Here is a 144,179-nt window from a genome sequence, read left to right as displayed (position 1 = left end):
AAAGCGTGGCGCAACCAAGACGATGAAACCAGGAGAAACATGCACCATCGAGGTTGTCGAGGAAGCAACCGGCAGGCCGCTGGAGCCCCGCAAGAACGCCACCAAGTTTATCAGCCAATACGGAGCCGTTGTTAGAGACAACGTCTCGATCACCGTCCAGGAGTGGAATCAGCCAAAGAAGGCACGTCTTGGTTTCAATTTTGTCGATAAGAGAACAAAAAAAGATTGCTTCAACAAGCTTATGGAACATTTCGTTCTACCTCCGGAATACCGCAAATACGATGAGGAGGGTAACAAGATTGAGGAAAACAAGGAGAGGTGCAAGCTAGTCAAACAGTTCACTCTTTCTAAGATGTCCGACGCATTCCGGAAATACAAGCAAAATCTAGCCCATGACTTTGTCAAGCAGGGCAAGACTCCGGATTTCAAAGGACAATATGAGAAACTGCAACATGATTGGCCAGAATTTGTGAAGCAAAATAAATCGGAGCAGTTCCTTCAAATATCGAAAAAATAAGGAAAATGCGGCCAAGAAGGAGTACAATCATATTATGGGGCCAGGAGGGTATCGCTTTTGGCTGCCTAGGTGGGAGAAGAGGGAGAACGAGCTGAGGGCGCGAGGAATCCGTCCAGGTACGGAGGGATGGGACCCAAGGGCCAAAAGCTGGTGGTACGGGCATGGGGGATCGCTGAACCCGGAGACAGGGGAGTGTGTTTACCAGGGCAAAATAATTAAACCCACCCAAAAGCTTATTGAGGCAATGAGGGATGCTCAAGAGGGGAGGATCAAGTTCAACAGAGAGAACGACGCCCTGACAAAAGCCCTCGGGAATCCTGAACACGGAGGACGTGTACGAGGCATGGGGCACATTCCGTGGAAAGTAGGGTTCCCCCAGAACGATGACCCGTACGGTTACAGAAGCCGTAAGAGAAAGATGGATCGGGAAGCAGATGTTGTGGCGCGGTTGGCATCGGAAATGGATGTCATGAAGAAAACCGTGAGTGTACTAGTAGCCGAAAGAGATGCGGCTCGGGCGGAGCATGAAGATCATCCATTGGATCTCGGAAGCCAGCAGCGGAGAAGCAGCGTGGCTTCCACGGAGGCCCCACCGGCTGGTGCACCGACAATCGAAATTACTGCACCGGAGCCTCTGGTGGTCGAAATTACTGCACCGGAGCCTCCTCGCTACCCCGTGGACGATATAAAGGAGATGAAAGCATGTCATCTGTATTATCCTATCGGGAACATGTCCATGAAGGTAGCCATCGGCAGTGCTTTACCACCTGGAGCACTCCACCACAACAACCCCATTCAAGATGGCTATGCTCGTGTCACGGTGGAGGACATAGTCCAAGGGTTTGAGGACCTGAACATTGACATTGCTACACCTGAAGGGGCGACAAGACTTGGAGATGTCAAGCGCCAGTTCATTCTATGGTAGAAGAAGTTTATCAAGTTTCCAGGCGAGGCGCCAACAAGTCCACCCCCCTACGGTGGTGGTGGTGGCGGCGGTGGCGGCGGTGGTGGTGGTGCTTCACCTACACCTCCTTCACGTCAGTCGACGCCGCCCCCCAATTCACCTCCGGCGGGTAAGCAGCCGCCGCCCCCTAGATCCACCTCCAGCGAAGAAGCAGAAGCAGCAGTCCTGGATTATTAACCCGGACCCTTACGTACCTAAGAAAACAAAGGTACCGGAGCCAACACTGAAGCCTCTCCCCACGAGGCCTTGGGAACGTAGTGCCGAGGAAGTCGAGGCGGCCGCGACTGCTGAATTAGAGAAATGGAAGGCGGGCTGCAAGAAGAAAAGAGAGCCCGAGCCCAAGCCAGTATTTTCTGATGAGCAAAAGAAGTGGGCTAAGTCATTTTTGAACACACCGTCCCAAGCCGCGAAGAATCTGCCTGACGACTATGCACGTGAACTAAAGAATCAGGCACGCATGTTCAAGGAGAAGAAAGAGGAGGCCGATAAAGCGGAATTACAAAGTGCACAAAGCGGGAAACGAGTTGTTGCCCAGCTCGGGGAACAAAGTAAACAATCGATTGCCCCGCTTATAGTGACAGCCACCGGTCCGGATGCCCCCGAAATCATAGAAGCTGCGGCAAAGACAGGGATTGGATCGTAACGAGTGCCGAGAGAACAAGCGGCCAACTTAGGTATTACTCTTCGTGAACTGTTAGGCCTTGATGAGGCGCCAGTGAAGGAGGTAGTACTTACATATGTGAAGAATGGGCCTCTCGTCGAGCCTGCGCAGGAAGAGGATCTACCTCCACAAATGAAAGGTCTGCTGAACTGGTACAAGGGTTACATAAAACATAAAAACGCCAAAGATTATATTTATCCGGAAGTTGGATATGAGCATCACTTCAAACAATACTCTGTACAAATTCATCTGAGTGAATTGTTCCAGCTTTTCAATCTGCGCGAGCTCGAAAAATCTATCATCAGTTGCTACGTTCTGTAAGTGATTTATTTCTACCCCATCTCGTTCATATTGCTTGCACTATATATATATGTCCTAACTATATTGTTGTGTCCGCTATTATACATGCAGATTGAAGATTAAGGAATGCAGAGTAAGGAGCATCCATGATGTTGGGTTCATTGACCCACACATCGTTAATGGATATACGTTAAAGCATCACCCCGCCGACGTGGAGAAAGACCTGTGGCGGTTTCTTGAAAAGCAGGAACTCAAAAGTGATATTCTATTTCCTTACCATTTTGGGTGAGTGTTTATGTCTTGAGCACATTCTCTTTTGTTTACTCCATGCATGGTATGTGGCCGGCTAATTGATGAGTTATGCATGACGTACTGTGCATGTATCGTGTCCGCAGGTTCCACTGGATTCTGCTAGTAATTAAAGTTGACAAATCAGAATGTATCGTCCACGACTCTCTGAATATGGATAAGGCGGAGTGGGCCGACATGAGACAAATGATTCAAAAGTAATTGTTTTCATTCATTTGCGCTCTATATCGATCGGCCTATTTCGTTCATTTCCTAATTAAGCTTCAAGTAATTAACTAATAACTCTCTTGTTCATTTAATTTTCTTTGCCTCGTAGGGTTTGGAGACGGTTCGCAGATACAAAGGTCGGTGAATTCAAAAAAGAGCTAAATTTCATGCGGTCAAAGGCTAAGAATGGTAGCGATATTCAGCCACCGGGAACCAATCTGTGTGGATACTATGTTTGTGAGATGATCCGGAGATACACCTCTGAGCGCGTTCCGAGTGATCTCAATGCTCAGAGGAATAACCTCCGGATGATGCTTAGTCCAGAAGCTCGCTTCCGACCACTTCAAGAGGAACTAGCTGGATGGTTCAGGAGGGAAGTCCTCGATCCTAAAGGAGAACACCATTGCGAGGACGTAGAACTATACATGCATTAAATTATGTATGGAAACTTGTTCAAACTTGTATATGGTCATCCGATGATATTGAATATATATTGTATATTCCTCTTGAATTCTTTTTGGTTCTAATTTCAAATTTGTTTGAAATTGTACATTCATATGCATGTATATATGTAGCACCGTAGAATATGTGAAACTCCTTCAAAATTACAATAAAGCACAAAAGAAATAAAACAATATACAAATTAAACAGAAAATATGTTTAGGGGGGGGGGGGGGGCAGGTTTAGGGGGGGCCTAAAACCCTAAACCTGCGGCGGCCTTTAGTCGCGGTTGTCCAGAAGAACCGCGACTAAAGGTCCTCCGCCCCGACGGTCGCTTGGCGCCCACGTGGACGGGCCTTTAGTCGCGGTTCGTAAGCAACCGCGACTTTTTCGATAAAGGGAATATATTAATATCGAGAGATACCAATTACACACAGCCTCTGCAACAACGCACCACCCTAATGGCACTACGGATGCACACAGCCAAAAAAAGAAAAAGAAAACTAAGAAACAAAAGTCCCGCTACAGTATCACGGACCTAACAACAGCAATACATCCACCACCATGACAACACCTGAATTGCAGACTCTCCAAAAAACGACGCCTCCAAGAAGGGAACAGTGCTCCAACACTGTCGTCGCCCGATCAAAGATCTTAGGTTTTCACCCTGAAGATAGTCCCCACTCTCAAAACAATGCCTCCACCAAGGTCACTGCCAGGCACAACCAGTTAAGGCCAGACCTTGGGTTTTCACCCTGAAAGGTAGGACTCTGCGCTTCACATGTGTTGTCGCCCCCACTTTCATACCGCTGATGTGAAGTCCGGACACCAAGCAAGCCCCTCAACAACGCGGAGACTTGAACCTCCCTTAGCTAGTCCTCCCCTCCGGCCTTCATGAAATTCTCTTCTTCCGACTTTCATCATGGATCCATAGTCACTTGATGTCAACACAGAAAAAGAGCTTCGCGCCGCTCCCTCCAGAACCAAACGGTCGGAATAAACGCATGGGTGCGCACGACCGAATACCTCCGATCCAGCAAACTCCAGGCAAAGCACTGTTACATTCGCCGGCGGAGCCTTCCGGAACTCAACCCTCCGGCCTGATCACGAGGCCAGGCCTCCGGTAGGTCCTCCTCTTCACGCAAGAGAGGCCCTAGGACCGCCGCCTTTATTCAGGCCGAGCCCCCACGCAACGGCCATCCCGGCCGCCCTTCACACCGAAACGGTAGCGAAGGCGACCCTGGCCGCCAAGCCCGCACGAGGACGAGTGGTGCTGCGGCGGAGAAGACGACCAGAGCAGGCAGAGTCGGCCTTGGCCAGAGGGCATCAGCCGGAGTCCATCGGCCCAAGGGCCTAGACCTCCTCCATCCGCCGCTCGCGCCGCCGCGCACCGCCGTCTAAGATCGCCCCTCCATCGCTGCAAACTGCCCCCACACCGGCCCGAGCACCAACCCCTGCGCTCTCCCCTTGCTCCGCCTCCCCGCGCGAAGAGAAGAAGCCAGGAGAGCGCCGCCCACCCCTCGCCGTCTTCGCCGGCCAGGGCGCCGCCACGGTCGCCGGCGCCGGCGGCCGCGACGGCCAGGAAGGCCCGATCTGGAGTCTTCTTTGGCTGGAGATGCGATCGCCCCGGAGCCGCCCGCGCGTGCGACCCGGAGGCAGTTTCCTCTTATTAATGGGGAGAATTTCACTTCCCGGCCTCTGCACCAACCAGGGATGCACACAGCCATTTGGCATGAGTACTAAGATTTTTAATCTTGGTTAAGATTAAAGCATAGTCTTCAAGATAAATTGCGTGAGTACCAGGTCTAGCCTGGGCCTCAAGTATAAATAGGAACCTAAATTCGCGTCTGTGAGGATTTGAACTTAGGTGTTGGGTTTGTACATCCACTCCCCCAACCAATTGAGCTAGGCTCACTTCCAAGCAACCGCGACTAAAGGGGGGACCTTTAGTCGCGCTAATTTGGTCGCGGTTGCGCAACCGCGACTAATGGCAGTTGCGAACCGCGACCAAAGGCCCTTTTTCCACCAGTGATAAATGGTGAAGTTGTGATCATTCTCAAATATATGATGTTATGATATTAAGTAAAAAAGTATAGTTTTGAGAAAGCCATTCGAATTTATACTCTCTGATTAGCTATTGTGTAGTTAATTTTTTCCTTTTCAACATTGATTTATGTATGGAATATATGTGAATAATCAATAATGTACGTACCTCCCAGAAATAGAGACAGAAACTATAAATATGAGAATATTTGTACCTGTTAGCTACTTAGAACAACGTAACAGTAACTTTCAGCTTGACCACTAATTAATGGTGTGTCTTGCTAGTTAGAAGAGAACAATAATCCATTCTTACTACTCCCTTACTACTGCCTTTCCAGCCCGCTAATGCTTGGGAAAAAATGAAGGAGCGAGAAAGGGCCGCACATATGTACCAGTACCACATAATTTGTTTGCCATTAATTAGCTGAATATTTGAAGAAAACAATACCTAGATACCGAAGTGTTCTCAGTGGGATTATGGTACGGGGCGTGAGCGTGGTCTTTCATGAGTTTCATCCGTGTGCCGGCAGCAACGTTGTAATCTCATCTAAAGAATTCATGCAGGAATCACATGCGTTCACACGTATGATAAACAGTCACTTTCTTTTGGCATTATGGTATTCACAATAAGATTGATCATTGATGTATGATTACGTGTGTGTACCTGAAATCTCCACCCTGATGTGTGTTGCTGTCTTCGAAGATGATCATGCAATACTCCTTAATCTATTTCTGTCGTACATCTCCGGTAATTGCCAGGCCGTAGCGCCAGCAGTACGTTGCATGTTTGAATCCTACAGGGATCTCAACATGGGCTTGAAACTTCTGAGTGTCAAGTAAGATTCTGAATCATTCTACCGTCCCCAACAGTCCGACACCATAGAACATCTTGGAGTATCTTTAAATGGTGCACCAACGGTTCATCTCGAGGAGGGAGCCAGGTGGCAGCGAGCAAGGTTAGCGAGGATGTTGATGACCTTAGTGTCGGAGTTCCATACAAGCCAAGACGGAGACGGTACATTCATGGAGACGCAGATTGTTGCCGCCGCAGGTTCCCCGCCATGGTCGAAATCAGCAACACGACCTTTAAATGCTGCACTGAACTGGTTCAGAGGAAGATTAGCAGAAGTGAGGATATTGATGACGCCAAACTTGCTAAAACTGGGATCATCGTACATCGCCGGGGCGCAGCTGCCGTAGCATCCACAGGAGACCTTAGTGTTTTCTTCCTCCTCGGTGAACTGCCGCCACACATAGATCACTCCAAAGACCGCCGACCACTAGGAGGAGAACCTCGACAGCCACGATGAGCAGTGTCATGGGTAGTAGCTTAGCAGAGGCGGCGGTGATTTCGATTTTGATGATCCCCACGATGACATGAGCTTCGAGAGCTGGGAGAGATCGAGGTTCTGGGCACGGCCGCCGCCAAGGGAAAAGCTCAAGCCCATGACATAGTAGTGGAGACGGCGGTGATTTATTGTTTGATGATCCCGGCGGCGACAGGAGCTTCGGGAGCTGGGAGAGATTGAGGTCCTGGACGCGGCTGCCACCAAGGGGAAAGCTCAAGCCCAGGACATAGTGCGAGCTTGAGGCGGCGTCCATACGGTGCATCTTGCCAAGTTGTCATGGAGACGCATATTATTGCCAGGCTTGCCACTGGTAGCTGCACCGCCATGGTTAGAAGCTGCTGCACGGCACACATGGCGTGACCCGTGTATATGTTGATCAATTGTGTGGATTTGTTTCCCAAGAATATACATGTTCTCAACGTGACAAAAGGTTGAGACTCCTAGGTGACGTGTTATAACTGTAAGTTGTATATTCGTGACATATTTAAGACTTCCTTTTTAGAATTAATTAATAGCCAATATTATTTAGGTGGTGTGGTATGTACATATACGGTCTTTACGTGTCATATGTATATTTTGTACATGCATATTGTTATACTAATAACACTTTTATCTTTTAATCTGAAATCTTAAGATTAAAATCGCCGGTTTATATTTTTTAAGCATACGTGGATTAAGCTGATGCCCCAAAAACTCCCTCATTTTGCTTTTAATATATAGCATAATTTGATTTTTTATATACTGCCTCATATATAATATACGTGCTATTAACTTGTTTTGTACTATATATGCTATCTTGTAACGACGCACGAAACATTCATGTATAATTCCTGAAGATACTGTTTCCAGTTTAGATGTTTAACCAGGTGGGAGAAGGCAATGGCCAACCGCCTCCACCGGCACCTTTGGGCCGGAACATTTACCATGATCCAGATATGTGCTGCGTTGTGTTCGTTACTGAGCCAACCGACAGACAGAGCCTGCATCGCCTTTCTATGGAGGTGAACGCTGTGATGCCGGTGGTACCAAAGTACATGCTGTGGTCAGATCAAGAGATCTCTTGGTCGTTCAAGGATCACCCCAAGATCATGCCTAACCCGGGTGGCTATGCTCTTGTCCTGGACCCAATCATGCAGGGGCCAAACGCTCGAGTCAAGTTCAGCAAGGTGCTGATAGACAATGGGAGCAGCATAAACATCATGTACCGGCACACAATGAATATGCTGGGCATAACAGAAAACATGCTTCAGCCAACTCGTACAACTTTCCACGGAATTGTTCCGGGCCTGTCCTGCGCACCGGTTGGAAAAGTCCGGGTGGATGTGTCATTTGGAGGACGCGACAATTGTCGGGTTGAAAACCTTGAGTTCGAAGTAGTGGACTTAGATAGTCTCTACCATGCATTGCTGGGGAGACCAGCATTGGCTGCTTTCATGGCCTCAACTCACACGGTCTATCTCAAAGATAGTCTCTACCATGCGTTGCTGGGGAGACCGGCACCTCGTGGACCCTTAACTGTGGTGGGAAACTACAAAGTCTCACTGGAAACTGCTTCCGCCGGATCAAACCTGGCAGAATCGCTGGTGATCGCAGAGGAAAAGAGGAGGATGCAAACTGCTGTTGCGCTGGCTCAGTCCTCACATCTGAGCTTAGCGGCAATGAGTGCAAACTTGGGCACACCGGCATTCAGGCCGACAAAAGAAACAAAGGACATTGTGCTGGACCCGACTTACCCTGAGCGCACCGTTCGTCCCGGTGCCGGCATGAATGAGGCATAGGAAAGCGCGCTCGTCAGCTTCCTCCGTGAGAATCGGAATATTTTTGCCTGGTCTACTGATGACTTGGTAGGTGTTCCGAGGGAGCTGGCTGAGCACTCATTAAATGTCCGGAAAGATGCAAAGTCGGTAAGGCAGCCGCTGCGCCGGTTTGCTGAAGACAGGAGAAAGATCATTGGAGAAGAGGTGACAAAGTTACTGGTTGCCGGTTTCATCGTGGAAGTACTGCACACTGAGTGGCTAGCCAATCCGGTGCTGGTCGAGAAGAAGAAAGAAGAGAACCTGGAAGCAAAAGCTCCAAAGGTGTGGCGCATGTGCATCGACTACACCAACTTGAACAAAGCTTGCCCAAAGGACCCTTTCCCTTTACCCCGGATCGATCAGGTGATTGATTCCACTGCTAGTTGTGAACTATTGTCTTTCTTGGATGCCTATTCCGGTTTCCACCAAATCCCCCTGAAAAAGGAAGATCAAATAAAAACTGCGTTCATTACCCCGCACGGGGCTTATTGCTATGTCACTATGCCTTTTGGTTTGCGCAACGCTGGTGCAACGTACCAGCGCTGTATGAAAAAATGCTTGTTTGATTAAATCGGAAAAAATCTGCAAGTCTATGTGGACGATGTTGTTGTAAAAACCAAAGTAAAAGAAACCTTAATCAATGACCTCCGGCAAACATTTGATAACTTGAGAAGATTCGGATGAAACTCAATCCGGCAAAATGCACCTTCGGTGTTCCTGCCGGCAAGCTGCTTGGCTTTCTCGTATCAAGCCGGGGCATTGAGGTTAATCCGGTAAAAATACGGGCAATAGAAAGAAAGACTATACCGCGCGATCTCAAGGACGTGCAAAAGTTTACCGGAAGCTTGGCATCGCTAAGCCGGTTCGTAAGCAGGTTGGGAGAAAAAGCTCTGCCACTCTATGCTCTCATGAAAAAATCCGATACGTTCGTCTGGACCCCTCAGGCAGACGCGGCGTTTAAAGAGCTAAAAACAATGCTGGCCACAGCGCCAATACTGGCTTCGCCTCTAGAAAGAGAGCCTATGCTATTATACATAGCAGCAACAAACCGAGTTGTGAGTGTAGTAGTTGTGGTTGAAAGAGAAGAGGAAGGAAAAACCGTCTAGAGGCCGGTATACTACCTGAGCGAGGTGCTCTCCCTCTCAAAACAAAACTACCCTCACTTCCAGAAAATGACTTATGGCGTGTTCATGGCCGCCACAAAGCTTAAGCATTACTTTGAGGAGCACCCCATGAAAGTGGTGAGCGAGGCACCCATTTCCAATATCATGTGCAACAAAGATGCTAGCAGAAGGATTGCAAAGTGGGCAATTCAGATATCACCATACGTACCGGTGTACGAAAGAAGGGATGCCATAAAATCACAAGCTTTGGCTGATTTCCTTGTTGATTGGGCGGAAATGCAATACAAGCCACCGGATCAAAAAATAGAGTACTGGAAGATGCACTTTGACGGATCCAAACTCAAAGAGGGTCTAGGTGCCGGAGTGGTGCTTACCTCACCTAAGGGAGATCATCTCCGGTATGTATTGCAAGTACATTTCAGGGCATCAAACAATGTCGCTGAATACGAAGCTCTGATCCATGGACTTAAGGTCGCAAAAGAAATCGGTGTGCACCGGATCATTTGCTACGGGGATTCAGATCTCGTGGTGCAACAATGTTCCGGAGATTGGGACGCAAAAGTTGCAAACATGGCTTCGTACCGGTTTCGCGTGCAAAAGATTGCCGGCTTCTTTGAGGGCTGTGAGTTTCACCATGTGCCACGAGCGGAAAATGAGGCCGCGGATGCTTTGTCCAAGTTGGGCTCATCTAGGCAAGAAATTCCTCCCGAAATAGCCTTGGCACACTTAAGGGTACCGTCGATCAAACCAAGCCCGGAGTCGGAATCAATTTTCGTACCGGAATCACATGTTGTACCCATGGAACCCGAGGACTGCTCCGGCAAACTCGGGGACTGTTCCGTCAAGCTCGGGGACTGTTCCGGTAAGCTCGAGGACTGTTGCGGCCATACCGGAAGAAACAATGCCGGTGGATAACATTGAGATAGATGTACCGGTGTTTCTGGTTCGAGAGGCACCATCGTGGGTTAAACCTATTAAGGAATTCCTGATCAACGGCACCTTGCCGGATGATGAAAATGAATCCAGAAGGATCCAGAGGCGGTCCAAAGCATACACTATCATCAATGGCGAGGTGTACAAGAGAAGTGTTACCGGTGTCCTTCAAAGGTGTGTGGAACCGGAAGAAGGAAAAGAAATGCTTGAGGAGATTCACCAGGGAGAATGTGGGCACCACGCTTCATCAAGGGCGCTGGTAGCAAAAGTGTTCCGGCACGGATTCTATTGGCCCACTGCTTTGGAAAATGCTGAGGATTTGGTAAGAAAATGCAACGGGTGCCAGAGGTACGCCAAGCAAAATCATACCCCAACATCCGGTTTAAAAACCATACCGCTAACTTGGCCGTTTGCTGTTTGGTGCCTTGACATGGTTGGCCCATTCAAAACTGCAAGAGGGAACATGACCCACATCTTGGTTATGGTGGACAAATTCACCAAATGGCTAGAAGTGAAACCTATCGCAAAGTGTGATGGGCGCACAGCGGTGAAATTCTTAAAAGATGTTATCTTGCGGTATGGCTAGCCGCATAGCATCATCACTTACAATGGAACCAATTTTGCTCAGGGTGAGTTCAAAAGATTTTGTGAGGATAACAACATCCGGTTGGATTTTTGCTCAGTGGCACACCCACAAGGCAATGGCCAAGTGGAAAGAACAAATGCTTTGGTGCTTTCTGGTATCAAACCAAGACTCATCGAGGCGGTGGAAAAGTCACCGGGGTGTTGGCTCGATGAGCTACCATCAGTGCTATGGAGCATAAGAACAACTCCAAACTGGTCCACCGGATACACTCCATTCTTCATGGTTTATGGAGCAGAAGCGGTCATACCAACTGACATTATCCATGACTCACCAAGAGTGCAGCTCTATACCGAGCAAGAGGTAAAAGAGGCCAGAGAAAATGATGTGGACTTGCTAGAAGAAGCAAGAGAGTTGGCATTGGCAAGAACAGCCATTTACCAGCGAAACCTCAGACGCTATCATAGCCGGAAGGTTAACCCGAGGGTGTTCCGGGAAGGAGATCTGGTGCTACGCCTAGTGCAGCGCACTGAAGGCCGGCATAAGCTTTCACCCCCATGGGAAGGACCCTTCATTGTGAGCAAAGCTCTCCACAATGATGCCTATTACTTGATCGATGCGCAGGAATGGAAAAGAGGAAAGGCGGACAGGTCCGGAGAGGAGAGCAAGCATCCATGGAACGTAGCCCTGTTGCGTCCCTTCTACTCTTGAAGTTGTGGTGTAAGAAGTTCCTTTTTGTACCTTATATGCTATGAATAAAAGATGTCGGAACCTCGAATGAATCTCGGGGACTACCCCTGCTGAAATTGCATGCAATATGTTTATTTTTTTCAGTTCACCGGTTGCTTAGTGAACATTTTTTCTTTCCGGTTTAGTAGCGTGCTAAACCTACCGGAGTCTTCGACTCTGCTGCTGTCCGCAACTCGGCTTCATGGCGAGCAAGATAAACCGGTAGCAATTAAGCACGTGAACTGCGAAAAGAGAGAGTAGGAACGAACAATCCGGAAAAATTTAACTAACCCCGGCTAAACCGGTTTTTTGCAAAAATTTCGAGTTATTTCTAAGTTCAAGAAAGTGCTTGCTTGGTAAAAGAGCTTTGTGCTCATACGCCAAAGAACGCCCAGAGAAGGCAGGCAGAGCCAAAGTAAAAGAGCCAAGTGTGCATCGGACTGGATGCGGAAACAATCCCGGAATCTTTACAGTGCAGGATAAAAACAACACAACAAGCAAAAATGCTAAGACAGTAGATAAATACAGCTTAATAGGCTACCGGTACAGCATACCGGCATAAGTGTTGTAGCAAAACCAAAGGACAATTAAGTTTTATGTTACATCATAAACCCCGGCATATCGGGGTAGAATTTGACGAGCATTGTCTTAAAGTCAAGCAGGACACAACCAAACAGGGTAAACAAGTTCAGGCAACAGGGGCATCGGAAGGGGCATCACCGGCGTTAGGGCCTTCCGGAGGCGCGTCAGCAGCATCAGCATCTTCTTCCTCATCCTCTCCTTCGTCGTCGCTGAGGTAGTCCTTGACGTCGGGAGGAGGGGGGATGAAGGTGCGCATGGCGGCGTACTCCGCGATCCGGTAGGCTCGATCCTGCCGCTTCGCGGCGAGGACCGGATCCAGGTCAGTCGGAGCATTCTCACGCACGCCATTGAGGGCATCCAGGTCCAGGTCCGGGTACCAGGAACAGGCGACGCGCAGCGCCGCATCTGCTCTGGCACGAGCCGCTGAGCATTGCCACTAACGGATTTGCCGGCCGGCACCTTTCAGCGCATCAGAGGTAAGAGTCAAGCTGGTTGGCACCTCCTGCTCGGGCCACAGCACCTTGTAGAGCTGGATGGCCACCTCCGAGATGTCGGAGAGGTTCCGGTCCACAGCGCGCATGTGGGAAACCCACGCGTTCAGCGCGACCAAGTGGTCATAGGGGTCCCAGGGCGCATCCAGGTTCTGGTACGCTTGCGCGACCCGCCGCTCGGCCACCTTCTTTTGTGCGAAGGCCTGTGAATCCGGAAAGAGCCCTACAAGACAAAGGAAAAAAGATAAGGACATGCTACCAGAAGGTGTAAGCTTATAAGCAGAAACCGGAAAAGGAAAAAGAAAGAACTTACGGAAGGCAAGCTGGTCGGTTTGCATGACCAGAAGGTCATACTCCTTCTGCTCCCCTTCCAAGCGTGCGGCCTGCTCCTCGGCTGCTTTGCGCGCCTTGGCTCCCTCCTCCAGCTCCGCCCGCAGCACCACAGTGGAGTTGTTGGCATCCTCCAGCGCCTCGTTAAGCTTGGCCTCAGCAGCGGCTTGGGTGGCCTTCATCTCCTCGTTATGCTTGAGCCCAAGTTGGATCAGTTGGTCTTTCAGCCCTTTGGAGTAGGTCTCCTAGGCGTCCAGAGCCTCGCGGTGCTGCCGGATGAGCTGCTCCTTTTCATCCAGAACCCGGCAAGAAGGTGTTAACAAAATTGCAGCTGGTAAAGTAAGGAAGCAACAAAGTAACCGGAAAAGAAGGAGCGGTACCTTGGAGTGCGGCGAGCTGAGTCCTGAGGGCTTCAAGGGAAGCTTCCGGGATAGCTGTTAAAGTAAAAGGTTATAGATGCTAAGAAAAAGAAAATCCTTCGGTAAGAAGATGCCGGAGGCGCAGAAGCTTACCTTGGCACTTGCTGTGCGCTTCAGCAAGGTCCCGGTGCTCCCAGAGAAGCTCCTCAAAGAGGACCTTCCGGGCGTCGGCCGTGCTCTGTTCGAGAAAAAGTGTTAACTAAAGCTTCGCGCGAAGACCTGCGCTCTTAACACGAAACTCGGGGACTGGCCATGCCGGTTTCGCGCGTTTTTTACCTAAGTCGCTAAGAGCTACGCTCTCAACACGAAACTCGGGGACTGGGAAGATAGACAAGATCCGGAAAAAGAGAAACCGGCATGAGTTGAAAAATTTAAAAAGGTTTGGTGGGACTTACCATCATGTTGTTCGTGGCGTCGAACCACGCGCTATCCAGCTCTTTTACGGCGCGGCGCAGCCGCATGAAGTGCTCCTCCGAGCACCGAGGGCCAGTGGGGTCAGGCGCCGGAAGCCGGTCCTTTCCCAGGCCGCGGGTAGCCTCGGACACATCCGCGGCATTCCACTTTTCGGCGTAGGGCAGCAGATGCCCCAGCTCCCGGCCTTCGCGCTTGAACTCGGTAATCCGGCCAAGCAGGCCGGTGGCTTTCTCGTCGCTATCGACAGCGGCGCGGGCGGCGTGCAGCAACAAGGACTGCGGGCCGGTGGCTGAGGTACCGGAAGCCGTGGCCTTCCCCTTGATGATCTTCAGGGTCGTTGGCGGCGGCGTTGGCTTGGCTCCGGTAGGCTCGGCGCTGGGAGCTTCCGGCGGTGGCGCAGGCATAGTCTTGGGAGAAGGAGGAGCGTCAGGCGCGTCCTGACCCAGGTTAGAGGTTGCCGGTGCGGAAGAGTCCGGCACGGCTCTGGAGGGGGAAGACTCCTTGGTCTTCTTCTTCTTTCTTTTTGGGACGGGAGGAACCAGAGGTTCCGCCCGCCCGGCAGCTTCTTCTTCGGCGCCGATGTTGCTGGCGCCGGCATCTTGTTTCTCAGGAGGGGAGATGAGTTCCTCCTCCGCGCGGTGATCGGGAGGTGTAGGGGCCGCGCGCCCCGCACTTGAGGTGCCTCCCAGAGGGGAGGCTGAAGCGTTGCCGGCACCAGATGGTGCCGGGCTTGAATGAGGAGGAGGGGTTGAGGTCCTTGCAGTACCCTCAGAGCCCTCAGGCCTTGGGCCGAGCTTGAGCGCAGGGCTGAACGAGAAAAAGAGAAAGGATTGGAAAAGGCAACCAGAAGAGAAGTTGGCAAAAACAAAACAAACAGAGAAATGAAAGCTTACCCGGAAGAGACCGGCATCTGCTTGCCCTTGTAGCGCCTCTTGCCCGCTACTTTCCCCGCAAAGGCTTCCGTCCGGAAGCGCTTGGCGGAAGGAGCTTGGCTCGAGCCGGCATCAGATGCCGGAGCCTTGTTCTTCTGGCCCTGGGGCACGAGCTTCTCCAGAAACTCGCGACCGGCCTCGGCCCGCAGGGGAGCAACGTGCTCATGGACCTGCGGTTTGGTGCCGGCTGAGGGAGCATCTACAGAGGAAGAATAACAGTAAAGTATAAGAGACCAGAAAAGAGAGCTACCTCAAGCACTGTGAGATCGTCGGTGGAACCAGGAGCTTCAGAGGAGTTACCGGGGCGCGAGGTGTGCGTCCGGCCCATCTTCAGATCGGTCCAATGGATGTAGGGGTCCGGGTCCACCGTGTCCAGAGGGCTCTTCCGGCAAGGGCCTCGCCGATCCGCTTCGATGCGGGGGAAGCGGTCTTTGGCCTGAAACAAAAGAAAAGAAGGTTAGCCGCAGCATAAAAGTTACCGGTAAGCCGACCAGAGTGGCGTAATCTCTTACTTCTTGGGTCGGAGGGTTAGTGGAACTGAGAGGCAGGAAGCCCCATTCCCAGTCATCCGGCATGGCAGTCTGGCAGATCTGCCTAGCCTTGAGGACTATATCCTCCTTGCTGAGAGGAAGGCCGGTGATCTTGGTAGGATCGCCGGGACCGTACATCTCGCTCATCTTGTGAGCCCGGCGCTTAAGAGGAAGCACCCGGCGTGAAATGAAGGCGCGGATGATGTCGTCGGAGCAGATGTTGGTCTCCTTCATCAGGTTCTCCATGAAGCGTACTACCCGGTTCGTTTCGATGTGATTCATCCCCAGATTGAAGCTCCAGTTGATCTTTCGGGGCGGCGCCGGATTGAAAGCCGGCAGATTAATGAGATCTGCGGCGCCATCGTTCTTCACATAGAAGAAGGTCCCTTGCCATAACCGGCATGACTCGAGACCGGAGAATTTGAAGAAGGGGCTCCCTTGGCGGGAGCCGATGATACAAGACCCGCATTGCACGGGGGGTTTGGGTTTAGGAATTTCCTTGCCCTGAATGGAATTAATCCGAAGAGCAAAGAAACGGGCGAACGTCTCACGAGTGGGACGATTGCCGATATAGGCCTCCATAAAGGTGGCATAGCAAGAAAGATAGAAAACGGCGTTGCCGGGAAGATGGTGAGGTTGGAGTTGATAAAAATCAAGAAAACTCCGGAAGAAATCGGAAGCGGGAAGGCCGAAGCCACGCTCGAAGTGAGCAAGAAAGACGACGTACTCACCGGGTCAGAGTACCGGTTCGATCTCGTCACCGGGAAGCCGGCAGGATACTCCTTCAGGTATCCTTCTGGACCGGTAGAGCCAGTCGATCTCGTGTTGGGTGACGTCGGAGCCTATCCAGGCTCCGCGTGTGATACCGGTAAGATCTACTCCGGAGGTTCGGTTAGAACTGCCGGCCTCTTGTTCGTTGCCGGCATTGGCATCCATCCGGTCCAGATCGGCAGTTAGCCCGTCGGAAGATTCGCTATGGTGACTACTAGAGGATGACTCGGAGGAAGACTCTTCACTAGACATGAGAATCGACCCGAAAAAACACAATCCCCACGATTTACCCTTGCGAGAAGATCTACGAGTAAGAGAAAAAGCAAAAGAAAAGAGGAAGTAAATATTCTACCGGCCCAAGATCTAGAAAGCAAGAAAAAGAGGGGCAAATGCGAGTTGAGCCTAACCTGAGGCGGCGGAGTTGCGGAGGAAGAAGATCCCCGGTGGAGCGGAGAGCTCAAGGTGGCCGAAGAAGTCCGGCGACGATGAGGCGGAGAAGAGCTCGTCGGAGCACGAATGCTGCAGCCGCACCTGATGCGCCGCGGGAGATCTCCGCGCAGAGAAGCTTGACGAAGTTCGGCGGAGCAGCGGCGAAAGTTCACCGGGCGGCGAAGCTCGGGCGGCGAACGGGAGCGGCGAACAGGAGCGGCGAAGATGCGAGAGGGCGAAGAGCTCTGTGCGCGAAGAGGTTGGGAATGCGAAGAAAGGAAGAAGAAGGAGCGGTTTCTCCTTATAAAGGAAGAGGAAGAAGTGGGCCGAAAACCGCTGGGCCGCGACGATTCGCTCCATGGGCCGCCACGTGGCGCAGCGATACACGTGTGGAAAACGGAAAGCCACACGGAAGCCACACGGATCCGGAACGACAGCCAGGATCCGGTGTGCAGCAGTTATTGCGGGCGCAGAAGCCGAAGGGAAGTGACCCCTGACACTGGCGCGTCAGGTACAGTGCGCATGTCACTGACAGGCACTGTACCCGAGAAATTCTCGACTTCGCCGAGGAGAGGTTTAATGACTAAGATACCGGAGGATAAGATACCGGAAAATACCTTGCAAAGAGAGAAAACATGAGTCCGGGCAAAGATGCCGGATCCAAGCTAACCGCCGGAAAGATTAAACCGGTACCTTAAGATGTGAGAACCTGGCATGGTCTGTTGGATAGAATCCACCAGACTATACCAGCTTCGGGGACTAATGTTGGGGGGATGACCCCCGGTATGCCAAAGGCATGCCAAACCGGATGGTTTGAGCCATCAAGATACCGGTTTAATGTTTATACCGGAGCACAAAGATAAGTGTTTGGCTGAGTAAAGTTAGGCCGGTATCCTCAAGAGGGGTATACCAAAACCGGATGAAGAAGACACCGGGCTACCGGTAAGAAGAGCATGTCGGCAAGACTGGTCAAAGATTCTCTTCAGAGCTAGAGGACAAGGATGAGCTAAGCAAAGTAGCTTTAAACGAAGCCCTGGCGCCAAAGAGGAAGATGACGCTGAAAGAAGCCAGAGGACGTCAGCTTCCCTGATTAAAGAAGACCCCGGCGTCATCTATGATTAAAGTTACTTTGTAAAGTACTTTGTAAACCTGTATCCTGTTGAGATCAATGAAGATAGTGATCTAGAGCAGAGTTCTTCCTTGTGTGTTTCTTCTTGTATCACTGCCTTTGGCTGAGTTCTTGAGGAAAGCATCCGGAAGTTCATCCCATCTAATCACAAACCCTCCCCCAAATCCTCTTGCGCCCATTCGGCCCCAACTTAAGCCATCCCATGGCATCTGCTCGTTCACCACGACGACATTCTCGACGCTCTCTCCCTCCTTGAGATTCATGGAGATGAGGCACGCCAAGGCCTTGCTGACGCTAAAGCAGGTCTGTCGAAGCTCTTTCCATACTTCTTTGTGAAGAAAGAAGAACCCGAGACTTTTACTGCTCTCTCCAAGTGCTTCAATTCCAAAGAAGATCTTGGGCTCAATCTTCGACAAGAACGCCTGAAGATTGGTGTTGAAGGCACCATTGCCTTGGTTGCTGACAGCCAAAAAGATGTCGACTAGGCTAAATTTGGCGATGCAAAGGAGATGGAGACGAAGAAGTGGCAGTCTTTGATTAAGGCTGCCAAGTCACACTCGAAGAAAATCCTTGCCTTCCTTGGATGCAAGCCAACTCGAGCTCCTAGTTCATCGAAGCCGGAGGTCAAGTAGACCACCTTGCCTCTTCTTTTGTTTTGTTTTTCTTTTGATGTTGTCACCACAATAGTTTTGGCGACAACTGCCCCACTAGTTCAGTGGGAGCCCTCCTTTGTAATAGCTTTGTAAATATCTGACCTTATTAATGAAAAAGCTATGTTGCCGATTTATTGATATCGAAGTATTTTCTCTCTAGTTGATTTTTGACAACTATACTGTGGTGCCTTCATCGGCTGCTCTGCCTGATGCGTCTTGCTCAAAAAAGTCCTCCGCTGACGAGTTTATTGGAGGTTCATCGAATACTGCACAGAATGAAGACTTGGACGAACTTCGTCAACAACTGCAGTCGATGAAAAAACAAGCTCTCGTGATAATGGAACAGTCTCGAAGATCATCTGAAAATGAAAAACTGGTTGTTCAGCAAGCTCAGGAAGCCATATCGTTGAAGGAGACTGCGGTTGCTGAAGCTGCTGAAGCTACTTCCCGAGAAAGTTTTATGCTTCAACTGATGAACGACGCTAGCTTGGATATGACGGGTACGCTCCGCAAATGTGGTCATACTGTATTTTGTTCTTACTGTCTTTTATTCCTCACTGATGCTTCCGCTAAAACAGGCTCTTTTTTGGATAATACTACCGAAGATCAACGTGTTGAAGCCCGAACCAATGTGCTTCTCAGGCTTGCTCGTCAACATGGTTCCAATTTCTGGGTTACTCCTGACCGTACTCGCCAAATAATCAGATTTCAAGATCGCGCGAGTCAGGTCCGCGATTTTCTCGACTTCTGCACAAGAACATTGTCTCTAGTTTATAGTACCATGTTTCCTCGTAACAAAATACTAGAAACTCTTCCTGCTCTGATGGAGAAATTCCGAGATGCCCCTCGTATTCATGAATTTGTGCGGGCTCAACTATCAGCTGGGGCAAGATTCGCCATGATTATGATACAGATCTGCTACCCGAAGTTAGATCTGACTCAAATTGTCACCAAGTGACTGGCCAAGCAAGCAAAGCGGAAGAGGAACATCGACAAAATCAACGACACTGTGAACCCTGTAGCCGAAGAGATGATGGACGAACTTCTTCGGATGGACGCATAATTCTTTGTGAAGGGTAGCTATGCTGAACATAGATTTGGTGCTGCAAACAACGACAGGATAAACATAGATGATATACTAGGTAGCAACTGAATTGTACTATATTGCGGGAGTTCCTATATATTTTTCCTTGTCAAATTTTTCATGAAGATAAGGTTGTGTGTATTGTAAAATATAATCTGTATTGCAAAGCCCCCGAGCCTTTGGCCGGTGCTCGAGCTATTTTTACATCACGATGAATTTACTATTTTGCGAGAGTGTATATATATTTTGTTACCACGGGTTATGAGCCCCCGAGCCTGTCGATGAAAAAAGATGTATATCACCAATATATTTTACTATATTGCAGCACCGCGAGCCCGCCTCATTAGAAACCTTTCAGCCCCACTCGGTGCCCTGAAAGGAAAAGAGTGCGTCTAAAAACTCGTGTGTGTTTCAGTACATTGTATGTTTACAAGGAGGACTATATTTCGACTTCAAGCATAAAAACGCCTTAGCTGCGCCACGTTCCAGGGATTTTGTTCGGCAACCCCTGTCTTCTTGTCCTTTATCCTGTATGCTCCTCCTTCGATTACTTCTATGACGATGTAAGGGCCAAGCCACGGCGACTCGAGTTTTTCATGGCTTTTTTGCGTGAGCCGAAGAACTAAGTCGCCTACCTGAAAGGATCTTGGTCGCAAACGTCGATTGTGGTAGTTTTTCAGGTCTTGCTGGTACTTAGTGACCCGTGATAACACTTCGTCTCGAGCTTCGTTTAGTGCATCGACATCATCCTCTAATACTTTTCTTGAAGCTTCTTCGTCATATTCCGTGACTCTTGGAGAATCATGCTCGATTTCTATTGGCAGTACTGCCTCAGCTCCATGGACCAGAAAAACGCAGTTTCCTGTATTGCTGTATTTGGTGTTGTTCGAATACTCCATAACACGCTGGGAAACTCTTCTGGCCAAGTATGTCGCGCTTTTTCCAATGGTGCTAGCAAGCGCTTCTTGATACCATTGCAGATGATACCATTGGCTTTCTCGACTTGACCATTGGTCTGCGGGTGCGCAACTGATGCAAAGTGTAGTTTGATGCCTACCTCTTCACAATATGCCTTGAATTCCTTCGATGTGAAATTACTGCTGTTGTCCGTGACGATGCTGTGAGGTACTCCAAATCGAAAGACGATACTTTTCACGAACTTGATTGCAGACGCTCCATCTGGTGAATTTATCGGCTTTGCTTCTATCCACTTGGTGAATTTGTCGACAGCGACGAGCATGTACTCATATCCTCCTGGCGAAGCTTTATGTAATTTTCCCACCATATCGAGACCCCACTGAGCGAAGGGCCAAGACAACGGTATTGGCATCAACTCTGCTGCCAGAGAATGAGGTTTTGCGGCAAATCTCTGGCACGCATCGCACGTACGAACTATTTCTTTCGCATCCTCGATTGCCGTCAACCAATAAAATCCTGCTCTGAAAACCTTGGCTGCTATAGCTCGACTGCTTGCGTGATAACCACATATTCCTTCGTGTACATCCTTCAGAATTAGCCTTCCTTCTTCGGGTGTGACGCACCTTTGTAACACTCCCGAAATACATCGCTTGTATAACTCCCCTTTGACCACAGTAAAGGCTTTAGAACGTCTAATAACTCGCCTTGCTTCAATTAGATCGTCGGGTATTTCTTTCCTTAGGATGTATGATATGTACGCCTGCATCCATGGAATTTGCACTATCATTACTAGGTCTTGTTCCTCTTCTTCTTCCAGTGTTGCTTTTGTAGCCCCCGAGGGTTTCTCATCCTTCTCCTTCTTCTTTGGTTTCTTCGGCTTTGTAGATCTCTCGGCTATCTCCTCCCAAAACACGCCTGGTGGAATCGCGAGACACTGCGACCCGATATTTGCAAGAACATCGGCTTCATCATTGCTTAACCTGCTGATGTGATTTACCTCGCATCCATCAAACAACTTCTCTAGCTCATTGTACACTTCCTTGTATGCTATCATACTGTCATTGACTGCATCGCACTGATTCATGACTTGCTGAGCCACCAACTGTGAATCGCCAAAGATTTTTAATCGAGTTGCGCCACAAGCCTTCGCCATCTTCATCCCGTGTATGAGAGCTTCGTATTCTGCCTCGTTATTAGATGAGTTTGGAAACGTCATCCGTAAGACATACTTTAATTTGTCGCCTTCAGGTGATATTAGTATCACGCCAGCTCAAGCTCCCTGTAATCTCTTAGACCCGTCGAAGTTCACAGTCCAGGTTCTCGATAAATCTGGGGGTCCCGTATTTTGTACCTCCATCCACTCTGCGATGAAGTCTGGTAGAATTTGCGACTTTATTGCTTTTCTTTTTTCATACGTGATGTCCCGAGGGGAAAGTTCTATTCCCCACAGGGAGACACGACCCGTAGCTTTTGTATTGTTTAGTATATTGGATAAAGGCGCCTCATTGACCATTATTGTCGGATGCGCCGAAAAATAGTACCGCAGTTTTCTTGCGGTTGTAAACACTCCATATGCTAGCTTCTGGTACTGCGGGTACCGCTGTTTTGAAGGCGATAATACTTCGCTGATGAAATATACTGGCCTTTGTACTCCATGGAGTTTTCCTTCTTCCTCCCTTTCGACTACGAGTGCTGTGCTGACCACCTGAGGCGTGGCTGCAATGTATAGCAAGAGGGGTTCCTTCTCCTTAGGTGCCACCAAGATTGGTGGTGTCGAGATTGTGCATTTGAGATCCTCGAAAGCTCTGCCTGCCTCTTCGTTCCATTGAAACTTCTCTCCTTGCTTAATCAAAGCATAGAACGGTAACGCCTTTTCTCCCAGCCTGGCGACGAATCTGCTTAAATCTGCGACTCACCCAGTTAATTGTTGTATTTCTTTTAACTTTGTTGGCTTCCTCATTGTTACAATAGCTTGAATTTTTTCTGGATTGGCCTCGATTCCTCTTGCTGAGACTAGGAACCCGAGAAGTTCTCCCGCAGGGACGCCGAAAGAACACTTCGTCGGGTTCAGCTTGAGACAGAACTTGTCAAGGTTGTCGAAAGTTTCCTTTAAATCCTCGATCAATGTTGTACCCTTTTTTGATGTTATGACGACATCGTCAATGTACACTTGTACATTTTTCCAATCTGTATTGCCAAGCACTTCTGCATCATCCGCTGATATGTTGCTCCCGCGTTTTTCAGACCAAAAGGCATTGTTCTGTAGCAAAACACGCCATAAGGTGTTATGAACGCTGTCTTGACCTCATCATCTTCTTTTAATCTGATCTGGTTATAACCAGAATATGCGCCCAGAAAGGAAAGTCATTCACATCCTGCCGTGGAGTCAATAATTTGATCGATCCTTGGGAGGGGAAAATGATCCTTTGGACAATGTTTATTGAGACACATAAAGTCGACACACATGCGAAGGACTTTTGTGTTTTTTTGGGACCAAAACTGGGTTAGCTACCCATGTGGCCTCTGTATGCAACTCTTTGATAAAACCAGCCTCTCTGAGTTGATCAATCTCTGACAGCATGGCTTTGCGGTTTGGTTCCGAAAAACGCCGCAAAGGTTGTTTGATTGGTCTCGCTATTGGATCCAAGTTTAGGTGGTGCTCGGCAAGTTCCCTGGGTACTCCTGGCATGTCAGCTGGACACCATGCGAAGATTTTCCAGTGCTCACGGAGGAACTTGACGAGCGCGCTTTCCTATGCGAGGTCCATGTCTGTTGCAATGGACGTCGTTTTCTTTGGATCTATCGGGTGAATCTGCACCTCCTTGGAATCTTTCGTAGTGTTAAACGTTGGCTCCCTGAGAGGCCTTCCTACATCTGGCAACACATCATAATCAGTTGTGAGCCTTGACGCCATATATTCTGCTGGCATCCCGAAAGTTTTTGACAGTCGATGAAAATCCTTGTCGCATTTATCAGCTAACGCGAAGCTTCCTTTGACTGCAATTGGTCCCTTAGGTCCAGGTATCCTCCATAACAGGTACGTGTAGTGTGGTACCGCCATAAACCTGGCGTATGCTGGTCGTCCCAACAAGGCGTGATATTGCGACGGGAAATCCACGACTTTACACTCCAGCCTTTCTATCCTATAATTTTCTCGGGTCCCAAACTGAACGTCGAGATTGATCTTCCCCAACGGATAACTTGGCTTCTCTGGCATGATACCATGGAAACGTGTATCAGTTGGTTTCAGATTTGCTAGGGATATGTTCATCTTCCATAGTGTATCTGCGTATATAAGGTTTAGACTGCTGCCTCCATCTATGAATACTCGAGATACGTCGAATCCTACGATCACTGCTGGTAAGATAAGTGCTGACTGCCCTGGTCGAGGAACTTGCTGTGGGTGATCCGCTATTGTGAACCAATGTCCTGTCCCGACCAATTTAGGTACTCAATCACTGGTGGAGGCATCTTCTCTGCCATGAACACTTGTCGCGAGATTACTTTCTGAGCCTTGTTAGATGGCCTAGCTTTCTGAATCATCGAGACCGCGCTGTTGGAGTTGGGGTCGATATATGGAGGTGGGTGTGGTGATGCCGCTATTCTGAGCAGGTGCCGATTTTCGTCCGTAATTGCGGGAGGAGGTCGCAAGTGGATCTCACTCCTAGGCCCCTGGGGATTTCTATTTGTTGCTTGAGCATTGGCTTGTCCTGCAAACCTCAACATTGCGTGAAAGTTTCGGCAGTCCTTCTACAGATGTCATGACTGCCTCTTCCCATTATTATCGAGATAGAAATTCATCTGACATGGCCCGTTCATCATATCCTCGGGAGACACAAATGGTCTCTGGAACCTCGGCCCACTATTTTTCCTGTTATTTCGGGAGTCGTCTCTATTGTCGCCTCGCTGCTCGCTACTCCTTTGATATTCATCTCTATTGTTTCCTCCAGTGCTTCCTCGAAAACCAGCCGATATTTGGCCAGGAGCATCATAATTCGAGAACTGCCGAGGAAATCGCCGTCTATTTTGAAAATTTCGACTTCGGTCCTCCTCTGGTGACCTGTGTCGCTTATTATGAACATCTTCTCCATCTGCCCACCTATTTTCTATCTCCATCAGTGCTGACACTGTCCTTGGGTTGGTTCTCCCCAAGTCTTCGACAAAATCTCCTCGTCGAATTCCTACCACGAACGCATCTATTGCTCTCTCGTCAGATATGTTCTCTGCCGAGTTTTTAATGATGTTCCACCTCTGGATGTATTTTCTCATTGATTCATCATGCTTTTGTCGACACGATCTCAACTCTTCTAGTGATGTAGGTTTTTTGCAGGTGGATCGGAAATTCTTGACGAATAAATCCTCAAAACTATCCCAGCTGTCGATGGAACCTGGAGGAAGCTTTTTTATCCAAGATCGTGTGGCTCCACTCAGATGTACTTGAATTCTCTGCATGGCTGTTGCTCTGGTTCCACCTATCAGCTTCACCGTCTCGAGATAATCAACTAGCCAATCCTCGGGATCTTGCAGGCCGTCGAATTTTTTGAAATTATCGGGTAACTTAAACCCTGAAGGAACTCAAGTTTTCCGGACCCTCCTTGTAAAGCACGGTAGCCCACACATATCCTCGTCATCTATCTCTGGGGAATGCCGATGTTCCCTTCTATTTTGTCGTGCTCTGTCCACCCGTGCTTGTGTTGCTGTGTCTCTTGCCCCACTTGTTCTTTCGGGACCTGGTGCTGCTGCAGTGGGTCGTGGACTATTTTGCCTTGCTGATCCTTCGGGAGGTGAATTTATAAACGCCATTCCCATGGCTCCAACTCCTGCCATAGCCATATTGTACAATGCTTCTCTTGGATCTCCGGGAGGTGGCTTGGATGCGAGGATGAAGGCTTGCGTCACCATGTACCCAGCCTCTGGTGTCTTAGGGATAATGTTCCCCCTCGTGTCTATCGACATAAAGGACATGTCGAGGTTTTGAACCATATTCTCCCTATCTGCCTCAGGTATATTTTGCAGCCGAGATCTTGCTCTATTTCGTGCTGCCCTGTGGCTATCTCCTGAAGTGCCAGACTGTTGACTCAAATCAGCTCTTCGCCTACTTGACGCAGAAGTTGCTTCCTGCCTCCTATCCAACTCGATTTTCTGCTTCTCGAGCTCCCGCCTGGTACGTGCAAGCCTATATTTGATATGCTTGTAACTCCTCAGGTGTCGCCTTTATGGTCATTGGCTCTGTACCATCAATAGCTCTTGCGACTCGATCCCATACTGCCTGCGGAAATCGCACCGTATGTCCGATATATTTTGTTCCTAAACCTCGCGTGAGATCTGCAGGATCGACATACGGATTTCCCGCTTCGTCGAAGTTCTCTGATGTCTCCTCCTGTGGGCGACTTGGGTCTCCAATTGCATAGATCTGATGATATTTTGGATTCTGAACTTTGTCGGTTTTGGTGACACCATCATCGAGATTGGTGAAGACCTTTCCAACAATAGTGGATCCGTCGATGAAGTTGAAGTTGTCAATGTTGCTCGAGTCATCGCTTATATCAGAGTCCGCAGATGACTCGAAAGACATGTCACTGAAGATCTTGGCGAGTTTTTCACTTGCCATGGTGCAGATGAAGCGTGGCGACGAAATCTCCTCGTCGCCTGATTCGATTGACGATGTTGAACTCGAAAAATCAGGATCGACCGCTGATAATCCCGACGAGATCGGAATTTCGAGACGATACGCTCCTTCTTTCTCGACACGGAAGTGGAACTTTCCGAACGTCATCTCCATGGGCTCCTCCAGATAGCATATGCATCCAAACGGGAGGGCGGGTGAGGAACAAAATCAACTAGACCAGTTTCGATCTGTTTACCTCTGTCCATTGCGTTGCTTGCAGTTGACGAAGTCGATGATCTTGAACGTGCCATAGAGATCAGGTCCTTGACACCTCTAATCCCCACGGTCGGCGCCAATTGACAAGGGATTAACTTATCAATGCCTACAGATTGTAGACTAGGGTTTTAGTCGGAAGTAGAGGGCAAGTAGATCTCGAAGGTTTCAGCCGAAAAGTGCTCGACGATGCTCTCTTTGTCCCTCGACTCCCCCTTATATAGGAGGTGGAGTCAAGGGATTCATAATACACAAGTTACAGAGTTCTGGAGGGTTTCTAACTCATCCCGTAAGATTACAAGTATGTATTTCCTAATACAACTCTAGCTTTCCTTAGTACTAACTTGGGCTTCCGAATCTTCATATTCATCGAGTCGTGGGCCTTCAGTAAACCCCGGGTACCATCTTCGGTAGGCCCATTGGGGATGCCTATGTCATTCGGGTTGCGACGCTTGAAGCTGATCGCCAACAAGTTGTGACATATCCCCCACGGCCCGATGGGCACCATTCTGCGAACGAAAACTAGGGCATTGTGACCCATGCCTCCAAGGCGGCGGCACCTGCCCTGGAAAAGGGTACGCCTTTCGCCATTCTCCTGTTTCATTCGATCTAGGTGGTAAGTCGATTTTTGCTGGAGAAGATGATGATAGTACTAGCACTGAATCTAGATTCACACACCGTAATTCGCTCCCACCAAAATCTGATTTTCCTAAATTTGATGGAGAGAATCCTAGATGGTGGAAGAAAGATTGTGAAAAAATACTTTGACATGTACACAGTTGACCACGACACTTGGGCAAATTTTGCTACCATGCTCTTCATTGGCAATGCAGCCTTATGGTTACAAACCTATGAGGTAGAGCATGATGTTGCAAGTTGGGAGGAGTTGTGTGTTACATTTCACTCCAAGTTTGGTAGGGATATGCGTCATAGAGCTTTAGAGGCGTTGAAACATTGTAGGCAAACCGATACAGTAGAAAATTACTACCACAAATTTGAGGCTATTAGGCACAAAGTGTTAGTGTGCAACAAATATTATGATGAAGCGGTTTTTGTTACTAAATTTTTTAGTGGTCTAAAGAAATAAATTTAGCATGCTATTCATCTGCATAAGCCTAGAACGGTTGATGCTACTCTAACTACTGAAACACATGAAGAACTAATGGAGGATCAGAGGCCATTCTCGGGATCTCGCTACAAAAATGATTACAAGTAAAAATTCTCTCGTGGCGGGTATTCTGCCAAGGGGATTATCTCAACGACACGTGATGGCAGTCTGAAGACATACCAGTTACAAAACCTCCATGGTCTGAGAAGCTCCAAGCTCTGAGAGCTCAACGGCGATCTAAAGGGGAATGCTTCAAGTGTGGTGACAAGTTCCAACCGGGGCACAAATGCAGCAAGTCAGTACCTCTTAATCTAGTGGAGGAACTAGAAGAACTGTTGCATATTCAATCTTCTTATAGTGAAGAAGACAGAGAGGAGGCTAGCAGGGGAATTGAATCTTTAATGCATTTGTCTGAGTGTGCTCTGGCTGGAACCACTCAGAAGAAGAGCATGCGCTTGCAAGAGATGATCAAGGGCAAACAAGTCTTGCTGTTGGTAGCTAGATTCAGGAAGTAATGGGAACTTTATCAATACCAACACTGTCAATTGATGAACCTGAGCACAGAGACAGTATCACCAGTGAATGTGACTGTGGCTGATGGGAGGAAAATTCTAGTGGCTCAAGCCGTTTCAGATGTGCACTGGACCTATCAGGGTGCCAAATTCAACACATCTTTCAGGGTGTGTAACATCCCAAAAATTTAAAACAAAACCAATGAATTTCCCTAGTTCCAAATTTTGGAACTAACAAAAACTTTTATTAAATTAAGTATGATACATAGTGATCTTGCTTAATTCTTGTGTTATTGCTATGATTGCTTGTTATTAGTATTTGAAGTGATCTTAAACCCTAAACCTCACCCCTCTTTTCACCATCCTAGTTAAAATAAAATAAAAGGAAATGAAATAAGAAAAAGGTATATGTCCCTATGGCTATTTTTACAAATCTTTACCCTAGACCTTTCTACTTTGTTTAGAGGTTTGGAAAACCTTCATACACCCTATCTAGCACTTATCAAACCAAATCCAAAGTGAAACAAAAGAAATTAAAAAGAAACTAAAAATGCCATAGAGGCATATGAGAGTAAAATTGCAAATTTGGGAAATTAAGAATATTGACCCTAAGGTATGTTGTGAATGGTTGGATCACTCCTATATACCATCTCAACACTCAACAACACCAATTGGGTCAAGCCAAGTCAAATTAAAACTCAAATGCAACATATGCATAGAAGCATATGTGACACATAGCCATAATACCCAATTCTTGCCCTAAGCCTTTAAACCTTGACCAAATGATGTGAAACCATCCCTCAACCTAATATAACACTAAATTGACCCTAACTCATGTCCAAGTAAGGCAAGATCAACAATTTACAAGAATAATGAAAAGTGACACATCACCTCTTATGTGTTATGGCCATTTTTGCAAATCTTTGAGCAAGACCATTTGAATTGGTTTCAATGGTCTTAAAATGTTTCTAAACTAATAAGAACCACATTAGGGTCAAGAAAAGTCAAATCAAATGGAGAGAAATCAATTAGTGAGAAAATCTCAATTTCACTCACATACACATAAGACCAATTTTGCAAATCTTCACCAAAGGCCACCATTGCTTGATCTATTGTTTGTAAAACTCTTATATATGATAAACAAACACAATTGCATCAAATAAACCAAAATCAAATCAAAGCAAATCTCAAAATCAACATATATGTGATAATGGTCATTTTGCCATTTTATAAAATGTTCCCTACTTTACCCCCTGGTTTTGACTTTTCTTCAAACCAAACTTGGTCAACCAAAGCCATGTCATCCAAGACCATGTCAAGGTGAGTAACTTTCATGTTGACCACCATGCCTAACTTTGACCAGGTTGACCAGTAGAGATTTGACAAGTCGAGACTTTGGAATTATGAGAAGATCATGTCAAATTTGAAACTTTGCAAAACAACTCCAAATTGGACACCACCACCACCATTCTTTCTCTTTAATTATATGTTTGAGCTCCACCAAAAAGAAATCCAAAATTTGACAAAAAGTTTCATGCGGCCATTTCATCGAGCACTTGGCAGGCAGCATTTCACTTTGTGCATACATGCTTATATCCACTGGATCAAACAAAGCCATTTGGCACTGGTTAAAGTAATGCCATGATCAAATATCATCCATGTCAAGTACCATGCCGGCCACTCTCCACATTTTCTCTCTGGTCCTCTCCTCACCCTTCCTCCTTGTCCTGGAGAATCTACCTAGCACCAGGACACCAACGGTACCCCGCCCTAGCTCGCTAAGGCTTGGCAGTGGACGGAACAAGCACGCCCAGACAAGCCCAGGACTTGCCAGGCACGCGGTGAGCGCGCCCTGGCATGTCACTGGCCGCGCCAGAGCGCCACGCGACTCGTCGCCCTCGTCCTACCCCTGCATGCCTACCTCTGCCTAGCGCTTCGCCAACCTCCCCTCTACGCCGTAGACATGCTCGCTGGCTCGCTCGTGCACCGTCGCCATCGCCATCATCAACAATCTGCCGCGCATGTACTGCAAGCTCTCGACGATGACCAGCACGCTCCCGTCCTTCCCCTGCCGTCCCTTCAAGCGCTCTAGCACCTCCTAGCCGTCGCCTACACGGTGCGCCCCATACCTTGCCCCTTCGCGTCCTGAATCGCCGGCGCCCTTGACGACCAGCCGCTCCGCCATGGCCACCCCCTCGCACTATAAAAAGAGGCCCCCTCAGCCTTCTCCTTCCACACCAAACTTGCTCCACTCCCTCTTCTTGACCTCCTCAACCCCAGCCCCCCTTCGATTAAGCCACAGACAGTCCCAATCGCTCCGTCGATCGCCGGAGTCCGCCGCAGATCAACACGACGATTTCGACCACCGTTGGAGCTGCAACTGGTACCAGGCGACTCCCCTTCGTCGACAACGCCGCCTAGCACCAGCGCCGCCCCTCGCCGGAGCTCCATCAAGCCGCCGACCCCCTACCTCGCCGTCGCAGCACGTCCTCCTCCCCCGTCGACGACGACGACGGTCGACCGTCGGATCCGCTTCTGATCGCGCGGCTCAGGTTAGTTGATACCGTTTCGGTGAAATAACCCACTGACGCGTGGGACCCCCTGTCAGCAGGCCCGCGCCGTTACTGGGCCTGTTTCCCCCATTCAAACCGTTTCGGCCCAAATGTTTCCCGCCTAAGCCGAGTTAGATTTAATTCAAATAAATTGTTTCAGCAAATTCTCAATACTGATCTGTGCCATATTTTGAATAGCTTCAAATATACCAATCCAAATCTGTTGATTCAAAATGCTATAGAAAGCTTATGAAATTATCTAGCTAAGCTCACTGGATTCACCTCATATCTTGTGTAGTTTTTGAATAGCAAAAATAACAAAACAGATACTTTTCAGTATTCAAATAAATCTTAAAAATCAACCATTATGAATTTTGAAGTGAATCCAATTGCAATAATTCACATTTAACAAACTCTAATTTACTATGTAAAAATATGGGATATGCTCTGTACATGATCATGGGCTAGAAGCAGAATATTGGCTATGTAGTCAATACTAGTCCATTTCAACTATATCCAAATTTTAGAATTTAAATCTATGAGGTGTAGCACCTCATTTAAATCCTTTCTCAAGTGATATGAAATAATGTGTTGACCTTTATTTAATTAGGCTCATACTTGCTCACTTGTAGAAATTAAATCATAATAGTTTTTAAATTGCAAAGGTTATTTAAATCACATGAGATGATGAACCTCATTTAAATCACTTCTCTCAAATACTAAGTGTGAAGTGTTGACCTTGGTCAACATGGGATCATCCCTGGTTATTTGAGAATATTAAAGCACCTCAATAGTAGTTGTTAAATTAGTTACAACTATGTGTTAAATCATATGAGAGTTTTCCTCTCATTTAAATCTTGTTCTCAAGTAATTCAACATGAGGTAGTGACCATGGTCTATATAACCTCATATTGAGTTATTTGGTGGCATTAAATCACTCCCATGTTAGTATTAAATTACATGTGGTATGGAACCTCATTTAAATCATTTTCTCAAATGATAAGTATGAAGAGGTTGACTTGGGTCAACCTAGGTCATATATTATTCATAAGAGAAATTAAATCTTAAGAAGAATTCAATGAGAGGAAATTATTCCTCCAAACCAAAGAGAAACCTTAATTCAAATTTTCAATGAGAGGAAATTATTTCTCCTATTATTAAATAAGGAAACCCTAGATTAATGTGTGAATAGATGTTAAGTAATGATGCTAGATCCATTGTGTGAGCCATTAAGGCTAATTAAGACTACTTAAGTGTTGTTTGGTGATTGTATCCTCGTATTCGTTTATAGACGCTAGTACCGGAGACTATCAAGAAGAAGAGGTCTTCTACCAAGAGGAAGGGCAAGAAAACTTTGATCACATCACCAATCAAGGCAAGCTATTACCAATGCAAGCTAGACTAATGCAATCTATTTTGGTTGCAAGCTTATATTCTTGCCAAGTGCAAAGCTCTACAAGAGCAAGGCACCATTACATTTTACTTTATGAACCTATCCCAAGTTATTACTTTACAAGCTTTACTTGATTTTATTTATCAAAGTTACTTTTTGATTTATGATTCACTTGGTTGAATTATAGAGTAGTACAAGAGAATCACACTTAGCCTAGCAAGCTCCAAGATACTTAGCACCCCTCATAACTAGTGGCTAGTGCTCAATATTAAAAGTGACTACTCTATTTGGGAACTTGTGATTTGAAATGACTTTGAAAACCTTGGAATGATGAGTAATTCTATTGAGAGATTTTGAAGGTGAATATGACTGGTGAATGACTTGGTGAATTTTACAAAAACTGATGGTTGGGTTCGGATGCGATACCATTCCAATTTTACAAGTACCCCCACAATACCTGAATCTGGGTAAGGCTTAGCTGGAAACTTATGTATTTTAGTATGGGTTCCCTCTAAACAAGCGTCATAGGGGTTATGCCGAGGCTGCCTCCGTACTGGTGAAGTGATGTGAAATGACGTGAAATGAGGTGAATGTCCGGCCCAAGCCTGTGCAGATTCCCTGTGCTGACCGCGTGTCTTCACTGGGAGGCCAAGCTCATGGGGAGAGGTGCCTATACTAGAGTATGTAAATGAAAGGTTAGGATTGGTAGTTCGCGTACTGCGTACGATAAATCAGGGCCAGTTACCCCTGACGAACTATTGCAATTGTTGTGGCACAAGTGTACAACCTCTGCAGAGTTAAACCTATTCGAATAGCCGCGTCCGCGGTTATGGACAGTTGGAAAGGCCATACTGTTCCATCATCAGAATTTTTCTAAAAATATGAATGGTGACTTGTGATTTGAATTGAAAGGTTACTTTGACTTTGAATCACAACTGAGTTGTGGGAATGACACTAATGTTCCCATTTGAGTTAGTTAAGCAAATGAAGAGTTTTCGATTATTAAAGTGTTTTATGAAATAAAACTGGCTTTATGCAAATGAAACTAGAGCTTAGAACCCCCTTACTATAGTTGATAGTGTTTACCTTAGTATTAGTTTGCGAGTACATTAAAGTACTCATGGCTGTGTCCCTGGCTATTCAAATGGCCAGACTATGAAGACGAGTACCAGAACCCGGAAGAAGGACAACAGGACGTCTACGACAACTAGGATCACTCCTGACGTCAACAGTTGCCTGTGGAATAGATGGACTACTACTACGCTATTTTCGCTTCCGCTATGTGTTATGTAATGGATCAATAGAACTTCTATTATTGTAATGAGACTGGATCATGTGATCCTTTATTTGTAAGACGATTATGTGTTGTAATGATTGATGTGTTGTGATATCAATCTATTATGTCTCGCAAAAACAATATTCCTGGGATTGCGAGGAATGGCATAATAGGCATCTGGACTTAAAAATCCGGGTGTTGACAGGGTGTTTGACTTGCCTCATTATGACATGATATTGGGGATGGAGTGGCTGGATACAATGGGACCCATGTGGGTGGATTGGCATAAAGGAACATTTAGAATCAAGAAATAAGGCAAAAGAATTACCCAGAGGGGGGGTCAAAAACAATATTTTTGCCATCATATGATTTCTGCAGATACATGAGAATGCACTGGCTCAGGTAGTTTGTCTCTATCCTGTCAATTCAGCTGAAGAGGAATCACCAATGCCAGATGAGATTGCTCGAATACTACACCAATATGCCACTTGTTTTGATACACCGACGAAATTGCCACCTCATCGGCCATTTGACCACAAAATTGATCTCATGCCAGGTGTGCAACCTGCCAACGTGAAACTCTACAGATACTCGCCACAACAACAAAAAAGATGAGATCAAGAAACAAATGCGAGAAATGTTGAAACAAGGTATCATTCGCACAAGTCACAACCCCTTTGCATCACCAGTTTTATTAGGAAAGAAATAGGATGGCACTTGGCACTTTTGTGTGAACTATCGTCACCTTAATGCAGTGACAGGGAAGGATCGATACCCCATGCCAGTGATTGATGAACTACTTGATTAACTAGCAGGTGCCAGGTATTTCACAAAACTGGACCTGCACTCTGGATATCAATAGATTCGCATGCGTGAGGCTGACGAGGGCAAAACTGCATTTAAAACTCATTGTGGACACAATGAATCCAGGGTTATGCCATTTGGATTGACCTGTGCTCCTGCTACATTTCAATCAGCCATGAACACAGTGTTTGCTCACCTGATCAGGAAATATGTGTCGGTCTTTGTTGATGACATTCTAGTGTACAACAAAATTTTACAAGACCACCAGAAACACTTGAGCATAGTGTTGCAATTGCTGACTAACAACAATATGTATGTGAAGAAGAGTAAGTGCTCATTTGCGCAACAATTCTTAGGATACTTAGGTCATATCATCAGTGCCTCGGGTGTATCCACAAACCCAACCAAGATAACATAGTCAGGACTTGGCCAAAACCAACAAATGTGAAGCAGTTGAGAGGGTTCTTGGGTTTGCAGGTTACAGCAGAAAATTCATCATGTACTTTGGAGTTATCTGCAGACCAATGACTGATCTTCTGAAGAAAGGGTTGCAATTCGTGTGGTCCCCACAAACACAAGATGCTTTCGTGTCAATCAAGCAAGCACTGATTCAGGCTCCAGTTCTAGCCTTGCCAGACTTCACAAAGGACTTTGTTTTGGAAACTGACCCTTGTGCGACAGGTGTGGGAGTAGTGCTAATGCAGCAAGGGCATCGCCTGGCATTCTTAAGTAAGGCATTGGGTGTTAAGAACCAAATCTTGTCAATATATGACAAGGAATGCTTAGCAATATTGATTGCAATTGAGAAATAGAAAGCATATCTGCAACATCGTCCCTTCACCATTTTCACTAATCAGAAAAGCTTGATTCATTTGGGTAGAAACAAAATCAACACAACTATCCAATAGAAAGCTTTCTTCAAACTGATGGGCTTTCAGTACAAGATAATGTACAAGAAAGGGGTAACGAATAGAGCTGCTGATGCTCTGTCTCGCAGACCCATGCCTTGTGAAAACTTTGCCATGTCTACCCTGCAGCCCAATTGGTTGGAAACTATTGTGGACAGGTATCAAACACATGAGAAAGCTAAGCAATTGATGGAACTAAGTGTTCAAGGGTTCAATGATAGTGTATTTTCTTTGCAAGATGAAGTCATTAGATATAAAGGAAGGATTTGGTTGGGGAACAACAAAGAGGCTCACCGAGCAATCATGTTGGCCCTGCATAGTAGTGCCATGGGCGGCCATTCTGGCCAACAAGCAACTTATACGAGGTTAAAGCAATTGTTCTACTGGTCGGGCATGAAGCAAGAGATACAGAGGTATATCGAAACCTGTTCAACTTGTCAACGAGCTAAAAGTGAGCATGTCAAGTTGCTAGGGAAATTATAGCCGCTCCCTATTCCAAATGAAGCATGGAACACCATAGTGACAAGGTATTAACTTGTCAATGCCTACAAGTTGTAGACTAGGGTTTCGCGGAAAGTAGAGGGCAAGTAGATCTCGAAGGTTTCAGCCGAAAAGGTGCTCGACTACAAAAACTAGGGTTTGTGTTGACAATGATTTGATCCTTTATTTCTCCCTCGGCTCCCCTTTATATAGGAGGTGGAGCCGAGGTTTTCGTATCGTACAAGTTACAAAGTCCGGGAGACTTATTTGAGTCCTTCCCGTATTGATACAAGTCTTTTATTCTTAATCTATCTCTATTTTCCATATCTATGCTTATTGGGCTTCCGAGCTTCATAAACTTCGTATCGTGGGCCTTCGATTATCCCAGGGTACCTTATTCGGTAGGCCCATCTGGGATGCCTATGTCAGTAGCCCCCGAGATTTTGCTTGAATCATAGAGTCGAGTAAAATCTCCATTGAAAAAACAATCCATAAGTTCTACGAATCTTTATAATATTTTGCTTGAAGTATTTATATCTTGTACAGGGATAACGGTAGATGGGCTAGTTCATCAGACGGATCAGGTACCAGTTAACTGCTATTGTGGCAATCCTGCAAAAACCTACTTCAAGGTCAAGTCCCTGCACTCGACCTTGGGATACTGGCTTAATTCGACATGTGCCGCTTAAGGGCTTATCATATGCCAAATTCCAGTTAAATTTTATCGAGTACTTAACGCGTCCGCTAGGATTTTTCTTCGCGTCAGCTGACACGGAAAAAGTAGTAGAGCGCATTCGGGTACGTTACCACGCCACACATGACGGATCCCGGGGACTTACCTTCGTAAAATATTACGGAATTCCGAGATTTTACCGCGGCGGACGCGCTCTGAGAATATATTGTCGAGTGCCTTTTCCGGCTGTTGGAATGACATATTTATTCGAGTCATACGATGACATAGTATCTTGACCTCCCGATGGGAGTATATTTCGGGTTCTATGTAACTCGAAAATGTACGATGACATCTCATATTTCATCGGGTGCGCGACCAGCGCTTCCGATGGGAGTAGCCACTGAGGCTACGGCCAAGTGCTTGTACTTGGTTGTAGGCTCAACTTTTATTACCTTCTCAGTATATTTTTACCTCCCTCTCATCTTCTTTATTACTTCTCTCTCTCTTTTTTAACTTACTACTCCCTTTTTTTTCTTTTTATCGCGACCAGCGCTCCCGATGGGAGTAGCCCCCGAGGCTACAACCAAGTATTTGTACTTGGTTGTAGGCTCAGTTTTTGCTATTTTGACCAACTCTGTATTTTTCCTTTTCACCTTGTCCTCTTATCAGAAGTATGAACAATACTTCTCATAAGAGTAGCCCCCGAGCATATGAACAAATGCTTGCCTGTCGCCATATTTGATAGAGCCACTCGAAGATTCCTTTGGAATGACATCATTGCTGACGATAGCCACGATTACTTCCTTGGGAAACCACAGCTCCTGTCACTTCAATGAGAGGTGGGCCCAAAATTCTGCACCATCGAGCGCAAGTGGGGTACACACGTCCACCGTAATTTCCGGCACGCGCGTAAAGTCCCGTCCGGTAAGTTCAGACTGATAAGACCAATTTACCCCTTGTAACACGTGTAAAGCTGAAAACGCTTTCCCTTTTCATTCAACGGCACGGCGGATCGGCTTCTCGCTATAAAATCACCTCTTCATCCTCATTCAACCCCTTTCGCCGCGTCGTAAATCTGCTTTCTCTCTCACTCCGCCATTGCTAGCTCTTGAGCTCTCTGCACTTCTACTTCCTCTCGTCCCGTACTCCCACCAAAGCTCTCTGCCATGGCTCCTCCGCGCACAAAGATGCTGAAGAACAAGGCTCCAGGCACCGACGCACCCGCAGGAAAGGCCCGAGTTTCTGGATGGGAGCGGTCCAAGATCTCTGCTCAAGACCAGAAAACTCTGAAGAAGCTGGGTCTGCTGAAGAAACAGGAATCGCTGAAGTTCCCCTGCGATGAAAGCTTCCCTCATCCTCCAATCGGATTTCGGGTACGAAGATGCTGAAGAACAAGGCTCCAGGCACCAACGCACCCGCAGGAAAGGCCCGAGTTTCTGGATGGGAGCGGTCCAAGATCTCTGCTCAAGACCAGAAAACTCTGAAGAAGCTGGGTCTGCTGAAGAAACAGGAATCGCTGAAGTTCCCCGGCGATGAAAGCTTCCCTCATCCTCCAATTGGATTTCGGGTAACTTTTATCGACTTCCACATTCGCGGCCTGGCCACTCCTATCCACGAATTTCTTCGTGGTCTTCTTCTTATTTACGGGATTCAGCTGCACCACCTGATGCCGAATTCTCTTCTCCACATCTCTATTTTCATCACTCTTTGCGAATGCTTCCTCGGCATCCATCCTCATTGGGGCATGTGGAAGCGCATTTTCTATCTCCGTCGCAACAATTCTCGGAACGTCATCTACAATGTAGGTGGCGTTTGCATCTGCGTCCGTCCCGACGTGGATTATTTTGATGTTAAATTTCCCGACTCCGTCCAAGGCTAGCGCAAGAAGTGGCTATACATCCAGGATGAATCCTTTTCCCCTCAAGAATATGGCATTGCACTGTTTGAGGGCGCCAAAGAAATTCAAAGGCGCCGATCTTGGGACATGGAAGCCACTGCCGAAGAAAAAGCAGCCACTGAAGCCTTGATGTCCAGAATCCACCAACTCCAAAACACCGACGGAAAATAGCTGTCGGGTGTCCAAATTATCGCCTACTTTCTCATAATTCGGGTGCAGCCACTATAGGCTCGCAAAATCCCTTTTTGGATGTACTCGGGAGCGAACGATGTCGACCGCCTGTCTAAGGATCTTTATGTGAAGGATTTGGAGAGCCTCATCCGACGTTTTACCTCCTTGAGCAAGAAACATGAAGTACCCTCCTCTTGTCGCGTAGAACCATATAGTGCCAGCCATGCTCTCCCCCAAGTGAGTGTTTTTTCTCAAGTTGAATTTGCTTATTTTGTCGGCTTATATTTTGTTTCTCTTGTATTCATTTTCTTGTGCTTTCTTTGTTTTGCTTCCTGTAGGGTCACCAAGTCCTTTCTTGTCTTCCTCCCCTTCCTGAAGGTGGAGAGGTAGATGTTCGAATCGTAATCACCAACTGACATAGGCATCCCAAATGGGCCTGCCGAAGATAGTACCCGGGGTTTACTGAAGGCCCACTACCCGAAGAATAAGAAGATTCGGGAGCCCAAGATGTATTTAAGGAAAGATAGAGTTGTAATAGGAAGTGTTATTTGTAATCTTGCGGGATGAGTTAGAAACCTTCCCGGACTATGTAACTTGTACTACACAAATCCCTCGGCTCCGCCTCCTATATAAGGGGGAGTCGAGGGACACAGAGATCATCGAATCATTGTCTACAAACCCTAGTTTTCATAATCGTCGAGTACTTTTCGGCTGAAACCTTCGAGATCTACTTGCCCTCTACTTCCAACTAAACCCTAGCCTACAATCCATAGGCATTGACAAGTTAATACCTTGTCAATTGGCGCCGTCTGTGGGAACTAGAGGCGTAAGGATCTGGTCTCGATGGCACGTTCAAGATCTTCGACATCATCAACCGCAAGCAACGCAATGGATCGAGGTAAACAGATCGCTGCTGGTCCTGTCGATTTTGTTCCTCACCCACCCTCCCGTTTGGATGCATATGCGTATCTGGAGGAGCCTATGGAGATGACGTTCGGAAGGTTTCGCTTTCGCGTCGAGAAGGAAGGATCGTATCGTGTCGAAATTCCGATTTCGTCGGGATCGTCGGCGGTCGATTCTGATTTTTCAAGCTATACATCGTCAACCGAATCAGGAGAAGAAGAAACTTCGTCGACACGCTACGTCAGCACCAGGGCAAGAGAGAAACTCGCCAAGATCTTCAGCGACATGTCGTTTGAGACATCTGCGGACTCATATATAAGCGATGGCTCAAGCGATGTTGACAGTTATGACTTCATCGACAAATCTATTACAGTGGGCAAGGTCTTCATCAATCTCAACGATGGTGTCACCAAACCCAACATAGATCTGAATACAAAATATCATCAGATTTATGCCATTGAAGATCAAGAGGAAACATCTGAGGCTTTCGACGATCTGGGAAATCCATACGTCGATCCCTCCGATCTGCGACGAGGCCTGGGCAATAAATACGTTGGGCCACAGCCGCGAGACAGAGTTCAACTCTCACAAGCAGCGTGGGATAGGGCCGCGAGAGCTATGGACGGCTCAGAACCAATGGCCACCACAGCTACGCCAGAGGAATTGCAAGCATATCAATATAGGCTCGCACGAGCTGCAAGAGAACTGGAAAAACAGACAGCTGAGTTGAACAGAAGAAAGGAGGCAGCCTCTGCATCCAGCAGGAGAAGGGCAGATTTGAGTCGGCAATCTAGAACTTCGGGTGATAGCCACAGGGAGGCTCGGAACAGAGCAAGATCAAGGTTACAACACATACCCGAAGCAGAAAGAGAGCACTTGGTCCAAAACCTCAATATGTCTTTTATGTCGATAGATACAAGAGGAAACATCATCCCTAAGACACCAGAGGCTGGGTATATGGCGACACACGCTTTTATCCTCGCATCTAAACCACCTCCAGGCGATCCAAGGGAAACACTATACAATATGGCGATAGCAGGAGTTGGAGCTATGGGGACAGCGTTTGTATCAACGCCTCCCGAAGGAGCGGCAAGGCAAAATAGTCCACGAGCTGCAGCAGCAACAGCGGCAGCCCCTGAAGGACCAAGCGGAGCAAGAGACACGGCAGCACAAGCAAGGGTCGATAGAGCGCGGCAAAGCAGAAGTGAACATCGGCAATCCCCGGAGCTTAACGATGAAGATATGTGCGGTTTGCCGTGCTTCACGAGGAGAGTCCGAAAAACTCGAGTCCCTTCAGGATTCAAGTTACCCGACAACTTCAAGAAATTCGACGGCCTTCAAGATCCAGAGGATTGGCTAGTTGATTATCTCGAGACAGTAAAGCTCACAGGAGGAACCAGAGCAACAGCTATGCAAAGCATCCAGGTACATCTGAGTGGAGCCGCACGATCTTGGATAAAGAAACTTACCCCAGGATCTATCGATTTGGGAAAGCTTCGAGGATGTGTTCGTCAAGAACTTCCGGTCCACATGCAAGAAACCTGCGTCGTTGGAGGAGTTGAGAGCATGTCGACAAAAGCCGGACGAGCCAATGAGAAAATACATCCAAAGGTGGAACATCATCAAAAACTCGGCAGAAAATATATCTGACGAGAGAGCGATAGATGCGTTTGTCGCAGGAATCAGGCGTGGAGATTTCGTCGAGGACTTGGGAAGGACCAACCCAAAGACAGTATCCGCGTTAATGGAAATAGCAAACAGATGGGCAGATGGAGAAGATGATGTCCACAACAAACGGCACAGGTCTCCAGAGGAGGACCGTGGTCGAAATTATCAACCGAGGCGACGATTTCCTCGGCAGTACCCGAATTATGATGCTCCAGGACAAATTTCGGCAGGATTTCGGGCAAACACAGGAGGAAACAACAGAGATGATTATCAGAGAAGCAATGAGCAGCGAGGCGATAATAGAGACGATTCTCGAAACAACAGGCAAAATAGCGGTCCTAGGTTCCCGAGGCCTTTCGTGTCCCCTGAAGAGATGATGAATGGGCCGTGTCAGATGCATTTTTTCCTCGACAGCAATGGAAAAAGACAGTCAGGACATCTGCAGAAAGATTGTCGCAATTTCCAGGCAATGCTAAGGTGGGCAGAGCACGCTAACGCTCGGGCAGCACAGAGAAATCCTCGAGAACCCAGGAGTAAGATTCACTTACCACCGCCCCCCGCGATTACAGACGACAATCGACATCAGCTCAGAATAGCGGCAGCACCTCCACCACCACCTTATGTTGATCCTAACTCCAACAGAGCGGTGTCGATGATTCAGAAGGGAAGGCCATCCAATAGAGCTCAGAAAGTAATCTCACGACAGGTGTTCATGGCAGAAAAAATGCCTCCATCAACAGTCGAGTATCTTAACTGGTCAGGGCAAGATATTGGCTTCACCATAGCAGATCATCCGCAGCAAGTTCCTCGACCAGGGCAGTCAACACTTATTTTACCAGCAGTTATTGCGGGATTTGATGTCTCTCGAGTGTTCATAGATGGCGGCAGCAGCTTAAACCTTATGTATGCAGATACATTAAGGAAGATGAACATATCCCTAGCAAACTTGAAGCCAACAGACACAAGGTTCCACGGTATCACACCGGAGAAACCAAGTTATCCATTGGGGAAGATCAATCTCGACGTTCAGTTTGGAACCCGAGAGAATTATAGAATCGAGAGGCTGGAATTTGAAGTCGTGGATTTTCCGTCACAATACCACGCTCTGTTGGGACGACCAGCATAAGCTAGATTTATGGCGGTGCCACATTATACATACTTGTTGTGGAGGTTGCCTGGACCAAAGGGACCAATCACAGTCAAAGGAAGCTTCGCCTTAGCCGATAAGTGCGATAAGGATTTTCACCGGATATCAGAAACTTTTGGGATGCAAGCTGAGTATCTGGCGTCAAGAAGTATGACTGATTACGACGTGCTGCCAGACGTTGGAAGGCCAAACAAAGAATCAACTTTCAACACCGAGAAAAATTCTAAGGAGGTGCAGATTCACCCGACAGACCCGAAAAAGACGACGTCCATCACAAACGACATGGACCTTGCATAGGAAAGCGCGCTCGTCGAGTTCCTCTGTGAGAACTGGAAAATCTTTGCATGGTGTCCAGCTGACATGCCAGGAGTACCCAGGGAACTTGCCGAGCACCACCTAAACTTGGATCCATTAGCGAGACCAATCAAACAACCTTTGCGGCGTTTTTCGGAACCAAACCACAAAGCCATGCTGTCAGAAATCGATCGGCTAAGAGAAGCTGGTTTTATCAAAGAAATATTTACAGAAGCCACATGGGTAGCAAATCCTGTGTTGGTGCCGAAGAAAAACACTAAGGTCCTTCGCATGTGCGTCGACTTTACGTGTCTCAATAAACATTGTCCAAAGGATCACTTTCCCCTCCCGAGGATCGATCAAATTATCGACTCCACGGCTGGATGTGAACGTCTTTCCTTCCTGGACGCATACTCTGGTTATAACCAGATCAGATTGAAAGAAGAAGATGAAGTAAAGACAGCGTTTATTACACCTTACGGCGTGTTTTGCTACAGAACAATGCCCTTTGGTCTAAAAAATGCGGGAGCAACATATCAGAGGATGATGCAGAAGTGTTTGGCGACACAGATTGGGAAAAACGTGCAAGTATACATCGACGACGTCGTCATAACGTCAAAAAAGGGAGCAACGCTGATCGAGGATCTCCAGGAAACCTTTGACAACCTTGACAAATTCTGCCTAAAACTGAACCCGATGAAGTGTTCCTTTGGCGTCCCAGCAGGAGAACTTCTAGGGTTTCTAGTTTCAGCAAGAGGGATTGAAGCAAATCCCGACAAAATACAAGCTATCGTAACAATGAGGAAGCCAACAAAGTTGAAAGAAATACATCAGCTAACTGGGCGAGTCGCAGCTTTGAGCAGATTCGTCGCCAGGCTGGGAGAAAAAGCGTTACCATTTTACGCTCTAATAAAGCAAGGAGATAAATTCCAGTGGAACGAAGAGGCCGACAGAGCTTTCGAGGATTTGAAGCGTACAATCTCGACACCACCAATTTTGGTGGCGCCGAAGGAAAAAGAACCTCTCCTGCTGTATATTGCAGCCACACCCCAAGTGGTTAGCACGGCGCTAGTTGTCGAAAGAGAAGAAGAAGGAAAACTCCATGGAGTGCAAAGGCCAGTATATTTCATCAGTGAAGTTTTATCACCTTCCAAACAGTGGTACCCGCAGTACAAGAAACTAGCATATGGAGTAATTGCCACGGCAAGAAAGTTGCGCCACTATTTTTCGGCACATCCGATAATAGTAGTCAACGAAGCACCTCTTTCAAATATACTGAACAATCCAGAAGCTACAGGGCGTGTCTCCCTTTGGGGAATAGAACTTTCCCCTCGGGACATCACGTATGAAAAAAGAAAGGCAATCAAGTCGCAAATTCTGCCAGATTTCATTGCAGAGTGGATGGAGCTACAAAACACGGGACCCCCAGATTTGTCGAGAACCTAGACCATGAACTTCGATGGGTCCAAGAGAGTAGAAGGAGCTGGCGCAGGAGTAGTACTTATATCACCTGAAGGCGACAAGTTGAAATACATCCTTCGGATGACGTTCCCTAACGCATCTAACAATGAAGCAGAATACGAAGCCCTCATACACGGGATGAAGATGGCGAAAGCTTGCGGTGCAACTCGACTAAAAATCTTTGGCGACTCACAATTGGTGGCTTAGCAAGTTATGAACCAATGTGACGCAGTCAACGATAGCATGATGGCATACAAGGAGGTGTACAATGAGCTCGAGAAACTATTTGATGGATGCGAGATAAATCACATTAGTAGGTTGAGCAATGATGAAGCCGACGTTCTCGCAAACATCGGGTCGCAGTGCCTCCCAATCCCGCCAGGAGTATTTTGGGAAGAAATAGCGGAGAGATCCACGAAGCCAAAAAAGGTGCAGAAAAAAGCAAAAGAAGAGAAAACTTCGACGCTTCTCAAAGAAACCACGGAGGATGAAGAGGACCAAGAACTTGTGATGATGGTACAAATTCTGTGGATGCAAGCATATATATCGTACATCCTCAGGAAAGAAATACCCGATGATCCAGTTGAAGCAAGGCGAGTTATTCGACGATCCAAAGCTTTCACAGTGATCAAAGGGGAATTATACAAGCGAAGTATTTCAGGCGTCCTGCAAAGGTGTGTCACACCTGAAGAAGGAAGAATAATTCTGAAGGATGTACACGAAGGAATATGTGGCCACCACGCAAGTAGTCGAGCTATTGCAGCCAAGGTTTTTCGAGCAGGATTCTATTGGCTGACAGCAATTGAGGATGCCAAGGAAATAGTAAGGACTTGCGACGCGTGTCAAAGATTCACCGCCAAACCTCACTCTCCAGCGGCGGAATTAACACCAATACCATTGTCGTGGCCCTTTGCCCAATGGGGACTTGATATGGTGGGCAAGTTGCACAAAGCTTCGCCAGGAGGATATGAGTACTTGCTGGTTGCTGTCGGCAAATTCACCAAGTGGATAGAAGCAAAGCCGATAAATTCACCAGATGCAGCATCAGCAATAAAATTCGTGAAGGACATCGTTTTTCGATTTGGAATACCTCATAGCATTGTCACAGACAATGGCAGCAATTTTACGTCAAAGGAGTTCAAGGCGTACTGTGCAGAGGTAGGCATCAAATTGCACTTCGCGTCAGTTGCACATCCTCAAACCAATGGTCAAGTCGAGAAAGCCAATGGTATCATCTGCAATGGCATCAAGAAACGCCTATTAGGACCACTGGAAAAAGCTCGACATACCTGGCCAGAAGAACTACCCAGTGTGTTATGGAGCATCCGAACAACACCAAATACAGCGACACAGGAGACCCCGTTTTTCCTTGTCCATGGAGCAGAGGCAGTACTGCCAATAGAAATAGAGCACGACTCCCCCAGAGTCACAGAGTATAATGAAGAAGCTTCCAGGAAAGCATTGGAAGACGACGTCGACGCACTCGACGAAGCTCGAGACGAAGTATTATCAAGGGTAACCAAATATCAGCAGGACCTGAAAAATTACCACAGTCGACGTTTGAGACCAAGATCTTTTCAAGTCGGAGACTTAGTTTTGCGACTCAATCAAGAGCGCACTGAAAAACTCGAGTCGCCATGGCTTGGCCCCTACGTCATAACGGAAGTAATTGAAGGAGGAGCGTATAGGATAAAGGACAAGAAGACAGGGGTTCCCGAGAAAAACCCCTGGAACGTATCACAGCTCAGGCGGTTCTACGCCTAGAGTCGAAATATAGTCCTTCTTTGCAAAAATACAATGTACTGAAACGCCCGCGAGTTTTCAGACGCACTCTTTTCCTTTTCGGGGCACCGAGTGGGGCCGGAAAGATTTTTAATGAGGCGGGCTCGTGGTGCTGCAATATAATAAAGATAGTGGAGATATATTTCTTATTCTTCGACACGCTCGGGGGCTCAATGCCTTCAAGTTTCAAAATACGTACAATATAGATATATTAGACTTACCAAAATATTTCGCCTTGGTACACTAAATACCTCGCCAAATATCGGAAGCTAATAAAAACATAAACATAGCGTATGCGCCAAAGAAACTTACTGCTTTGGTCTAAGAACCTCGCAACAAAAATATAGAACTGTGACACCACGACACTCGGGGGCTTCCAACCCATCAATGAAAAAACAGAGATATCTTATTATGACAGGAGGGAAAACCTCCGAGATAGAAAAACAGTATAGACTCCAGCCAAAAGCTCGGGGGCTCAGTGATCAAAAAACACAGCTTGACAATATAGATTGTGTTTACAAATACACAAAAATGTATCAATGATAGAAATACAGCAAAGAGGAGGAAAAAGTTTTCAAGGGAAACCTAGCACATGATCTATGGTTATCCGCTCAGTAGAAGGACGCGTACTATGTTCAGCATAGCTTCCCTTCACGAAGAACTCAGAATCCATCCGAAGAAGTTCATCCATCATATCTTCAGCAACAGGAGTCACCAAATCGTCAATCTTGCCCATATTTCTCTTTTTCTTTGCCATCTTCGCCAAACAAGTAGGAACAATTTGATCTATGGGCAACTTTGGATGACAAATTTTTATCATCATCATGGCAAATCTTGCGCCAGCAGAAAGTTGAGCTCGCACAAAGCCATGGATTCGAGGAGCATCTCGAAATTTCTCCATTAAAGCTGGAAGGGTTTCGGGCATTTTGTTCCGAGGGAACATGGTTCCATAAACTAAGAATAAAGTCTTCGTACAGAAGTCAAGGAAATCGCGGACCTGAGCCGCGCGATCTTGAAATCTGACGATTTGGCGGGTGCGCTCAGGAGTGACCCAAAAATTAGACCCATGCTGCGCAGCCAGTCTCAGCAAAACAGTGGTTCGAGCTTCAACACGTTGGTCTTCGGCAGCAGCATCCAGAAACGAGCCTGACACATCAAACAAAAAATCAAGGAACGAATGGTGAAGAATATAATCTAATATGGTTACGAGCGGGAAACATACCTGTCATGTCCAAACTAGCATCAGTCATTAGCTGAAGCATATAATTCTCGCGGGAAGAAGCTTCAAGAGCTTTCAAGAATGAAAGCATCCTTCGCAGCGATGGCTTCTTTTGCCTGTTGAAGAGCAATTTCCTCTCTTTCGGACGCTTGTCGAGATTTTTCCATCATCGCAAGAGTTTGCTTCTTCATGGATTGAAGTTGTTGTCGAAGTTCTTGCAAATCTTCCGACAAATGTTTGCTTGAAGAACCTTCGAGGGGGTTATCATCGATTAGCATTTTCTTCGAGAAGGAAGAAGCAGGAGAAGCATCGGCAGAGCAAGGATTGGTCGAATAGTTGTCAAAAATTAACTGGAAAAGAAAGCGCCAGGATCAATGATAATGCTAGAGGGAATTTTCATTAATTTCTAGACAAATTTACATAGACATTACAAAAGAAGTTTCTCCAAAATGACTACCAGGATAATGGTCGCCAGAGCTAAATTGGCGACAGGGGCAAAAGAGACAAAGAAAGAAAAAAACAAAGAGGCATGCAACTAGACCTCCGGCCTTGATGAGCTAGGAGTGGAAGCTGGTTTGATCCCGAGATAGGCCAGAATTTTCTTCGTGTTGGGCTTGGCTGCCTTAATCAACGACCTCCATCTTGACTGCTCTATCTGATCGGTGTCGCCAACCTTCATCCAATCAACAGTTTGTTGGCTGTCAGCGACCAGGGCAACAGTACTCTCGACAACAATCTTCATGTTTTCCTGGCGCATCTTTAGTCCAGGGTCCTCTGATGAATTGAAGCTCTGGGCAAGGGCAAGGAAAGTTTTGGGCTCCTCTTTCTTCGGGAAGAAGTAGGGGAACAACGTCGACAGTCCCGCGTCAGCATTCGCCACACCTTCACGAATTTCGGATCCATGTAACTCCAGATAAGAAAGTGCGTCAAGAAGAGGATCATTGTCGGGATTCTCCAGATCAAACTCTTGGTTTGTTTGGCCTGCCACAGGAAATAAACGTTGGTCAAAAACAAGAAACAGCAGGTCGCATTAAAAAAGAAGGGATCGATAATATTACCTTGAATGCGTCGACTTTGCGATTTCAGGCGCTTGAGAATCCCCTGCTCACGAGCAGCCTGTGCGGCTTTGTGCTCGTTTAAAGCAGTTTCAGCATCTTCAAGTTTCTTCTGCAGTTCCTCGACACTAGCAGCTTTTGCTTTGGCTTCATCAGCCTCTGCTTTGGCTTCACTAGCAACAAGTTCGGCTTTCTTGCGGGCCGCTTCACTTTGCTCCAGTTTTTGAGCAAGTGTGTCGGCACGTTTGTTGGCCTCTGCAAGTTTCTCTGTCGAAAAAAAAAGAAAGGTCAAAATTGCGACAAACAACAGGAGCAAGAAGTCAGAAAGAACGACAAGTATAAAAGTTGTTACCTTCAGTTCTGCTGGCATACTCACGGTACCCAATGAATTGGGGATCCGATGCGGATAAGCTCTTTGATCATGGGCTGTCAAAGAAGAACAAAGAAAGAGAAAAATCGGTATGAAAAAAGAGTGAAGGCGTGAAAAAGCAAAACAGAGGAAATATAGATTTTGGCAAGAAAATTACAAAACTTACATCATCCAAGAGCAGAGTAGAAGAGCTACCCAATTGAGGGGCAGGCTCAGTGATCGTCTCAATCCTTGTCCTTTTTGGTGAAGGAGCAAGGGGGCTTGATGGAGGAGTAGTGGTGACGACGTTTCGTTGAGGAGGCGAGGACTCTTCTCCTTCAACTAGTGTATCCGAGGCAAGTAAAGTATGTGACGTGCTCGTCCGAGGAGCCACGTCAGCAGTTGGTACTTCTTCCTCATCATCGCTGTGATTAAGAATCGACAGCATAAAAAACAAGACAAGATAAACTTTTCGAGTACAGAAATAAGGAGAAATAAAAATGACTTACGAGCTGACGAGGGATTCAAGATAAGGATCGTAAGCCGCCTTCTGATGTGAAGGATCAACTTCTTTGGCTTTGGAAGTGCCGGAATCTTCGACATCATTCCTTTTCCTTTTGCCTTTCGGGGAGACAGCGGGAGGAGGAGATTGTGCTGACGCAGTGCCTTCGGAAGAACCCGCAGATTTTCGAGAATCTACGGGTTCATTCACAAAAGATGGGGCTTCTTGATTGTCATCAGTGACAATCGCCCTTTCTTCGACTTCTCCACCTTCAGGGAGAGGAGGAAGCGAGACAAGGTCTGGATGATTCTGTGCCAAATAAATAGGGAGTCAGAAAAGGAGTTACAAAACAGTTAGCAAAGCAATAACAAGACAATAGACAAAGATTACCTGGGGGAGTGGATTGGCGGCGCTGAATGGTTTTACACGACAAGAAGCAGGGACAGGATCTTTTTTGCTGAGAGATGAGATTTTTCGGACAAGCTTTTCCAAGTCTTTGACTTCCAAATCTACCGACAGCCGATCTACATCCTCGTTGCCAGCATATCTCCATAGAGGATTTTTGCGAGCCTGAAGCGGCTGCACTCTAGTCCTAAGAAAATATGCAGTAATTTGGATACCCGATAACTCTTTACCGCGAGTATTTTGCAACTCGTGAATACGAGCCATCAAGTTTTCTGTCGACGCCCTTTCTTCTTCGGTGGCCTCCGCGTCCCAGGAGCGGCGGCGAAAAATTTTCTCGGCACCATCAAAAGGAGGGATGTTGTCCTCTGCACATCCATGGTTCTCCTCTTGAATGTACAACCACTTCTTGCGCCATCCTTGAACTGAGTCAGGAAGCTTGACGTCGAAGTGGTCAACAGTGGGCCGAACAGAAATCACAACGCTGCCTATATTATAGGCGACATTGGGCGAGCCATTACGGCGGCAGAAGAAAATGCGCTTCCAAAGCGCCCAGTTAGGCTGGACGCCAAGGAAGGCCTCGCACAGAGTGATGAAAATGGAAATATGGAGGATTGAATTTGGCGTAAGGTGGTGGAGTTGCAAACCGTAGATAAAAAGAAGTCCACGGAGAAAAGGATGAATGGGGGCGGAAAGTCCGCGGATGAGGTGGTCGACAAAACTTACCCGGTACCCCATTGGAGGGGTTGGGTAGCTTTCCTCACTGGGGAAGCGCATTGCCTGGGATTTCTTGCTGATCCCCAGCTTCTTCATCATGTTGACGTCCTGAGCGGAAATCTTCGATCTTTCCCACTCCGCCGTTCCAAGATCCACGGCGGCCATGGAGGACTCCGGCGTGCTATGCCTTGTCAAGCGACGAGGTGGCATCAACAATGGCGCAGGATTCACAGCAGGGAGACAAAGAGCTTAGGAAGCTGTGGATCGCAGGAGAAATTTGCAGCTGAGAGAAAGAAGACGGCACGGGCGGAAGTGTCCAAGGAGGAAGAAGACGAATTTATATAGGGGTGCGGTGAAACGACGAACCGTTGGATAAGGAAAATGTGTGACAGATGATAGCCACGTAGCATCAAGGGTAAAAAAGTAATTCAACATCGCGGAAGTTACGGTGCGTGCGCCAGAAAAAGCGGAGGACGTGTGTCCCCCACTTGCACGACGTGTCAAGATAGTGAATTAATAGGGCCCGCATGGCGGCGAGAAAAGGCTTGTCGCAAATTTTTGACAGGCAATCGTGGCTATCGTCAGCAACAACGTCATCTTGACAGAAGAAAAAATTCGACTCAACAGCTTCATAAAAGGCGACACGGAAAAATAATGATTGAGCCTTTGATCAAATACAAGTTTCTGATCAAATGCTCGGGGGCTACTTTGGAAAAAAGAAAAAGATCTAGAAAGACAAAATAGAAATGGCATGAGCCTATGACCAAATACAAATATTTGTTCATAGCCTCGGGGGCTACTCCCATCGGGAGCGCTGTTCGCGCACCCGAGAAATTATCAAACTTCGGGAGAAAAAAGGAAATATGTCGGCATAAGGCGTGGAGCCTACACCCAAGTACAAGTCCTTGGTTGTAGACTCGGGGGCTACTCCCATCGGGAACGCTGTTCGCGTGCCCGATGAAATTATAAAAGAAAGAAAGAAAGAGAAAAAAGAAAGATAGAAGAGAAAAATAGTATATTTCGAGTTATAATTAACTCTACATATACTCCCATCGGGAGAGCAATATAAGTCATCTTTGACTCAATAAAATATGCCATTCCAACAGCCGAAAAAGCACTCGACAATATATTCTCAGAACGCCAAAGTTGCGATCAATTTCTGAATGCCGCAAATTTGCGAAGGTAAGACCCCAGATCCGTTCTGCTAGGCGTAGCATCGCCGAAGACTGCGCTCTGCTACTTTTATCCGTATCAACAGATACGAAGAAAAATCCTAACGGACGCGTTAGGTACTCGATAAATTTTACTGGGACTCGACAGAATGGTAAGACCTTAAGCGGCGCCTGTCGAAGTTTACACCAGTATCCCGAGGTCATGTCCAGGGACGTGATCTTGAAGTAGGTTTTTGCGGATTGCCACGAGAGCAGTTAACTAGTACCTGATCCGTCAGATGAACTAGCCCCAACTACCATTATCCCTGTACAAACATAGAATTTTATGTGAAGAAATATAGAAAAGTTGAAGTTGTCGAATAAAAATAAACAGTGGAGATTTTCCCTGACTCTACGATTCAAGCAAAATCTCGGGGGCTACTGACATAGGCATCCCAAATGGGCCTGCCGAAGATAGTACCCGGGGTTTACTGAAGGCCCACTACCCGAAGAATAAGAAGATTCGGGAGCCCAAGATGTATTTAAGGAAAGATAGAGTTGTAATAGGAAGTGTTATTTGTAATCTTGCGGGATGAGTTAGAAACCTTCCCGGACTATGTAACTTGTACTACACGAATCCCTCGGCTCCGCCTCCTATATAAGGGGGAGTCGAGGGACACAGAGATCATCGAATCATTGTCTACAAACCCTAGTTTTCATAATCGTCGAGTACTTTTCGGCTGAAACCTTCGAGATCTACTTGCCCTCTACTTCCAACTAAACCCTAGCCTACAATCCATAGGCATTGACAAGTTAATACCTTGTCACCGACGACTCGCAAGAAACCTCTCTTCTTGAGAGTGAAAACGCGGGTTCCCAAAGATCCGCGGGTTCCTCTGAAAAAGAGACAGAGTCAAGGCAACCCTCGGATTCTGCTCATTCTGTCTCTCATCCTTCCACCAGTTCTCCTGAAGGACGTGGCAAAAGGAAAAGAGATGATGTCGAAGACTCCAGCACGTCGAAGCCTGCCAAAATTATTGCCGAAGAAACTTCACCAGAAGTTGAAGGTGACTTCGACCCTTTCACCGCAGCAGGCGCCGTTAGCTCATAAGTTGTCATTTTCCTGTCTTCATCTGTCCTAATTTTCTTTCAATGTTCTAACATCTTGGTTTGCGCTATATTGTCAGGTCCACTGAAGAAGCAGAGGAGGAAGAAACCGCGGCTCATGGAGCGGCTCCTACGAGCACTTCCAATATCCTGGTTCTTTCCGATGGAAATCATACTGCCGCGGAAATATCACCTCCTCCGGAACATAATCCAAAAGCGTCGACTCCCGTGCCCAGCCCCCGAGCGCCTCCGACGAAGAAAGCTAAAATCGGGGCTGGACACGCTCAAGAAGTTGTCGCTGGGAGTTTGTTGACTCCCTACTTGGAAGATATAAGTTCTTTCTCTATTGAACATCTGTTTGCTTGTCGATGTTTTCCTTCCTTATGTTGTTTCCCTATCTTGTCAAGTTGCGTTCAGCCTTTGATGAAGGAGCTCATCCAACTGGGTTCCCAATTTCTCGGGTTCCGCGATGAAGCTACCAACATCAGAGGTAAAACTTGTCTTGCTTTCTGCTCCTTTTCTTTTTTCTACTAGTAGATTCTCTGTTTTCCAACAAACACTATTTTTCTTTTGACCTCTCTCGCTTCAGAGGCGCTCCACCGTGCCGAGGAACGTGCTGATGCGCTGTTCGCCAAGCTGAAGCGCAACGAGAAGGCTCGTGAAAAAACGAAAAAGATGTTGTTGTTGTCGACGGTCTTCGACAAAGGTTGCAGACTGCGGAAGATGCCTTAAGCGACATCGAAACCCAGCAGATCGAGCGCAATAACGCTATAGTGATGCGCCTTGAAAAGCAAATCTGTTGTTTTACAAGTAACCTGATATTTCTCTCGCCTTTTTGCTTCTATATTTGTCTGTTTCTATGAAATTAATGAACTCTTGGTTCTATCCAGTAGGACGGATGGGTGAGATATATACTCTGCAGGAAGAATCCGACGATCTCCTCCTCAACAATCTCGATCTCCTCGAGTTAAGGTGTGACTTGGTGCGCACTAATATCTCGGCTGTGTGCGGTGTGTTGAATCGCTTCTTCTCCCATTTCTTCCCCAAGAAGACACAACTGGATATCTTCTCCGAGCTCGTCCATCGCTTCCAAACAACGGCTGATCCTGTTCTAGCTGATCGTCAGGCTAGCCTGAAGATTGGTGTCGAAGGAACAATTGTTGTGGTCGCTGCCAGCGGCCAAGAAGTTGATTGGGCGAAAGCTGGCACTCCTGCGGCATAAACAAGGAGAAGTGGAAGACGTTGGTGAAGGATGCTAAACCGCAGTCGAAGAAAATCATTGCATTCGTTGATCTGAAGTCCACTACTTCTGCTAGCACTGCGCGGACGGAGGTCTAGTAGACCAACCCGCTTCTTTTCTATTTTCTTATGTATCCAGTCGCAACTTCTGTTGTTCCTGGAGATTTGTAGGGCTTGCTAGGAGCCACCTTTTGTAATCTCTTTACTTGTGTAAATATGCCAAAGTATGAACGAAAAAGTGCATTTTGTCGATTGATTGATGTCGACCTTTCTTTTTTTCCAGTTTATATGCGATAACTATACCAAAGCTGCTGGTCCGTCCAATATTTCACCCACCGTTTCTCATTCTACGAGAGCTGCTGGAGATGTTTTCTTGGATGATTCTTCATGTGTTAGTTCGATGCACCAAGAACTAGCTGATCTTCGACAGCAGTTGCAAGCTATGAAAAATAGGCTATCACCGTTATGGATCAATCTCGCAAATCATCGGAACATGAGCGGGATGCTCTTCGGCAAGCACAAGAGGCTCTTGAATTGAAAGAATCTGCTGTTGGTGAGGCTTCTCGTGCTGCTAAGCGCGAGAATTATATGCTTGGTCTGATGACTGATGCAAGTCAATATATGGTGGGTATGTTCTGTTGTAGCTTTCCTCTTTTTTCCATATTTTTCATGTCTTTTACCAGGCTATGTTTCTTCTTCTGTGCTGCATGTAGGTTCTTTCCTTGACACAATCACTGAAGAACAACGCGTGAACTCGTGAGTCAAGGTTCTCCTTGAACTCGCCAGAAAGAACAATATTGACTTCTGGGCTGACGAGAATCGTGCCCGCCGAATTGTTCGGTTCCAGGATCGCGCTGCTCAAGTTCGAAAGTTCCAAGATTTCTTCGGCAGTACTCTGGCCATGGTGTATAACGCCATGTTTCCTCGAAACCTGCAGCCTGCAAATCTTACTGAACTTATGGTTAAGTTCAGGTATGTGGAGAGTATCCACGACTTTGTAAAGGCCCAGATGGTGGCAGGTGCAAAGTTTGCTCTGATTTAGCTGAAGGTCTGTCACTCAAAATTGGACTTCAATAATCTTTTCGACCTTTTTTACCGCAAAACAATGAAGAGGAGGGTGAACGTTGACAAACACAATGAAGTTGTGTCACCTGTAGCCAAGAAAATGATCGACAAGCTTCTTCGATACGACGTTGTTTTCTTCACGGATCTTCAGTATGATGACTCGACGCAGAATATTCGTGCTGCCAAGGAGAACATAGCCATAGATAGATTGTTATGAAAGCTATACTTTTTTCTTTTCTCGAGATGTATAGCCTGAGTCGAATATACTTGTAGTTATGTATAGTCAAGGCAAATTTGCATGTTATTGTTTTTCTTTTCTAGCCCCTGAGTGCCCTCATTTGCGTATCTATGTTTGTTAGTCTCGAGGTTTTTTTGTTAACCAAGGCGAATAATTCTGAGCTATGTTTGAGATTCGAATATATTTCGTGAATTCTTCGGGTACGAGCCCCCGAGCCTTGCGAGAAAAATATATATCATCACTATTTTTATTATATTGCAGTATCGCAAGCCCGCCTCATTAAAACCCTTTCATCCCCACTCGGTGCCCTGAAAGGAAAAGAGTGCGTCTGAAAACTTGCAAGCTCTTCAGTACAATGTATGCTTACATAGTCGACTATATTGTTCTCTAAGCGTAGAACTGCCGAAGTTGCGCCACGTTCCATGGGTTTGTCTCGTCCTTCCATGTCTTCTTGTCCTTCAATCTGTATGCTCCCCCTGGGATTACTTCAATGACGATGTATGGTCCTATCCATGGAGACTCGAATTTTTCATGGCTATCCTGAGTGAGCCGAAGAACTAGGTCGCCAACTTGGAAAGACTTGGGTCGCAAACGTCGACTGTGATAATTTTTGAGGTTCTGCTGGTACGTGGTTACTCTTGAGAATACTTCATCCCTTGCTTCGTCGAGTGTGTCGACATCATCTTCCAGCGCCTTTCTCGAAGTTTCTTCGTCATATTCTACGACTCTTGGAGAATTATGCTCTATTTCTACCGGGAGTACCGCCTCAGCTCCATGGACCAAAAAGAATGGAGTTTCCTGAGTTGCTATGTTGGGTGTTGTTCGTATGCTCCATAATACGCTGGGTAACTCATCAATCCAAGTGTGTCGCGCTTTTTCTAGTGGTGTTAGCAGTTGCTTCTTGATGCCATTGCAGATAATACTGTTTGTTTTCTCGACTTGGCCATTGGTTTGCGGGTGCGCCACCGATGCAAAATGTAGTTTAGTGCCTACTTCCGTGCAATACTCCTTGAATTCTCGAGAGGTAAAGTTGTTGCCATTGTCCGTAACTATGGTGTTAGGGACGCCAAATCGAAAAACTATCCCCTTGACAAAGTTTACCGCTGATGTTGCGTCTGCCGAACTTACTGCTACTGCATCTATCCACTTGGTAAATTTGTCGACAGCTACGAGTAAATACATGTGTCCTCCTGGCCAGGACTTGAGTAATTTCCCCACCATATCAAGCCCCCATTGCGCGAAAGGCCACGCCAATGGTATTGGCATCAACTCTGCTGCCGGTGAGTGAGGTTTAGCTGCAAATCTCTGACACGCATTGCACGTGCATACTACATCTTTTGCGTCTTCTACTGTTGCAGCCAATAAAATCCTGCCCGAAAAGTTTTGGCTGCTATTGCTTGACTGCTTGCGTGGTGGCCGCATACTCCCTCATGTATATCTTTCAGTATAACTCGGCCTTCTTTGGGTGTGACACACCTCTGCAATACTCCTGAGATGCTCCGTTTGTATAATTCTCCCTTGACCACGGTGAACGCCTTGGATCATCGGATAACTCGCCGTGCTTCTACCGGATCTTCGGGTATCTCTTTCCTTGTGATGTATGCCACATAAACCTGCATCCATGGAACTTGTATCGTCATAAATTCTTCTGGTTCCTCCTCATCTTCCGATATATTTGTTTCTTGGGCTGCTGGAGCCCTCGAGCCTTCCTTGGCCTTTTCTATTTTCTTCGACTGCTTTGGTGCTTTCTTCACTTTAGTTGATCTCTCACTTATCTCTTCCCAGAAAGCGCCAGGTGGTATTGGCAAGCATTGCGAGCCGATATTTTCCAAAACGTCGGCTTCGTCGTTGCTAAGCCTGCTGATGTGATTGACTTCACAGCCATCAAAGAGTTTCTCGAGTTCATTGTACACCTCCTTGTATGCTATCATGGTATCGTTGAACTGCATCGCGCTTGTTCATCACCTGTTGAGCCACCAACTGGGAGTCGCCGAAGATTTTTAATCGAGTTGCGCCACACGCCTTTGCCATCTTCATCCCGTGTATGAGGGCTTCATATTCTGCCTCGTTATTGGACGCGTTGGGGAACATCATCCGAAGTATGTATTTCATTTTGTCGTCTTGGGTGACACAAGTATCACGCCTGCTCCAGCTCCTTCCAATATCTTGGACCCATCAAAGTTCATATGCCAGGTACTCGACAAATCCGGGGGTCCCGTATTTTGCAATTCCATCCACGCTGCGACAAAGTCCAACAGGATCTGCGATATGATCGCCTTTCTTTTTTCATACGTGATGTCCCAAGGGGAGAGCTCCATTCCCCAAAGGGATACATGTCCAGTGGCCTCTGGATTGTTTAGGATGTTCGAGAGAGGTACCGAAAAATAGTGTCGTAACTTTCTTGCTGTTGTGAATACTCCATATACAAGTTTCTGATAATGCGGGTAACCTTGCTTGGATGGTGATAGTACCTCACTGATGAAGTATACTGGCCGCTCAACTCCATGGATCTTCCCTTCTTCTTCTCGTTCTACCACGAGGACTGTACTGACCACCTGAGGTGTGGCCGCGATGTATAGAAGGAGGGGCTCTTTTTCTTTCGGAGCCACCAACACTGGAGGTGTCGAGATTGTGCGCTTGAGATTCTCAAAAGCTTGGTCTCCTTGTTTGTTCCACTCGAACTTTTCTCCTTTCTTGATGAGCGCATAGAAGGGCAGCGCTTTTTCTCCTAACCTGGTGACAAACCTGCTCAAAGCTGCGACACGGCCCGTCAGCTGTTGTATCTCCTTAAGCTTGGTTGGTTTCCTCATCGTCACGATGGCCTGTATTTTCTCGGGGTTTGCCTCGATTCCTTTGGCTGACACCAAGTACCCGAGGAGTTCTCCCGCAGGAACACCAAAGGAGCATTTCGTCGTGTTCATCTTGAGGCGAAACTTGTCGAGATTGTTGAAGGTTTCTCAAATATCATCGATCAAAGATGACCCTTGCTTTGTGGTTATGACGATATCGTCAATGTATACTTGGATGTTCTTGCCAATCTGTGTGGCGAGACGCTTCTGCATCATCCTCTGATAGGTAGCTCCCGCATTTTTCAACCCGAAGAGCATTGTTCTGTAGCAAAACACGCCATAAGGGGTTATAAAAGCTGTTTTGACTTCATCTTCTTCTTTTAAGCAGATCTGGTTGTAACCAGAATACGCGTCCAGGAAGGAAAGACGTTCGCATCCCGTTGTGGAGTCGATAATTTGATCGATCCTCGGGAGGGGAAAGTGATCCTTTGGACAATGTTTATTGAGACACGTGAAGTCGACGCACATGCGAAGGACATCAGTGTTTTTCTTCGGGACCAAAACTGGGTTAGCGACCCATGTGGCCTCGGTATGTAGTGATGAAATTTGCTTCTTGAAGTCGATTAATCTCTGATAGCATAGCTTTACAATTTGGCTCGGAGAAATGCCGCAAAGGTTGTCGGATTGGCCTGGCTCTTGGATCTAGATTAAGGGGGTGCTCGGCGAGTTCCCTGGGTACTCCTGGCATGTCAGCTGGACACCATGCGAAGATTTCCCAGCGCTCACGGAGGAACTCGATGAGCGCACTTTCCTATGCGTTATCCATATTTGTTGCGATAGCTGTCGTCTTCTTAGGATCCGTCGGGTGAACTTGCACTTCCTTGGAATTCTTGGAGGTGTCGAAGGTTTGCTCCTTGAGTGGCCTTCCTCCGTCGGGTAGCACGTCGTAGTTGGTGGTCAGCTTAGAAGCTTCATACTCATCCTGCATCCCGAAGGTTTCGGAAGTCCTTGTCACATTTATCTGCTAGAGAAAAACTTTCCTTCACTGTGATTGGGTCGTTGGGACCAGGAATCCTCCATAACAGGTATGTGTAATATGGTACATCCATGAATCTGGCATACGCAGGTCGTACCAATATAGCATGATACTGTGATGGAAAGTCGATAACCTCAAACTCCAACTTCTCCCTCCTGAAATTCTCTTGGGTTCCGAACTGTACATCAAGTAAGATCTTTCCCAGGAGATAGTTCGGCTTCTCCGGTGTAATACCATGAAAGCGTGTATCTGTTGGTGTCAGGTTTGCCAGAGAGATATTCATTTTCCTCAAAGTTTCTGCGTACATGAGGTTCAGACTGCTTCCTCCATCTATGAATATACGTGATACCTCGAATCCTGCGATCACTACTAGTAAAATCATAGTTGATTGTCCCGGTCGTGGAACTTGAGGTGGGTGATCCGCTTGAGTGAATCCTATGTCCCGTGCCGACCAATTAAGGTACTCGATGGTTGGTGGAGGCATCTTCTCTGCCATGTATATCTGTCGTGAAATTACCTTTTGCGTCCTATTCGAGGGTCTCCCTTTCTGAATCATCGACACTGCTCCTGTTGTGTCAATGTAAGGGCCATTGTGGGTTGGAGCTCCCGCCAACTGCAACTGATGTTGATTTTCTCTAGTGATTGCGGGTGTTGGTGGCAGATGAACCTCGCTCCTTGGCCCCTGTACGTGCCCCCTGTTCGCTACTTGTGCATTTGTATGCTCCGCATATCTGTCAGAGCCTGGAATGTTCGACAGTCTTTCTGAAGGTGGCCTGACTGTCTTTTCCCTTCGCTGTCGAGTTAAAAGTGCATCTGGCATGGCCCTTTCAGAAGATCTTCGGGTGATATATTGTATGGCCTCTGGAACCTTGGTCGATTATTTTGTCTACTGGAGCTTGGCGTATCTATATGATCATTGCGCTACTCGCTGCCTCTCTGATAATCATCCCGATGATTTCCTCCACTGTTTCCTCGGAAGCCAACCGCCACTTGGCTGGGACCGTCGTAATCTGAGAACCAACGAGAATATCGTCACCTATTTTGGTTGTTGTTTCTATTGCGATCTTCTTTGGGTGATCAGTGCCGTTTATTATGAACATTATCTTCGCCATCCGCCCAGCGATTCGATATTTCCATGAGGTCTGCTATTGTTCTCGGGTTGGACCTACCGAAATCCTCGATTAGGTCTCTTCTTCGGATCCCCGCAACAAATGCGTCGATTGATCTTTCGTCAGATATGTTTTCTGCCAAAAAAATTATGATTTTCCATCGCTGGATATACATCCTCAATGGTTCATCATACTTCTGCTTGCAGGCCCTCAACACCTCTATTGATGCAGGTTTCTTGCACGTTGAGCAAAAAAAATTCACGAACAAGTCCTCGAGAGTCTCCAAGCTGTCGATGGATCCTTCCGGTAATTTCTTTATCCACGATCTTGCGGCTCCGCTAAGGTGAACCTAGATGCTCTACATGGCTGTTGCTCTAGTTCCACCCACCAACTTCACTGTTTCCAGGTAATCTGTCAGCCAATCCTCTGGGTCTTGCAAGCCATCGAACTTTTTGTAATTATCATGTAACTTAAACCCAGAAGGAACCTGAGTTTTTACTCGACGAGTAAAACATGGGAGTCCGCACATATCCTCTTCATCGACTTCTGGTGAGTGCCGAAGTTCTCTTCTCTCCTGCCGTTCTCTATCAACTCGTTCTTGTATCGTCTTATCTCTTGCGTCACCTGTCCGAGGGGGATCTTACGCTGCCATAACAGGTTGAGGATTATTTTGCCTTGATGTGCTCTCGGGTTGCGGTGTACTTGATCCTTGTATTGATGTCCCCATGATTCCAACTCCTGCCATGGCCATGTTATACAATGCTTCCCTGGGATCTCCCGCAGGTGGTTTGGATGCTAACATGAAAGCATGTGTCGCCAAGTATCCTGCTTCCGGTGTTTTGGGGATGATGTGCCCTCTTGTATCTATCGACATAAAGGACATGTTGAGGTTTTGTATCAGGTTCTCTCTTTCGTGCTCAAGCACGTTAGCTAGCCGAGATCTTCCTCTTGCGTGTGCTGCTCTGTTACTATCTCCTGAAGTTCCGGATTGTCGGCTCAGGTTGGCCCTGCGCGCACTTGATGCGGAAGCTACAGCTCTTATATCGTCGAGTATTTTCTTTGTTTTTCTAGCTCACGTCCAACACGAGCGAGTCTATATTGATATGCTTGCAATTCTTATGATGTGGCTGTTGTGGTCATCGGCTCTGTGCCGTTCATGGCTCTTCTAGCTATATCCCAAGCTGCTTGTGATAGTTGTACCCTCTCTCGCGACATGGGGCCGACGTATTTGGGGCCTGTTCCGCGGGTGAGTGATACGTCTCCGACGTATCGATAATTTCTTATGTTCCATGCCACATTATTGATGATATCTACATGTTATATGCACATTTTATGTCATATTCGTGCATTTTCTGGAACTAACCTATTGACGAGATGCCGAAGGGCCAGTTGCTGTTTTCTGCTGTTTTTGGTTTCAGAAATCCTAGTAAAGAAATATTCTCGGAATTGGATGAAATCAACGCCCAGGTTCCTATTTTGCCCGGAAGCATCCAGAACACACGAGAACCGCCAGAGAGGGGGCACAGGCCCACCAAACCCTAGGCCGGCGCGGCCAGGGGGGGCCCGCGCCCCCCTATAGTGTCGGCGCCCCTTCGACCTCCTGAGGCCGCCTCTTCGCCTATATAAAGCCCCTGGACCTAAAACCTCGATACGAAAAAGCCACGGTACGAGAAACCATCCAGAGCCGCCGCCATCGCGAAGCCAAGATCTGGGGGACAGGAGTCTCTGTTCCGGCACGCCGCCGGGACGGGGAAGTGCCCCCGGAAGGCTTCTCCATTGACACCGCTGCCATCTCCACCGCCATCTTCATCACCGCTGCTGCTCCCATGAGGAGGGAGTAGTTCTCCATCGAGGCTCGGGGCTGTACCGGTAGCTATGTGGTTCATCTCTCTCCTATGTACTTCAATACAATAATCTCATGAGCTGCCTTACATGATTGAGATTCATATGATGATGCTTGTAATCTAGATGTCGTTATGCTAGTCAAGTGAGTTTTACTTATGTGATCTCTGGAGACTCCTTGTCCCACGTGTGTAAAGGTGACAGTGTGTGCACCGTGTGGGTCTCTTAGGCTATATTTCACAGAATACTTATTCACTGTTATGAATGGCATAGTGAAGTGCTTATTTATATCTCTTTATGATTGCAATGTGTTTTGTATCACAATTTATCTATGTGCTACTCTAGTGATGTTATTAAAGTAGTTTTATTCCTCCTGCACGGTGTAATGGTGACATTGTGTGCATCCGTGTTAGTACTTGGCGTAGGCCATGATTATGATCTCTTGTAGATTATGAAGTTAACTATAGCTATGATAGTATTGATGTGATCTATGCCTCCTTTCTTAGCATGAAGGTGACAGTGTGCATGCTACGTTAGTACTTGGTTTAGTTGTGTTGATCTATCTTACACTCTAAGGTTATTTAAATATGAACATTGAATTGTGGAGCTTGTTAACTTCGGCATTGAGGGTTCGTGTAATCCTACGCAATGTGTTCATCATCCAACAAGAGAGTGTAGAGTATGCATTTATCTATTCTGTTATGTGATCAAAGTTGAGAGTGTCCACTAGTGAAAGTATGATCCCTAGGCCTTGTTCCTAAATACTGCTATCGCTGCTTGTTTACTGTTTTACTGCGTTACTACTGCTGCGTTACTACTGCTTGTTTACTGTCCTGGGCAAAGCACTTTTCTGGTGCCGTTGCCACTGCTCATATATATTCATACCACCTGTATTTCACTATCTCTTCGCCGAACTAGTGCACCTATTAGGTGTGTTGGGGACACAAGAGACTTCTTGCTTTGTGGTTGCAGGGTTGCATGAGAGGGATATCTTTGACCTCTTCCTCCCTGAGTTCGATAAACCTTGGGTGATCCACTTAAGGGAAACTTGCTGCTGTTCTACAAACCTCTGCTCTTGGAGGCCCAACACTGTCTACAGGAAAAAGGAGGGGGGCGTAGACATCAAGCTATTTTCTGGCGCCGTTGCCGGGGAGGAAAGGTAAAAGGTACTCACACTCCGGATCTCGGCTACTAAGCTATTTTCCGCCGTTGTAAGTACTCGAAGCTATTTCCTTTAGATCCTGCAATTGCATCTTTTTGTTTCTTGTTTACACTAGTTAGGCATAATGGACAACAATGAGCTTCTTATTCTATTTCCTGATTTAAGACATGGATGGTTTGATCCGAAAATTAAAAAACCCATGGAACATATTAGCATGAACACCTTGAATACCATTGTTGCTAATGATATGGAAAATTCTAAGCTTGGGGAAGCTAGTTTTGATGAGCATGATCTTTTTAGTCCCCGAAGCATTGAGGAGAAAATTTACTTTGATGATACTTTGCCTCCTATTTATGATGATTATAATGATAGAGGTCTTTTGGTGCCACCTGTTATGGAGGATAAATTTGATTATGAATACAATATGCCTCCTTTATTTGATGATGAGAATAATAATGATAGCTACTTTGTTGAATTTGCTCCCACTACAACTAATAAAATTGACTATGCTTATGTGGAGAGTAATAATTTTATGCATGAGACTCATGATAAGAATGCTTTATGTGATAGTTACATTGTTGAGTTTGCTCATGATACTACTGAAAGTTATTATGAGAGAGGAAAATATGGTTGTAGAAATTTTCATGTTACTAAAACACCTCTCTATGTGCTGAAATTTTTCAAGCTACACTTGTTTTATCTTTCTATGCTTGTTGCATTATACTTCATGAATTTGTTTATTTACAAGATTCCTATGCATAGGAAGCATGTTAGGCTTAAATTTGTTTTGAACTTGCTTCTTGATGCTCTCTTTTGCTTCAACTACTATTTCTTGCGAGTGCATCATTAAAACTGCTGAGCCCATCTTAATGGCTATAAAGAAAGAACTTCTTGGAAGATAACCCATGTGTTATTTTGCTACAGTACTTTGTTTTATAATTGTGTCTTGGAAGTTGTTTACTACTGTAGCAACCTCTCCTTATCTTAGTTTTGTGTTTTGTTGTGCCAAGTGAAGCCTCTAATCGAAGGTTGATACTAGATTTGGATTTCTGCGCAGAAACAGATTTCTATCTGTCACGAATCTGGGGTGTTTTCTCTGTAGGTAACTCAGAAAAATATGCCAATTTACGTGCGTGTTCCTCAGATATGTACGCAACTTTCATTAGTTTTGAGTTTTCTGATCTGAGCAACGGAAGTATTTATTAAAAATTCGTCTTTACGGACTGTTCTGTTTTGACAGATTCTGCCTTTTATTTCGCATTGCTTCTTTCGCTGTGTTGGGTGGATTTCTTTGTTCCATTACCTTCCAGTAGCTTTGAGCAATGTCCAGAAGTGTTAAGAATGATTGTGTCACCTCTGAACATATGAGTTTTTGATTATGTACTAACCCCTCTAATGAAGTTTATGAGAAGTTTGGTGTGAAGGAAGTTTTCAAGGGTCAAGAGAGGAGGATGATATACTATGATCAAGAAGAGTGAAAGCTCTAAGCTTGGGGATGCCCCGGTGGTTCACCCCTGCATATATCAAGAAGACTCAAGCGTCTAAGCTTGGGGATGCCCAAGGCATCCCCTTCTTCATCGACAAATTATCAGGTTCCTTCTCTTGAAACTATATTTTTATTCGGTCACATCTTATGTACTTTACTTGGAGTGTCTGTGTGCTTTTGTTTTTGTTTTTGTTTGAATAAATGCTTGTGTGGGAGAGAGACACGCTCCGCTGGTTCGTATGAACACATGTGTTCTTAGCTTTTAGTATTCATGGCGAAGTTTCTTCTTCGTTAAATTGTTATATGGTTGGAATTGGAAAATGATACATGTAGTAATTGCTATAATGTCTTGGGTAATGTGATACTTGGCAATTGTTGTGCTCATGTTTAAGCTCTTGCATCATATACTTTGCACCCATTAATGAAGAAATACATAGAGCATGCTAAAATTTGGTTTGCATATTTGGTCTCTCTAAAGTCTAGATAATTTCTAGTATTGAGTTTGAACAACAAGGAAGACGGTGTAGAGTCTTATAATGTTTACAATATGTCTTTTATGTGAGTTTTGCTGCACCGGTTCATCCTTGTGTTTGTTTCAAATAGCCTTGCTAGCCTAAACCTTGTATCGAGAGGGAATACTTCTCATGCATCCAAATCCTTGAGCCAACTACTATGCCATTTGTGCCCACCATACCTACCTACTACATGGTATTTCTCCGCCATTCCAAAGTAAATTGCTTGAGTGCTACCTTTAAATTTCTATCCTTTACCTTTGCAATATATAGCTCATGGGACAAATAGCCTAAAAACTATTGTGGTATTGAATATGTACTTATGCACTTTATCTCTTATTAAGTTGCTTGTTGTGCGATAACCATGTTCTTGGGGACGCCATCAACTACTCTTTGTTGAATATCATGTGAGTTGCTATGCATGTTCGTCTTGTCTGAAGTAAGGGAGATTTACCACTAAAATGGTTAGAGCACTGCATAATGTTAGAGAAGAACATTGGGCCGCTAACTAAAGCCATGATCCATGGTGGAAGTTTCAGTTTTGGACAAATATCCTCAATCTCATATGAGAAAATTAATAATTGTTGAATGCTTATGCATATAAGAGGAGTCCATTATCTGTTGTCTATGTTGTCCCGGTATGGATGTCTAAGTTGAGAATAATCAATAGCGAGAAATCCGATGCGAGCTTTCTCCTTAGACCTTTGTACAGGCGGCACAGAGGTACCCCTTTGTGACACTTGGTTAAAACATGTGCATTGCGATGATAATCCAGGTAATCCGAGCTAATTAGGACAAGGTGCGGGCACTATTAGTATACTATGCATGAGGCTTGCAACTTGTAGGATATAATTTACATAATGCATATGCTTTATTACTACCGTTGACAAAATTGTTTCTTGTTTTCAAAACCAAAGCTCTAGCACAAATATAGCAATCGATGCTTTCCTCTTTGAAGGACCTTTCTTTTACTTTTATTGTTGAGTCAGTTCACCTATCTCTTTCCACCTCAAGAAGCAAACACTTGTGTGAACTGTGCATTGATTCCTACATATTTGCATATTGCACTTATTATATTGCTCTATGTTGACAATATCCATAAGATATACATATTATAAGTTGAAAGCAACCGCTGAAACTTCATGTTCCTTTGTGTTGCTTCAATACCTCTACTAAGAATTTATTGCTTTATGAGTAACTCTTATGCAAGACTTATTGATGCTTGTCTTGAAAGTACTATTCATGAAAAGTCTTTGCTATATGATTCAATTGTTTACTCATTGCATTTACGTTGTTTCGAATTGCTGCATTCATTACATATGCTTACAATAGTATGATCAAGTTTATGATGGCATGTCACTCCATAAATTATCTTTGTTATCGTTTACCTGCTCGGGATGAGCAGAAACTAAGCTTGGGGATGCTGATACGTCTCCGACGTATCGATAATTTCTTATGTTCCATACCACATTATTGATGATATCTACATGTTATATGCACATTTTATGTCATATTCGTGCATTTTCTGGAACTAACCTATTGACGAGATGCCGAAGGGCCAGTTGCTGTTTTCTGCTGTTTTTGGTTTCAGAAATCCTAGTAAAGAAATATTCTCGGAATTGGACGAAATCAATGCCTAGGTTCCTATTTTGCCCGGAAGCATCCAGAACACACGAGAACCGCCAGAGAGGGGGCACAGGCCCACCAAACCCTAGGCCGGCGCGGCCAGGGGGGGGCCCGCGCCCCCCTATAGTGTCGGCGCCCCTTTGACCTCCTGACGCCGCCTCTTCGCCTATATAAAGCCCCTGGACCTAAAACCTCGATACGAAAAAGCCACGGTACGAGAAACCATCCAGAGCCGCCGCCATCGCGAAGCCAAGATCTGGGGGACAGGAGTCTCTGTTCCGGCACGCCGCCGGGACGGGGAAGTGCCCCCGGAAGGCTTCTCCATCGACACCGCTGCCATCTCCACCGCCATCTTGATCACCGCTGCTGCTCCCATGAGGAGGGAGTAGTTCTCCATCGAGGCTCGGGGCTGTACCGGTAGCTATGTGGTTCATCTCTCTCCTATGTACTTCAATACAATAATCTCATGAGCTGCCTTACATGATTGAGATTCATATGATGATGCTTGTAATCTAGATGTCATTATGCTAGTCAAGTGAGTTTTACTTATGTGATCTCCGGAGACTCCTTGTCCCACGTGTGTAAAGGTGACAGTGTGTGCACCGTGTGGGTCTCTTAGGCTATATTTCACAGAATACTTATTCACTGTTATGAATGGCATAGTGAAGTGCTTATTTATATCTCTTTATGATTGCAATGTGTTTTGTATCACAATTTATCTATGTGCTACTCTAGTGATGTTATTAAAATAGTTTTATTCCTCCTGCACGGTGTAATAGTGACAGTGTGTGCATCCGTGTTAGTACTTGGCGTAGGCTATGATTATGATCTCTTGTAGATTATGAAGTTAACTATTGCTATGATAGTATTGATGTGATCTATGCCTCCTTTCTTAGCATGAAGGTGACAGTGTGCATGCTACGTTAGTACTTGGTTTAGTTGTGTTGATCTATCTTACACTCTAAGGTTATTTAAATATGAACATTGAATTGTGGAGCTTGTTAACTCCGGCATTGAGGGTTCGTGTAATCCTACGCAATGTGTTCATCATCCAACAAGAGAGTGTAGAGTATGCATTTATCTATTCTGTTATGTGATCAAAGTTGAGAGTGTCCACTAGTGAAAGTATGATCCCTAGGCCTTGTTCCTAAATACTGCTATCGCTGCTTGTTTACTGTTTTACTGCGTTACTACTGCTGCGTTACTACTGCTTGTTTCTTGTCTGGGCAAAGCACTTTTCTGGTGCTGTTGCCACTGCTCATATATATTCATACCACCTGTATTTCACTATCTCTTCGCCGAACTAGTGCACCTATTAGGTGTGTTGGGGACACAAGAGACTTCTTGCTTTGTGGTTGCAGGGTTGCATGAGAGGGATATCTTTGACCTCTTCCTCCCTGAGTTCGATAAACCTTGGGTGATCCACTTAAGGGAAACTTGCTGCTGTTCTACAAACCTCTGCTCTTGGAGGCCCAACACTGTCTACAGGAAAAGGAGGGGGGCGTAGACATCAGTGAGATTCGCAGGGTCGGTGTACGGGTTGCCCAAATCATCGAAAGCTTCCGACGCTTCATCTTCTGGTTGGCTTGACTCCCCAATCACGTAAACTTGATGATATTTTGCAGTTGTATTTTTATCTTCAGAGTTGGTGACACCATCGTAACGATCGGCGAAGACCTCCCGAATAGAAGTAGATCTGTCGATGAAGTCGAAATTGTCGACCCTCTCCGAGTCGATGTCCAGATCAGAGTCTGTGAACGTCCCAAAAGACATGCCGCCGAGCAGTTCGGCGAGTTCTCCGTCGGTGGCGGGCTTGATGTAGCTTGGCGGCGAAGCCTCCTCGTTTCCTGACTCGATTGATGATGATGATCCCGAGTAATCGAAAACGGCTACTAACGGTCCCGAAAAAATCGGTTCCGCCAGAGGAAGCGATCCTTCTTTTCCGACGCGGAAGTGGAGACTCCCGAACTTCATCTCCATCTCCTCCTCCAGATCGGCATATGCATGCAATTGGGTGGGAGGGTGAGGAACAAAATCTACGAGATCAGGTTTGACATGTTTACCTCCATCCATCGTGTTGCTTGCTACTGACGATGTGGTTGATGTTGAGCATGCCATCGAGATCATCTCCTTGTCGCCTCCAATTCCCACAGACGACTGACACGCGTACAGCACGTGTCCGTTGGGAACCCCAAGAGGAAGGTGTGATGCGTACAACAGCAAGTTTTCCCTCAGTAAGAAACCAAGGTTTATCGAACCAGTAGGAGTCAAGAAGCACGTTGAAGGTTGATGGCGGCGGAGTGTAGTGCGGCGCAACACCAGGGATTCCGGCGCCAACGTGGAACCTGCACAACACAACCAAAATACTTTGCCCCAACGTGACAGTTAGGTTGTCAATCTCACCGGCTTGCTATAACAAAGGATTAGATGTATAGTGTGGATGATGATGTTTGCAGAGAACAGTAAGAACGAGTATTGCAGTAGATTGTATTCGATGTAAAAGAATGGACCGGGGTCCATAGTTCACTAGTGGTGTCTCTCCGATAAGAAATAGCATGTTGGGTGAACAAATTACAGTTGGGCAATTGACAAATAAAGATGGCATGACAATGCACATACATATTATGATGAGTAGTGTGAGATTTAATTGGGCATTACGACAAAGTACATAGACCGCTATCTAGCATGCATCTATGCCTAAAAAGTCCACCTTCAGGTTATCATCCGAACCCCTTCCAGTATTAAGTTGCAAACAACAGACAATTGCATTAAGTATGGTGCGTAATGTAATCAACACAAATATCCTTAGACATAGCATTGATGTTTTATCCCTAGTGGCAACAGCACATCCACAACCTTAGAACTTTCTGTCACTGTCCCAGATTTAATGGAGGCATGAACCCACTATCGAGCATAAATACTCCCTCTTGGAGTTACAAGTAACGACTTGGCCAGAGCCTCTACTAATAATGGAGAGCATGCAAGATCTTAAACAACACATATATGATAGATTGATAATCAACATAACATAGTATTCCATATTCATCGGATCCCAACAAACGCAACATGTAGCATTACAGATAGATGATCTTGATCATGTTAGGCAGCTCACAAGATCCAACAATTATAGCACAATGAGGAGAAAACAACCATCTAGCTACTGCTATGGACCCGTAGTCCAGGGGTGAAATACTCACGCATCAATCTGGAGGCGACCATGGCGGTGAAGAGTCCTCCGGGAGATGATTCCCCTCTCCGCCAGGGTGCCGGAGGCGATCTCCTGAATCCCCCGAGATGGGATTGGCGGCGGCGTCTCTGGAAGGTTTTCCGTATCGTGGCTCTCGGTACTGGGGTTATCTCGACGAAGGCTATATGTAGGCGGAAGGGTAGGTCAGGGGGCGACGCGAGGGGCCCACACGCTAGGGCCGCGCGGCCAGGGGGTGGGCCGCACCGCCCTGTTGTGTGGCCGCCTCGTCGCCCCACTTCGTTTCCCTTTCGGACTTCTGGAAGCTTCGTGGAAAAATAAGACCCTGGGCGTTGATTTTGTCCAATTCCGAGAATATTTCCTTACTAGGATTTCTGAAACCAAAAACAGCAGAAAACAGCAACTGGCTCTTCGGCATCTTGTTAATAGGTTAGTGTCGGAAAATGCATAAATATGACATAAAGTATGTATAAAACATGTGAGTATCATCATAAAAGTAGCATGGAACATAAGAAATTATCGATACGTTGGAGACGTATCAGCATCCCCAAGCTTAGTTCCTACTCGTCCCCGAGTAGGTAAACGATAACAAAGATAATTTCTGAAGTGACATGCTATCATAATCTTGATCAATACTATTGTAAGCACATGTAATGAATGCAGCGATCCAAAGCAATGGTAAAGATAATGGTTAAACAACTGAATCATATAGCAAAGACTTTTCATTAATAGTACTTTCAAGACAAGCATCAATAAGTCTTGCATAAGAGTTAACTCATAAAGCAGTAGATTCAAAGTAAAGGCATTGAAGCAACACAAAGGAAGATTAAGTTTCAGCGGTTGCTTTCAACTTGTACCATGTATATCTCATGGATAATTGTCAATGCAAAGTAATATGATGAATGCAAATATGCAAGCATGTAAGAATCAATGCACAGTTAACACAAGTGTTTGCTTCTAAGATGGAAGGAAATAGGTAAACTGACTCAACATAAAAGTAGAAGAAAGGCCCTTCGCAGAGGGAAGCATTGATTGCTATATTTGTGCTAGAGCTTTTATTTTGAAAACATAGAGAGAGCATAAAAGTAAAGTTTTGAGAGGTGTTTGTTGTTGTCAACGAATGGTAGTGGGCACTCTAACCCCCTTGCCAGACAGACTTTCAAAGAGCGGCTCCCATGAAATTTTTATTTTTGGGTGGCACTCCTTCCAACCTTTGCTTTCACAAACCATGGCTAGCCGAATCCTCGGGTGTCTGCCAACAATCTCATACCATGAAGGAGTTAGTTTTATTTAGATGACAGTCCTCCCCACCTTTGCTTTCTCAAGCCATGGCTAACCGAATCCTCGGGTGTCGTCCAAACTTTCACATACCATGGAGGAGTGTCTATTTTTTAAAAAAATTATGAAGGTTAATTAATTGGGGTTGGGAACCCCATTGCCAGCTCTTTTTGCAAAATTATTGGATAAGCGGATGAAGCCACTAGTCCATTGGTGAAAGTTGCCCAACAAGATTGAAAGATAAACACCACATACTTCCTCATGAGCTATAAAGCATTTACACAAATAAGGGATGGTAAATTTTGAATTGTTTAAAGGTAGCACTCAAGCAATTTACTTTGGAATGGCAGAAAATACCATGTAGTAGGTAGATATGGTGGACACAAATGGCATAGTTATTGGCTCAAGGATTTGGATGCACGAGAAGTATTCCCTCTCAGTACAAGGCTTAGGCTAGCAAGGTTGTTTGAAGCAAACACAAGTGTGAACAGGTACAACAAAACTCACATAAGAACATATTGCATGCATTATAAAAATCTACACCGTCCTCCTTGTTGCTCAAACCCTTACCAGAAAATATCTAGACTTTAGAGAGACCAATCATGCAAACCAAATTTCAGCAAGCTCTAGGTATTTCTTCACTAATAGGTGCAAAGTATATGATGCAAGAGCTTAAACATGAGCTATAACAATTGCCAAGTATCACATTATTCAAGATATTATACCAATTACCACATGTAGCATTTTCTGTTTCCAACCATATAACAATTAACGAAGCAGTTTCAACCTTCGCCATGAACATTAAGAATAAAACTAAGGACATATCTGTTCATATGCAACAGCAGAGCGTGCCTCTCTCCCACACAATGAATTCTAGGATCCAATTTTATTCAAACAAAACAAAAAAATAAGAACATAAATACGCTCCAAGTAAAGCACATAAGATGTGATGGAATAAAAATATAGTTTCACTAGAGGAACCTGATAATGTTGTCGATGAAGAAGGGGATGCCTTGGGCATCCCCAAGCTTAGATGCTTGAGTCTTATTGAAATATGCAGGGATGAACCACGGGGGCATCCCCAAGCTTAGAGCTTTCACTCTCCTTGATCATATTGTATCATCCTCCTCTCTTGATCCTTGAAAACTTCCTCCACACCAAACTCAAAACAAACTCATTAGAGGGTTAGTGCATAATCAAAAATTCACATGTTCAGAGGTGAAATAATAATTCTTAACACTTCTGGACATTGCACAAAGCTACTGAAAGTTAATGGAACAAAAAAATCCTTCAAGCATAGCAAAACAGGCAATGCGAAATAAAAGGCAGAATCTGTCAAAACAGAACAGTCTGTAAAGATGAATTTTTTAGGTGCACCAGACTTGCTCAAATGAAAATTCTCAAATTGAATGAAAGTTGCGTACATATCTGAGGATCACTCACGTAAATTGGCAGATTTTTCTGAGTTACCTACAGAGAACACTGCTCAAATTCGTGACAGCAAGAAATCTGTTTCTACGCAGTAATCCAAATCTAGTATGAACCTTACTATCAAAGACTTTACTTGGCACAACAATGCAACAAAATTAAGATAAGGAGAGGTTGCTACAGTAGTAACAACTTCCAAGACTCAAATATAAAACAAAAGTGCATAAGTAAAATCATGGGTTGTCTCCCATAAGCGCTTTTCTTTAACGCCTTTCAGCTAGGCGCAGAAAGTGTGTATCAAGTGTTATCAAGAGATGAAGCATCAACATCATAATTTGTTCTAATGATAGAATCAAAAGGTAACTTCATTCTCTTTCTAGGGAAGTGTTCCATACCTTTCTTGAGAGGAAATTGATATTTAATATTACCTTCTTTCATATCAATAATAGCTCCAACAGTTCGAAGAAAAGGTCTTCCCAATATAATGGGACAAGATGCATTGCATTCAATATCCAACACAACAAAATCAACGGGGACAAGGTTATTGTTAACCGTAATGCGAACATTATCAATCCTCCCCAAAGGTTTCTTTGTAGAATTATCAGCAAGATTAACATCCAAATAACAATTTTTCAATGGTGGCAAGTCAAGCATATTATAGATTTTCCTAGGCATAACGGAAATATTTGCAGCAAGATCACATAAAGCATTACAATCAAAATCATTGACCTTCATCTTAATGATGGGCTCCCAACCATCTTCTAACTTCCTAGGAATAGAAGTTTCAAGTTTTAGTTTCTCTTCTCTAGCTTTTATGAGAGCATTTGTAATATAATTCGTAAAGGCCAAATTTATAGCACTAGCATTAGGACTCTTAGCAAGTTTTTGTAAGAACTTTATAACTTCAGAGATGTGACAATCATCAAAATCTAAACCATTATGATCTAAAGCAATGGGATCATTATCCCCAACATTAGAAAAAAATTCAGCAGTTTTATCACAAGCAGTTTCAGGCAGTTTTTCTCGCTTTGCATTAGGAGTAGAAACATTGCCAACACCAATTATTTTACCATTGATAGTAGGAGGTGTAGCAACATGTGAAGCATTAGCATTACTAGTGGTGGTAATAGTCCAAACTTTAGCTACATTATTCTCTTTAGCATTTTTTTCTTTTTCCCACCTAGCACGCAATTCAGCCATCAATCTAATATATTCATTAATTCGAACTTGGATGGTGTTTGCTGTAGCAAATGACTTAATATCTTTATTTTCATTAGGCATAACTTTCGATTTCAAAAGATCAACATCGGCAGCAAGACTATCAACTTTAGAAGCAAGAATATCAATTTTACCAAGCTTTTCTTCAACAGTTTTGTTAGAAGCGGTTTGTGTACTAATAAATTCTTTAAGCATGGTTTCAAGACCAGAGGGTGAACTCCTATTATTGTTGTAAGAATTTGTGGTGACCCAGCGTACCACTGCATGGTGTAGTACACAAGTCGTTGACATAACACAAGTGAAACACCGTTCCACTCATATTACATCTCTCAGAGTGGTACAACAGAAACATATGCGAGTCCAAGGTATGTCTATAGAAGTACACACGAGCTGTTTACATAAGATCAACACAACCTCCTACTTTACAGTGAGGTAAAACTTTAAATAAAGCTCCAGAAGAACAACTCGTAGTCTATCTTATTGCTAACTCAAGTTTAAGAGCTACTTGGCTTGCTATAGAAATCTAGCTACTTAGGTGCTAGGATTAGGGAAAGGTTCCCTTCTATTACTAGTCTAGGTTTCCATAATAGCTGATGCAGAAGTTGACTCCATTGACTTCTTTGATTGGATTCTTCATCTCGTTGCAGTTGACTCCTTTGTCTTGGAGTTCCACGGTAGTTTCTCCTTCGGTGCCTTGATCTAAGAAGGGGGTTCAAACGAGATAGAATGAGTACGAGCGTACTCAGCAAGTTCATAATAGGAAATAGGTGTATCATGCACTAGCTACAGCCATAGACCAGAAAGTCATAGGCCAATGCAAGTTTTTGTAATCATTTCTTCAAAAGGTTTATTTTATTCTGAAAACTATGCCCATCAGTCTTCACAGGTTGACTAGAACTTCGTGGAGTTCCTTTCCTGCCGTGTTCGCAGTTCCCTTCCCGGAACAGGGAGTGACAGTCACAATTCTTGATACCCTCTGCAGAGGTGCGTTACTTTACCCCACAAGAGATCTTAACCATGTTGCCGGCCGAGAGTATGTCCTCGTCCACACTTCCTTTGGTGTGAGGCCCAGTATAAGATCCAAGCCAATCACTGCCTTCTCCGCGACCCTGCAAACCCACCCTTTTGTCCAACCGTACACCTCTAGTAGACTTCCCCCTATAATACGGCTTTACTCATGGTGTACTTCGGACAATCCCTCATAGATCGAAGAGCTTATCATCACTAATGGATGGGGATTTAAAAGGATTTCCCAACCTATTGCGGCAGTGCCTCCAGCACCCCACCGGCTCTCCGATCCGTTGGCGTGCAGAAGGGAAAAGATACAGCTGACTTCCCCAGAGCCATTATAGATCTTATGGATAACGCGATATGTACGGCGCTAGAATCACTGGACGGCATTGGTAATTAGTCCTAGATGAGTAGTACCCATGCAATGGAACCTCCACCATATCAACACATACCATGGTTCCATTGCCCACCACATAGTCATATTCATAATTGTAAAATAATACTTTGCTTTTCAATGCATGAGTGATAAGTATAGTACTTTGCATATAGTTTGATACAAATAATCAAATGACATGAGCAAGCGATGAACTTGCCTTTCTTGACTGCAAGATTATGCAGGCAAAAGCTTCGATACGTGATAACTCCAAATTCTGAAATACCATCATCGTCCGGTAAGGACAATGTTTAAAGAACTGGCAAAGATGCTATAATGCATAGTATGAGATGCAATCGTCCCGAGCATAACCTAATCTAGATTATTTAGGATGTATGAGTTGTAAAGATTTCTTGAGGGTTGGTTGCACTTTTAGAATGGTTCTCAAACATGGTTCTTATTAGGGTTTGGTTATATTAGCATCATAACTAAGTGATATAAGACATCATAACAATTATACACATAAGAAATAGTGATGGAATAATATGTAAAGAACAGTTGTCAATTTTAAGTTCTACAGGTCATGGTTGATGATTACTTACGCTATACTTCAAAAGAATAACTTTTGAAGAACATGTTGTTTAAGAACTAATAAGTATTTCAAATAAGAACTATGGCTTCTATGGTTTGACTAACATTTGTACTTCAAAAGAATAACTGTTGAAGAACAGGTTAATTAAGAATATGAACTACTATACATAGGAGCTATGGCTTTCTAGGGTTTACTATTGAATTCATCTAGTTCCACTAATAGGAACTAGTTGGGTTCTTAAGTAGAATTGGTTCTATATACAACAAGTATGGGCAGGTTTATTACTATGGTTGATTATGATATCATATCAAAGGATGGTTATCCAGATGGTTCTATAAATTAGCTACTAGGGTTTACTATGGTTTCTCATTTGCTTCACTAAATAATCACTAATAGTTTCTAAGCTAAGTGACTTATCATTTCCTAAGTAGGGTTTAGTTGATTAGGAGCATGTGATGTGATTTGCTACACAAGGTTGGTATTAGGGTTTATCATCATGGTTTAACTAGGGTTTGATGGTTGAGGTTAATCCTAATGGTGTGGTATATATGAATAGTGATCAATGGTATCAATTCAATTAACAAGCTAGGGTTTGCATCAAGGTGGCACTAGTGAATCATATAGGTTTGAACTAAGTATATGGACATGAGATGATAATTTCCTGTGACTTGGTTTTATGCTAGTGGATCATAAGCATGTATTCAATTGTGGCTTATTAGGGTTCTATATGTCAAGTGAATCTCACATTATTACCTGTGACACATAATTAGGGTTTTGGAATTGCTTCTAAGGTGGAATGATCACATGAAATAATGAAATCAAAGTCTTACTAAATTGAAACTAGGGTTTCTAAGTTATGGTACAACTCCTAAAATAATAATTGATAAATAGAGTTGTGGTTACTAATTACTTTGAATCAAAATTGGTAATGGTTTAACATTTTATTAATTTTTACAAGATTTAATAATTAGAGTAACTCCTATTTCGGTTTAATTAAGAATCAGGGTTTAATAATTGTTATTAGGGTTTAAAATAATTAACTTGTTAACTAAAGATGTTTAAATAAGTTTTGATTTACCAAAATAATATTGGCTTATAATATTTTCTTGAGTTATTACTATTTAAAGAAAATAGAAAATAGTAATTTGCAATTAGGGTTTATGAATTACCACTAATAATTAAGCTAATGCAAATATGGTAAATAAAATTAATCTTAACATTTTACTTAGTTACTGAATAGTTATAATTTAATTTTGAAATTTCACTAATTATTGATTTCAAATTGTATTTTAAATAATTGAAATAGCATAATTAATAAGGTTAAAAATAAATGGATTTTTATTTTGACACACATTTTTGTTTTATATTTTATTTGAATAGAGTTTATTTTTGTGAGCATTTTGATATATTATTCATATTTTTCTGAGTTGAAATGGTTTTTCTATGATTTGACAAAGTTTCTGCCATTTACTGGTTTTTAAATTAAACAGAAAAACTAAACATACCCGTTCGGTTCTAACCCGCAGAGACTGACTGGTGGGCCTGTTGACTGGGTCAGTTGCCACGCGGGCAACGACCAGTCAACAGAGCTTAGGTGGCAGTGCCACGTTGCTCTCGCCGGAGAGGACGCCGGTGACGCTCCGGCGAGCGACGGAATGGGTTCTAGAGACCCCCAGTGACTATCTAACCTAGCGCGTTCGAACCAAGACTCGATGCTGAGCTCGCGAGCATCAACGCCACCACCCAAAGGTCACCGGAGCATCGCCGGTGAGCTCATCTGCGGCGGCGTAGTCCGGTCAACTTATGAACTAATGCTAGGATGCACTTTAGGAAGCAGGGGATAGCTCATTCGACGCGCCTGCTCACCTGGATGCTTCCCAGATGCTCGAAGGAGTATGCCGGAGTCGAGGACGACGACAAGCTTCGATTTTCTGCGGGATGCCGAGCAAAGGGAACGGTCGATTGGCGGCAGTTGAGACCTCCTCTCCTCGATTCCTTCCGCGAGGATGATCTGCAAGCTCTTGCGCATCCTCCAAGCCACTCGACGGTATCCAAGGTGCTCTCAATCGACGGCTAGCTGGAGAACTGGCCGGCCATGGCGGTGGTTCCAGTGAGAGATAGAGAGGGCTAGAGAGGGATTGGATGGGCGGCGAAGAACAAGGACTACACGGCGGTTCTCCCCTCCTATTTATAGGCCATGGCTAGGTCAGAATCGTCGGCGCATCGCCGGAGACGGTGCGGATATGGCGACGAGGATGAACTCGATCCGGGCGCGAATCTTGGTACATTTGGGATAGACTCGGACGCGAGAATGCTTGTACGAGGTTCAGAGATCGTCTGCGACGTCCGGGGCGTGCTCATCCTCCACGAGGACGTGGCCACAGTGCCCGCCGGCGTGTCGTCTGCGAGGAAGAAGACGGAGCTTCTTTTCTTCCTCGCCGAAACGATACGGGATCGTGGATCGTTTTGTTGGTGGGCTGGGCTGGCGTTTGGGATTACTCGTGGGCGGTTACTGGGCTATGACGAAGAGGTAAGCCTGGTAAGTTTCCCTCCATTTCCTTTTTTCAAATTTCTATTTTTATTTCCTGGTTTCTATTTAGTATTTGAATTCACATTTGAATTCTGTTTTATTTACAGGTTCTAAAATACTTGAGTATCAAGATAATTTGATAATTATGCTTACTGCATGGTTTTATTATTTTAAACAAATAGTTTGGTTAGGATTTAATTGAGATCTTGTGAGGCTTAAGTAAAATAGAAATGGTTAGTTACTTATTTCAATTCCCTTTTTAATTTAGAAACCATATCTATTTAAGTGGTTTGAAAATTTATAACCTGTGCATAATGAACACATGATTAGGTTGAGCTAGTACTTAATAATATGATTTGTTCCCATGTTTATAATTATGACTAGTATTTAAAGTAGTGGTGAAAATGAGGGTGGAATTGGGATCATGATTTTATGTGGAGGTTTACTTCTAAGGTTTAAGAAAAGTTGTTTGGATAACACTATATTCACTAATCTTGCTTGGCAAATTCTGGCTTGAACTATTTACAATGAATCCTAACTCATCATGATTAACTCTCTTGCTGAGATGGTGTTATTTTATAAATACTATTCATTTGGTTCACTTAGGCAAAGTATTTGGATTGCAAAGTAGAATAGGATATGGGTTTCATCCTACTCACCAAAGGCATTTAGTCCTAAGTATAGATGGTTTGGTTTATATTTGTGCTCCATGATATACAAGTGGGGTCATAATATTTTATGTGGGGTGAATTCTACTTGAAAGGTTTAGGGTTTTGGATAAGCTTCACTAAATTGAAGTATAAATAGGCTTGAGGTATGGTAGGGTTCTAGTTATAATCCAAATTAATCCATGAGTTGGAATTCAAATGTAGTTTAGGGTTAGGTAGTGATCACCAATGTGATACACAACTAGGATTAGAATATGAACATAAGCTTTGGTTATGTTTCACTAATGGAACATGGCTCTTATCTACAAGATTAAAGGTTGGTTTAAACAAGTAAGATGTAATACTACTCTAAAATTCTCTAGGATAGACATGGCTATGGTTAGCACTATAACTTCTCTCACTTCTCAATGTCTTGGAATATCCTAAGGTCCTACTAAAGAGATGAAGATATGATCCTCTAAATATATGGTTTGCCTAGGAATACTACCTTGGTATCTTCTGTAGCTTGTTCTTCATGAAATCTGATAAACCTGCATCTTGTGGTATGCCTCCACCTCCTAGCTTCTTCATCTTGATCCTAGCTAATTCACATGGAGTAGCTCTATGTGTTTGTTCCCATGTATCATGGTACTTGATGAGCAAATGGATGAAGGGTGTGGCTCTATTTATAGGCTTGGGCAAGCTCTAGTATCATGACACATAGGTGGTGACTCTTGTGTTGGTTAGATGAGTAAGGTGCTTGGTTGCCATGCCCTCATTCATAGCAATCCTTTGAGCATGAGGTGGCAAGACTTGGAAAGCAAGTCATGTAGATATTTTCATCCCATGTGGCATAGAGATTATCCTCTCATATGATTTATTTTTAGATAGCCAAGTGGCATTTGTTACTAAATATCTTGTGGATGGTTTTATTATTGTTGATGGGTCACTATATCATATTTGATTGGATTATATTATAATATTGGTCAAAAGGTTAAGTTTGAAGGTTATTCCTCAAATTTGGATAGTTGGTGTTTGATTTCACCAAGGCATGATCATAAGAGTTTCAAAATACTCATAGTTAATTTTATTCAAATAGTTTGAACTATAATTGGTAATGTAAATGAATTTAGTTTTATGATATTCCATATACTTAATAAGTTATGATTTAAATAAGAATGTGTGGCTTTTATGCATTTTAGACCCTGTGGTTTACCTTATTTAGTAATAAGTTTATAAGTGAATTAATTTACACACAAAGGTAGTTGCTAACTTTTAAGTGTTAATAAGTTAGGGTTTGATTCTTAAAGAATGTGTTGTTGTAAATATAATTCGATTTGATCTAATCCATAGATCAAATCATCTCTACCCAAAACAAGGTTTTAACAAAGATCACAGTGAAGTTTATAGCGCTTGACTTGATGATCTACTTCAATTCCAGCAAGTCAAGTGAAACTTCAGTTACTGTGGTAAGTTTTATTTGAAGCGCGAAAATTCCCCGGATTTTCTATGCATGAATGCAATGCACACTTTGGTGTTCTCTCATTATTTTGCCTCTAAACCTGGGATATTACAGCCTCTCCCCCTTAAACTGAACTTCGTCCCGAAGTTCGAACGCTCTCATGTTTCGGAATTGCTGAAATGTCTTGAACAGATCACCATCCTTCAACTCCATGGTGATCACACTAGATATAGTGGAATATATCCCTAGTCCAGATCCTTCCTGGAGTCTTCTGTTGTCTGGCACTGATACTTTCTTCTATTCTATGATTTCTTCCAACACTCTAAGCTTATAGGCTTACTATCCAAAGGTTCTTGGATTAAGACATCTTATTGTGTTAATGGACTTTACTAATGGCTGTGGTGACATCTTCCTATTTGGGTACTTAAAAACTTGGTTCTACCAGCTGCGGTAATCCAGCTGCGATGTAATATGGCACCATGGTGTACCAGCTGCGATGTCCAAACCTTAATTCTAAAAGATTCATTTAAAGTAGGGTATTGTTTTCCCTTACTACCATAACGAAAGTAATGGTACTTGGTAAGGTATTTACAATAAGCATGGTCCTGGTGGTTTATTCCTACGAATGGATTAGACTCATTTAGTCCATCCAATCATGGCTTCTAGTTTATACTAGTTATCTTCCCTTTGGTTTCTTTAGGTTCCATGAAAGGAAACTTTCTGCTAGGCTCATGTTTTAGTATGGTCAAACTCCTTCGTATAGTATCTCCTTAGGATTTGATTATACTCTGATAACTTCTTCATCCAACTTCATTATCTTAGACTTACTTGAGTTCTCTTGGTTTCGAGTAATTACAATTACCCACTCAAGTTAGAATCTACTCTTACTTCCTCGAGATATGAACCTCGGCTTCTGGTCTGACAATCTCCTGAAAGTACTTTTATATGGGTAGTTCCCAACAACCTTATAAAAATAAGATCGGACTTCCTCTCAGTTCAGACCTTTTTCTTCGTCCATCATACTCCAAATATTATATCTTAATACTTCTCATTAAGCCTTCCTCTCCCCCTTGGAGTTTACTAATGATCTTCAAACTTCCTTTCTTCTAATCATTAAACTCCAAGGTTAGGTAGTTGGTTTAAGTCTGGTTTATATTTTGTACCTTTCTAAAGTCTCACGAAGAATTCTTTGTGGTGTATCCACTCAGTTGTGGGTATCCATTACGAATCCTCCGACTAAATATTTACCAACTACGAGATACCAGCTGTGAAATACTAGCTGCGGAATTCCCCTTTCTTTTAGGGTAAAGAAATGTTCAGGCTGTGGGCTATCTGGTACCAGCTGCAGACTACCTAGTACCAGATGTGGCTTATTGGATACCAGCTGTGACTATGTTATGGTTTTAGGTAATATCTACCTACCAGCTGTGGCTACTTTTATAGTTTTAGTTAAGATATACCTCACGTCACATACTTTCTATTCATGATTATCCTATATCAGCTGCGGTCCTATTATATCAGCTGCGACTTCACTTGTCTATTTTCCTTCTTCTAGGGTTTGTTTTGCAAGATAACCACTTGTTGATACTATGAAAATAGTATTGTAAGCGACTTCACTTGCATTCCCTTCTTCCATAATGAATATGGCTCCATTTCTACTGCTCCATATTCACTATTTTTCTCACTTTCATGGTACTTCCATGTTGAAGTACTCCTTTATTAAGGATAGAAGTGAGTTTGATTGGTCCTTCCTTCAGATTGTTGTGGTTGCTTCCCACAATTTTTACTTCCTTCTTCAAGTGAACCTTCATCTTGTCTTCAAATCTTCCGAATTCGTCACTTCCTTACACGAATACCTTTACCCTCTAGACCTATAACATCAAGTAAGAGCTTGATATTGCAACATGCATTTGCATATCAAAGTCAAACTTCATGTATGGATCTAGTCAATCAATGAAGATTCAAGAAAATCCAAGAAAATCCAGCTTTGTGCTTATAATACACATCCTTATATGCCTGAATATAATAATTGGGTAAGACATCCCTAAACATCAGGATCAGATGTGTAGTATATAACACCACATAAGATAGGTTTAGGTTGTGATACTTAGCACAATACGTGAATTTCTACTAGTGGCCTCAACATTTATCTTAATTGCACATTTGCAATGAGACAAACTTGAAACAAAATGGCCTGGGATAGTTGAAGTTAACCTAGTTTTCTTTGGAAGTGCTAACACAATAGTATACCAAATATATGTGCTATTGAGGACTACTTCCTATAATACAATTAGTTCTAACATGTCTACTCTAAACACATGATTGTTTAGAATATACCACCTATAACTCTAGGATTTCTCTGTGTAATATGCTCTAAATAAGACTTCTTAATCTTAAGGACTATGGTTCTAACATACTTGGTACAGTTATTAGGATTTTAAGGCCTAAGCTTTCGAACTATTCCTTAAATCCTACTCCTCATCATACTTCTGTTAACTCACTTATGATGTTCTCCTCCCTCACATCATAATTCTCAAGTGAATCATATATGATTACCAACTTTACCATGAAAAGTAAACTTGTATAACTCCTATCACTCTTCCTTACCTCCTATGATTGACTCATCATAGACATTTACTACCTTATATAAATTATCTCCCTTACTTATTATCAAAACATCTTAGTACCTTAAATGTCTATTACTTAGCCATAACTTGTGTTGGTATACATCTTCCAATAGGATATCTTCCTTATGGTTGTATCCTCTCTTTGGACTACCATGTGTTGTATACCAACTGTGGTCTACTACCACCCATTATCTTAAGCTCCATGGGTGTTCTAGTTATTTTGGAATGAAGCAAGATAACTAATTAACTTTACTAAAGAAAAATAGATAAGAAAGATTGACTCAAGTGTGTCAGGATTATTCTCAAGTGAATACCCATCTCAAGTCAAAAGAATAGTTGGTTTAGCATAGTTGACTTAGCTAAACACTTCCTATAGACACTACCAAACCTATAGGTCTCCTTTAAAGGGTTTTAATCCTAGGGTCAAAGCATTTGCTCTGATACCAGCTGCGGTGACCCAGCGTACCACTGCATGGTGTAGTACACAAGTCGTTGACATAACACAAGTGAAACACCGTTCGACTCATATTACATCTCTCAGAGTGGTACAACAGAAACATATGCGAGTCCAAGGTATGTCTATAGAAGTACACACGAGCTGTTTACATAAGATCAACACAACCTCCTACTTTACAGTGAGGTAAAACTTTAAATAAAGCTCCAGAAGAACGACTCGTAGTCTATCTTATTGCTAACTCAAGTTTAAGAGCTACTTGGCTTGCTATAGAAATCTAGCTACTTAGGTGCTAGGATTAGGGAAAGGTTCCCTTCTATTACTAGTCTAGGTTTCCATAATAGCTGATGCAGAAGTTGACTCCATTGACTTCTTTGATTGGATTCTTCATCTCGTTGCAGTTGACTCCTTTGTCTTGGAGTTCCACGGTAGTTTCTCCTTCGGTGCCTTGATCTAAGAAGGGGGTTCAAACGAGATAGAATGAGTACGAGCGTACTCAGCAAGTTCATAATAGGAAATAGGTGTATCATGCACTAGCTACAGCCATAGACCAGAAAGTCATAGGCCAATGCAAGTTTTTGTAATCATTTCTTCAAAAGGTTTATTTTATTCTGAAAACTATGCCCGTCAGTCTTCACAGGTTGACTAGAACTTCGTGGAGTTCCTTTCCTGCCGCGTTCGCAGTTCCCTTCCCGGAACAGGGAGTGACAGTCACAATTCTTGATACCCTCTGCAGAGGTGCGTTACTTTACCCCACAAGAGATCTTAACCATGTTGCCGGCCGAGAGTATGTCCTCGTCCACACTTCCTTTGGTGTGAGGCCCAGTATAAGATCCAAGCCAATCACTGCCTTCTCCGCGACCCTGCAAACCCACCCTTTTGTCCAACCGTACACCTCTAGTAGACTTCCCCCGATAATACGGCTTTACTCATGGTGTACTCCGGACAATCCCTCATAGATCGAAGAGCTTATCATCACTAATAGATGGGGATTTAAAAGGATTTCCCAACCTATTGCGGCAGTGCCTCCAGCACCCCACCGGCTCTCCGATCCGTTGGCGTGCAGAAGGGAAAAGATACAGCTGACTTCCCCAGAGCCATTATAGATCTTATGGATAATGCGATATGTATGGCGCTAGAATCACTGGACGGCATTGGTAATTAGTCCTAGATGAGTAGTACCCATGCAATGGAACCTCCACCATATCAACACATACCATGGTTCCATTGCCCACCACATAGTCATATTCATAATTGTAAAATAATACTTTGCTTTTCAATGCATGAGTGATAAGTATAGTACTTTGCATATAGTTTGATACAAATAATCAAATGACATGAGCAAGCGATGAACTTGCCTTTCTTGACTGCAAGATTATGCAGGCAAAAGCTTCGATACGTGATAACTCCAAATTCTGAAATACCATCATCGTCCGGTAAGGACAATGTTTAAAGAACTGGCAAAGATGCTATAATGCATAGTATGAGATGCAATCGTCCCGAGCGTAACCTAATCTAGATTATTTAGGATGTATGAGTTGTAAAGATTTCTTGAGGGTTGGTTGCACTTTTAGAATGGTTCTCAAACATGGTTCTTATTAGGGTTTGGTTATATTAGCATCATAACTAAGTGATATAAGACATCATAACAATTATACACATAAGAAATAGTGATGGAATAATATGTAAAGAACAGTTGTCAATTTTAAGTTCTACAGGTCATGGTTGATGATTACTTACGCTATACTTCAAAAGAATAACTTTTGAAGAACATGTTGTTTAAGAACTAATAAGTATTTCAAATAAGAACTATGGCTTCTATGGTTTGACTAACATTTGTACTTCAAAAGAATAACTGTTGAAGAACAGGTTAATTAAGAATATGAACTACTATACATAGGAGCTATGGCTTTCTAGGGTTTACTATTGAATTCATCTAGTTCCACTAATAGGAACTAGTTGGGTTCTTAAGTAGAATTGGTTCTATATACAACAAGTATGGGCAGGTTTATTACTATGGTTGATTATGATATCATATCAAAGGATGGTTATCCAGATGGTTCTATAAATTAGCTACTAGGGTTTACTATGGTTTCTCATTTGCTTCACTAAATAATCACTAATAGTTTCTAAGCTAAGTGACTTATCATTTCCTAAGTAGGGTTTAGTTGATTAGGACCATGTGATGTGATTTGCTACACAAGGTTGGTATTAGGGTGTAACACCCCAAATTTCAATGAAAAGAAAGTTAGAGAATTCAGAAAGCAAAATTTCAAACCAACAAAAACTTTTCTTTTGCATATAGTACCATGCATAGGACTTGTGCATTTGAGTGATATGCCATGTTGATTGTTGTTACTTGTATTTTGATGTGCTCTAAAACCCTAGAGGGATCATATGAAGATCACCAACCAAATAAATCAAAGTGGAAGAAAATTCCAATAAATACAAAACCCTAAAAACCCTCACTTATGCTCTATGGCATTTTTATAAATTTTGACCCTAGACCTATTTGGTCTTCACCATTAGTTGAATAATGTTATTAAACACTTATTACAACTTTTGGAACCAAGGTTTCACTTTTCAAATAAATTTCAAAAACAATTTCCACTCACATGAGATATTGGCCAAATCTGCCAATTTTAGTCTGATCACCACTTTGAGCCCCTGCAATTCAATTTTCTCAAACCAATTCTTGCTAACTCTTTGCACCATTTCAAAGTCAACATCAAGGTGAACAACTTTGATGAAGACCACCCTGCCAAATTCATCTTTGATCACTAGCTATGCTCATCCAAAGTTGCAACTTTATATTAAGATCAACAATCTCCACTTAGCCATTTTGGCCAAAATTTGAAATCAAATTTTTCCACCACTACCTCCATTCATCTCTGGTCAATTACAACTTATCTCAACACTCACTTTTCAAAAAGGTTCACCATTTGAATTATTTCCATTTTGGATATTTTTATATTTTCCAAAATTGAACACTATTCCTACACTATAGCAAATAGTGATCTACTCAAACTAACCTACTCTAACCAACCCCAAATGGTCCCCTGGTCCCCTCTCTCACTAACCTCAACATAGAAACCCTAGGGAGGGAGAGAGAACAAGCATGGCATGGCCATGCCGGCCACATGCCGGCCATGCCGCACCACCTCCTCTCTCCTTCATCGCCGACCCTGGCCACCATGTCCCTGCACTCCACCTCACTCTACTGGATCGCCTAGCATCGGCCGTTGTCGAGGAGGAACACAGCAAAGCCGGACAAGCACGCGTCCATGGCGCCACGAACGCCGCTCGCGGCGCGCGGGGGCACGGCGCGGGCATACATCGGACACGCGCCGCGCCACGACCTCGAGCACGCCCTGGCCCCGCTTGCAACACGTTGAGCATCACCGTGACACCGCAACGCTCCCAGACACGCCCTCGACCACGACCCGCCACCGCCGTCGCCGGAGAAGAGAACCCTGGTCCGCCGCGGACGCGACGGACACGGAAGCAATGCGACCAATTTAGCCACCGCCCGACCCCGCTGTCGCCGCCTATAGCATCGCCAGGAGCCGTAGAACACTGCCACCACCTCGCCTAGCTCGACCGCTCACCGTAGACGCCGCGCCATGGTCGACTTCTTCACGGCCAAGCCGCACCCTTGGCCATCTATAAATACCGCGTTCACTCGGACGAAGCTGAGCACACCACCACGCTCACCACCCTCCACCGCTTCTCCTCCACCCAACCACTCGCTCGATTCTTGCCGGAGTTGCTCCAATTTGAAGCCGGAGCCCGCCAGTACCGCACCTCGCCGCCGTCGATTGGAGCCGATCCAGAGACGCCGCCGGTGCCAGGAGCTTCGCCGTCGTCCACATCGACATCACGCACACTGCCAGCCACCGCGGGAGCCCTGGTTAGCTCTCCCACCCCCTACCCGAGCCGCCGGCGAACCTCTCTCTCGCCGGCGAGACGATGCACCTCAGCCGTTAGATCCCTCTCTAATCCTACGCTCCACGTCGCCCCGTACCGCTTCGGCGTTTAAACGCCGCTGACATGCGGGACCCCCCTGTCAGGCAGCCCACGCGGGCACAGACGCGTGGTGGGCTGGCCTTGGGCCTGTTTAAACCATTTCAGCCCGTTAGCTTTTCCCGCCGGCCTGTTTAATTCAAATTCGTTTTAAACATTTTCCAAACATTTTCAATACTGCCCAAACTTTGAAATTAAATAGTTTCCAATTGGCTAAACCAAATTTAGTGAATTTGATATTGTTGGAAAGCCACTGAAATTCTCTATCCAATGCCACTGGCCTCAGGGTCAAATTCTTTGTAGAATTAATGTGACAAAAATAACAAGCCAGGGACTTTTCCCTATTCAAATAATTCTTAAAAATCAACCAAAATAGATATTAAGTTAATTCCAACTCTAATAGCTCACTTTTGACTTACACTAATTGTTTATGCAATAAAATGGTGTGGTCACTTTGCATGATCATGCCATGGTTTAATGAATGGATATGTTGACTAGTTTAACTAGTTGATATTATCCAAAACTATTAGATTTAAATTGTGTGAAGTCTTACACTTCATTTAAACTTGTCTCACATGAATTCATGGGATGTTTGGACCCCTGGTTCCAAACTCTCTTATATGAATTACTTGAGTTTTAAATCAAAGGTAGAGTTATTTAAATGGTATGAGGTGATCCACCTCATTTAAATCATTCTCCCAAATGATGATGATGATGAACATTTGATCTAGGTCAAGATGAGTTCATCCATGATTGTTGGAGAAATTAAATCTTAAGAAGATTTCAATGAGAGGAAATTATTTCTCAAGAACCCTATGGAAACTATCATTTGCATATAGAATACAAATCCTATTTAAATCCCACAACCCATGCACCCTAGTTTATTTATGTGTGTGCATAGAGTAGTTTGTGTGTTTATTTGTGATGTGTGGAATAGCCATTGAATTAGTGAGTAATTATACTCGTATTCAAATTTAGACGGTAGCACCGGAGAGTACGCCGAAGAAGAAGGTTGCTACCAGGAGGAGGAAGAGGAACAGTTTGAGAACTACCAAGGCAAGCTAAATTACTATGCAAGCTTTTATTCTTGCCAAGTGCAAAGCCCCTTGGGGCAAGGCACCATGTCTTACCTTTTCTTATGTGAACCCATCCCAAGTTTTTACTTGTTTTCCAAATGATTTTCCTTTTATAGTTAACTTTGGTCAAAATACAAGTGGTTTTTAGAGTAGGGAGTTAGCTTCCAAGCAAGGCAAGATAGCACCCCTCATGAATTAGAGCTAGTGCTAATAAACTAAATTTGACTACTCTAGATGGGAACAACAGGTTTTTGAAAGGATTTTGAAACCTTGGAATGAAGATGCATTCCATTGAAGGATTTTTGAAGGTGAATATGACCAAGAGAAGATGGTGATTTTTGATAAAACTTGATGTTGGTTTGAATGCGATACCTTTCCAATTCTCAAGTACCCCCACAATACCTGATTATGGGTAGGGCTTAACTGGAAGTTTATGCGTCTTAGTATGGGTTCCCTCTAAACAAGCGTCATCGGGGTTATGCCGAAAGCTGCCTCTACCACAAAAGAAACGATACGATATGATGCGAAATGAGGTGAATGTCCGGCCCAAGCCTGTGCGGTTCCGGGTTGACAGTTGGTCTTCACTGGGAGGCCAAGCTCATGGGGAGAGGTGCTCATACTAGGGTTCGTAAGTGAAAGGTTATGGTTGATGATCCGCGTACTGTGTTACGATTATTCGGGGAAATCCCGACGGATGAAATCAAATGTTGTGGCACAAGTGTGCAACCTCTGCAGAGTGTAAACCTATTCGAATAGCCGCGTCCACGGTTACGGACGGTTGGAAAGGCCATACAGTTTCCGATGTCATATCTTTGAAAATGATGTTGAAAGGTGATGGTGAATTGACTTGTGGTGAATTGAATTGAAATCACCACTTGAATGGTGGGAATGACACTAATGTTCCCCCTTGGATTAGCTAGCACTTGAATAAGTTTTTCTCAAAACTTTGTGAACCAAAACTAGCTTTATGCAAATAAACTAGAGCTTAGCAAACCCTACTAGAATGTCTAGCACTTTTTCTTGAATTAGTTTGCGAGTACTCAACGTACTCACGGCTTTGTCCCTGGCTATTCAAATGGCCAGAGTATGAAGATGAACAAGGAGATGACCAGCAGGATGCCTACGACAACTAAGCGCCTTCCGACGTCAAGCGTTGGCCTGTGGACTAGAGAGTCCTTGTATCTTACGCTTCCGCTATGTTGAACTGTGAACTTGTGTTTGTTCGTTGATCAATAGATCAACTATTCGTGTAATATGGATCATGTGATTCCAATTTGTACGACTTATGGTTTGTAATGAATGATGACTGTGATACTTAACTATTATGCCTCGCAACAACAATATTCCTGGGATTGCGATGTATGACATAATAGGCATTCGGACTTAAAAATCCGGGTGTTGACAAGTTGGTATCAGAGCCATTGTTTGACCTTAGAAGACCTTAGTTAGAATGGGCGTTCTGAAAAATTTAACTTTGAAATCAAATGAAAGGACTTATTTGTGAAAATTTACTACACTCTTGCCTTCGAGACTTTGCCAAAATTTGATCATGTCTATCTTATTTAAATCAACTTAAAACCTTGCCACACTTTGCACTCTCTAACTTACTCATCCAATTCTCTTTCAGATGGAGCCGAATGAACCCCTCAACACCAAGTTCTATCAGCTTGGAAACGGAGGAAGCTTGATCTTCGAGCATGACCTCGACTCCCTGTCGGATCACCTTGGCCGCCCACACCCCGAGTTTCACGGGATTCAGGTGGACGACCAGCCGGGAGGGGCTGCCGGTGGATTATCACCGCCGACTTGAGGGGCAAGCTGGAGCCTCCCACCTCGGAGAGGATCCTTTTCTCTTTCGGGGAAAGCAGCGGCTCGACGGGCTTGCACGTGCTCTTCGAGAAGCACTTGCTCGTACGTGCGGACAGAATACCGAAGCCCTTCGTGAGGAACGCTTTGCGCATCTCGCACGGCGTAACTCGACGGAAGACCCATGGATGTGCCACTCCACCCCGGTTGAGGCACCATGTGGATCACTTGGACTTCATGCTCTACCGGACTCGGAGGGACCTCGACGCCTCTCGCGCTTACGCGAACCAGACCCATGCTCACATCATCGAGCAGGGTGAGGCGATCAAGCTACTCAACAACGACCGCAGGGAACCTTCGCCGGCAGCGTGCCAAGAAGGACGCTACGATTCGCCGCCTTCGCGACCGGATCGCGTCACTTGAGGCCACCTGTCACGGCCCGGGAGGATCAGATTCGTCACATGGAGGAGGACGATGAAGGCATCGATATTCAGGGAGGAGACGCCTTTACGAGCGATGACGATGACTTTGAGGAGGACGAGAACACCGAGGAGGAGGACTACGAGTTCTGGAGGCCGGACAGGATGACTACGTCCCGATTGATATCGACGATGAGGAGTAGTTGCACTAGTTTCACTTATAGTAGGTGTGAGTTGTATCCCGTCCTTTGTATCGTAGCATGAGAATGGTTCTTAAAACCATTGGAGTATGTGTGTAGTTTGTACTATGTGTAGCATGAATGAATGAATGTTATGTTTGTCATGAAAAGATTACAAGTTTTCAAATGTTTTTCAAACTAAAATGAACCATAGAATGTTCCCTCTTATCTCATGATCTTCTATACCTTCGAGATGGCCCCTCCGAATCGCACCAACGACGCGATGATGCAGCTTTCGCAAACCCTGCTTGCAGACCGGGAAACCGAGAGAGCCGAGCGCCAAGCCAACATCATCGCCTTGCAGAACATCGCCCAAGGCCATGGAAATCATGACCACCCCGGATCCAAGCTCAAGAACTTCCAGAACACCAACCCTCCGGTGTTTAGCAAGACCGAGGAGCCCCTCGACGCCGACGATTGGCTCCAGACTATGGAGAACAATCTGGAAGTAGCTGGAGTGGAAGCCAACGAGAAGGTGTTGTTCGCCACTCACTACCTCGCTGGACCAGCTCGCGCTTGGTGGACAAGTACCCGTGCCATGAACGGAGGTCAATTCATGACTTGGGAGGATTTCAAACTCTATTTAAGCAAGTACCATGTACCCCGGGTCTTATCAAGAAGATGAGGGATGAGTTCCGTGAACTGAAACAAGGTCGCATGACGGTGGTTGAGTACCGCGACAAGTTTCTCACCTTGTCAAGGTATGCCCCCGATGAGACGGACACCGTTGAAAAGAGGAAGGAGAGATTCTGAACGGGCTGCATGATGAGATGCAGACTGTCCTCGTCAACATCCCCTTCGCCGACCTCGAAGCCCTTGTTGACTCCGCCATCCAGATGGAGGGCAAGTTGAACCAAGCCAATGAGAACCGCAAGCGCCGCATGGCAAATCAGAGTGGATCAAGCCACCCCCAAAAGTTTCGCCCTAGCTCAAGCGGAGGTTTCAATCCGAGACATAACAAACCCCCGATGCAGAACTCTCGCCCCGGTTATCAGAACCGAAGTGGAGGAAACTCCAAGCCAGGAGGCTACAACCCCAACTACAACAACAACAACTACAACCGCGCTCCACCTCGAGCCCCGAACACCAACAACACCAACACCAACACCAACCCCAGAACCGGGAGCAATGCCATTCCCGTTGCGAACAAGCCGGACAAGAGCACTATCACTTGTTATGAGTGTGGTGTAGTGGGGCACTACTCCAACGAGTGTCCCAAGCGTCTTGCCAAGCTCGCCGGCAACACCGCTGCTCCTGCTCAGCAGCAACGCCGTGTCTCCACCGGCAAGAAGTTCGCCCCCAACAACCCCAACAACCGCAACGGCCGCCTCTAGCACATAAACGCCGAAGAAGCCCAGGAAGCCCCAGATGTGGTACTGGGTATGTTTTCTGTCAACCACACCCCTGCTAGAGTGTTGTTTGATTCCGGAGCATCGCATTCCTTTGTCACCGAAGATTTTGCATCAACAAGTAAAATTCAACCCCTCAGTTTGAAGCATGTTATGATAGTTCAAATCCCCGGATCAACCACCAAAGCCAGAAAATTTTGTAAAAATGTGCCAATCAAAATCCATGATGTTGATTTCTTTGCAAATCTCATCATACTTGGAACCAAGGGTTTGGAAGTTTTCCTAGGAATGGACTGGATGTCCAAACACAATGGATTGATAGACTGCGCCAAGAAAGCCATAACCATGACTAGCAGCACCGGAATCGTAGTTGAGCACGTCTCTGAAAAACTACCCAGAAAATTTACCTGCAACCAAAGTGTATCCAAGCCTACTACGGATCAAATCGGGTCGTTTGTCGCTACCCTGATGTGTTTCCGGATGATCTACCCGGTATGCCCCCGGACCGGGATATCGAGTTTATCATCGAGTTAATCCCCGGAACTGGACCCATCGCCCAGAGAGCCTACAGCATGAACGCAGCCGAGCTTGTGGAGCTGAAGAAGCAAATAGATGACATGTTAGCCAAAGGTTTGATCAGACCAAGTGCATCCCCCTGGAGATCCCCCGTCTTGTTTGTCGACAAGAAGGATGGTACAAATCGTTTATGCACCGACTATCGTAAGCTTAACGATGTCACCATCAAAAACAAATACCCCTTACCCAAGATCGAAGACTTGTTCGACCAACTCACCGGATCCCGAGTTTTCTCGAAAATTGATCTTAGAACTGGATACCACCAACTGAAAATCCGAGCCACCGATATTCCAAAAACTGCCTTTACCACCAGATATGGGTTGTATGAGTACAACGTCATGTCATTTGGACTGACCAATGCTCCCGCTTATTTCATGAATCTCATGAATAAGATCTTCATGAACTTCTTGGACAAATTTGTCGTTGTTTTCATCGACGACATTTTGGTCTACTCCAAGTCCGAAGAAGAACATGAACAGCATCTGGAGATTGTTCTAGAAACCCTGAGACAGCACCAGTTGTACGCCAAGTTTAGAAAGTGTGAGTTTTGGCTGGAAGAAGTTGGATTCCTGGGACACACCTTGTCTGCAGGAGGAATTGCCGTAGATTCCGCCAAGATCAAAACTGTTATGGAATGGAAAGCTCCGACCACACAAACTGAGGTCCGTGCTTTTCTTGGATTAGCCGGATATTACCGCAGATTTGTAGAAGGTTTTTCGAGCATCGCTCGACCAATGACCCAACTGCTGAAAAATGACAGAAAGTTTGAGTGGACCGACAAGTGTGAAGAGAGCTTTCAACAGCTCAAGAGTAGACTGACAACAGCCCCAATCCTGATCATGCCAGATATCGCAAAGCCCTTTGACGTATATTGCGACGCCTCCAAGACTGGACTTGGATGCGTGCTTATGCAAGAAGGAAAGGTTGTATCCTACCTTTCTAGACAACTCAAGCAACATGAGCAGAACTACCCAACCCACGACCTCGAGCTTGCAGCCGTGGTCTTAGCTTTGAAAGTTTGGCGTCATTACCTCATGGGTAATCGATGCGAGATTTACTCCGACCACAAAAGCCTCAAATACATTTTCACCCAGAAGGAGTTAAACATGAGACAACGCCGATGGATCGAATTGATCAAGGATTACGACATGGAGATTCACTACCACCCCGGCAAGGCCAATGTGGTAGCGGATGCTTTGAGTCGATCGCCGTGCCGCTTGAACTCCATGCTCGCAACCGAACAGCCTAGTTTGCACCAAGAGTTTGAACAGTTCAGACTTGAACTTGTAAGTGAAGGATTCCTAGCCAAAGATCGAATCGCAACCCACCTTGATTGGTCAGATCAAGGAAGCCCGAAGGACAACGCTAGCATTGATGGAATCAAGAAGCAGAGATAGCCGCAGGAAAAGCCCCGGATTCACCATTGACGAAGCCGGAGTGCTTTGGTACAAAGAACGCCTCTGCGTACCATCGGACTACGACCTGAAACAAGTCATCTGCAAGAAGCCCATGACACCCTTTACTCAATCCACCCCGGAGGTACCAAGATGTACCAGGACTGAAAGAACAATTTTGGTGGCACGGAATGAAGAGAGAGATCGGTAGCTATATCGCTAAGTGTGACATCTGCCCGGCGAGTTAAGGCAGAACACCGAGACCCGCCGGACTGTTGCAACCCCTTCAGATTCCGTAATGGAAATGGGACTCCGTAGGAATGGACTTTATCACCGGACTGCCCAAATCCAGCAAAGGCAATGATTCCATATGGGTAGTGGTCGATAGATTGACCAAAGTCGCCCATTTCATCGCCGTCAAAACTACCTATCAAGGCCCCAAGTTAGCTGAACTCTACATCTCCAGAATAGTCGCTTTGCATGGAACCCCCAAATCGATAGTGTCAGATAGAGGATCACAGTTCACCTCAAGGTTACGCAGAAAGTGCATGAAGGACTAGGCACTCGCCTAAATTTCAGCACCGCCTATCACCCTCGGACCGACGGATGACCGAGAGAGTAAACCAGACATCGGAAGGCATGCTTAGAGCATGCGTCTTGGAATACGGATCCAAGTGGGAAGGCGCCTACCTTACGCAGAATTCTCATACAACAATAGTTATCAAGCCAGCCTACGGATGGCCCCCTTTGAAGCCTTGTACGGAAGGAAGTGCCGTACCCCACGAACTGGTCAGAAGTCGGAGAGAGTCAAGTTTTCGGCCCAGACGTTCTTCGTGAAGCCGAAGAGAAGGTTCACAAGATCCGTGAGTACCTCAAGACTGCGCAATCCAGACAGAAGAGCTACGCCGACAAGAGACGTCGGGAGATGACCTTTGAGATCGGAAATTTTGTCTATCTCAAAGTATCCCCCTTGAAAGGGATGCAAAGGTTTCAGCTGAAAGGAAAGCTTGCACCTCGCTACGTGGGACCTTTCCAAGTCCTCAGCCGCCGAGGTGAAGTATCTTATCAACTGGAGTTGCCTGAAGAAATGTCGGCTGTGCACGACGTTTTTCACATCTCACTTCTCCGGAAATGTCTTGAAGTCCCTGAGAAGACCGAAGTGTTCAAGAACATCGATCACCGATCGGTAGATATCAATCAGGATCTGACTTACCGCGAAGTGCCGATTCGCATCCTAGAAGAAGCTTACCGAACCACCCGCACCCGAAGCATCAAGTTTCTGAAGATCCAATGGAGTAATCATACCAAGGATGAAGCCACCTGGGAACGCGAAGACTTCATGAAGAAGGAGTACCCAGATCTCTTTAGTACCTAACTTTCTTTTCGATCTCGGGACGAGATCTTTTGTAAGGGGGAAGGGTTTGTAACACCCCAAATTTCAATGAAAAGAAAGTTAGAGAATTCAGAAAGCAAAATTTCAAACCAACAAAAACTTTTCTTTTGCATATAGTACCATGCATAGGACTTGTGCATTTGAGTGATATGCCATGTTGATTGTTGTTACTTGTATTTTGATGTGCTCTAAAACCCTAGAGGGATCATATGAAGATCACCAACCAAATAAATCAAAGTGGAAGAAAATTCCAATAAATACAAAACCCTAAAAACCCTCACTTATGCTCTATGGCATTTTTATAAATTTTGACCCTAGACCTATTTGGTCTTCACCATTAGTTGAATAATGTTATTAAACACTTATTACAACTTTTGGAACCAAGGTTTCACTTTTCAAATAAATTTCAAACACAATTTCCACTCACATGAGATATTGGCCAAATCTGCCAATTTTAGTCTGATCACCACTTTGAGCCCCTGCAATTCAATTTTCTCAAACCAATTCTTGCTAACTCTTTGCACCATTTCAAAGTCAACATCAAGGTGAACAACTTTGATGAAGACCACCCTGCCAAATTCATCTTTGATCACTAGCTATGCTCATCCAAAGTTGCAACTTTATATTAAGATCAACAATCTCCACTTAGCCATTTTGGCCAAAATTTGAAATCAAATTTTTCCACCACTACCTCCATTCATCTCTGGTCAATTACAACTTATCTCAACACTCACTTTTCAAAAAGGTTCACCATTTGAATTATTTCCATTTTGGATATTTTTATATTTTCCAAAATTGAACACTATTCCTACACTATAGCAAATAGTGATCTACTCAAACTAACCTACTCTAACCAACCCCAAATGGTCCCCTGGTCCCCTCTCTCACTAACCTCAACATAGAAACCCTAGGGAGGGAGAGAGAACAAGCATGGCATGGCCATGCCGGCCACATGCCGGCCATGCCGCACCACCTCCTCTCTCCTTCATCGCCGACCCTGGCCACCATGTCCCTGCACTCCACCTCACTCTACTGGATCGCCTAGCATCGGCCGTTGTCGAGGAGGAACACAAAGACAGCCGGACAAGCACGCGTCCATGGCGCCCTGAACGCCGCTCGCGTCGCGCGTGGGCACGCCGCGGGCATACACTGGACACGCGCCGCGCCACGACCTCGAGCACGCCCTGGCCCCGCTTGCAACACGTTGAGCATCACCGTGACACCGCAACGCTCCCAGACACGCCCTCGACCACGACCCGCCACCGCCGTCGCCGGAGAAGAGAACCCTGGTCCGCCGCGGACGCGACGGACACGGAAGCAATGCGACCAATTTAGCCACCGCCCGACCCCGCTGTCGCCGCCTATAGCATCGCCAGGAGCCGTAGAACACTGCCACCACCTCGCCTAGCTCGACCGCTCACCGTAGACGCCGCGCCATGGTCGACTTCTTCACGGCCAAGCCGCACCCTTGGCCATCTATAAATACCGCGTTCCCTGGACGAAGCTGAGCACACCACCACGCTCACCACCCTCCACTGCTTCTCCTCCACCCAACCACTCGCTCGATTCTTGCCGGAGTTGCTCCAATTTGAAGCCCGGAGCCCGCCAGTACCGCACCTCGCCGCCGTCGATTGGAGCCGATCCAGGAGACGCCGCCGGTGCCAGGAGCTTCGCCGTCGTCCACATCGACATCACGCACACTGCCAGCCACCGCGGGAGCCCTGGTTAGCTCTCCCACCCCCTACCCGAGCCGCCGGCGAACCTCTCTCTCGCCGGCGAGACGATGCACCTCAGCCGTTAGATCCCTCTCTAATCCTACGCTCCACGTCGCCCCGTACCGCTTCGGCGTTTAAACGCCGCTGACATGCGGGACCCCCTGTCAGGCAGCCCACGCGGGCACAGACGCGTGGTGGGCTGGCCTTGGGCCTGTTTAAACCATTTCAGCCCGTTAGCTTTTCCCGCCGGCCTGTTTAATTCAAATTCGTTTTAAACATTTTCCAAACATTTTCAATACTGCCCAAACTTTGAAATTAAATAGTTTCCAATTGGCTAAACCAAATTTAGTGAATTTGATATTGTTGGAAAGCCACTGAAATTCTCTATCCAATGCCACTGGCCTCAGGGTCAAATTCTTTGTAGAATTAATGTGACAAAAATAACAAGCCAGGGACTTTTCCCTATTCAAATAATTCTTAAAAATCAACCAAAATAGATATTAAGTTAATTCCAACTCTAATAGCTCACTTTTGACTTACACTAATTGTTTATGCAATAAAATGGTGTGGTCACTTTGCATGATCATGCCATGGTTTAATGAATGGATATGTTGACTAGTTTAACTAGTTGATATTATCCAAAACTATTAGATTTAAATTGTGTGAAGTCTTACACTTCATTTAAACTTGTCTCACATGAATTCATGGGATGTTTGGACCCCTGGTTCCAAACTCTCTTATATGAATTACTTGAGTTTTAAATCAAAGGTAGAGTTATTTAAATGGTATGAGGTGATCCACCTCATTTAAATCATTCTCCCAAATGATGATGATGATGAACATTTGATCTAGGTCAAGATGAGTTCATCCATGATTGTTGGAGAAATTAAATCTTAAGAAGATTTCAATGAGAGGAAATTATTTCTCAAGAACCCTATGGAAACTATCATTTGCATATAGAATACAAATCCTATTTAAATCCCACAACCCATGCACCCTAGTTTATTTATGTGTGTGCATAGAGTAGTTTGTGTGTTTATTTGTGATGTGTGGAATAGCCATTGAATTAGTGAGTAATTATACTCGTATTCAAATTTAGACGGTAGCACCGGAGAGTACGCCGAAGAAGAAGGTTGCTACCAGGAGGAGGAAGAGGAACAGTTTGAGAACTACCAAGGCAAGCTAAATTACTATGCAAGCTTTTATTCTTGCCAAGTGCAAAGCCCCTTGGGGCAAGGCACCATGTCTTACCTTTTCTTATGTGAACCCATCCCAAGTTTTTACTTGTTTTCCAAATGATTTTCCTTTTATAGTTAACTTTGGTCAAAATACAAGTGGTTTTTAGAGTAGGGAGTTAGCTTCCAAGCAAGGCAAGATAGCACCCCTCATGAATTAGAGCTAGTGCTAATAAACTAAATTTGACTACTCTAGATGGGAACAACAGGTTTTTGAAAGGATTTTGAAACCTTGGAATGAAGATGCATTCCATTGAAGGATTTTTGAAGGTGAATATGACCAAGAGAAGATGGTGATTTTTGATAAAACTTGATGTTGGTTTGAATGCGATACCTTTCCAATTCTCAAGTACCCCCACAATACCTGATTATGGGTAGGGCTTAACTGGAAGTTTATGCGTCTTAGTATGGGTTCCCTCTAAACAAGCGTCATCGGGGTTATGCCGAAAGCTGCCTCTACCACAAAAGAAACGATACGATATGATGCGAAATGAGGTGAATGTCCGGCCCAAGCCCTGTGCAGTTCCCAGGTTGACAGTTGGTCTTCACTGGGAGGGCCAGCTCATGGGGAGTGGTGCTCATACGAGGGGTCGTGTGTGAACGGTTATGGGTGATTATCCGCGTCTCGTGTTACGATTATTCGGGGAAATCCCGACGGATGAAATCAAATGTTGTGGCACAAGTGTGCAACCTCTGCAGAGTGTAAACCTATTCGAATAGCCGCGTCCACGGTTACGGACGGTTGGAAAGGCCATACAGTTTCCGATGTCATATCTTTGAAAATGATGTTGAAAGGTGATGGTGAATTGACTTGTGGTGAATTGAATTGAAATCACCACTTGAATGGTGGGAATGACACTAATGTTCCCCCTTGGATTAGCTAGCACTTGAATAAGTTTTTCTCAAAACTTTGTGAACCAAAACTAGCTTTATGCAAATAAACTAGAGCTTAGCAAACCCTACTAGAATGTCTAGCACTTTTTCTTGAATTAGTTTGCGAGTACTCAACGTACTCACGGCTTTGTCCCTGGCTATTCAAATGGCCAGAGTATGAAGATGAACAAGGAGATGACCAGCAGGATGCCTACGACAACTAAGCGCATTCCGACGTCAAGCGTTGGCCTGTGGACTAGAGAGTCCTTGTATCTTACGCTTCCGCTATGTTGAACTGTGAACTTGTGTTTGTTCGTTGATCAATAGATCAACTATTCGTGTAATATGGATCATGTGATTCCAATTTGTACGACTTATGGTTTGTAATGAATGATGACTGTGATACTTAACTATTATGCCTCGCAACAACAATATTCCTGGGATTGCGATGTATGACATAATAGGCATTCGGACTTAAAAATCCGGGTGTTGACATAGGGTTTATCATCATGGTTTAACTAGGGTTTGATGGTTAAGGTTAATCCTAATGGTGTGGTATATATGAATAGTGATCAATGGTATCAATTCAATTAACAAGCTAGGGTTTGCATCAAGGTGGCACTAGTGAATCATATAGGTTTGAACTAAGTATATGGACATGAGATGATAATTTCCTGTGACTTGGTTTTATGCTAGTGGATCATAAGCATGTATTCAATTGTGGCTTATTAGGGTTCTATATGTCAAGTGAATCTCACATTATTACCTGTGACACATAATTAGGGTTTTGGAATTGCTTCTAAGGTGGAATGATCACATGAAATAATGGAATCAAAGTCTTACTAAATTGAAACTAGGGTTTCTAAGTTATGGTACAACTCCTAAAATAATAATTGATAAATAGAGTTGTGGTTACTAATTACTTTGAACCAAAATTGGTAATGGTTTAACATTTTATTAATTTTTACAAGATTTAATAATTAGAGTAACTCCTATTTCGGTTTAATTAAGAATCAGGGTTTAATAATTGTTATTAGGGTTTAAAATAATTAACTTGTTAACTAAAGATGTTTAAATAAGTTTTGATTTACCAAAATAATATTGGCTTATAATATTTTCTTGAGTTATTACTATTTAAAGAAAATAGAAAATAGCAATTTGCAATAAGGGTTTATGAATTACCACTAATAATTAAGCTACTGCAAATATGGTAAATAAAATTAATCTTAACATTTTACTTAGTTACTGAATAGTTAAAATTTAATTTTGAAATTTCACTAATTATTGATTTCAAATTGTATTTTAAATAATTGAAATAGCATAATTAATAAGGTTAAAAATAAATGGATTTTTATTTTGACACACATTTTTGTTTTATATTTTATTTGAATAGAGTTTATTTTTGTGAGCATTTTGATATATTATTCATATTTTTCTGAGTTGAAATGGTTTTTCTATGATTTTACAAAGTTTCTGCCATTTACTGGTTTTTAAATTAAACAGAAAAACTAAACATACCCGTTCGGTTCTAACCCGCAGAGACTGACTGGTGGGCCTGTTGACTGGGTCAGTTGCCACGCGGGCAACGACCAGTCAACAGAGCTTAGGTGGCAGTGCCACGTTGCTCTCGCCGGAGAGGACACCAGTGACGCTCCGGCGAGCGACAGAATGGGTTCTAGAGACCCCCAGTGACTATCTAACCTAGCGCGTTCGAACCAAGACTCGATGCTGAGCTCGCGAGCATCAACGCCACCACCCAAAGGTCACCGGAGCATCGCCGGTGAGCTCATCTGCGGCGGCGTAGTCCGGTCAACTTATGAACTAATGCTAGGATGCACTTTAGGAAGCAGGGGATAGCTCATTCGACGCGCCTGCTCACCTGGATGCTTCCCAGATGCTCGAAGGAGTATGCCGGAGTCGAGGACGACGACAAGCTTCAATTTTCTGCGGGATGCCGAGCAAAGGGAACGGTCGATTGGCGGCAGTTGAGACCTCCTCTCCTCGATTCCTTCCGCGAGGATGATCTGCAAGCTCTTGCGCATCCTCCATGCCACTCGACGGTCTCCGGGGTGCTCTCAATCGACGGCTAGCTGGAGAACTGGCCGGCCATGGTGGTGGTTCCAGTGAGAGATAGAGAGGGCTAGAGAGGGATTGGATGGGCGGCGAAGAACAAGGACTACACGGCGGTTCTCCCCTCCTATTTATAGGCCATGGCTAGGTCAGAATCGTCGGTGCATCGCCGGAGATGGTGCGGATATGGCGACGAGGATGAACTCGATCTGGGCGCGAATCTTGGTACATTTGGGATAGACTCGGACGCGAGAATGCTTGTACGAGGTTCAGAGATCGTCTGCGACGTCCGGGGCGTGCTCATCCTCCACGAGGACGTGGCCACAGTGCCCGCCGGCGTGTCGTCTGCGAGGAAGAAGACGGAGCTTCTTTTCTTCCTCGCCGAAACGATACGGGATCGTGGATCGTTTTGTTGGTGGGCTGGGCTGGCGTTTGGGCTTACTCGTGGGCGGTTACTGGGCTGCGACGAAGAGGTAAGCCTGGTAAGTTTCCCTCCATTTCCTTTTTTCAAATTTCTGTTTTTATTTCCTGGTTTCTATTTAGTATTTGAATTCACATTTGAATTCTGTTTTATTTACAGGTTCTAAAATACTTGAGTATCAAGATAATTTGATAATTATGCTTACTGCATGGTTTTATTATTTTAAACAAATAGTTTGGTTAGGATTTAATTGAGATCTTGTGAGGCTTAAGTAAAATAGAAATGGTTAGTTACTTATTTCAATTCCCTTTTTAATTTAGAAACCATATCTATTTAAGTGGTTTGAAAATTTATAACCTGTGCATAATGAACACATGATTAGGTTGAGCTAGTACTTAATAATATGATTTGTTCCCATGTTTATAATTATGACTAGTATTTAAAGTAGTGGTGAAAATGAGGGTGGAATTGGGATCATGATTTTATGTGGAGGTTTACTTCTAAGGTTTAAGAAAAGTTGTTTGGATAACACTATATTCACTAATCTTGCTTGGCAAATTCTGGCTTGAACTATTTACAATGAATCCTAACTCATCATGATTAACTCTCTTGCTGAGATGGTGTTATTTTATAAATACTATTCATTTGGTTCACTTAGGCAAAGTATTTGGATTGCAAAGTAGAATAGGATATGGGTTTCATCCTACTCACCAAAGGCATTTAGTCCTAAGTATAGATGGTTTGGTTTATATTTGTGCTCCATGATATACAAGTGGGGTCATAATATTTTATGTGGGGTGAATTCTACTTGAAAGGTTTAGGGTTTTGCATAAGCTTCACTAAATTGAAGTATAAATAGGCTTGAGGTATTGTAGGGTTCTAGTTATAATCCAAATTAATCCATGAGTTGGAATTCAAATGTAGTTTAGGGTTAGGTAGTGATCACCAATGTGATACACAACTAGGATTAGAATATGAACATAAGCTTTGGTTATGTTTCACTAATGGAACATGGCTCTCATCTACAAGATTAAAGGTTGGTTTAAACAAGTAAGATGTAATACTACTCTAAAATTCTCTAGGATAGACATGGCTATGGTTAGCACTATAACTTCTCTCACTTCTCAATGTCTTGGAATATCCTAAGGTCCTACTAAAGAGATGAAGATATGATCCTCTAAATATATGGTTTGCCTAGGAATACTACCTTGGTATCTTCTGTAGCTTGTTCTTCATGAAATCTGATAAACCTGCATCTTGTGGTATGCCTCCACCTCCTAGCTTCTTCATCTTGATCCTAGCTAATTCACATGGAGTAGCTCTATGTGTTTGTTCCCATGTATCATGGTACTTGATGAGCAAATGGATGAAGGGTGTGGCTCTATTTATAGGCTTGGGCAAGCTCTAGTATCATGACACATAGGTGGTGACTCTTGTGTTGGTTAGATGAGTAAGGTGCTTGGTTGTCATGCCCTCATTCATAGCAATCCTTTGAGCATGAGGTGGCAAGACTTGGAAAGCAAGTCATGTAGATATTTTCATCCCATGTGGCATAGAGATTATCCTCTCATATGATTTATTTTTAGATAGCCAAGTGGCATTTGTTACTAAATATCTTGTGGATGGTTTTATTATTGTTGATGGGTCACTATATCATATTTGATTGGATTATATTATAATATTGGTCAAAAGGTTAAGTTTGAAGGTTATTCCTCAAATTTGGATAGTTGGTGTTTGATTTCACCAAGGCATGATCATAAGAGTTTCAAAATACTCATAGTTAATTTTATTCAAATAGTTTGAACTATAATTGGTAATGTAAATGAATTTAGTTTTATGATATTCCATATACTTAATAAGTTATGATTTAAATAAGAATGTGTGGCTTTTATGCATTTTAGACCCTGTGGTTTACCTTATTTAGTAATAAGTTTATAAGTGAATTAATTTACACACAAAGGTAGTTGCTAACTTTTAAGTGTTAATAAGTTAGGGTTTGATTCTTAAAGAATGTGTTGTTGTAAATATAATTCGATTTGATCTAATCCATAGATCAAATCATCTCTACCCAAAACAAGGTTTTAACAAAGATCACAGTGAAGTTTATAGCGCTTGACTTGATGATCTACTTCAATTCCAGCAAGTCAAGTGAAACTTCAGTTACTGTGGTAAGTTTTATTTGAAGCGCGAAAATTCCCCGGATTTTCTATGCATGAATGCAATGCACACTTTGGTGTTCTCTCATTTTTTTGCCTCTAAACCTGGGATATTACAGAATTCCCATAAGAATTACCATAACCATTACTATTATGAGAAGGATATGGCCTATAGTTGTTACTAGAATTGTTCCGATAAGCATTGTTGTTGAAATTATTATTTTTAATGAAGTTCACATCAACATGTTCTTCTTGGGCAACCAATGAAGCTAAAGGAACATTATTAGGATCAACATTTGTCCTACCATTCACAAGCATAGACATAATAGCATCAATCTTATCACTCAAGGAGGAGGTTTCTTCAACAGAATTTACCTTCTTACCTTGTGGAGCTCTTTCCGTGTGCCATTCAGAGTAATTAATCATCATATTATAAAGAAGCTTTGTTGCGGCGCCTAAAGTGATGGACATAAAAGTACCTCCAGCAGCTGAATCCAATAAGTTCCGCGAAGAAAAATTCGGTCCTGCATAAAAGGTTTGCATGATCATCCAAGTAGTCAGTCCATGGGTTGGGCAATTTTTAACCAAAGATTTCATTCTTTCCCATGCTTGAGCAACATGCTCATTATCCAATTGCTTAAAATTCATTATGCTACTTCTCAAAGATATAATTTTAGCAGGAGGATAATATCTACCAATGAAAGCATCCTTACATTTAGTCCATGAATCAATACTATTCTTAGGCAAAGATATCAACCAATCTTTAGCTCTTCCTCTTAATGAGAAAGAAAACAATTTTAATTTTATAATGTCACCATCTACATCCTTATATTTTTGCATTTCACATAGTTCAACAAAATTATTTAGATGGGCAGCAGCATCATCAGAACTAACACCAGAAAATTGCTCTCTCATAACAAGATTAAGTAAAGCAGGTTTAATTTCAAACAATTCTGTTGTAGTAGCAGGTGGAGCAATAGGTGTGCATAAGAAATCATTATTATTTGTGTTTGTGAAGTCACACAACTTAGTATTTTCAGGAGTACCCATTTTAGCAGTAGTAAATCAAGCAAACTAGATAAAGTAAATGCAAGTAACTAATTTTTCTTGTTTTTAATATGGAGAACGCAAACAAGATAGTAAATAAAGTAAAGCAAGTAACTAATTTTTTTGTATTTTGATATAATGCAGCAAACAAAGAAGTAAATAAAGTAAAGCAAGACAAAAACAAAGTAAAGAGATTGGAAGCGGAGACTCCCCTTGCAGCGTGTCTTGATCTCCCTGGCAACGGCGCCAGAAAAAGAGCTTGACACGCGTACAGCACGCGTCCGTTGGGAACCCCAAGAGGAAGGTGTGATGCGTACAGCAGCAAGTTTTCCCTCAGTAAGAAACCAAGGTTTATCGAACCAGTAGGAGTCAAGAAGCACGTTGAAGGTTGATGGCGGCGGAGTGTAATGCGGCGCAACACCAGGGATTCCGGCGCCAACATGGAACCTGCACAACACAAACAAAATACTTTGCCCCAACGTGACAGTGAGGTTGTCAATCTCACCGGCTTGCTGTAACAAAGGATTAGATGTATAGTGTGGATGATGATGTTTGCAGAGAACAGTAAGAATGAGTATTGCAGTAGATTGTATTCGATGTAAAAGAATGGACCGGGGTCCACAGTTCACTAGTGGTGTCTCTCCGATAAGAAATAGCATGTTGGGTGAACAAATTACAGTTGGGCAATTGACAAATAAAGATAGCTTGACAATGCACATACATATTATGATGAGTAGTGTGAGATTTAATTGGGCATTACGACAAAGTACATAGACCGCTATCCAGCATGCATCTATGCCTAAAAAGTCCACCTTCAGGTTATCATCCGAACCCCTTTCAGTATTAAGTTGCAAACAACAGACAATTGCATTAAGTATGGTGCGTAATGTAATCAACACAAATATCCTTAGACATAGCATTGATGTTTGATCCCTAGTGGCAACAGCACATCCACAACCTTAGAACTTTCATCCTTTGTCCCAGATTTAATGGAGGCATGAACCCACTATCGAGCATAAATACTCCCTCTTGGAGTTACAAGTAACGACTTGGCCAGAGCCTCTACTAATAACGGAGAGCATGCAAGATCTTAAACAACACATATATGATAGATTGATAATCAACATAACATAGTATTCCATATTCATCGGATCCCAACAAACGCAACATGTAGCATTACAGATAGATGATCTTGATCATGTTAGGTAGCTCACAAGATCCAACAATTATAGCACAATGAGGAGAAGACAACCATCTAGCTACTGCTATGGACCCATAGTCCAGGGGTGAACTACTCACGCATCAATCTGGAGGCGACCATGGCGGTGAAGAGTCCTCCGGGAGATGATTCCCCTCCGCCAGGGTGCCGGAGGCGATCTCCTGAATCCCCCGAGATGGGATTGGCGGCGGCGGTGTCTCTAGAAGGTTTTCCATATCGTGGCTCTCGGTACTAGGGTTATCTCGATGAAGGCTATATGTAGGCGGAAGGGTAGGTCAGGGGGCGACACGAGGGGCCCACACGCTAGGGCCGCGCGGCCAGGGGGTGGGCCGTGCCGCCCTGTTGTGTGGCCGCCTCGTCGCCCCACTTCGTTTCCCTTTCGGACTTCTGGAAGCTTTGTGGAAAAATAAGACCCTGGGCGTTGATTTCGTCCAATTCCGAGAATATTTCCTTACTAGGATTTCTGAAACCAAAAACAGCAGAAAACAGCAACTGGCTCTTTGGCATCTTGTTAATAGGTTAGTGTCGGAAAATGCATAAATATGGCATAAAGTATATATAAAACATGTGAGTATCATCATAAAAGTAGCATGGAACATAAGAAATTATCGATACGTTGGAGACGTATCAACGACGCCAATTGACAAGGTATTAACTTGTCAATGCCTACAAGTTGTAGACTAGGGTTTTGCGGAAAGTAGAGGGCAAGTAGATCTTGAAGGTTTCAGCCGAAAACGTGCTCGACTACGAAAACTAGGGTTTGTGTTGACAATGATTCGATCCTTTCTTTATCCCTCGGCTCCCCTTTATATAGGAGGTGGAGCCGAGGTTTTCGTATCGTACAAGTTACAAAGTCCAGGAGACTTATTTGAGTCCTTCCCGTATTGATACAAGTCTTTTATTCCTAATCTATCTTTATTTTCCATATCTATGCTTATTGGGCTTTCGAGCTTCATAAACTTTGGGTCATGGGCCTTCGATTATCCCTGGGTACATTATTCGGTAGGCCCATCTGGGATGCCTATGTCACATAGGGATGGACTTCATCGAAGGACTGCCTACTTCTGGTAGATTTGACACAATTTTAGTGATTGTCGACAAACTCACCAAATTTGGGCACTTTATACCGCTGAAACACCCCTTCTCTGCACCAATGGTGGCACATGCATTCATGGATAATGTGTATCGCTATCATGGATTGCCACAAGTGATTATATCATATCACCGGTGCCTTCTGGCAACATTTGTTTAAACTGGCAGACACAACTGTCAACATGAGTTCGTCGTATCACCCGCAGACAGATGACCAGACAGAGCGGCTGAACCAATACTTGGATACTTATCTGCGATGTGTGGTGAATGTAAAACCAAAACAATGGTCCAAGTGGCTGCCTCATGATGAGCACTGGTACAACACTATTGTACATTCAGCTCTAGAAAAATCTCCCTTCCAGGTGATGTATGGTTGCAACCCGAGACAGCTGGGAGTACAAAATGCAATGGATTCGAGACATGCTGGTGTGAATGAGTAGCTCGGGAAACGAGCTGCACTGATTCATATTATCAAGCAACACTTGGACATAGCTCAAAAACGGATGCAAATCCAAGAAGAAAAAATTAGGGTGGAGTGCGAATTTGAAGTTGGTGATCAGGTGTATCTCAAACTGCAGTCTTATGTGCAAACATCAGTGGCTCAACGCCCATCTCACAAATTGGGGTTCAAATATTTTGGTCCATATTGTATTCTTCAAAGAGTGGAGAAGGTTGCCTACAAATTAAGGTTGCCAGCATTGTCTAAAATTCACCTAGTTGTGCAGGTGTCTCAACTTAAAAATGTTGTGGGATCTGGTACAGTGGTCACTTCTGATTTACACTTGTCTCTAATGGAGTCTGCCTTTGTGCAGCTTGCAAAAATCCTACAGGATAGGTACATCCGTCGAGGCAGGAAGCAGGTTCCTCAAGTACCGGTACAATGGACCGATACGTCTCAAACGTATATATAATTTTTAATGCTCCATGCTTATTTTACACCAATTCATATGTGTTTTATTTACACTTCATTGCACTTTTACATGATTTTTGGCACTAACCTATTAATAAGATGCCACAGTGCTAGTTCCATGTTTTCTGCTGTTTTTGTATTTCAGAAAAGTTGTACTAGAAATATTCTCAAAATTGGGCGAAACAAAACCCCGAAGTCAATATTTTACCGAAACGAAGACGAAGTCCACAGGGGGGGTCGAAGAGGTGCAACAGGTTGGCCAGACCACCCCTAGGCGCGGCCTGGACCTGGGCCGCGCCTAGGGTAGGTCTAGGCCCACCAGGCGCCCCACCGATCTAAATCCTCCGCCTATTTATACATCTTCTCGGGAAAACCCTGGATACCTGAGCCTCCATCCATGAAAAGTTCCGTCACGGCCGCCATCGCAAAACCCATCTCGGGGGTTTCTGAAGCTCTTCCCGGCACCCTGCCGGAGGGGGAATTCATCACCGGAGGCATGTACATCGCCATGTCCGCCTCCGAAGTGATGCGTGAGTAGTTCATCCCTGGACTATGGGTCCATAGCAGTAGCTAGATGGTTGTCTTCTCCACTTTGTGCTTCATGTATCGATCTTGTGAGCTGCCCTACATGATCACGATCATCTTTATGTAATCCTATATGTTTGGTTTGTTGGGATCCGATGAATATTATATACTATGTTGAGATTGATTATATATTCATGTCATATGTTATTTGTGATCTTGCATGCTCTCTCTTGCTAGAACAAACTCTGGCCAAGTGGACACTTGTGACTCCAAGATGGGGTATTTATGCTCGATAATAGGTCCATGCTCTAGTTTTCTGGGAGAGTGACTTTATAACTTCTAAGATTGTAGATGTTTTGTTGCTACTAGGGAGAAAACAACAATGTTTTATCCGAGGGTAATTCTATTGTTTACTTTACACACATTGCTTAATGCGATAATCTGTTGCTTGCAACTTAATACTGAAAGGGGTGCGGACGCTAACCTGAAGGTGGATTATTAATCATAGATGCGGTTGGATTACGGTCTATGTATCATGTTGTAATGCCCATATCTAATCTCATAGTAATCATCTTGTCATGTGTTGGTCGATATTCTGTCAATTTTCCAGCTGTAATTTATTCACCCAACATGCTATTTCTTTATGGAGAGACACCTCTAGTGAATTGTGCACCCCGGTCCTATTTTCTTTACTGATAAATTCAACTGCAATCATGTTATGTTTACTTTCAGAAAATATCTCCTTCCATTCGATACGTCTAATCCTTTGTGTTCAACAAACCGGTGAGATTGACAAACTCACTGCAAGTTGGGGCAAAGTACTTTGGTTGTGTTGTGTGCATGTTCTACGTTGTTGCTGACACCAGTAGTGTGTCCTGCCACTAGTCAGCCAGCAACACCTTCAGAAGTCACGCCTTTCTCCTACTGGTCGATTAAACCTTGGTTTCTTACTGAAGGAAAACTTGCTACTGTGCTCATCATACCTTCCTCTTGGGGTTCCCCAATAGTGTGAAGTCGGCGTAACGATAAGCACCATCAAGCTATTTTTCTGGCGTCGTTGCCGGTGAGAAAGAGGATTTCTGCAAGGGGAGTCTCTCATCTCCAATCTCTTTACTTTGTTATACTTTGCTTAGTTTACATTACAATGTTTTGTTTGCTTTATTATATCAAAAACAGAAAAAAATAGATTACTTTTATAGTTATCTTTATATAAAAAACACAAAACATTAGTTTCTTACATAGTTGTTATTTCGTTTCTAGTTCATTATGTGGATTCCTAAGTACGATCCGAAGGACCTATATGTAGGTAGTGGTTCTATAATTGGGAAAGATAACATTGTAAAATTCGTCAATCATGTTAGTAAGCATAAAGATATTGAGGATAAATCCCTGGTAGAACTTGCTCCTGATTATGAAACTGCTGCAGCTTGTTTAGTTCAAATGTTGGAGGCTAGATTTGTTAGCCTTAATACTTTTATGTAGCAAATGTTTCTTAAACTCCATGAAATTGAGGATGATGAAAAGAAAAAAAAATTCCTAGAAACTTTGCTTAAAGAATTTAAAGATGTGGTTATAGAAGTTAGGAAAGTTTTTGACCGGTTTGAAAAGCTAGGCTCATGTATAGATATCTTTGGTACACTTAATCAAACCAAAAGTAGTAGAGAAGGTAAAATACCAATACCTTTCAAATTAGTAGCAACGAGTGAAGCTTGGGATAAGAATTTTGATTGGATTGTTCCTGAAAATCTATTTGATGAAAGTAGTGAATCAAAAAATACAGAGAAAGGGTTTTCTAAAACTCACATTGATAAAATACAAATATTTGTTGAAAATACTTCTCGCATTGATCTTAATGCTTATTTACTTGATAATACTTGATGCTCGCACTTTTAATGCGCCTAGTTGAAAGGCGGTAAAGAAAAGCGCTTATGGGAGACAACCCATGTTTTATTTACAGTATTTTTTTATTTTTTGTTGAGTCTTGGAAGTTATTACTATTGTAATGGGGCTCTCCTTATCATTTTTATTTCATTTTTGTGCCAAGAATAGCCTCTAATAGGAAGAAAGTAATGTTTGGGGAAGTTGTCGTCCTGAAACCAGATTATGTGTTGTTACCATAAAAATTCATAAAAATATCCAGAGAGGAATTTTGAGCTGTCATTTTTTATTCATATGCCCCAGGTTATTACCTAACTTTTGTTAGTTGACCACTTTTCGATATAAGCAACAGAGTATTTAAAAAAATCGATCTTTACATGTTGTTCTGTTTTGATAGATTTCTGCACTATTTGCATTTGCCTCTTAAATCTCTTTCCTTTTGAGTTCTTTTGATCAAAGAGTTTTTTAAAAGGTTGCTACAGTAGCTTAATGCTTTAATAGATGCTTGATATATGTTAGTACCAAACCCAAGTGGATTTATTTATTTTGATTGTACTAATGCTGCTAATAGAGAATTGTGTGAAGTTTTTGTATGAAGGAAGTTTTCAAGTGTAGGGAAAGAAGAATGATGTGATGAAATGAAGAATGGACAAAAGCTCAACCTTAGGGTTGCCCTGCACCCCAAGACATATTCAAGAGTTACAAGCGTCAAAGTTTGGGGATGCCCAAGGCATCCCCTCTTCATCAACAAAGCAACAAGTCATCTCTCTATGCGCTATATTTTTATTGCTTCATACACTATGTGTTGTTCTTGGAGCGTATTTATTTTTGTTTTTTGTTTTTTTTTGTTTTCTGTATCATATGTTGGATCCCAGCACATTTGTTTTGGAGAAAGACCCGCTCCTTTTTAACTGCATAGAACGCTCTAGTTTTCACTGTTATTGTTCTGCGAGTGTTCTAGTTTCCGGGTACTGCGTTTAGCTCTTGTTATTTCACTTGAATTTTGTTCAGTGGATGTTAGTATTCTTTATTTATGTATGATTATCTCTCTGGTCCATAATGAATTTCATCTCTGAGAGTTATTTCAAATAAGTTGATTGGTGTTGGATACGAGTAAAATATTTCATGACTATAGTGATGCAAAAGGAAGCTTGTCTAGACTGTGGCATAGACTTTGGCATGTCATGTTGGATGTTATTCTTGTCGTATGCTTAGTATTTATTGTTGTAGCATGACTTGTTTCGAATATCTGAGAGTGCATAATGTGTCATTGAAAGAATCATGTGTTGTTTCTATCACAAAAGCATAATATTGTGGTATCCTCCTTTAATGCTTTATTGGGTTGACTTGGCGCATGCTTACACCATGTTATGACTATAACCAGTCAACTAAAGACTCTATGATCATTTAGTTTTTGACTTGTAATATTACTTTATGCTTTGATTGATAATGTTTTGTCGCTAGGCATGATTAGGCCATTATTGCTCTCTTAGTTGGTCGCTCCCAGTTTTTTGCTAGCCTTCGCATGTGCTGAGTATGATCTCTACTCGTGCATCCAACCACCATCAAACAAAGTTTGCCAATTGTGTCCACCATATCTAGCAAGTAGCAATATTGCTATTCCAAGTAATTCACCATGTTTTTATTTATCTTCTAAATTAAATTTTGGCAATTAGTCAGTAAAGCTCTCACGAACTTGATGGCACATTTACTTTATTTTACTTAATAAATTTGATCATTGTGCCTATCTTATGAAGTTTATATATTTGCAAATTACGAGTTGGGAGTTATTAGAACCATACTTTCATAGGGAACACTTTCGACATTGCACTTATATTTAGTTGATTTCATGTTCTTTTGTTTATGGATGCCTACCAGTGCAAAATAAAACGGAAACTTATAAGTCCATATTGTATATGAGTTAGGGAAACACATGGGCCGCTAATCTAAGCCATGCATCATTCATGGTGGAAATTTACAGCTAAGCCATAGTGAGCATTCTATGAAGCATTTGCAATAAAAATCTATACTTATAGTAAATAAAATATTGTTGAGATGCTCACTGCTGTTCGTCTTGTCATTTTGTCATGGGATTGCTCCACAAGAGTACCTCCATATCATCGGGCAAGAGGTACCCCGTTGGCGGTTCTCAATGATAAATGTATACTTACAATGACAAGAACTTATTTGGGACCTAAGTTGAGTAGCATGAAGTTTAGGTACTCGCATTCAAGGGGCATGCGATTTTCAACTTGCGATTTGCAAGTATATAGCTCATTTTTGACCCACATTAACTTTAACCATTCAACATGCTTATGATAGAGGCAATGATAGCTCAAAGCTAATAAGTACCATACTTCTTGGAAGGTTTATAAAACTTGTTTATCTTGCTTACTCTACAAAGAGTATCTCTATTACTTTTATGTTGAGTCTCAATCTTCTACTTTATGCATCGATTAAGAGAGCATAGTTATCATTCTTAGTGCAATGTGCATAGTCCCAAAACTATTATTGATTGATTCATGATTGTGCTATTGCATGTTCTTAAATTACTTGTATCTAGTCACCCTCTGAACTTTGAAGGTGTCCTAGCATTTATGTTTTGCTATTCCATAAAGGACATGCTGAGTACCACTTTGTTATGTTTACTTTATGCTCATTAACAAACAGTTGCTTTCAGTGCACTATTATTCATGATCCTTTGTTTGAGTTACTCTTCATGTTATAATATACTCCCTCCGTCCGTGTTTAATTGACGCGGGAATGCATGCTTGATACGTCTCAAACGTATCTATAATTTCTTATGTTCCATGCTAGTTTTATGACAATACCTACATGTTTTGCTCACACTTTATAATGATTTTATGCATTTTCCGGAACTAACCTATTAACAAGATGCCACAGTGCCAGTTCCTGTTTTCTGTTGTTTTTGGTTCCAGAAAGGATGTTCGGGCAATATTCTCGGAATCGGACGAAACAAAAGCCAAACATCTTATTTCACCGAGACGGACCAGAACACCGAAGGGGAGACGGAGAGGAGGCCCAGGGCCCCCAGACCACAGGGCCGCGTGGGTGCCCCCCTGGCCGCGCCGGCCTGTGGGGAGGGAACCCTGTTATCCCTCCTGCGGCGCCTCTTCGCCTATAAAGTCCCTCGTGACCTAAAAACTCGATACCAATTGACGAAACTCCAGAAAGACTCCAGGGGCGCCGCCGCCATCGCGAAACTCCGTTTCGGGGGACAGAAGTCTCTGTTCCGGCACACCGCCGGGACGGGGAATTGCCCCTGGAGTCATCTCCATCGACACCACCGCCATCTTCATCGCCGTTGCTGTCTCCCATGATGAGGAGGGAGTAGTTCTCCCCCGAGGCTGAGGGCTCTACCGATAGCTATGTGGTTCATCTCTCTCTCCCATGTGATCTTTACGTGATCATGAGCTTTGTATCACTATTAATCTATGTGCTACTCTAGTGATGTTATTAAAGTAGTCTATTCCTCCTCCATGATGTAATGTTGACAGTGTGTGCATCATGTAGTACTTGGCGTAGGTTATGATTGTAATCTCTTGTAGATTATGACGTTAACTATTACTATGATAGTATTGATGTGATCTATTCCCCCTTTCATAGCTATTGGTGACAGTGTGTATTCTATGTTAGTACTCGGTCTAAATTGCAACGGTCTATTATGCACTCTAGAGGTTACTTTAATATGAACTCCGGACGTTGTTGAGCTTGTTTACTCCGGCTTGAGGTGTGCTTTTGTAGCCCTACACAATGAATGGTGTTTGTTATCCAACAAGAGAGTGTTTAAGAGTAGCATTTATTTATTCAGTTATGTGATCATTGTTGAGAGTGTCCACTAGTGAAAGTATGATCCCTAGGCCTTGTTTCTAAGCATTGAAACACCGTTTCCAACAAGTTCTGCTACATGTTTGCTTGCTGCCATCTTTATTTCAGATTGAAATTACTACTTATACTCATCCACATTACTTGTATTTCACTATCTCTTCGCCGAACTAGTGCACCTATACATTTGACAAGTGTATTAGGTGTGTTGGGGACACAAGAGACTTCTTGTATCTTAATTGCAGGGTTGCTTGAGAGGGATATCTTTGACCTCTACCTCCCTGAGTTCGATAAACCTAGGGTGATTCACTTAAGGGAAACTTGCTGCTGTTCTACAAACCTCTGCTCTTGGAGGCCCAACACTGTCTACAAGAATAGAAGCGTGCGTAGACATCAAGCTATTTTCTGGCGCCGTTGCCGGGGAGGTAAGGTAAAAGGTATTCACATCCTCCGACTACTAAGCTATTTCCTAGCACTGTTGTCGGTGTGGGAGTGCTCGAAGTTATTTCCTTTAGATCCTGCAATTGCATTTTTTTGTTTCTTGTTTTTATTTTCACTAGTTAGGCTTAATGGAAAACAACAAAAAAATAGAGATCTTTATGAAATTTCTATTGAATTAGTACATGAGGTGTTTGAATAGAAAATTAAAAAACCTATGGAACTTTATATGCATGCTAATGGCAATGTTATTAGTATGAATGCTTTGAACACCATTGTTGCTAATGCTATGGAAAATTCTAAACTTGGGGAAGTTGGTTTTGATGAGCATGATATTTTTAGTCCCCCAAGTTTTGAGGAGAAAATTTTCTTTGATGATACTTTGCCTCCCATTTATGATGATTATAATGATAGTGGTATTTTGGTGCCACCTACTATGGAGGATAAAGGTTATTATGATTACAATATGCCTCCTACATTTGATGATTATGGTGATGAGAATAAAAATGATAGCTACTTTGTTGAATTTGCTCCCACTACAATTAATAAGAATGACTATGCTTATGTTGGGAGTAGTAATTATTTTATGCATGAGACTCATGATAAGAATGCTTTATGTGATAGCTATATTGTTGAGTTTGTTCATGATTCTACTGATGTGAGAGGAAAATATGGTTGTAGAAATTTTCATGTTACTAAAACACCTCTCTACATGCTGAAAATTTTGAAGTTACTCATGTTTTATCTTCCTATGCTTGTCACTTTGCTCTTAATGAATTTATTTGTGTACAAGATTCCTATGTATAGGAAGCGGGTTAGACTTAAATTTGTTTCATACTTGCTTTTCGATACTCTCTTTGCTTCAATTCTCATCCTTATGTGAGCATCATTAAAATTACTGAGCCCATCTTAATGGTTATAAAGAAAGCACTTCTTGGGAGATAACCCATGTTTTTATTTTGCTACTGTTTTGTTGTGTCTTGGAAGTTGTTACTACTGTAGCAACCTCTCCTTATCTTTATTTTATTGCATTGTTGTGTGATACGTCTCAAACGTATCTATAATTTATTATGTTCCATGCTACTTTTATGATGATACTCACATGTTTTATACACACTTTATGTCATATTTATGCATTTTCCGGCACTAACCTATTAACAAGATGCCGAAGAGCCAGTTGTTGTTTTCTGCTGTTTTTGGTTTCAGAAATCCTACAAAGGAAATATTCTCGGAATTAGACGAAATCAACGCCCAGGGTCTTATTTTTCCACGAAGCTTCCAGAAGACCGAAAGGATTACGAAGTGGGGCGACGAGGCGCCGCCACAACAGGGCCACGCGGCCAGGGCTGGGCCCGCGCCGCCCTGGCGTGTGGGGCCCTCGTGCCGCCCCTAAACCTACCCTTCTGCCTACTTAAAGCCTTCGTCGCGAATACCCCAGTACCGAGAGCCACGATACGGAAAACCTTCCAGAGACGCCGCCGCCGCCAATCCCATCTCGGGGGATTCAGGAGATCGCCTCCGGCACCCAGCCGGAGAGGGGAATCATCTCCCGGAGGACTCGTCATCGCCATGATCGCCTTCGGATTGATGTGTGAGTAGTTCACCCCTAGACTATGGGTCCATAGCAGTAGCTAGATGGTCGTCTTCTCCTCATGTGTTATCATTGTCGGATCTTGTGAGCTGCCTAACATGATCAAGATCATCTATTTGTAATGCTACATGTTGCGTTTGTTGGGATCCGATGAATATGGAATACCATGTTATGTTGATTATCAATCTATCATATATGTGTTGTTTATGATCTTGCATGCTCTCTGTTGCTGGTAGAGGCTCTGGCCAAGTTGATACTTGTAACTCCAATAGGGAGTATTTATGCTCGATAGTGGGTTCATGCCTCCATTTAATCTGGGACAATGACAGAAAGTTCTAAGGTTGTGGATGTGCTGTTGCCACTAGGGATAAAACATCAATGTTTTGTCTAAGTATATTTGTGTTGATTACATTACGCACCATACTTAATGCAATTGTCTGTTGTTGGCAACTTAATACTGGAAGGGGTGCGGATGCTAACCTGAAGGTTGACTTTTTAGGCATAGATGCATGCTGGATAGCGGTCTATGTACTTTGTCGTAATGCCCAATTGAATTTCACACTACTCATCATAATACGTATGTGCATTGTCATGCCATCTTTATTTGTCAATTGCCCAACTGTAATTTGTTCACCCAACATGCTTTATCTTATTGGAGAGACACCACTAGTGAACTGTGGACCCCGGTCCATTCTTTTACATCGAATACAATCTACTGCAATACTTGTTCTTACTGTTCTTCGCAAACATCATCTTCCACACTATACATCTAATCCTTTGTTACAGCAAGCCGGTGAGATTGACAACCTCACTGTTACGTTGGGGCAAAGTACTTTGATTGTGTTGTGCAGGTTCCACATTGGCGCCGGAATCCCTGGTGTTGCGCCGCACTACACTCCGCCACCAACAACCTTCACGTGCTTCTTGACTCCTACTGGTTCGATAACCTTGGTTTCTTACTGAGGGAAAACTTGCCGCTGCACGCATCACACCTTCCTCTTGGGGTTCCCAACGGACGTGTGATGTACGCGTAACAAGCAACGTTTTTCTGGCGCCGTTGCCGGGGAGATCAAGACACGCTGCAAGGGGAGTCTCCCACTTCCAATCTCTTTACTTTGTTTTTGTCTTGCTTTATTTTATTTACTGCTTTGTTTGCTCTATATAAAAAATACAAAGAAAATAGTTACTTGTTTTACTTTATTTACTATCTTGTTTGCATTCTCCATATTAAAAACACAAAAAAATTAGTTACTTGCATTTACTTTATTTAGTTTGCTTTATTTACTATTGCTAAAATGAGTAATCCTGAAGTTGAAGTTCATTCGTTTAAGCAACAAGGGGGAGAATGTTTAAAAGATGCTTGGTATAGAATTAGTGATGCTCATAATAGGTGTGATAACCCACAAGTATAGGGGATCGCGGCAGTCTTCGCGGGAAGTAAAACCCAATTTATTGATTCGACACGAGGGGAGACAAAGAATACTTGAAAGCCTTAACAACGGAGTTGTCAATTCAGCTGCACCTGGAAACAGACTTTCTCGCAAGAGTTTATCAGTAGTAACAGTTTTATAGCAGTAGTAGTAGTGAAATAACAGCAGCAGAGTAACACAGACAGCAGTAGTGATTATAGTAAACAGCAGGATTAAAATACTGTAGGCACAGGGATGGATGTCGGGCGTTGCATGGATGAGAGAAACTCATGTAACAATCAAAGCAGGGCATTTGCAGATAATAATAAAGCGGTGTCCAAGTACAAAGCAATCCATAGGCATGTGTTCCATATATAGTCGTACGTGCTCGCAATGAGAAACTTGCACAACATCTTTTGTCCTACCAGCCGGTGGCAGCCGGGCCTCTAGGGAATCTACTGGATATTAAGGTACTCCTTTTAATAGAGTACCGGAGCAAAGCATTAACACTCCGTGAACACATGTGATCCTCACATCACCGCCATCCCCTCCGGTTATCCCGATTTCTGTCACTTCAGGGCCTTTGGTTCCGGACAGCGACATGTGTATACAACTTGCAGGTAAGATCATAAAACAATGCATATCATGATGAAATAATAACATGTTCAGATCTGAGATCATGTCACTCGGGCCCTAGTGACAAGCATTAAGCATAACAAGTTGCAACAATATCATCAAAGTACCAATTACGGACACTAGGCACTATGCCCTAACAATCTTATGCTATTACATGACCAATCTCATCCAATCCCTACCATCCCCTTCAGCCTACAGCGGGGGAATTACTCACACATGGATGGGGGAAACATGGATGGTCGATGGAGAGGCGTCGGTGATGATGATGGCGATGATCTCCTCCAATTCCCCGTCCCGGCGGAGTGCCAGAACGGAGTTTCTGGTACCCGAGACGGAGTTTCGCGATGTGGCGGCGTACTGGAGGGTTTCTGGCGACTTCGACTTCTCTTTTGCGATTTTTAGATCGAACCCCTTAAGTAGTCCAGAGGGGGGCATCGGAGGCCAGCCGAGGGGGCCACACACTAGGGCGGCGCGCCCCCCTGGGCCGCGCCGGCCTGGTGTGTGGGGCCCTCGGGCCTCCACCTGGCTTGCCCTTCTGGCTCCCTGAGTCTTCTGGTAAAATAGGCCCATTGATATAAATTCCGAGGATTTTCCCGAAAGTTGAATTTCTGCACAAAAACAAGACACCAGAGCAATTCTGCTGAAAACAGCGTTAGTCCGCGTTAGTTGTATCCAAAATACACAAATTAGAGGCAAAACAATAGCAAAAGTGTTCGGGAAAGTAGATACGTTTTGGACGTATCAACTCCCCCCAAGCTTAGCTTATTGCTTGTCCTCAAGCAATTCTGTTAACAACTGAGTGCGATAAAAGAACTTTCACGAACACATTTGCTCATATGATGTAAATATTCTCATGATATGGCTAACACTTAGGCAATTCATAATAAGGTACATGCAAATAAGATCATCCAATAGCTATGTCAATCATGGGAAGGTACCAACAATTAATAATAAGCATCATGAATCATGTCTATAAGCAGGATTGCAATGTTCATAAAAGGATATGATAAAGTGGTATCTCGCTTGCCCAAATTTAAACAGCAAAACATAAATGCCCAGGCACCTCTAAGGTTCATAGAAAGACTAGAAATAGAGATTGTCAAAGATAAAAGCATCAAAGTTATACCACAGTCAATCATATTTTGGGACAAGCATATTATACTAAGAATGACAGTTGTGCTCTCAAGAAAGTGCTCAAAGAAAGGATGGAGACACAACATAAAAGTAAAAGATTGACCCTTCGCAGAGGGAAGCAGGGATTAACATGCGCTAGAGCTTTTCATTTTTGAAACAGGAGTAAAATCATTTTGAGAGGTGTTTGTTGTTGTCAACGAATGGTAATGGGTACATCAACTACCTCGCCAACCAGACTTTCAAGAGCGGCTCCCATGAAGGACGTTATTTCTACCAGCAAGGTAGATCATCCCTCTTCTCTTTTGTTTACACATGTATTTTAGTTTTATTATGGGTGACACTCCCCCCAACCTTTGCTTACACAAGCCATGGCTAACCGAATCCTCAGGTGCCTTCCATCAATCTCATACCATGGAGGAGTGTCTGTTTGCAAAATTAAGTTGCTTACTGATGAATCAGAGCAAAACATGTGAAGAGAATTATTAATGAAGTTATTAGTTGGGGCTGGGCACCCCGTTGCCATCTCTTATTATGAAAGTCCGTCAAAAGCAAATGACAAGGTCGAAAGATAAACACCACATACTTCCTCATGAGCTATAAAACATTAACACAAATTGAGAAGCATTTTAAAGGTTTTAAAGGTAGCACATGAGAATTTACTTGGAATGGTTTTAAATGCCATGCATAGGTATTTATGGTGGACACTTTGGAACAACTTGGTTTTCAGGTGTTTGGAAGCACAAGCAGCATTCCCGCTCAGTACAAGTGAAGGCTAGCAATAGACTGGGGAGCGACAAATCAAGAGAAGCGATCCAACATCATAATCATGCTTGCGGCAAAATAAATTAACGGAGGCATAAAAGTGATACAAGAACTCTGAAGCAATGTAAATCATCGAGGCTTAATTGACTTTTGTTCAGTTATATGCATGCATGAGCATGTGCCAAGTCGATTCGAATGAATTATTCAGAGGAGGATACCACAATGTCATACCTACTTATGAATAAAACAATGCAAGCAAACATCCATGACATGCTACTCATATTAATAAATTGGAGCTAAACATGAGAGATCATGAACTACTAGACTTTCTTAAATGACATATACCTCACATGAACCAACTAAGCATGCTCACATGGATGAGTATATGTACAAAAATGAAAACAAATAGAGTTCATACCAGCCTCTCACCACAATCCAATTGTCGTAGATCGTCATTATTGCTTTTCACTTGTGTAGCTTGGATAATATGAAATGAAAACCACGCTCCAGCCACCGAAGACCATTGAACTCATAATAAACTTTACAAAATCAAAGAAGAACAGCAAATATTTTTGGTGTTTTTGAATTGGAAACAAGAACAAAAGGAAACAAGCAAACAAAGCAAATATTTTTGGATTTTCTTATAGCAAACCAACGATAGCAAATAAAGCAAAATAAATGCAATAAACCAAAATAAATAAATGGTGAAGAGAAACAACAGAAATATTTTTGGTCTTTTTGTGTTTTAGGAAAGGAACAAAGCAAAAACAAGAAAATGGAAACTAGAAGAGCCACATAAACACAAAGCAGCAGGAATTCGTCAAACTTGACAGCAGTACAGAAATCGATTTTTAAGAAATTCTTCCGCTGCTCAAATCGAAAAGTGTTCAACTAATGAAAGTTAGATAACAACCTGGGGAACATGCACAAAAATTGGCATCGCAAAATATCGTTCTGGATATTTTTGAGAATTTTTTTGGTAACAGTCCAGAATCTGTTTTCAGGCAGCACTTCCCAAAATATCATCTCCCTCTCATTAGAAAACCACTCAAAGAAACTAAACAAGTATATACAAGTATCCAGAAACCATAATATGCAAAGAATGAGTGGTGCCGGTATACCTCCCCCCAAGCTTAGGCTTTTGGCCTAAGTGGAGTTCAATCCCATGGTGCCCATGAAGTAGCACCTCCGTAGTACGACGAAGATGGATCATATTCCGGGTATGTGCTAGAAGAAGCACCCGGATACGTGACGGTGTAGTCGTAGGAGGGCTCGGCGTCCTCGGAGTCATGCTGCTGGTGGAAGCCTTGTATCTTCAGTTTCTCCTCCACCTCCTCCTTAGAGCGCGACCATGGTTTCCTGTCAATACTGAACAAATCTGGCTGGGGCAAAGGGATTTCCTTCTCATCCCCGTCAGCAAACAACATTCTATAGACCAAATTATCTGAAGTAGAATCAGCGGTAACAAATTGATGGCTCTTCATAGCAGCAATATCAAGCCTTGTAGGAGTTAATGGCACATCATTAGAGTCAAGAGGAAGTTCTAAATATGCTAAAATGCGCGATGCAATAGTTCCTCCAAAAATAGGCCCCTTGTTAGACAAACGGCGAGCAATAGGAGAACCAAGATGATAAGGTGTCTCTCCACTAAGTGCAGCAATTAAGAAAGCAAGATGGTAGCTAGAAACATTGCTAGTGTTCTCCCTACCAAGAATGTTAGTAGCAATGTAATAGGCAAAATACTTAATGGCGGGGAGTTGGATGTTTCTTATCTTGCCACGCTGAATGGTGCGGCAATCATCATTGGTGATCTCTCGATAGAGCTCCAACAAGACCCTGGGGTTGTCCTCAATCTTCCTTGCTGTACCTACAGGGGCAATGCCCAATGCAACACAAAATTCTTCCAATTGCATAGTAATAGGATTACCATAGATCTTGAATGCAACTGTCGGGCGATAGTGCTTGTTGTCGAACTTGAAGCTCTCAACAAAGATTTTGGTGAGCATGTAGTATTGCTCCCTTTCATCTCCCATATAGGCGGTTAAGCCCGCCTTATTAACGAGGGTCAAGAAATCATCCAGCAACCCTGCATCACTCAAAAAGTCATAACATGGGAAAGATGAAGCGTTAGGGACTCCATTGTCTTCTTCGGGCTCGAAGCTTGGCGCGATGACATCCTCATTGTAGGATCGCCTAAATCGGGTGGCGGTCCTAGAGGGCCTTCCGGTGCTGGTTGTCTCTCTCTCAAACACTTCTCCAAAGTTGAAATTATCCATCTTCCTTTTCTGAAATTTTTCAACAACATTATAAAATTTGATTTGGTGACATATAATTGAGGGGAACTGCTATAGGAACTTGCTAGGGTACTAATCATGCATCAAAACTAGTTTATACAACTTAGAACAAGCATGCAAGCTCACTAAACATGTTACCTACAGCAGCAAAATATTCAAGATATACTTAACCAAACAAAATTCTACTTGGATAATCGGAGGAGTCACATACCGGAGAGCAAATGTGCCAAATTTCAGACAGAAATCTGGGCTGAGCAAAGAGATCGAGAAATCTTGAGCTCTTGAGCAGAAACGCGAGTGAGAGAAAGCTGGTGCGAGTTTTTTCGGGAGAGAGAAGAGTGTGGGAGGAAGGGATGCTAAAGTGGGGCAAGGGGGAGCCCACACACCAGGGTGGCGTGCCCCCCTTCCAGGCCGCGCCGGCCTGTGGGGTGCCACCCTGGGGTGCCCCACTGGTCATCCCCAGGTGCTCCCGGGTGCATTTTCGAAAAATAGGACCAACGGTATAATTTTTGTGAATTTTTGAAAACTTTGAAAAATGCACATTTCTGGGTATTAAGTGGCCAGGAATAATTTTGAAATCTCTAATTAACTAAGGAACTTTGCAAAACAAAAGTGCTACAGCAAGTAGAACAAGTGGAGGAAGAAAGAAATGTTGTTTACCTCCTCTATGCATATAAAAAGTATTTGTTAACAAGGTTGATCAAGTCTTGCCACCAAATAAATTTTACATAGCATAAGAAGAAATAAACCTCAAATCAATCATGTTACCTTGAATTGTATTGATATGGATCCAATCATAAGATTTTGATAACCTTCCTTAGGCTCATATATAGGACAATCAATTGTTCCAACTTTGATAGTTCTCACATTGGAAATGGTATTAACTCCACATGCTTTATCAATCCTCTTGGGGAAACAGACGGTATGCTCCTTATCATCAACATTGAAAGTAACTTTTCCTTTGTTGCAATCAATAACAGCCCCTGCAGTGTTAAGAAAAGGTCTCCCAAGAATAATAGACATATTATCATCTTCAGGCATTTCCAACACAACAAAATCAGTTAATATCAAGCAATTATTAGTAACTTGAACAGGAACATCCTCACATATACCAACCGGAATAGCAGTAGATTTATTAGCCATTTGCAAAGATATATCAGTAGGTATCAACGTATCTAGATAAAGTCTCTTGGAAAGAGAAAAAGGCATAACACTAACACCGGCTCCCAAATCACATAGAGCAGTTCTAACATAATTATTCTTAATAGAACAAGGAATAGTAGGTATACCTGGGTCGCCCAACTTCTTTGGAACCTTGCCATTGAAAGAGTAATTAGCAAGCATAGTGGAAATCTCCTCATTGGGGATTTTCCTTTTGTTAGTGACAATATCTTTCATATACTTTGAATAAGGAGGCAATTTAATAGCATCAGTCAAAGGGATTTGCAAGAATAAAGGTTTCATCCAATCACAAAATTTATTATAGTGTTCTTCTTCCTTTGATTTTAGTTTCTTAGCAGGAAAAGGCATTTGCTTTTGCACCCAAGGTTCCCTTTCATTACCATGTTTCTTAGCAATAAAATCTTCTTTAGTATACTTTTTATTTTTAGCATGCTTTTCAGGTTCATCCTCAACCTCTTCTTTATCAGAAGCATCATTCTTATCATTATTATTATCATTATCATGTTCATTACCACTTTCAGTTTCAGCATCGGAAATAGAAATACTATTAGGATCATTAACAGGTTCAGAGGATTCTACAACATTTTTATGTTTCTTCTTCTTTTTCTTAGAAGGAGCACTAGTTTCAATTCGTTGACAATCTTGTTCAACTCTTTTGGGATGCCCTTCAGGATATAGAGGATCCTGGGTAGAGACACCACCTCTAGTTGTTACTTCATAAGCATGTTTCTCTTTAGAATTATTTTTTAACAAGTCATTTTGCACTTTAGTGAGTTGATCAATTTGAGTTTGAACCATTTGAAAATGTTTAACAAGCATCTTAACATCATTGGAGGTTCTCTCCACGATATCATGCAAATTGCTAATAGCTTGAGAATTTTCCATTAGATGATTCTCTACTCTCATATTAAAATTTTCTTGCTTAACAATATAATTATCAAACTCATCTAAGCATTGAGCAGGAGGTTTTGAATACGGAATATCTTCCCTAGTAAAGCGTTGAAGGGATTTTACCTCAATCATGGATGAAGGGGGAATTATCTCACATATATCCTCTATGGGGGGTAGATTCTTCACATCTTCAGATTTAATACCTTTCTCCTTGAGAGACTTCTTGGCTTCCTCATATCTTCATCATTCAATTTAATTAAACCTCTCTTCTTCAATATTGGCGTCGGTGTTGGTTCAGGTGTAGTCCAATCATCATGATTACGGCCTCCAATAATTCTTCAGCTTCGTCTGGAGTTCTTTTCCTGAAAACACAACCAGCACAACTATCCAGATATGCTCTAGACTCAACGGTTAGTCCACTATAAAATATATCAAGTAAATCATGCTTTTCCAAATCATGTCTAGGTCGAGCTCTGATAAGAGAGCAAAATCTTGCCCATGCTTCAGGCAATTTCTCTCCATCTTCCTGGTCAAAGCTATAAATTTTATGTAAAGCAGCATGTTGAGCACTAGCAGGAAAGTATTTCCGAAAGAAAACATCAAGCAAATCACCTGGACTTTTAATAGAACCAGGAGGCAAATTATTATACCAAGTTTTAGCATCATCCTTTAATGAGAAAGGAAAAATTTTAGCAACGAAATAAGTACGCATCTTGACATCATCAGAAAACAAGCTACTCATAGAAGAAAGTTCATTCATGTGTTCTACAGCACTTTCTTTTTCAGTACCACAAAAGGGTGTTTTCTCAACAATAGCTATATGAGATAGATCAAGAGAAAAATCATAATCTTTATCCTTAATGCATATAGGAGATGTGGCAAATTTAGGATCAGGAGATAGCTTATGTCTAACAGTATATTGTGCGAGAAAATTTTTAATTTTTCTTGCATCAGCAGTAGCATTGTATCTATTAATAAAATCATCATTAAGCTCCACATAATCCTCATCAGGATCATCACTAGAATAATCAAGTTCAGGTGAATTAACAGGTGTAGCAGCATTTTCATTAGGAGTTTCAGCATTTTCAATTTGTCTAGACCTAGCAATTGTAGCATCTAGAAAGGATCCCAATGAACCACTATCATCAAGCACAGCAGAAACATTATCAATATTATGAGAATTTTCAGATTCTGCAGAAGTACGAGCAAGTGAAGCTTGCGGCGGTGAAACAAGTTGACTTATCACAGATGGTGAATCAAGAGTAGCAGAGGTACTCAAAGTTGTACCTTTTCTTGTAGTGGATGGTAATATGGCGACTTTAGGATCGTGAGATTTACCCATGATGGAGAATTTGCAGCGAACAATATCAATCCAAGTGAACCTCCAAATAAAGCTATGCTCCCCAGCAACGGCGCCAGAAAACAGTCTTGATAACCCACAAGTATAGGGGATGGCGACAGTCATCGCGGGAAGTAAAACCCAATTTATTGATTCGACACAAGGGGAGACAAAGAATACTTGAAAGCCTTAACAGCGGAGTTGTCAATTCAGCTGCACCTGGAAACAGACTTGCTCGCAAGAGTTTATCAGTAGTAACAGTTTTATAGCAGTAGCAGTAGTGAAATAACAGCAGCAGAGTAACACAGACAGCAGTAGTGATTATAGTAAACAGCAGGATTAAAATACTGTAGGCACAGGGATGGATGTCGGGCGTTGCATGGATGAGAGAAACTCATGCAACAATCAAAGCAGGGCATTTGCAGATAATAATAAAGCGGTTTCCAAGTACAAAGCAATCCATAGGCATGTGTTCCATATATAGTCGTACGTGCTCGCAATGAGAAACTTGCACAACATCTTTTGTCCTACCAGCCGGTGGCAGCCGGGCCTCTAGGGAATCTACTGGATATTAAGGTACTCCTTTTAATAGAGTACCGGAGCAAAGCATTAACACTCCGTGAACACATGTGATCCTCACATCACCGCCATCCCCTCCGGTTGTCCCGATTTCTGTCACTTCGGGGCCTTTGGTTCCGGATAGCGACATGTGTATACAACTTGCAGGTAAGATCATAAAACAATGCATATCATGATGAAATAATAACATGTTCAGATCTGAGATCATGGCACTCGGGCCCTAGTGACAAGCATTAAGCATAACAAGTTGCAACAATATCATCAAAGTACCAATTACGAACACTAGGCACTATGCCCTAACAATCTTATGCTATTACATGACCAATCTCATCCAATCCCTACCATCCCCTTCAGCCTACAGCGGGGGAATTACTCACACATGGATGGGGGAAACATGGATGGTCGATGGAGAGGCGTCGGTGATGATGATGGCGATGATCTCCTCCAATTCCCCGTCCCGGCGGAGTGCCAGAACCGAGTTTCTGGTCCCCGAGACAGAGTTTCGCGATGTGGCGGCGTACTGGAGGGTTTCTGGCGACTTCGACTTCTCTTTTGCGATTTTTAGATCGAACCCCTTAAGTAGTCTAGAGGGGGGCGTCGGAGGCCAGCTGAGGGGGCCACACACTAGGGCGGCGCCCCCCTGGGCCGCGCCGGCCTGGTGTGTGGGGCCCTCGGGCCTCCACCTGGCTTGCCCTTCTGGCTCCCTGAGTCTTCTGGTAAAATGGCACATTGACATAAATTCCGAGGATTTTCCCGAAAGTTGAATTTCTGCACAAAAACAAGACACCAGAGCAATTCTACTGAAAACAGCGTTAGTCCGCGTTAGTTGTATCCAAAATACACAAATTAGAGGCAAAACAATAGCAAAAGTGTTCGGAAAAGTAGATACGTTTTGGACGTATCAAGGTGCACTAAGAAGCACTCCACTATTATCCTACTTAGGAATTTTTATGTTGGTATCTCTAGCTGGAATAGGTATGTTCTTGATTGTCTCGCGGGAGGTAATTTCCTAGGCACTCCTGCTTTAGAAGCTAGTTGCATTATTGAGAGTCTATTTGGAATACCACCTGTTAATGAAGTTAAAATTGAAATCTCTCTTGAAGATGTCATGAAAAAGTTGGAGACCATAGAGCAAAATCTTCCAAGTATTGAGTCTAAATTGGGAATATTACTTAATAGCACTGATAAACTTGATAAATCTCTAGGTGGAATTAATGAGAGAATTGCCATCTTAGAAGCTTGTGATACTCATGATAATCAAACCCATAGGATTAGTGAGCTTGAAGAAGCAATGGGAACCTTGGGTTCAACTTTTTCTTTTCTTAAGTTTAAGGAGAAAGCTTATGTGGGTAAGGAGCAAAAGTTCATGTATGTCTCTAAGGTGCCTAAACCAAAAAACCATTATAGGCCAAAAATTGACAAAACCCTTAATACCACTATAGATAATGGAGCATCTAAGATACCTATTGTGACAAGTTGTGAAAATTATAATGTTGATGCTTCGTCTCTTGATAATAGTTGATTCACACTTTCTGCGCCTAGCTGAAAGGCGTTAAAGAAAAACGCTTATGGGAGACACCCCATCATTTTACTTCTGCACGTTTGTTTTATATTTGAGTCTTGGAAGTTGTTACTACTGTAGAAACCTCTCCTTATCTTAATTTTATTGCATTGTTGTGCCAAGTAAAGTCTTTGATAGTAAGGTTCATACTAGATTTGGATTACTGCGCAGAAACAGATTTCTTGCTGTCACGAATTTGAGTAGTATTCTCTGTAGGAAACTCTGAAAAATCTGCCAATTTACGTGAGTAATCCTTAGATATGTACGCAACTTTCATTCAATTTGAGCATTTTCGTCTGAGCAAGTTAAGTGCCCCAGAAAAATTCGTCTTTACGAACTTTTCTGTTTTGACAGATTCTGCCTTTTATTTCGCATTGCCTGTTTTGCTATGTTTGATGGATTTCTTTGTTCCATTAACTTTCAGTAGCTTTGTGCAATGTCCAGAAGTGTTAAGAATGATTATGTCACCTCTGAAAACGTGAATTTTTTATTATGCACTAACCCTCTAATGAGTTTGTTTTGAGTTTGGTGTGGAGGAAGTTTTCAAGGATCAAGAGAGGAGGATGATACAATATGATCAAGGAGAGTGAAAGCTCTAAGCTTGGGGATGCCCCCGTGGTTCATCCCTGCATATTTCAAGAAGACTCAAGCATCTAAGCTTGGGGATGCCCAAGACATCCCCTTCTTCATCGACAACATTATCATGTCACCTCTAATGAAACTATATTTTTATTCCATCACATCTTATGTGCTTTACTTGAAGCGTCTTTATGTTCTTGTTTTTGTTTTGTTTGAATAAAATTGGACCCTAGCATTCATTGTGTGGGAGAGAGACACGCTCCGCTGTTGCATATGAACACATATGTTCTTAGCTTTATTCTTAATGTTCATGGCGAAGGTTGAAACTGCTTCGTTAATTGTTATATGGTTGGAAACAGAAAATACTACATGTGGTAATTGGTATAATGTCTTGAATAATTTGATACTTGGCAATTGTTGTGCTCATGTTTAAGCTCTTGCATCATGTACTTTGCACGTATTAATGAAGAAATACTGTAGAGCTTGTTGACATTTGGTTTGCATGATTGGTCTCTCTAAAGTCTAGATATTTTCTGGTAAGGGTTTGAACAACAAGGAAGACAGTGTAGAGTCTTATAATGCTTGCAATATGTTCTTATGTAACTTTTCTTTGTCTTAGGTTCATACTTGTGTTTGCTTCAAACAACCTTGCTAGCCTAAGCCTTGTATTGAGAGGGAATACTTCTCGTGCATCCAAATCCTTGAGCCAAAAACTATGCCATTTGTGTCCACCATACCTACCTACTACATGGTATTTTTTGCCATTCCAAGTAAATACTTCGTGTGCTACCTTTAAACAATTCAAAATTTATCATCTCTTATTTGTGTCAATGTTTTATAGCTCATGAAGAAGTATGTGGTGTTTTATCTTTCAATCTTGTTGGGCAACTTTCACCAGTGGACTAGTGGCTTCATCCGCTTATCCAATAATTTTGCAAAAAGAGCTGGCAATGGGGTTCCCAGCCCCAAATTAATTAACCTTAATAGACACTCCTCCATGGTATGTGATTGATGGAATGCACCCGAGGATTCGGTTAGCCATGGCTTGAGAAAGCAAAGGTGGGGAGGAGTGTCATCTCTAAATAAAACTAAAATAAAAAGACACTCCTTCATGGTATGAGATTGTTGGAAGGCACCCCGAGGATTCGGTTAGCCATGGTTTGTGAAAGCAAAGGTTGGAAGGAGTGTCACCCAAAAATAAATAATCATGGGAGCCGCTCTTTGAAGGCATGTCTGGCAAGGGGGTTAGAGTGCCCACTACCATTCGTTGACAACAACAAACACCTCTCAAAACTTTACTTTTATGCCCTCTTTATGATTTCAAAACTTGAAAAGCTCTAGCACATGATTTATCCCTGCTTCCCTTTGCGAAGGGCCATTCTTCTACTTTTATGTTGAGTCAGTTTACCTACTTCTTTCTATCTTAGAAGCAAACACTTGTGTTAACTGTGCATTGATGCTTACATACTTGCTTATTTGCATTCATCATATTACTTTGTGTTGACAATTATCCATGAGATAAACATGTTGAAGTTGGAAGCAACTGCTGAAAATTATATCTTCCTTTGTGTTGCTTCAAAACTTTCTACTAAGAATCTATTGCTTTATGAGTTAACTCTTATGCAAGTCTTATTGATACTTGTCTTGAAAGTACTATTCATGAAAAGTCTTTGTTATATGGTTCAGTTGTTTAACCATTATATTTAGCATTGCTTCGAATCACTTCATTCATTACATATGCTTACAATAGTATTGATCAAGATTATGATAGCATGTCACTTCATAAATTATCTTTGTTATCGTTTACCTACTCGAGGACGAGTAGGAACTAAGCTTGGGGATGCTTGATACGTCTCAAACGTATCTATAATTTCTTATGTTCCATGCTACTTTTATGATGATACTCACATGTTTTATACACACTTTATGTCATATTTATGCATTTTCCGGCACTTACCTATTAACAAGATGCCGAAGAGCCAGTTGTTGTTTTCTGCTGTTTTTGGTTTCAGAAATCCTACAAAGGAAATATTCTCGGAATTGGACGAAATCAACGCCCAGGGTCTTATTTTTCCACGAAGCTTCTAGAAGACCGAAAGGATTACGAAGTGGGGCGACGAGGCGCCGCCACAACAGGGCCGCGCGGCCAGGGCTGGGCCCGCGCCGCCCTGGCGTGCGGGGCCCTCGTGCCGCCCCTAAACCTACCCTTCCGCCTACTTAAAGCCTTTGTCGCGAATACCCCAGTACCGAGAGCCACGATACGGAAAACCTTCCAGAGACGCCGCCGCCGCCAATCCCATCTCGGGGGATTCAGGAGATCGCCTCCGGTACCCTGCCGGAGAGGGGAATCATCTCCCGGAGGACTCGTCATCGCCATGATCGCCTCCGGATTGATGTGTGAGTAGTTCACCCCTGGACTATGGGTCCATAGCAGTAGCTAGATGGTCGTCTTCTCCTCATGTGCTATCATTGTCGGATCTTGTGACCTGCCTAACATGATCAAGATCATCTATTTGTAATGCTACATGTTGCGTTTGCTGGGATCCGATGAATATGGAATACTATGTTATGTTGATTATCAATCTATCATATATGTGTTGTTTATGATCTTGCATGCTCTCCGTTGCTAGTAGAGGCTCTGGCCAAGTTGATACTTGTAACTCCAAGAGGGAGTATTTATGCTCGATAGTGGGTTCATGCCTCCATTTAATCTGGGACAGTGACAGAAAGTTCTAAGGTTGTGGATGTGCTATTGCCACTAGGGATAAAACATCAATGCTTTGTCTAAGGATATTTGTGTTGATTACATTACGCACCATACTTAATGCAATTGTCTGATGTTTGCAACTTAATACTGGAAGGGGTGCGGATTCTGCCTTTTATTTCACATTGCCTCTTTTGCTATATTGAATGGATTTCTTTGTTCCATTAACTTTCAGTAGCTTTGGGCAATGTCCAGAAGTGTTAGGAATGATTTTGTCTCCTCTGAACATGTCAATTTTTGATTATGCACTAACCCTCTAATGAGTTTGTTTTGAGTTTGGTGTGCAGGAAGTTTTCAAGGATCAAGAGAGGAGGATGATATAATATGATCAAGAAGAGTGAAAATTCTAAGCTTGGGGATGCCCCCGTGGTTCATCCCTGCATATTTCAAGAAGACTCAACCATCTAAGCTTGGGGATGCCCAAGGCATCCCCTTCTTCATCGACAACTTATCAGGTCACCTCTAGTGAAACTATATTTTTATTCCATCACATCTTATGTGCTTTACTTGAAGCGTCTGTATGTTTTTATTTTTGTTTTTGTTTGAATAAAATCGGATCCTAGCATTCTTTGTTTGGTAGAGAGAGACACGCTCCGCTGTTTCATATGAACACTGGTGTTCTTAGCTTTACTTTTAATGTTCATGGCGAAGGTTGAAAGTGCTTCGTTCATTGTTATATGGTTGGAAACAGAAAATGCTTCATGTGGTAATTGGTATATGGTCTTGAATAATTTGATACTTGGCAATTGTTTTGAGCTCTCAAATAGATCATGTTTAAGCTCTTGCATCATGTACTTTGCACCTATTAATGAAGAACTACCATAGAGCTTGTTGACATTTGGTTTGAATGATTGGTCTCTCTAAAGTCTAGATATTTTCTGGTGAGGTGTTTGAACAACAAGGAAGACAGTGTAGAGTCTTATAATGCTTGCAATATGTTCTTATGTAAGTTTTGCTGTACCGGTTCATACTTGTGTTTCCTTCAAAAAACCTTGCTAGCCAAAGCCTTGTATTGAGAGGGAATACTTCTCGTACATCCAAATCCTTGAGCCAAAACCTAGGCCATTTGTGTCCACCATACCTACCTACTACATGGTATTTTTCTGCCATTCCATGTAAATACTTCATGTGCTACCTTCAATTCAAAAGTTATTATCTCTTATTTGTGTCAATGTTTTATTGCTCATGAGGAAGTATGTGGTGTTTTATCTTTCAATCTTGTTGGGCAGACTTTCATCAATGGACTAGTGGCTTCATCCTCTTATCCAATAATTTTGCAAAAAGAGCTGGCGCGGGGTTCCTAGCCCCCAATTAATTAACTTTCATTGATAATTCTCTTCACATGTTTTGCTCTGATTAATCAGCAGGCAACTTAATTTTGCAAATAGACACTCCTCCATGGTATGTGAAATGATGGAAGGCACCCGAGGATTCGGTTAGCCATGGCTTGAGAAAGAAAAAGGTTGGGAGGAGTGTCATCCAAAAATAAAAAAACTAAACTAAAGTACATGTGTAAACAAAAGAGAAGAGGGATGATCTACCTTGCTGGTAGAGATAACGTCCTTCATGGGAGCCACTCTTTGAAAGTCTGTTTGATGAGGGGGTTAAAGTGCCCACTACCATTCGTTGACAACAACAAACACCTCTCAAAACTTTACTTTTATGCTCTCTATATGATTTCAAAACTTGAAAAGCTCTAGCACATGATTTTATCCCTGCTTCTCTCTGCGAAGGGCCTTTCTTTTACTTTATGTTGAGTCAGTTTACCTACTTCTTTCTATCTTAGAAGCAAACACTTGTGTCAACTGTGTGCATTGATTCTTACATACTTGCTTATTTGCATTCATCATATTACTTTGTGTTGACAATTATCCATGAGATATATATGTTGAAGTTGAAAGCAACTGCTGAAACTTATATCTTCCTTTGTGTTGCTTCAAAACTTTCTACTAAGAATTTATTGCTTTATGAGTTAACTCCTATGCAAGTCTTATTGATGCTTGTCTTGAAAGTACTATTCATGAAAAGTCTTTGCTATATGATTCAGTTGTTTAGTCATTGTCTTTACCATTGCTTTGAATCACTTCATTCATCTCATATGCTTTACAATAGTATGATCAAGATTATGTAAGTAGCATGTCACTTCAGAAATTATCCTTGTTATCGTTTACCTACTCGAGGGCGAGTAGGAACTAAGCTTGGGGATGCTTGATACGTCTCAAACGTATCTATAATTTCTTATGTTCCATGCTAGTTTTATGACAATACCTACATGTTTTGCTCACACTTTATAATGAATTTATGCATTTTCCGGAACTAACCTATTAACAAGATGCCACAGTGCCAGTTCCTGTTTTCTGTTGTATTTGGTTCCAGAAAGGTTGTTCGGACAATATTCTCGGAATTGGACGAAACAAAAGCCAAACATCTTATTTCACCGAGACGGACCAGAACACCGAAGGGGAGATGGAGAGGAGGCCCAGGGCCCCAGACCACAGGGCCGCGCGGGTGCCCCCTGGCCGCGCCGGCCTATGGGGAGGGAGCCCTGTTGCCCCTCATGCGCCGCCTCTTCGCCTATAAAGTCCCTCGTGACCTAAAAACTCGATACCAATTGACGAAACTCCAGAAAGACTCCAGGGGCGCCGCCGCCATCGCGAAACTCCGTTTCGGGGGACAGAAGTCTCTGTTCCGGCACGCCGCCGGGACGGGGAATTGCCCCCGGAGTCATCTCCATCGACACCACCGCCATCTTCATCGCCGTTGTTGTCTCCCATTATGAGGAGGGAGTAGTTCTCCCCCGAGGCTGGGGGCTCTACCGGTAGCTATGTGGTTCATCTCTCTCTCCCATGTGATCTTTATGTGATCATGAGCTTTGTATCACTATTAAAGTAGTCTATTCCTCCTCCATGATGTAATGTTGACAGTGTGTGCATCATGTAGTACTTGGCATAGGTTATGATTGTAATCTCTTGTAGATTATGAAGTTAACTATTATACTATGATAGTATTGATGTGATCTATTCCCCCTTTCATAGCTATTGGTGACAGTGTGTATGCTATGTTAGTACTTGGTCTAAATTGCAACGGTCTATTATGCACTCTAGAGGTTACTTTAATATGAACTCCGGACGTTGTGGAGCTTGTTTACTCCGGCTTGAGGTGTGCTTTTGTAGCCCTACACAATGAATGGTGTTTGTTATCTAACAAGAGAGTGTTTAAGAGTAGCATTTATTTATTCAGTTATGTGATCACTGTTGAGAGTGTCCACTAGTGAAAGTATGATCCATAGGCCTTGTTTCTAAGCATTGAAACACCGTTTCCAACAAGTTCTGCTACATGTTTGCTTGCTGCCATCTTTATTTCAGATTGCAATTACTACTTATACTCATCCACATTACTTGTATTTCACTATCTCTTCGCCGAACTAGTGCACCTATACATCTGACAAGTGTATTAGGTGTGTTCGGGACATAAGAGACTTCTTGTATCTTAATTGCAGGGTTGCTTGAGAGGGATATCTTTGACCTCTACCTCCATGAGTTCGATAAACCTTGGGTGATTTACTTAAGGGAAACTTGCTGCTGTTCTACAAACCTCTACTCTTGGAGGCCCAACACTGTATACAAGAATAGAAGCGTGCGTAGACATCAATGCTCTACTAAGCTAGCCTCATTTTTGCGTCGATTAAATAATGACAAAGGTAGTAGTTGTTAAGTTCCATTGAATTATATCTATCATGCCTATGTTAGAGTACTTAGATCCCAGCTCACAATGCTTAACATGCTTGATCAAGATTGTGTTGGTTGCATGTCACCTCAAAAATTATTTTGTTATCACTTACCTACTCGAAGAAGAGGATGAGTTAAACTTGGGGATGCTTGATACGTCTCAAACGTATCTATAATTTTTGATGCTCCATACTTATTTTACACCAATTCATATATGTTTTGTTTACACTTCGTTGCACTTTTACATGATTTTTGGCACTAACCTATTAACAAGATGCCACAGTGCTAGTTCCCTGTTTTCTGCTGTTTTTGTATTTCAGAAAAGTTGTACAGGAAATATTCTCGGAATTGGACGAAACAAAAGCCGAAGTTAATATTTTGTCAAAACGAAGACGAAGTCTAGAGGGGGGTCAAAGAGGCACAGCAGGGCGGCCAGACCACCCCTAGGCGCGACGCCTAGGGTAAGTCTGGGCCCACCAGGCGTCCCACCGACCTAAATCCTCCGCCTATTTATACATCTTCTCGGGAAAACCCTGGATACCAGAGCCTCTATCCACAAAAAGTTCCATCGCGACCGCCATCGTAGAACCCATCTCGGGGGGTTCTGAAGCTCTTCCCGACACCCTGCCGGAGGGGGAAATCATCGCTGAAGGCATCTACATCGCAATGTCCGCCTCCGAAATTATGCGTGAGTAGTTCATCCCTGGGTTATGGGTCCATAGCAGTAGCTAGATGGTTGTCTTCTCCACTTTGTGCTTCATGTATCGATCTTGTGAACTGCCCTACATGATTAAGATCATCTTTATGTAATCCAATATGTTTGGTTAGCCAGGATCCGATGAATATTGTATACTATGTTGAGATTGATTATATATTCATGTCATATGTTATTTGTGATCTTGCATGCTCTCCGTTGGTAGTAGAAACTCTGGCCAAGTGGACAATTGTGACTCCAAGAGGGGGTATTTATGCTCGATAGTAGGTTCATGCCTCTAGTTTTCTAGGAGAGTGACATTATAACTTCTAAGATTGTAGATGTGATGTTGCTACTAGGGAGAAAACAACAATATTTTATCCGAGGGTAATTCTATTGTTTACTTTACACACATTGCTTAATGCGATAGTCTATTGCTTGCAACTTAATACTGAAAGGGGTGTGGACGCTAACCTGAAGGTGGATTTATTAGTCATAGACGCAGTTGAATTACGGTCTATGTATTATGTTGTAATGCCCATATCAAATCTCCTAGTAATCATCCTGTCATGTATTGGTCGATATTTCGTCAGTTGTCCAGCTGTAATTTGTTCACCCAATATGATGTTTCTTTATGGAGAGACACCTCTAGTGAACTGTGGACCCCGGTCCTATTTTCTTTACTGATAAATTCAACTGCAATCCTGTTCTGTTTACTTTATGCAAACATCTCCTTCCATTTGATACGTCTAATCCTTTGTGTTCAGCAAACCGGTGAGATTGACAACCCCACTGCAAGTTGGGGCAAAGTACTTTGGTTGTGTTGTGTGTAGGTTCCACGTTGTTGCTGACGCCGGTAGTGCGCCCTGCCTCTAGTCAGCCCAGCAACACATTCAGAAGTCACGCCTTTCTCCTACTTGTTGATTAAACATTTGCTTCTTACTGAGGGAAAACTTGCTACTATGCTCATCATACCTTCCTCTTGGGGTTTCCCAATAATATGAAGTCGGCGTAACGATAAGCACCATCATGGATATCTCTGCCTCCTGAATGCACATCGTGGGAAGAAGTGTTCGCCAAGGTCAACCAATACCCGCACGCTCCAGCTTGGGGTCAAGTTGCTAATCCAGAGGGAGTATTGTCAAGTACGCTCAGTTGCAATTCCACTTTCAACTGGACAACAAAAATCAGTTACGACCCCACTTGCAACTTGCACAAAATGAAATTTGTGGTTTGCACGGATTTCTGAGCATTTGTCTCTCGGTTACAACTCCACTTACAGCTGAGCAATCAAAGGTTAGTTGTGACCCTACTTGCAACTGGGACAGAGAAAAATTGGGGGTTAGCATGCATTCCTAAGCATTTCTCCCCTCAATTGAAACTGCACTTTCAGCTGGGCAACAAATGATCCGTTGCGACACCATTTGCAACTCGAACAATAATGTAAATTTTGATTTAACACGGATTCCAGAGCATTTCTCTATCACTTGCAACTAGCCAACAAAGATCAGTTGTAACTCTACTTACAACTGGCCAATAAAGGTCAGTTGTGACCGCATTTGGAAGTGACACAAAGATAAATCCGAGGCTAGCACGGATTTCAGACCATTTCTGACATCTCCAATTGCAATTGGGCAACGAAGGTCAATTGCGACCCCACTTACAACTGTAACAAAAATACTAATTCAGGGTTAGCACGGATTTTGGAACAATTATCTCTTGGTTGCAACTCCACCCAACAAAGGTAAGTTGTGACCCAACTGGCTGGACTCCATACCATTGGCGCACAACTCGGTTCCCAACGGTAATAGGCTATCGCTGGCGCACCTAGCTAGTGCCCAGTGGTACGCTAGTTACCGCTAACGTACAAGGGTGGTGCGCCTGCGGTAGCCCATTACCACCGGTGTGGTTGCGCGCTGGTGCGCCAACGGCTGCAAAATTTGGCCTGGCGTCGGTAGGGTTAACAAAAAAAATGTTAGAGAAGGAAAATAGAAAGAAAAACGAGTGAAAAAACATGCATGGTAAAAAAAGGAGAAAAAACTAAACTAAATACTGCCTAGAAGAAACGCATTCCTAGAAACTACAAATGAGAAAGGAACGTCCCAGGTAAAACAATGCAATGCTGAACGTAGTAAACACCAAAACCACATCGAACGGTTAACAGAAGTCGGTGCACAGCACCAAACAACATCACAGCATCAGCGCAACGGCATGCACCACTCACCCTGCGTCAGATTTTCTTTTAGGGTAGAGACCTTATTCATTTAATGTCAGTAACAGTTGGGATATATAAGCTCGAAGGCGGGTTGATAAGCCACACTCGGCGACGCCTGTCATCTCGGATGACCGCTTCTAGCATGGCTGTGTGCCTCTTTGTTCGAGCTCCTGCGTTCATGACCAAACGTGAGCTTCTCGAACCCCACTTTGGACTCAACAATCTCTCGGACGATATGTCCATAGACACCCATGGATCCTTCTTCCAGACTTCGTATAATCATCTGACAATCACTCGCAATATGTGCCTCCCGCATGCAAGCGCTATACCCTCCCTGCACGCCAGAGCCTCCAATATTTCCGGGTCTGTTCTGCCGGGTAAGACCACAGCCGACGCACAAAAGAAAACACCGACTTCAGACCGCGCTACCGCAGCGATCGTTCCCCTACCCGTCTGCTTGGAGACAGCAGTGTCCACATTTGATTGGCTCAATGGGATCTGAAGGATCGTGTTCATTGGCAGGAAGAACCGGCGTAGCTCCTCTTCATTCCACATTGTTGTGGCTGCCTCAATGAAAAAAGGCACCTTCGTAGGTGGTTTTGGGCTCTCATCGCTCGGAACATGAGGTCTTAGCATACCATCCCGGGGAGCCATTGATCGTTCCCGGATCAGTTTTCTCACCCGTCACAATCCTCCTTATGAGGCCTTGCTTCAGAACTTGTAAACCTTCGTGTATCCCTCTCCATACCTATGATGGCGATGATCCCACTCCAGCGGCCATCATGTCCATCGCTGGGAAGTAGAGTGCTTTCAGAATTCGTGCCCTAAAGGACTCTGGGTTTTGCAACATCCGCCAGCCCTGTCTCGCAAGAAACGCCAAATTGAACAACTAAATGTCTCTAAAACCAAGAACGCCCAGATTCTTTGGTTTGCACATGTCGCTCCATGAAACCCAACATGTTTTTCGCTCACCATCACGACTTCCCCCCCCCCCCCCCCCCCCCAACAAAATTTATGCAGCAAAGAGTTTATATGCTGACAAAGTCCGGTGGGCAACTTGAAATACGCCATGGTAAAAATTGGCACAACTTGGCACATCCTTTCCACCCGCAGACAGAAGGCGCTCCATCCACCCCTGGATTCGACTCCATATGTGGTCCTTGATGTACTTGAAAGCTCTGTTGCGAGAACGCCCAACATCCGACGGCATCCCCAAATATTTCTGAAACAATGTCTCGCTATGGACGTCAAGAGTATCCTGCGTCAGATCGAATCCCAGCTATGCGTGTTTCACAGATGGGCCGGCGAGTGGAATGGTGAGCAACGAATCCGGCCCTGTAAATAAAGGCCCACACCACAAAGGATAACTAGGCCGAGTACAAAGAAAACCCACACAAACACGAATCATAAAGCATGTAAAAATCAGACGGTTCGGGATTTGAAAAATCATTTTTGAAAAATTGTATAAATTCGAATTTCATTCAAATTTGAAATTTTATTCATTTTTAAATATGTTCGAATTTAATTTTTTGTTCTCATTCGAAATCTGTTCAGATTATAGGTATGTTTAATTTTTCATATTTGAATTTGTTCAGATTAAAAAATTGAAAATAAGGAAAAAGAGAAACAAAAAATGTGGCGGGGCGAGCAAGGAAAATGGGCCGACCCACCTGGAAACTCCTTCAAGCGAAGCCTCCCTAGCGCACACGTCGAGTGGTAAGGGGCCCCGCATGTCCGGGTGGCAATGGGTACCCGCATCAAATGGAGGAGGGTATGGTGAGGAAAAACCCATGAGTCTCTTAACAGTAAATTCTTTGATCCAACGGGTCTAGCGGACGCGGGTATGGACGTTGTAAATCCATACCCATACTCGTCAACCCGCGCCTTTGTCTCCCTCCAGGCCTCCACCATGCTCCCCACCGGCCGCCGGCACCGCCATGGAGGCCAAGCCCGACGACATCGAGGAGTGGAGCGATGGCGGCGCTGCACCGACACCACCGCGGGAGAACCAACAGCCTTTGGGGATCCCGCGGTAGGGGAGTGGGGAGCGGCTAGGCTTCCTCCTCGGGCCTCAGCGTGCCTCCTTCCCGGTTGAGCTGCAGAGGAGCGCCAGGAGCAGGCGCAGGCCAGCGCGCAGTTTTTCGCTGGAGCTGGCACCGGGAGCAGTCAGAAGCTGCCCGTTTCATCACCGATGGCCGCCGGCATTGGCGGGTCTTCGCCAGGTCGCGGGTACCCATCACGGGACGGGTATGGTGGCGTTCTTTACCTGCCGGCGGGCATGGAGGCAGGTGGCGGTGGCGGGGAGAAGTGGGCAGGGCGGGAATGAAGGTGGCAAACCCGCCTCCATACCCGATGGGTGCCATCCGGACCCGCATGCATTGCACACAATGATAAGTGAGGCTATGCGCTAATTAGAATCACGACATGTGAGTCTGGCGTTTTGTGGGCCTAGCCACATGTTGTTATTTTTTCGAAAAAAATGAAAATAGCATTTTTAAAGTTCTGAAAATAAATTCTAGATATTCTATAAACATGTAAAATTTCATCACGGAGTACTTATATTCTAGGTAACGATGTATTCTATAAACATGTAAAATTTCATCACGAAGTACTTATATTCTAGGCTGTAAGAAAATAACAAAAGTAAAAAATCTGAAGTAGCGCACAGTACAGATTTTGAACCTCTAAAAATTATCTGATTTTGTCACTTTTGTGTTCATCGATCGAATTAAACTACCTAGCAATTACATCATTATAAAATACAAGTCGTTTTGAGTTGAGATTTTGAATGTTGGTAGAATACATCATTATCAAAATCTAGAATTACTTTCGTACTTTTTTGAAACTTTTAAATATCAATTTTCAATTCTTTAAAATAACGGTCTACATATAGGCCCGAGCTAAATTTGTAGTCTCCACATGATGTAGGGTATATTATTTTAATTTGTGAATGAGACGACATTGCATGCTGGAGACCTAGGCGTGTGCGTGGGTCTTTTAGGATTTCAGTCTCGTATAAAAATACCTACAATAAGAGTATCATAGCTAGTATCATGCACTACATGCATACAAAGAAAGAGATTATAGTAGTATTAATGGTGATGTTTTAGCACATGGGAGCGTATGCTCCTTTATTTTGAAATGCATGTTACAGACATTTTGAAATCTTCATGTGCTACGTGCTCACAAAGTTGTTTCATGAAAAATCGATTTGTCGTGAGCGTGTGTAAAAAAGATAAAATTCGGTGCTAAAACAACGACTTGTCACAAAATAATTTTTCTCTTTTTCACGTAGACTATAAAAAACATCATTTTTCGTGAGTTTCTATGTACCATATACATAATACTATATGATATTTTCCACTGTGACAAGTGGTAATAGTATGATACTATCAAAAAAAAAGCGGGAGTATTAAATGTAGGTCCGATGGTTGGGACGTGCCTGGGCTTCATAAATGGGAGTATTAAGGAAGAGGCCTAGCCCGCCCGCCGGCCAGGCTTTTGTGGTATTTGGTTAGGTAGGGTCGGGCTGAGCTTGGTATTCTAGGTGCAATGTTTTTCCTTTTGCCAAGCCAGGGGTATGCTCAGGTAGACTTCGGCCAAAAAAATCAGTCTCCAACACGTGCCCTATATCTATATGGTGAAGCAAAAAATGCGGCAGCTCAAACTTTTGCCACCTCGTGCGGTCGCCCCTAAACAAATCAGCCACGTTCTAGAAATCCTCGTACATCTAAAATTCATCTATGTTCTTTATAGTTTATTGTGCCATATTGTTTCATAATTGAATCACATATAAAGTGTTATAATTATGATTTAGAATGATTGTGGATATTTTCCTAAAAGATCTATTTTATTTATATTATAATCCTGCAAGGTAGAAAAATCTTGTTTTCAATTTTTTTACTTTTAGGGACCTTCGTACAATCAAAAGGATATGCTATTTCTTCTAGGCAACTATTTTATGAAAAATGTAGTTATGGAGCTCTTGCACCTCACCTCGGCTAGCAAAGAGCTCCATGAGGCCTCTCTAGTGCCTCGTGGCTCCGATGACGTCGATATTTGTGTCATGGACTCGTATTGACCTAAAAAAATCTATATATGTGCCTGTCTTCATGATCTCAAAGCACAACGAACCATGAAACAGATGTTAGGTTGCTAGCTGCATTGTATACTGTGCTTGAATTTAAATATAAATATTCTTATGTTGTTTTCATTGAATATAAAGGCCTTCACATATTTTTCCAACCCGCGACGTGGTTTCAGCGTGCAGAGGGGCGGTCGAGGGAAAGTGGCAGTCATGGGTACATGGCGTCATGGGAGAAATTCTTTGCTTATGAAGATTAATTAGTCGAGATGGAGTTCTTCTGTTAGCACCATTATAATCACGTATTCTAAGCTGGGTTGTTTGGATTTTCTCACTGAGTCCCTTTTTAATAGTTGAAGGCATGCTTTCATGGTAATTTGACGAGGTGAAGTTATCGTTCAGATTTGGCCAAACTGTAGCAGCAACACCTTATATTGCTATATGGCTTCCCTGCATGCAGTTTGCTATATTTTTATACCAGGGAGACAAGCTGGAGCTGGATCAAAATTTCTGGACGAGCGAGAGTTACTTGATGTTGAACTCATTATGTGAAACTGGAGAAACATAATATCTACATGATGAATGTTACGAATAGTGGTTTTCCAATAAGACGTAATCTGCTTTAAAAAAAAGTACATACAACTATACGAACATACATGTGATTGCATTGGCGGCAATATATGCAAACCAACTGGTTGAGTATAAAAAAATTAAAGGAGTTCTGCTCTCTGAAGGTTAGTGATGTTTTTGAATATGATATTTTTTGGTCCTCATCGATGCAGAAAGGATATAATCATGCAATATCAAGAAGAATTTGTAATATTTTTATTGCTCGGTTAGAGTAATAATCGTTATCATGCTTTTCTGAGGACATTCATATATGCAAGATTGCATCAACAGGTGCAAGATTCACCATCAACTGTGGTTGTGTCTGATTTCGTTTCCAAACTGAAGTTTTTGTACTTGCGTGGCAACATCTGAAAACCGGCCTTTCAGAGAGACGACACAATAAGCTCGATCGGATATAGGGATATGTTTTTTTTTCTTTCGAAAAGTAATTTACCAGTGTAGAACAGTCCAGCTCATATAAACTGAACTTGCTCCAAATGATGCATATCGCTTTCAGCTCTCACGCCCTCGGAATATCAAGGAACCGTTTAAAATATTTGATCGAGACAATTCCCCCGTTCAGTTTGACTTGGACTAATTCTTGACGCTCGTACCCATGGCAAGCTTGTTTGTAGTGGGACAATAGCGCCAAACTCTAGGCGCGGAGGATAGGGGAGGACAAAAGAATGCAAGTTGGAGCAAATTATTGCTCAATCTAGAGCAGACCACACGCAGCGAATTCAGTGACACACTGACACTGCATCCCGCGATTTGGCCATCAGTTTTTTTTTTTTTTTTGGTTTATTCATGCGTTGTGCAAGGGTCCAAGCGCTTGTATCGATCAGATCTGGAGCATATGTCAAGGCATGTTGCTCTCGTCCCTGACCGGACTGATTCCTTCCCCACGACCACGAGGAACTGTCGTAGATAAGGTTAATTATACAGTGCAGCAGGTTATTCCGTCAGATGTTCACATCTCCTTTCGAAATCTACCAGATTATAGTTTCTGTCCTGCGGTTGTTTCTTCGAGGAGGAGCGGAAGTAGAGGTCGAAAGTAAGCGGTAGCGACTAGTCGTTGTGCAACATGTCGACATGGGAGAACATGCTATGACGGGTGGCTAGTGCTTGTGGTGTATCGCTTGCAGATGTTTTTTTTTTTTTGTGTATCGCTTGCAGATGTTCCAACAAATTGGGTCCGGATTGAACCAATAATAGAGTTTGGTCGCCGTGGTGTTGAGGGGTGGGCACCTTGTTCGTCACCTTTCTATCACGGAGCGAACAACGCCTCCAATTGGAGTACTACCATTGATCATCTGTCGTCCTCTCGTTCGCCGATGCTTACGGTTACAGAACTCTACACGGCGACGGTGTGTGCGTCCTCTTCCGGCAGCTTCAGTTCACATCGCGTGGGAGTGGGACGTCGCCAGCACGGCCGGTCCCGGAGTATGT

This window comes from Lolium perenne, chromosome 2 (genome assembly GCF_019359855.2).
Source record: "Lolium perenne isolate Kyuss_39 chromosome 2, Kyuss_2.0, whole genome shotgun sequence".
Lineage (NCBI taxonomy): Eukaryota > Viridiplantae > Streptophyta > Magnoliopsida > Poales > Poaceae > Lolium > Lolium perenne.
This window is presented reverse-complemented; position numbering follows the sequence as displayed.